At 37.2% G+C, this 138,950-nt stretch overlaps 1 protein-coding gene across 3 annotated transcripts; it reads right to left on the bottom strand.

Moving 5' to 3' along the window:
- Nucleotides 1–3,188: 3,188 nt before the first annotated feature.
- On the bottom strand, nucleotides 3,189–110,577 carry PLOD2 (procollagen-lysine,2-oxoglutarate 5-dioxygenase 2). 3 transcript variants are annotated; one of them, XM_027091633.1, is made up of 21 exons: nucleotides 110,160–110,242; nucleotides 82,761–82,870; nucleotides 69,418–69,509; nucleotides 66,368–66,504; nucleotides 54,601–54,764; nucleotides 51,168–51,280; nucleotides 49,573–49,636; nucleotides 48,247–48,344; nucleotides 26,621–26,722; nucleotides 22,633–22,758; nucleotides 20,846–20,967; nucleotides 17,474–17,578; nucleotides 14,949–15,074; nucleotides 12,608–12,749; nucleotides 11,162–11,224; nucleotides 10,046–10,159; nucleotides 7,423–7,488; nucleotides 6,233–6,337; nucleotides 4,915–5,061; nucleotides 4,680–4,805; nucleotides 3,189–4,520 (listed from the first exon to the last, which is right to left on the bottom strand). In XM_027091633.1, the coding sequence occupies exons 3-21, from the start codon at nucleotides 69,451–69,453 to the stop codon at nucleotides 4,365–4,367; spliced, it is 2,112 nt and encodes a 703-aa protein (XP_026947434.1). In that variant the 5' UTR covers nucleotides 69,454–69,509; nucleotides 82,761–82,870; nucleotides 110,160–110,242; the 3' UTR covers nucleotides 3,189–4,364. The 3 variants fall into 3 exon arrangements, with proteins under 3 accessions (XP_026947434.1, XP_026947431.1, XP_026947432.1); XM_027091630.1 differs by lacking the exon at nucleotides 82,761–82,870 and having other exon boundaries at nucleotides 110,160–110,576; XM_027091631.1 differs by lacking the exons at nucleotides 11,162–11,224; nucleotides 82,761–82,870 and having other exon boundaries at nucleotides 110,160–110,577.
- Between the last annotated feature and the right edge of the window lie 28,373 nt (nucleotides 110,578–138,950).

Below are 138,950 nucleotides of genomic sequence, written 5' to 3' on the forward strand. Positions count from 1 at the left end.
ACTGACTCTCAACTGTGACAGAAAATTTTGTTTGGCTTTCCTGCAACTTGAAGAGATCTGTTGTATAGACCACTCCATATTCCAAATGAATGACATGCCCCAAAAATGTCATACAAGATGGGCTTTAGGGCTTAGCAAGCAGGGAGATTAAGAAGTGCATATGACAGACAGGAAAGTAGGAGTGAAGGAAAATATAAAGAGATTCTGTCATTAGGATGGACCACTCAGATTGTATGTTAACTGTTTTCCATATGTTTATTCTGTAGAAGGGTACTTGATTTCTTAGGTAAGTTACCAATACAGGTAAATTACTAGTGTTTTTCAAAAATAAAGCAGAGTGAAAAAAATTAATATACTGGACTACTACTAAAGTATCCATATTAAGGGAAGATATTCACATTGATTCCTATGCACATTAAGAATGAGAAAAAATGCCACCATTAGCATTTAAAGCCCTTTGGTAATATATGTATACACACACACTCACATACATGTACCCGCAGACACCAATAGTTACTATTGACATCAATACACTTCAATTTATTGTAATTAAATTACATTCTCTTTTCTTTCTACTTTTTTTTTCTTTACAATTAATACACAGATGTATTTCCATAGTAAAAGATTTTGGTTCCTCAAAAACTTAAAAATTGTGATGATATGATCTAGCAATTCCACTTCTGAGAATATATCTGAAGGAAACTAAATCATTATCCCCAAAAGCTGTTCACATTCCCATGTTCACTGGACCATTATTTACAACAGCCAAGACGTGGAAACAACCTAAGGGTCTATCAACGGATGAATGCATAAAGAAAAAATGATATATATAAATACACACACACACACACACACACACACGCACATGCACACACACTAGAGTATTATTCAACCATGAAGTAGAAGGAAATATTGCCATTTGTGACAACATGGATGAGGCTTAAGGGCATTGTGCTAAGTGAAATAGGACAGAGAAAGACAAATACTGTATCATCTCACATATATGTGGAATTTTAAAAAACTGAACTCACAGAAACAGAGAATAGATTAGTGATTGCCAGAGCTGAACATGTTTCAAGCTATAGCTTTCCCTATCCACCTAATCCTGCCTGATTTCCAGCTTTCAAATTTTTGACCTACTTAGGGAATTTGTCGCACTTTCGCTCATTAATTATGAATTGTTCTTTTTTTTGTTTGTTTGATGAAACCTCCCTGGGAACTTCAATCAACACCGATGTCCTCCCTCCTCCTTCCTGTTCATTTATAGCAATCATTGCTTGCAAAATGCACACATTTTCATTGTTCACGTTTTATATAGTATTTCCTTATCTGATAGTCTTTGTTTATTAATTTAACTCTTTCTCCTACACAGATATAATCCTATTAGAGTCAAGGACCATTCTTACAATTCAGTTTTGTTTTCAAAACACTGCGAGTTGGGCTTCCCTGGTGGCGCAGTGGTTGAGAGTCCGCCTGCCGATGCAGGGGACACGGGTTCGTGCCCCGGTCCGGGAAGATCCCACATGCCGCGGAGTGGCTGGGCCCGTGAGCCATGGCCGCTGAGCCTGCGAGTCTGGAGCCTGGGCTCCGCAACGGGAGAGGCCACAGCAGTGAGAGGCCCGCGTACCGCAAAAAAAAAAAAAAAAAAAAGACTGGGAGTTAGTGGAAAAAGACAGACCTTTGGGAGCCAGACAGATCTGTGTTTACAGACAACCTCTGCTTCTGCAATTTGCCCATTGTGTGGCCTTAGGAAAGTCATTTTATCTTCTTGAGATTTCGTTTTCTTCCATAAAATGAAGAGAATAAAACTTGCACTGTGAGATTGTTGTGACAATTATAGATAACCTACATAAAGTAGCTGGCCTACAGTAGGGACTCAATAAATGGCCCCAATTATTCTAATACGGTGCCCAGCCCATGTTATGATCAGCACTTAGTAATACTTGATGAGTAATAAGATAATGATGATAGTTGATAGGATAACAGTAGGACTAGATTTAATGTTCAGGATAAATTGTTCTATTTAAAAGTACATTTCATATCATTTCATGACGTCTGGAAAAAGAGGAAAGGTAGAAAATGTGCTCAGCTGATTGCCTTGATCCAATTTCTGGCAACATAGCATGAGATTAAAATAGCTACTATAAGTCACCACCTACTACTGGAAAGAACTAGTATCTGGTTATGTCCTTCCTCTGAAGTGTACCACAAGGGACATTAAGCTGGCTTGCACTGGTAGAACTGTTTTTCATAACCAAAGTCTGTTCTGAATGGTTGGTATCCATGACATACCAGTATTTATATTTAGAATACCATCCTGAAGTATAGTAATATAATTCACAAATAATTATTAAAATATCTCTTCAATCAAGTTGATGGATAGTAGGAGTTTACTTTGGATATTAAGTGCCAATAAAGAACAAAAAGGCGATAGAACCCAACTCCTTATTTCCTAAATCCATCTCCCAGTAATATAACATCTTATTCATCACCATACCTTCAGTGCTTGGACCAGTGCCTGGCCCACAGTAAGGACTTGAAAAACACCATTGAGTAAATCAATATATATCAAATAAATATTTTTGTCTCTGTTTTCTCACTTGTAAAATAAGTTAGATGAAATCTCTAGTCAGTCTGAAATGGAAGATACTACAATTCAATTTGGAATTCAATAACTAGAATGTTTATTAAGTTCTGATATCAGTAAATGTACCAAGCAAAATTTAAAAATCACGGCCTATTGCATCCAGATATTCTCTCAGTATACTCCACCATATATTCTCTTCTAAAGCTAAATCATCAATAATAAAGAGAACAACAGAAACTTATTTTAAATTATTTTATTTTTCATAATTTTCTAACACATGGTGTTAGAAAAATGAAATTTGGCACCATGACTTAAAACTTTTTTCAAGTTTAACCTTTAAATTAAAAACAGTAGCTACAATAAGAATATTTAAACCTCACTCAGAGTAATGGTAAAAACTCAAGTCACAAATTTTTTGGTGTTGGGGAATTTCTTAAAGTGGGATAAAAGGAAGGTAATAAAAAGAGTAAGAAGAATAGGGGCTTCCCTGGTGGCGCAGTGGTTGAGAGTCTGCCTGCTGATGCAGGGGACACGGGTTCGTGCCCTGGTCCGGTAGGATCCCACATGCCGCGGAGCGGCTGGTCCCGTGAGCCATGGCCGCTGAGCCTGCGCGTCCGGAGCCTGCGCGTCCAGAGCCTGTGCTCCTTAACGGGAGAGGCCACAACAGTGAGAGGCCCGCGTACCGCAAAAAAAAAAGAAAGAGTAAGAATGACAAAATGGAGACTATGCTGGGAAGACAAAAATGTGAATCACCCTCCTGAAGAAAAGAATTAGGAGGAAGACAAAAGGCAAAAGCGAAGAACAAAGGCTCACCAACTTTATCTTCCTGATATAAAATTCAAGTACTTAAAAACGTAAAAAGAGTTTTTTAAAAAAAGTCATAAAGTGTTACTACTAATCTCAATGAAATTTTCTTTTTCCTCATTATTTTCTAGAATAAAAAAAAAAAAAACCCTGTTTTGAGTTAAGGACACTTGCTGATCTTAAGTTGATACTTGATGTACTTTAAGAAATCGAAAGGCTCAAAAGCTGTCCTAAATCTAACATCTACTTAATATAATCTACCTTGGAAAATTCATCTGAAGGAACATAAGGCTTGATTTCTACTGCAAATGTAAAAAAATCTGTCTAACAATCTAAACAGAAATGTTTTCCACTGGATATGTACCTCAGTTATACTTTGTACTAAGTTTCTTGAGGAAAAACACTGTGTAATATTGTTCTTTGTATTCCTTCAGTAACTACTGTAAAAGGTACCTATATAGGCAGTCAAAAAAGCACTTACACAATTAGTTGCGTACAAATTCAGTTAGAACTCCAGTTTTTCAGCATTTCAAAAATTAAAATTTTTGAAATTTTCATGTATATCCATTTTGTCTACATGTTGATAAATAAAACTCTTCCCAGCCTTTTAATAAGAAAATATTATTAGTCTCATTTGTCACTTGTTCATCTGTACCTGAATACTTTATCAACTGAAAAACAAATTCAGAAAGTTGTTATTATTCTCAGAGACAATAAGGCATAGAAATAAATATTTGCTTTTACATTTTTTTTTCCTTTTTCTTCTTCTTCAATCTGTGTTTTAAGGCTCAGAGCAGATATTAAGAAATATCAATTTTTTATAAAAAGTTTTTCAAATGTTTGGCCCAAAGTGAAGTTGTTCTGTGGAAGTTATTTAAATATTCTTCTCATCGTCTCAAGCACAACTTCAAAGACATGTTCATGCCAGGCATCCATTCCAAAAGAAAACTGAATTCAATGAAAAGTAAATAACTTAGGGATCTATAAATGACACAGCGATGTATCTTGTTCCATTTTTAACAGGAAGTCCTTCATGCAAATGCGTGAGTCTCCCTGGATGCATGAAACTCCAGCCTTTTCTTGGTGACTCAATAGAGCAATTGTACCTTAGAAATTTGCATCCACCTCCCTAAAAAAGATAGACCAATAAATGTATCAACTTGTTTCATTTTTAATGAGTGATAAAATTCAAATGATGATATCTAAGCAGAATCTAAAAAAAATAAGGCAAAGCCCTTTCATAATGACATATTTCTTTTGAAAAATGTAAAAAAAAAGCCATAATTACCTGAAAATCTTCTCCCACATTATTGAGCGCAATGTTGATGGTAAATGTAGAAGCGTCATGATGAGGGCGAAGAGAGCGTTGTCTTTCAGGGGAGTATTTTACTACGAAATTCAATAGTGCAAATCCCTAAAAGAGCAAAGTAAATCAATGGATTTGCTTATCAATAACAATATAAAATAGCACATTTGTGTAAAAACTGGTAGGAGGTAGGCAGCAGGAACGGGAGGATAATTACCTTAGTATAATAGCCTGCAAAGACCTTCAGCGTAACAGGCGCAATAAATTCCCGGATAAAATGAAGCCATACATTCTCCAGACCAATTTGCTTCATGTGGATATCATCAGTTGGGACATTTTCATAACCACCAGATATACGGCTATCCTAAAAAGAGTATTCATGACATCATAAACTGTGGTCTGTGTGCAAATCACACTTACATTATCTTGGAATTTTTTCAACCACAAGATCGTAACAGACAATAAAAATAACAGTTCAATTATGGTGTACCATCTGCTTTAATTGCGAAACTATCAAAATAACTTAGATAACATGGCTTTGCAAATGTATCAATGATGAAGCAAAGTATTACAGAGTAAGACTGCTTTCCTACTTATTTAATAGATATGTGAGGTATGATGAGAAAGTAAATAAGATTGATTGCCAAAGCCTTCCCATGTCCCCTAAAAAATGAGTGTTTTTACAGTGAACCTTCAGGCAGTCTTAGCTGGTGACGGGCATAGATTCTGTCTGTCTGCCACTTGGATTACCTGTCACTGAAAATAAACTTTCCCTGCCAAGTTCCTCACTTTTATTTTGTGGCACCCAAAGTCCTTCCATGATTGCTTTTCATTATCCTACAACATGCTGACTTCAAGCTCTTCCTCATACTTTGAACTTCTATCTTCCTGATCAGCTAACTAGCTGGGGAATATATAATTGAGCAGAGGCAGTGATATTCCAGAACATTCCACGAAAATTCCTCAGTACTGTGAAGGAACTGGCATCTGTGGGTTCTCAGAGGAAAAGAAATACCTTGAACCACCTACAGTAATGCTTTCAGCCAAGTCTTTGACTCTGAATGTAAATGCAAAACTGAATTACACCAAAGGCATTCAAACAGATTCCTCCTTCCTATGTCTACACACAAAAAAATAGCTTTGGCAGTCAACCACAGAAACTTTGTCTTGGTATTTTCACTACAGCTCACTGCAAAAATGCAGAGAATAAAAAGTGACCTTGGAGAAGAGCAGTGTCACACAATAGGCATTACCTTACCATCCCCTGCCAGGAGACACTGATCCTTAAGGCCTATCCAGTATAATTGGAGATGAAACTGAGGCCCGGATAGATTAAATGTTAAATTAAACAATTAGTACCAGAATTAGGCTAAAAACAAGAGTTCTCTTGACAGCCTTGGGTAGCCCCTTCATTTAGGTCTAAGACTCAGAGATGTAAGACAAAAAGGACAAGCCTCCTCTACCTTCTCTAAATATCTACACTCCTCCTTGCCCCACATACACATTTTAGTTCTTTGTGTGAAATGACAACTTACATGATGTTTTCCCCCAGACCACTGGCCATAATGCTCCATTTCTTCCACCAATTCATCACAGGCTTTTTCAGAAAATATAGGAAACCAAAAAACATCTGGACAAGGCTATATATAAAACATGATATCACCATTAAGAGAATAACATTTTGTGTCTTTTTACTAAGAAATGGCATTTCAAAAGTACAGAATATTCAATATTTATCTCACTTAGATGTCTTTTTAAGAAGTTTGCCCAACATTACTGACAGTACTGTTACAAACAATACTAGTTTGGGTTTTGGTTTTTTTTAAACAATTTCTAAGACTTTAATTTTCATTTATTTACTTATTTTGTTTGCATTTTAACATCTGTGCAATGAAGACGTGTCTTAGAGACACAGTTGGCCAGGCAGCCATAGTGATGTTGTTAATGCCACAGGGCATGTACACTTGGTCAGGCATTCATTCTGTCCTCACTTTGTGTGTATCTGTGTGTGTGCACATGCACACATTTAGTTGGCACTGTTGACTTGCCTTTTGAAACATCTTTTTAAATGATTTATACTACCACTCATTGAAATGAAATGCTATTATGTATACAGTGCTCTATAACATATATGCCTTAATAAGTCTAAAATAGCTCTTTCAATATGCATAAAATTAAAAATTCTAAGTGACTAGAAAACATTGCATCATAGTTTAATTGGCAGTAGTTTTTTCCTTTCTCATGGTACACAAAATAACAGCATCTCAGAATTAAAGACATTTTAGACACGTTACATTCTCTGAAATAAGGTATTAGCAATAGCTTGGAACACTAACCTCAAACAGAGTTCATTTTTTAAAAGACCTCTCTGAGAAGAGACGTTTGGAGCTCAATTTCTTTCAAAGATAAACTTTCATTGAAAGAGGCCTACACCAGAGATCTGCCAAGAATTCCTTATTTTTGAGATAGCTATAACATTTGGGAGTATGCTAAAAAAATGGCATGATCTTAAAATTATTGTTAATTCTCATTTTTCTACATGTTTACAACTGTATGACCCTTAAGGCTGTAAAACTGGTAATTAAGTCATATGAATTTTACCTAAAGGATAAAGTTTCTCCACTTTCACAACATCTGCTGCTAAAGCAGTATTGCATTAATAATATTCCCTGCTGGAAAATATAGCAAAAATGCTCTACATATCATAGTAATTATTAATACAAACCTGTTCAACTATATTTTCAGTGAAAATCTTCGAATAATCTCGGTTTATATACTTTTCCTTCCAGTCCTACAAAAAAATCAATTGCACGGATTAAAGCAAAAACCTTTTCATAAATACTTTAATAGAAAATATAAAGTACATGCACTTTAGAAATTGCTCAAGCAATTTATAAATGACTACATGTAGTAGACAAAGTGGGAATTTTCAGAAACCACAGTTTATGTTTTTTAAACTTTGCCTGATTCTATGTATGTTCACATCATTTTATGAATGGCAAAATTTTTATTTACGGACTTTTATAACTCAGGATTTTAAAATTTGAGTAATCTTATAGTCACTATATTTGTATACTATATTCTATGCATATAAATAGGTGTAGGTAAATATGTGTGTTTTAAAAGTGAAAGATAAGGAACATAATCCTACCAACAAATGTTCATAAAACTCAATCAGTAAAAATTACTAAAATTCGTAAAAATATTAATCAACTTGGCCTTACTTATAATTTTGTAGTGAATTACTCTAAAATAATTTTGATTTTTTTAAATGTATTTAAAATTTCTGCCTTCAGTTTTAGATGTGTATCAAAGAATGATCATGGGGTTACTATTTCATATCTTTTAGTTACTGAAATTAAGGTATAAGACCATATATTGAAAAATAGCTCCTCTTCACACTAATTCATGAACCTGAATCTTCTCTTAGTCCAATCACTGACACGTAAGCCACACACTAAGATACATCAATTTTTGTCAATATCAGCTAAGGAATCCTTTTCCTGGGTCAAGTGTTTTATTTAAAAGCCCAATATTTAAAGGGTATATATTAAAATATGAGTCAATATCCAAAACGATCTTTTCTTACATATATTTAGACCATTTAACAAAATTCTTAATTTTCTCTTTGCAAAGTACAAATTAAGTGAGCAAACAGGAAAGAATTGAGATATGGGCTCAAAACAATTCCAATCAAAATACGTTTCAAAAATATTTGTCTGAAATATATCTTTTCAGGCCACAATTCAGAAGGGCTCTGATAATTTATTTGCCATTCTTGGTTTTGCATATCTCTGCTTACGTGTAACTCAGAAATTTTTGATATGGAAGAATAAAAGTTATCTTCAAATTCTTTAACAAATTTAATTTATACATAGTATATAATTATAAGGATGAAATTACTGTATTATCTCATTATTCCCTTTAATATTAATTGGTTCTCTGATTCCAAAACATGGGGGGAAATTAGCAGTAAATAATCATACATAACATTTCAGAACCTTTAAATATTTTTAAGTATCCTTTCCTGGCATCATTATAGATTTTTTGAAGTTAAAGAAACAAGCTCCTAAGATTTTACATTAAAGCATTAATATTAACTTTTCATTTTAGACTGCTTTTCAAATGTCATGGAACAAACTGACTTTACTAATTTCTTAGAAGTTCTGATAATGGGATAATCATTAAATATTTTGCTATGGGATACCCCTCATGAGGCATGTCAGTCAGGCTAATTTACCAAAAACAAAGCATGGAAAGAAAAGCAGTTCCTATTATTTCTGATATATTCATTGCATATTCAAATCTCTAAAGATTTGAATTCTCACACAAATATCTACAGGATATAACTTGGGAAATTTTTTTCAGGAAACTAATTATTACCCAAGAAATCAAATAATTCTGTCTCTCAAAATACCAAGAGATTCAGTGCCAAAGTAAAATATGTAATTCTACCCTCACCATTTAAAAAATGCCTCTTTTCAATTCTACTCCTGTGAAAGATGGAGATACGCAGCTAAAATGAAACAAAAGTATTTTTAAAATACCCCCAAAAAGTCAAAAGATATTCTTTTTCCTTCAACAGAGTTCCAGAGACCATTAAATTTACTATTCCCAAAAGTCAACTACTACAAAATAAAAGACAATTCTCATCAGGTGGATTGAGTCTTTGTAATTTAAAACTTTCACTATTGGGAAGGAGAAAACCATAAATAGTAGTATTACAGAGATTAGAGAGAGTATTTTCCCTTGAATAATTGTGCCAACTTGACTAAAGAAAACCAACCCAGTAAGACAAAAAAGGAATTAATGTCTACATGATTCAAATCTTTCAGAAAAGAAATAATTTTGGACTTCAAAAGGAAATCATTTCCTCAACTTAAGACTTTATATGCTGAATCCACTTACTCTGCAATTTTCTCTAGCTATCTTTGGTGTACATTCACAAAATTGTTATAAAAAACAAACAAAATGATAAAATAAAATCCATTTTCACAAACTAACTTTTTGAATTCTTTTCCTGAAAGTCAAAATGTAATATTGTCATACATGAGCTACTTGTAAACATTTTCCTCTGAAATTGTGATTAAAAATTTGTTGGAGTTTTTGAATATATAAACAGAGATATTGGGAGAAATCAAAGAAACTGATAATTCCCTTCCCCAAACCTCATGTCTTTAAAAAGAAAGTTCTTAGTCAAGAAATATAATTATGCCTTAAAAAATATAATTAAAGATACCTTTTTAAAGCCTCTTACCATATTTTCATATTATTAACCTAACTGATTTACATCCATTTAGAGTTATAGGAAAATAAGTAATAAATGAAGCTGAGCATGAAATACATACCACAGGATTTTCAAAAATCTGCCAGAGGTCATTGTTATAATGGGAAATATTATAATTGGCAGTTGATAATAGTCTTCCAAATTCATGTCTATTAGAAATGTACATAAACACACCCTATATGCCAAAAAATAATAGTATTAATCATCTTGGAGGAAAGTACAAGAACATAAATTTAACCATAGGAAAGATATACAGAAGATATTAATTTCAACTTTTATATCTCATTCAGGAACATGCATTTTTATTTTTCATATAAAACATGCATGATTTAAAATAAAAAATAAAATTTTCATTAATTATGGATTCAGACACCACACAAAACTAATTGATAGCACTGACACTCAACTGAAAAAAAGAAGAATAACTGTTTTTGTCCCTTTCTCATTGGTCCTAAATGTAGACATCAAGGAAAAAGAATTCCTGTTTGAAAGCAGAAATATTTTTGAGACACCAAAGTGCAATTAATTGTACCTCTTTCGGCTTCTTTCCCTTTCAAAGAAGATATCACATTTTTAAACAAGAATTCAAAGGTCAATTTTATTTTGTCAGTCTATTTCATACTTTTATTGTCCTGATACTTAGAGACTGAACACAGAAATTACTCCTGCATTATGAGGCAGCTAAAGAAAATCAGTCTCCTGTCCTTGCCCCAAACCAAATAAACGTGGCAAACACCATTAAGGTAAGGTTGTTTCTTTTTGTACCTGTTTTAATAGTAAAAGAGTTAGTTAGTAATAAAAAAAAAAAATGGTGAAGAGTACCCAAATCTCATTTTAATCAGGATGTACTTTATACTTACTCCTACTTCTTCTCTCCCTTAAAAAAACAAAAACTGGAAAAACTAGTTAAAGTGATTTGGATTTAACTTTCTCATTTGTCAACCATAAAATCTAAATCAGCCCAAAGAACTAAGAAGTGAATATCACACAATGTGTACCCCAACATGCAAAGCACACACATACATATACAGATTCAGAACCAATGAATACCGACCGTTTACACCAAGCTAAAAGGAAAGAAGACTCTTAAACTTTACTTCTAGACAATATCTAGTATTTTAATTAAATAAATAAAATTAAATAAACCAAAACAAGTAAAAATAAATAAAAATAACACCTTTGGGGGCCTGAGCATTTGGAATGTTTCCGGAGTAGGGGAGTCTTTTTCCCTTTGTAAAGTCTAAAATGAAGAGAAGGATTGGGTAAGTTGACCTGCACACCCACTCTCTCAGGTATTCTTAGGTAAATAAAAATAGCAGCCTTTGATCAAAAGCTGACATTCTGAAATGTCCTTCACAGACAACATGCAGAACAAGCAAAGCTTACAGCGCACACAAAGAAACAACTCCAGCCCTTTTTTTTTCTGTTGGTCAAACATAAATCCAAGCTCATTCCTTAGTAGAATTTTCATTAGATACAAAATTAAGAGAAAGGAAAAAGGTGTAAGAATGGCCATTCCAGGATGCGCTGTTGAGTCAAATTAGCCAAACATGAGCACAAATTACAATCACAAGTACTGAGTATATTCAATATAACAATGGACGTAAGTTTATAGGAAAAACAAATATATTCAAACAATACATGCCTTATTAAACCAGAAAAAAAGTACTTGCCAACTTTCCTGATTTTTTCCAAAATCACATTTGCTTATATAAATTTGAATAAAATAACCCAACCATTTTAAAACAGAAAACTTTATAAATGTTTTAAGATGTATTAACACATTTTGAAAAACAAACTATTTTCTGCAATCACTTAAGTTTTATCAAGAAAGTATTTGGGCTTCCCTGGTGGTGCAGTGGTTGAGAGTCCGCCTGCCGATGCAGGGAACACGGGTTCGTGCCCCGATCTGGGAAGATCCCACGTGCCGCGGAGCGGCTGGGCTCGTGAGCCATGGCCGCTGAGCCTGAGCGTCTGGAGCCTGTGTTCCGCAACGGGAGAGGCCACAACAGTGAGAGGCCCCACACAACAAAAAAAAAAAAAAAAAAAAAAAAAGAAAGTACATTTGTAGAATAGCTATGTACCATTAATTTTTCACATAGATTAAATAGACTACATGTTTCGATCCTTCTCCCAGATTAGTGGTAAGGAACCTACTTTTTGAGAGTATGGGGTTAATAATGATAGAAAAATTATGGACATTGATTTCAGGACAAAAGTGTGTTTTTCTTAAATGTGTAACTGATCATTTCACCCAGGCTTCATATAGTTAACTTTAATTAGGTCAGGTTTTAACTATTGAATTTCAAATGAAAGTAAAGGCAAATTCTTAAAAATGCAAAGCTGATTCGTAATAAATCTATGTTTATTATTGAAAATCTTACTGGTGCTTATGAGTTAACCTAAGCACCAAGCCTAACTTTTTTCAAGTTGTTTCTATAGGTAAATGTTCCACAGGTAAATTATTCTCCATAATTGCTTCCAGTATTTCAATACAGAACCAAAAAAATTGGCTAGTACTATAAATTAGAAAGAAAAAGGGCACCAAAACAAATGACACATCAACTGGGAAAGCAAGCCATCTTATATAGACATTCAAGCAAGCCATTATTGTATACCCTACCATTTCTCTAGCATTTCGGCAAAGAGCCATATCAGGATCCAATTTATCACGAACAAAATAGTTCCTTTCATTCATCTCTGATCGAAGTGTCTTTCCTTTAATTAAGTACACGTTAGCCATGTATGGGACATTCCATATCCCTCTGAAAGTAAAGATAAGACGTTCCAAAGTACCACAAATACAAAGTTTTATTTTTTAAAATAAATGCCTTCTATGTTTTTAAATTTTGCAGATATAAACTATTGAATCAAGTTACACACAAATGCAAACACATTTAATGATATCTGACACATATGTACACATATATATACATGAGATTACTTGGTAAACACTATATACTACGAGATAAATCACTATCTCCCTACATAAACTTCATTTTAAGATTGATATGTTTGGCATTTTGGCTGTCATCCCTCATTCTGTTGATACAGCTAGAGTATAATATTCTGTTGTACATTTAAGATTAAGCAGTCTGATAGCAAAAAATAGCACATCCAGCCAGTGGCATACTGTAGCCAGCTCACACTGGCTCCCCAGAGCATTTGGCTTCCCTTCTGACTTCACACTGGAAGCCTGAAATCAGCCGTGGTAGAACTATTCAGAACACAGAACTGGGCTAACACTACAAATCAGGGCATCCTCCAACCCAAAGAACTAGTTGTTAGACATTTACCAGCATATCACTGAATACAGCCTAAAATTCTCCTAAAATATAGCCTTTTGAAATTCATTAAGCTATCTCAATTGTCTGTAGAAAAAGGAAAATATAAAGAAACAGAGCTAGAAGTACCTGAGTGTTGGGAGACACTTTATTTTGCCCTTTATTCTTTCCCACACTTGTCTCCTTATTCTGAACATGACTCATTTCATAAAAACAATATAACAGAGGTTCACCTGAAGGGATATACCTTTGCTTTTAGAGCACAGAAAGGGAAGATCCTGACCAAGGAAATGTAGTTAATTGAAAGCAATATACGTAACATCATTTTGTCTTACTAGATGAGCCACAAAGGAAATGGCCAATCAAAAATATACAATGTGTCCACTGAATTCAGAAATTAATCACTGGTATGGTAGAGTGTGCACTGTTTCAATTTTAAAGGAAAACACACACACACACACACACACACATCACAAGGTGTCATTCTTTCATGTAGCTTTTATACATAAGGTATGTTCTTCTATTAACTAAATCAAAAACTTCTATTTTATTCTTTTCCTTACACTTTAGACAACAATTACAGGAGGTTGGACAGAAAAACACCAGTGCTTAAAACAAATGAAATATGAGTTCTCTATTTCTACTTCTGTGAAGCCTTATTCCCGCTATACCCACAGACAATATCAGGCATGTGGTCTATCCTGATCATTCCAGAATCAATTAACGTACTTTGAAACAACAGAATATGATCTTAATAGTATTTTCTCAGTTATCATGCTTCTTAACTGCAGCTAACAAAAGCCTTTATCGTTTACATCATTCAAGTTGACTATTACTGCTTTTACACCTATTATTATTTTCACAAGCAAAACATCTTCTTTACCACTCAACTGTTCAACAAGAAGTATGGGGGTTTTTTTTTTCCCTACATTTTAACCCTTTTTAATTGAGCTGATGTATCTGAGAAATTAGGCAAAGCACTTAATGTCTCAGTCACTCTGGTCCACCATCTGTACGAAAAACAGGACACATTCTTCCTTAATATTACCTTAGCAAAAAAACTACTTCAGGTGTGATTAATTTTTAGTTTAAAAAATATCAATTGTTGTCTCTGAAATAAACATCAGTCATGCACATACTTTGTAGTAAGTATATTCTTTTCAAACTCTAGAAATGGAAATCATACTGGCAAAGCAATTTCTCTTTAAAGCAGAATATTAGCTATATTACACAGAAAATTCTTGCAAAAGGAAATGTTGGAAGGTTTGATTGTTGGTGTTTTTGTTTGCTCATTTATAAAATTTTATAAGCTATCAAACAACCTTCACCCTAGCCACTAAAGAAATTAGCTAAACTAAATTCCCTTTCCAAACTTTAAAGAATATTCCTCTTCTAACAACCATAAGATGACTACCCATGGTAATCATACATTGCCTTTTAGTATTTCCCACAACTGAGAGTTTGTGCCTTTGAAGATTTACAGCTTTAAGAACAATTTTTTAAATATTTTTAAATATTAGTTTTACACTAGTATTGCAGGATCCCAAGTGGTCTCCAGGTCTTCAAATTTCCATTTAACATAAAGAGATAAAAAATGTTTGAAAATTCAATATAATATTAACAAGACCATATCTTTAGATAAAAGTATTTTACATTAAAAGATCAAATCAAGTAACTTACACTCTATTCCCTTGAACAATATCCACATAATCTTCAGATCGAGCATAGTATCCATCAGGACTCAAGGCCCCCCAGAAGTTGGACCACAGCTTTCCATGACGAGTTACAAGAGGAGCAATGATCTTTCTAAAGAAAAGAGAGAAAAACAAATCCAGATAATTATTTACTTTTTAATTGCCACAGAATTATGTGTTTTGGGCTTAACATGACACAGAAAACAATAAAGTTCATTTAGCACACATGTAGTTAGTCCAAAAAACTAAATGTAAAATAAAAGAGAGGAATTTCCTCCCCTCACTTTCTTTAAAAATAAGTACATTGATGACTTTCAATGATGTTTTTTAAAAAAGACTAATGAGGTCTTCCCTGGTGGCGCAGTGGTTGAGAGTCCACCTGCCGATGCAGGGGACACGGGTTCGTGCCCCGGTCCGGGAGGATCCCGCATGCCGCGGAGCGGCTGGGCCCGTGAGCCATGGCCGCTGAGCCTGCGCGTCCGGAGCCTGTGCTCCGCAACGGGAGAGGCCACAACAGTGAGAGGCCCGCGTACCGCAAAAAAAAAAAAAAAAAAAAAGACTAATGAGAAAGGAAAAGTAATTGAAAATGCAAATGAAAGTATAAAAACTTTTAAAAGTATCGTACTTATATCCAAAAAGTATAGCTACCTTAATTATTTAGTTATTTTAGTATTTCGAAAATTATACTAAATGAAATCAAATATTTTCATTGTTATTAGGCAGACGTAACAGTCCCTGGTGCATTAAGGTATCCAATAAATATTTGCTGAATAAAAAAATGTATGAAGATGGGCTGAGATATTTGTAAGTAGGCCAGTTTTCCTAAAGTTAAGCCTTGAATTACTTTAAAGTATGTTTCCGTTTTTTTTTTTAAACTTTTAAAATGGGTTAAAATGGGTTAAATGGGTTAAAACTTTTAAAATGGGTGCTAGCCCTGGCAACACTAAACATTTTTCTGGTCTTTTGACTATTTTAGAAAACAAAATAAAAGGTGACTGCTATACCATGCTGTCTCACTACCTACCAGGAAAGCAGCCCCTTTAAGACAAGTATATGTTACAAATTCAAAACATGCCAGATTTCTTTTAAGGAAATCTAATTTATAATGTGTCAACATTTTCCAAATGAGGTAACAAAATCTGAAGTTCTGTTAGAATTATTTTTAAAATGAAGTAAATTGTAATGGTGTCACATAATTTTGAAGAAAATCTCACACAACTCCTCCAAGAGGAAGGTTATAGACCAACTATTTCCACAAAAAAACCTATTTCACAACCCTCCAATCTTGTGAAGACCAGGTGTGCCCTTTCTCTTACCTATGGAAAAATGACACACAGTCTGTAAATACACTTCATGCAAAATAATAATTGTAGTTTATTTTTCCTGCTTCCTATTAGAATAAAACGTTAACCAGATACATTTACATTTTGTTTTGTTTAGAATACCTACAATATTGGAAATAAAAACATAAATTAGAATCTACATATTATGTTAATCTAAGGAATGAATGATAATTCAATGTCGATAACTAACAAGATCAAATATTTAATAGAAAAAAATCTTGTAATTTATAATCTTAGCTGCCTGACAGAGCTAGGGAAAGAGACATTGAAAATCAAAATCCATCTTCTGTGTGCCTCAATGTTTTCAGTACGGAATTAGAAGATTAATACTGAGAGGTTTTAGCTTTTGAAATAATAACTGAATTCTCAAATTGACAAATTACACAAACGATGGATTAGTGGAGTATAATAGACTTCTTACATATTTTATTCAGCAAAATGAAAACAGTAATTCTAACATTTCATTGCTAACCATTCTATTTGTTAAGAGAAATAATTGTGTTAATATATGTGAACATACACAGAGTAATACCTGGCACTTAATAAGCACTCACTAAAGGTGGGGTATTAGTGAGAGTATTAATAGTAGTAGCAGTAGTAGTTATAAATGAAGATTAATATCATTATAAGCCGATATAGATGGTGCCTTTTACCCATTTCAATTCAGTTAAATGAAAACAGGTATTGCCTAGAGATAATTAGTTCAGTACTAAACAAAATCACAGATCAGGCTGTGGAATAATATGTACCTCTGAAATTTCTTTCATACTCTAAGAACTTCCAACTCTGTAATAACTTTCTAGGTCAGAAGTTTTATGAAATTCTACTTTGAAAATATCTGTGGAAAATAAGACAATTCTATTTTTAGATAGATCACAATTTCATCTAGCTTTAAATAGAAAAATAGGTCAAATATAATTGATAAACATCACATTTGTGATTGTAACTAATATTGAATATTTTGAAATTTTCATCAGGTTGTTTTCTATTTGACTTCTTTAAAAGAAAACTAATTACTTAGAATTGAAAGTTTATAAGGTGTAGAAAATAATTTCTTGTGAGTTCCCTCAATTTGCTAAACACAGACAAGTAATTATAGCATGTCCACGTAGATACAGAAAATAATTATAATTTTAAAAATAAATTGACATTGCATAATATATAGTACCTGTTTTGTTCAATCAAAATTTTTAAAGTCCTTGGATTTGTCAAAACAACATCTGCATCCACACTAAAGTAATAATCACAGTTTTCATCCTGACGGCAAAAATCCCTGTGATTGAAAAAGAAATAAAATATGCATTAAATAAAATAAATATTTGCTGGTTGAAAAATGTTAACATAAAGCTCATAAGCAAAATAAGGTTTCTCTAAAATACTTTTTCTAATCAAAATAGTAAGACTATACCCAAAAGGATAAATATTATCTTAAATTTCAAAATGGTCAGTTGATCAATACAGATGTTCATGGGTAGAGTGAAACTAAAAATTTTAGGGGAAGTGAAATATATTTTCAAGCCACTAAATACTTCAAGGCATAAAACATCCAGTCAGAAGGGCAATTTATAATTCAGCATTTAATTCTCTCTAAAAAGGGAACATAATTTATACCAATGTACTTATCAACAACTTTTTTTCACAAATCAAAATGTTTTCTGCACACACACACACACACATTCACAGTGTAAGATCCTGTATATCCAACAACTCAGTTTTAATTGAATCTTGGAAATACAGGTGTATATATAACTCTTTAGGTGTTAATACTTTTAAAACTTGATTTGCGTGGAATTCCTTCTAAGATGGTCACTGCCCTGCTTCTTATCCAAGGACACGGATTGTGATGTATGCTTTCTTGGTAGAGCCTGGAGCGTTATCATCAGGAACACGAAGGAATGAACTACTTGTGATACATGATAGGCTTCCAAGTATTACGGTTTCTGCATTTGGAGCTCTCTCTTTCTGAGCTCTCCTCCCTCACTGCTGATCCGAGTTATCACTTTCTGCTACTGTCAGTGTTTAACTCCATGACACATTTGTTTCTAAGCAACTGTCAAGCAGGACAACAGACAGGAAAGTTTGTTAAAATTGTGCAAAAAAATTAGAGGAAATTTTTTTAAAATACTGTAACTATGCACGGTGACAGATGGTAACTAGACTTATTGTGCTGATTATTTCACAATGTATACAAATATTGAAGCTGTGTTGTACACCTCAAACTAACATTATATGTCAATTATACCTCAATAAAAATGAAAATTAAATAATTTTTTAAAAACAGCTCAAATTATCTTGGAAAAAAATTTAAAAATTTATACCACATGATTTCAAGGTTAATATAAATCCCTAGTAATAAAGTGTAGCACTGATCTTAGAGCAACAAAACAGAAGTGAGAGCTCACAATCACTCATAAATACTTATCTGATTTTTGACCAAGGCCAAGTCAATTAAGTAGGAAAAGAAAAGCCTTAAATTAAAAAGGAGTATTGAAACAACTGGAATTTCATTTGCAAAGAATAAAAGTTGACCCCTACTTCACTCCAAACACAAAAATGTATTCAAGATGAATTGCAGATTGAAACATCTTAAAACATAAATGCTAGAATGATAAAGCTTATGAAAAAAAAATTCCAAAGAATGTCTTCATGACACTGGAATAAGAAAGATTTCTTAAACAGAAAATAAACCCCAAAGCACAAAGCATAAAAGAAAAAGACGAAATAGAATTTTATTAAATTAAAATTTCTTCTTATTAAAAGGCAGTATTTAAAAAGTAAAAAATCAAGCCATAGAATGGAACAAATATTCACAAAACATTATAGAGACAGAGATAGAGTTTAGATAGATAGATTTTGTATACAAAATATATAAAGAATTCCTACAAATACACAACTAACAAGATAACTCAATGTAAACAAAAATGCACAAAAGACTTAGATACCTTTAGATACCTAACCACAGTAAGATACATTTTCATACCCAGTAGGGTGGCTAAAATAAAAAAGATGGGCAATATCAAATGTTGACAAACATGTGGAGCAGATGGAGGTCTATTACCTTGCTGTTACAAGTGTAAAATGTACAACCAGGGCTTCCCTGGTGGCGCAGTGGTTGAGAATCTGCCTGCTAATGCAGGGGACACGGGTTCGAGCCCTGGTCTGGGAAGATCCCACATGCCACGGAGCAACTGGGCCCGTGAGCCACAACTACTGAGCCTGCGCATCTGGAGCCTGTGCTCCGCAACAAGAGAGGTCGCGATAGTGAGAGGCCTGTACACCGCGATGAAGAGCGGCCCCCGCTTGCCGCAACTGGAGAAAGCCCTCGCACAGAAACGAAGACCCAACACACCCAAAAATAAAAATAAATAAAATTTTAAAAAATGTACAACCATTTTGGACTATTTAGCTGTTTCTTATAAACATACATCTATCCTAACCCTATGACCTAGTTAGTCCACTCCTTGGTATTTTCCCAAAATATATTAAAGCATATGTACGCACACGCACACACACACACACACAACACACATATTCACACTTCTAATAAAGAATCTTCATTAGCAGCCTTATTCATACTGGCCCCAAACTGGACACAGCCCAATGTCTATTACCAGGGGCGTGTGTAAACCACTTGCAGTATATTCATATGATAAAATACTAGTCAGCAATGAAAAGGAATGAGCTGCTGATAATTGTAATGACATGAGTGAATTAAAAAACACTGTGCTAAGGCAAAGCCAGATACAACAGAGCACATACAAAAATTTTTTAAATAGAGAAAATAAGTTCTAAATGTGGACCCAAGGTACTCTCCAATGATGAAGTTATGGAACCATTAGTAATAACATCTGTTTGGTTTTTCTAAGGCCCGTTTTCCTGCCTGTCCCTTTACCCCCATAATAGGCACTTTCCATCACTTTGGGCCTGAAGCTTCCACAGCACAAGACAAGAACGTCTCCTGCTGAGAAATCACTGAGTCTTACCTTTTCATCACCAACTTTTAACCCACTGATGGGCATATTCAATTCACATTCACTGAATAAGTGATCGTTTTCGCTATTACCAGAATTTTATTAGTAATCTGTCTGAAGTATTAAAGGGGTTAAACAAAGGACCTAAAATATTTCTTCTGTGGTTATAGTACTATTTAGATCAATAGGTAACTAGAATATCTGAAACACACATTTCTGCCACACAAAAGCTTCAGATAATGTATATTTAAATCACTGCTACATCAGTCACACTACTCATCTGTCTGGGGATTTAAATCTTGATCTGAAGTTCAGTTAATATTTTGAATAAATATATTGACTCTTAGCCATTAAAAGAAAAACGTAAATAACTTTCATGGCCCTTTAGACATAAATACACACAAACATAGATATAGTTCGAACAGCAGAGGTATGCTCATGTGTGGGCACACATGCACACACACAGTTGAGACATCCAAGTTTAGGACACTAATTTTGAAGAAAAGTTGTCTTTCTTTTTTAAGTTTCTTTAGTAGATACTGGTTGAATTTAAATTTGCTAAAACATACATTCCCATGTTTCTGGCTTCGGCTTGACTTAGATTTTCTTCCGGTCCTACAATTTTCATAGTAGTGATTTCATGTTTAGCTTTATCAAAAAACACCTTGATGTCCTTTTCATGATAAACTTCCTGTAACATATTTTAAAAATTGAAAATTAGTTTAAAAAAAGGAAAGTAGTGAGAAAAAAGACAATAAGATGACTGAAGTATTCATATGTAGGGATGACTTCACATTCAAAATTTGTGAATTCCACCATTCACATATTCACTCACTACAGGCAAAGTGATAACTATATTAAGCATATTATATTGAAATATCATCTAAATATCACATGTAGAATCTAAAATAGATACATATCAATTTTTTAAAAAAAATATACTTCAAAATTCTTTTAACATCTACTCCTAGTCCTTGCATTAATATTTAAATCCTGAGTGCTATAAAATATTTCTGACTTGAGGGGGAAAATGGCTTGTGCCCTGAGAATCTTAGACATGCTTTGTAAAATATCCACAAAAAATATCTATTAAACCTAACAGATTAATCTGTTATAATCTTTTTTATAAAATAAATATTACAATATTATTTTAAGCAGAGAGAAAATGGTCACATAAAAAGTTGTGTTTTTTACAAAAAGAAGGGAAAGTTAAAATTTTATTGATAAGAAAATATGATGAGAAAATAATCAACATGAAAAGTCATCAAATTAGTGTGATTCAACTCTGCTAAAATTTAGATAAGGTTACCTATCGCCATCATTAGAGCATTTCAGAGCTCTTTATGTATCAAGTTTCACTAAGTATTTTTGAAAGCTTTTCACAGCTTGTTAAAACTACTTATCATACAAAAGCTGCATAGAGTTAATTTTAAATAAAAGAAGATAACTCCTGCTATCAAGAGGTTTTAGGTCCTACGAAAGGAGGAAAAATATAAATAAAAGACACAATACATAAAAACAAAATACTTCAATGTAAGTACATGTATTACAATGCATTTTACAAAGCCAATGCTCAATACATCCACCCCTTTAAACTTATCTGAGGTGGTTTTCTGCAAATATAAAATAGTCTCTGGAAAAGGCAAATGATTAGCCGATATGTACATCAGGAAGAAAGAACAATCTTAAACAAAAAGTATTAGGACAAAAGAGAGAAAAGAGCATACTTCACAGCTATTGAGTTTTTCTAGGTGATAATAAATGCCAACTGTTTTAACAGGGAAGAGGCAAGCAAAATTGAAAAATATTGAGGAAAAATGTCTTTAAATTTAGACTATACGTAGGAGGTATTTGGGAGGTTCTGAATATTTTTGAGGGAAATGACAGCATCAAAATCTTTAGGGGAAGAGCATGCCATTGTGTAATTAATCAAAATAATACTGTATATGGAAAATATTTCAAGTTCTGATGTTGGGTATTATTCATTAGCTGCAAACAATTTAATGATCGGTTCTATAAAAGAAGGTACCAGAACTAACCCAAAGGCAAAGGACTATAGGCCCTTTGACATCTCTTCATTATAAGGTTGAACATATAAAAATGGCTGATATTCAACCATTTTTGATCTACAAAAAATTGACAGTTTCACGTGTCTCATCCCAATAGTATGATACTAGTTTCTAAACTCTATAATCCTTAGGTCCTAAATACGCAGAGTAGTAATGACTTCAAAAATCCCCCACTGAATTTAACTCAAATTTAAAAAATTTTTTTAGACATGACTAAATAATAACAAATAGTTCCAAGTAAGATCAAAACAGTTTTCCCATAAAATATTCATTTCTCAAATACTTACTTTGTTATGAATAAAGAGTTTAACTGCTTCTTTTGGGTAATCCAGTGTCAACAATATGTCCAGAAATCGAGGTAGGAAAGGGGTTGGTTGCTCAATAAAAACACCTATTGTTACATTTGGGTGAACCTTTGTTTTGTGGCAAACATAAAAGCAAATTAGAATTAGCATGGTTTTACTTTAAATTCTATTCAAGTTTTAATCAATACAACATAAAACATAAACTAGAATATCAGTACAACTTAACCTTCTAAATTTCACTGCCCCATGACAATTCTCTAATACATTTTTGTGGACCCCACCAAAGTGATTTTACTGAATCACATCTTAACATTATGATTTAGGTTGAAGAGGAAACTCACTATTGTATAACATAGGGATACTGTAATTAAGGTTACTACCTGCTTTACTATTTAATGCTTCCTTTAAGATGGTCCTAAAAGAAACTTCCTTCAGATCTAAATCTATTTGACAGCTTCATCTATGAAGCCAGAATGCTAATTGTGCTTCCATGTTTTTTTCCATGGTTTGGAAGTTTAGTGGTTAATTTGTAGCTCAAAGAAAACAATCACAGAGGACTTGAGACTTTATTTCTATCCCTGAACCTTTAATCTCATTTTACTGATAGTACTTTATTTTGCTTCATCATTATATTATATATAAGGAAAGCTACTTTCTTTCACTAATATATTTTATCTTGTATCGATTTTTAACATTTTCTTAATTTCTGTTTGGGTATGTTTCAGAGAATAGTTTCTTTCATTCATTGCATGAACAATTCTGAAATATCCACTATTAGTCCGTCCTTGTGATAAGAAACGTTTTTTAAAAGGAGTGAAAATTCCTTGCTTGGAAAACTTACAAATGATTGAGGAAGAAAGAAACATAAGTAAATGCCATGTAATAGTGTTATTACCAGAACCATATGAAAGATTTCTTTATAATGCCTTTTTTAATCAGTGTCTTAAAGCCTGACTTTAAAGATTATAGATTTTTAAATTACAAACTACATACAGATGGGTGAAGGAGGTCAAAAGGTAAAAAAATAAATAAATAAATACAGTGCATTACTGAGCAAGAAAAAAATTTTTAATAAAGATAACAGCTTTTTTTTTTTTTTTTTTTTTTTTTTGGTACGCGGGCCCCTCATGGATGTGGCCTCTCCCGTTGCGGAGAACAGGCTCCGGACGCGCAGGCTCAGCGGCCATGGCTCACGGGCCCAGCCGCTCCGCGGCATGTGGGCTCTTCCCAGACTGGGGCACAAACCCGTGACCCCTGCATCGGCAGGCGGACTCTCAACCACTGCGCCACCAGGGAAGCCCAAGATATTTTAAAGTACCATATATGTTAAGTGCTGAATTAGGTACCTCTCCCCCATCTTTTCACACATGATACCTCACATATTCCTCTGTTATCTGGATAATAACATTATTTGTTTGCACTGAAGTACAAGTCATACACTGTTGTCCTTCTTATCAATTCATTCAGTCACCCAAATATTTATTGCTAAATCAATAAACAAATACAAACAACTAAAGACAAAATATCTACCTTCTAGGAGTTCTCAATTTAACAGGGAAAATGAGTAAAAACTAGATGACAACTCTCCCTTATCAAATGATGTGATGCATTTCATTTAAATTTTGTAATAACCTTAGAAGTTATTTATTACCCCAAATTTACACATGAGGAAAATGGGACTTAGAAGAGTTAAGCAACTCAGAACACATAAATTAGTAGGTAAAGAACTGGGCTTCAACATGCTACATCTCCATTGTCAATCTAAGCTCATTTTTATATACTAATGATACTAAGAGTACAACAGTTAGCTATTATCAAGGCTTAGCACCTCATATATATAATTTATACATATAAAATATCATTATATATACACATCTATATAATTTCATTTAACCCTCCTACCAATCCTCTGAGATAGCCATTATCATTTTTACGTATAGAGAAACTTGCCTACGGCCCACACCTAAGTATATGGTACCCCTAGATCTTAACTACCCACATCATTTTAATTTTTATATCCCTGTTGCATAATTACTACACATATAAAACACATAAGAAATTTATTTTGCATAATAAAATGGTTTTCCTTTCTAACAGTCTATAAGACAAAAAACTTAGCTTAAGAATTAGGTGATTTTCACCTATATGCAAAAAATAAAGATAAAAAACTATAATATAAATATTTTTCAATCTTTGCACCAGAAAGTTTATGTAAAAGGATACTAAACAGATAAAAAGCTTTAACTCTCTCTCCAGAAGACTTTGCAAAAACTATCAGGATGAATTTTTAAACATCTTCATGATGCAGCTTCAGTCAGAAAGTTCCTGGCTTTCTTTCCAGATAGGAAACATGCAGTCTGTTATTTGAGAGACTGGCCAAAAAGTCTTATTTTCAAGTAAAATAGGGTTCTATTCAGAAGGTCCTAAATGTGGACAAGTTACTCTTTATCCTCCTTTTCAGAATAGAACAGAAACTATTTAATTCAGGAGTCTGAGTGCTTTACGGTGAGAGTATTTTTGTATTTGCATGGGTACAGGAGTCACCAGAACTATATTAAGGTGAATTTTATTTCTGTCTATACTTATCTGGCATGCTGTAGATACTCAATAAACCTATGGTGAATGAAGGAAAGAATCAGCCTTAATGACAAAATCATCCCTAGAATTCAATTGTTCATACACAAGTTACAAGAGAAATTTTTTGGAAGAAAAATGTTACTATAAGATATCCTAAAACTGCTCTGGTTGATGAGAGAAGGATACATAAAATGTTTAATAGACACATAATAATTACTTTCAGTTGCTCATTTACTCTCAACGTATAAACATTAAACTATAGCTATAATTCTCTATGAAACACATGTATAAGTAGCATTGTGTCTGGCATATAATATGTACATTACATCCAGGCGAAATTGCACAGTGATCAAGATTATAGGATCTGGAGCCAGACTGCCTAAATTTAAATCCCACCCCCAACACTTAAAAAAAAAATCACATGCCTTAAGTAAGTTACTGAACGTATATATACCTTAGTTTTCTCATCTGTAAAACTCAGTCAACAGCACTACCTACTTAAGGGATTTGTGAAATTAATATAAGTTACTATCTATAAAATATTAAAACAGTCCTTAGTCATATAGTATTATTTTAAAATCATCAAATTTGAAAATCAAGCACAGATAAAATTAGTCCATATAAATAACAAAGCATTGTACCTCAACACTTTGACCAAGTTACCAGACTAAAATAAAACAAGAGCACCCAACCATAGCAAGCTAGTATATATTAACAATCAAGCCCTTTTCGCTAGGGTCAATTATTAACTGGTTTTGCTGGAAATACACAAATCCAGCAACTTTCGGAGTCATCATGTTTTAGCTTTTTAAATCCAGTATCTACCATATTATCAATACTATAAAATAATGTGCTTTTTTTCTTTTACAAATTATTGTATTTCATGACAATGTACTTTTTTTGTAATAGATCTTTATTAGAGTATAATTGCTTCGCAATACTGTGTTAGTTTCTGTTGCACAACAAAGTGAATAAGCCATAAGCATATATATATATCCCCATATCCCCTCCCTCTTGAGCCTCCCTCCCACCCTCCCTATCCCACCCCTCTAGGTCATCTCAAAGAACTAAGCTGATCTCCCTGTGCTATGTTGCTGCTTCCCACCAGCTAACTATTTTACATTCAGTAGTGTATATATGTCGATGCTACTCTCACTTCGCCCCAGCTTCCCCCTACCCCCACTGTGTCCTCAAGTCCATTCTCTATGTCTATATTCCTGCCCTGCCACTAGATTCATCAGTGCCATTTTTTTTTTAGATTCCATATATATGTGTTAGCATATGGTATTTATTTTTCTCTTTTTCACTTACTTCACTCTGTATGACAGACTGTAGGTCCATCCACCTCACTATTTTTTATTACTACGTTTCACACAGAGTCAATTCCACTTACATCTACTGCAGACAAGTCAATTGTATCCACTTCACAAAGAGTGCAGCCATTGTCTTGTGTCCATGCATTAGGTACATAGTTTCCAAAATAATTCAGGAGAATCTAGCAAAAGAAGGAAAACTGTATTAACAAAAGTAAACCTTGGACTTCCCTGGTGGTGCAGTGGTTAAGGATCCGCCCGCCAATGCAGGGGACAGGGGTTCGATCCCTGGTCCGGGAAGATCCCATATGCTGCAGAGCAACTAAGCCTGAGAGCCACAACTACTGAGCCCACGTGCCACAACTACTGAGCCCGCACACCTAGAGCCCGTGTTCCACAACCACAGCAAGAGAAGTCACCGCAATGAGAAGCCCGTGCAGCGCAACGAAGACTAGCCCCCGCTCACCGCAACCAGAGGAAGCCTGCGTGCAGCAACAAGGACCCAATGCAGCCATTAAATAATTAATTAATTAAAAGACCCCTCTCAAAAAGAAGAAAAAAAGTAAGCCTCTCCCATCAATGTGCTTTCATTCTATAAACCTCTAACTTCAAAGCATGTTTTCTGCATTAGGTATCCCCTTAATATTCTACTAATACAGTGTACAGTGAATGGGGCAGTGCCAGTGTGTACAGTGAATGGGGCAGTGCCAGCGTGACCCCCTACCAGCCATCACCACACAAAACAAATATTGTATACACTTTATCACCAAAAGGCACTAAACTCTTCTCGGAAACTATGTTACCCACTATAACCCAGACTTCTGGGCAGTGATTCAAGGGCACCAACGTGAAGAAAAGAAAGCCTGCAGATTAAAACAGATCTAGAACAAGTCCTAATTAGAGCCACGTCACAGATCATATCAATAATAAACTAAAGTGGGGGTAGAACAAGATAGCAGAGAAGGAAGACCCTGGGCTCACCTCCTCCCAGAGATACACCAAAATTACAACTACAGATAGAGAACCGTCTCTGAGAATGACCTGAAGACGAGAAGAAAATACTTTCCACAACTGAAGATAAAAAGAAAAACCTACAATGAGACAGGTAGGAAGGGCAGAGAAGCAGTCTAATCAGAACCCATGTACCCAGTGAAGGAACCCACAAGTGGGAGGGATATCAGAGCCCCAGAGGTCTTCCCCAAGGAGCGACGGGTCCAAGCCCCACCTTGGGCCCCCCTTCCTGGGAGACCTGCACCAGAAAGATGAGCCCCCATAACATCTGGCTTTAAAACCATTGGGGTTTATGTGCAGGAGAGCAGAAGGGCTGTAGGAAACTGAGACTCTGCTCTTAAAGGGCACATGCACAGATTCACTCTTTCCAAGTCCCAGTGCAGAGGCAGCAGTTAGAAAAGTGCCTGGGTGATATAAGAAAGAAATTCATTTACTAATTTTAGGGCATGTGCTTGAGGGGCAGGGATCTGTTGCAACTTTCTCTGGGTATAAAGGGGCTGGCAGGTGCCAGTGTTTTTATTTGTTTTGTTTTTATTTGGCTCACCTTCTACCTAGCAACCTGGCACTAGCAGGTGACATTTCTGACTCTCTCCATCAAACTTAATGTACCATTTGCCCCACTCCGGTTTGCCAATGGACCTGACATAGCCAGCATTCCTCCAAAGTGGCCCCCTACCTTGCCAGTCCCAACAAGCACCCTCATCCAGCACCAGAGCCCCACTAAAGCAGCCCTTCACCCTGCCAGTCCCAGCAGGTGCCCTTGGTCAGCACCAGTGTCTCCCCAAAGAGGGTCCCATCCCATTGGCCAGCCCAGTACACCAGAGTGCCCACAACTGTTGTGGCCAGGCCTTATAGCCAGTTGTACTGGGGACCAGCCCCATACACTAGTGCACCCACAGCAACTGCAGCCCAGCCACAACAGGAGGATGCAGACAGCCCACACAGAGGATGTTCCTGGAGCACCTGGCTCTGGTGACCAGGAAGGACCACACCACTGGGCCCCACAGAACACCTTCTATACAAAGCCATTCTTTGAAGACCAGGAGATATAGCTGATCTACCTAATACACAGAAACAAACACAGAGAATTAGGTAAAGTGAGGAAACAAAGGAATATGTTCCAAATGAAAGAACAAGACAAAAACCTCAGAAAAAACTAAACGAAATAGAGAAAAACCAGAAACTAGAGGGAACCACCAGCAGATTAGATGATGCAGAGGAAAGGATCAGCAATCTGGAGGACAGGGTAATGGAAATCACCCAATCAAAATAGCAAAAAAGAAAAAAGAATTTTCAAAAATGAGGATAGTTTAAGGACCCTTGGGAATAACAATAAGCATTCTAACATTTGCATTATAGGGGTCCCAGAAAGAGGAGAAAGAAAGGGAGAGAAAACCTGTTTGAGGAAACAATGGATGAAAATTCCCCTAAACTGGTGAAGGAAATACATTTGAGTCCATGAATCCCAGAGAATTCCTAAAAGGTGAACCCAAGGGGATCTTCACATATACACTATCATTAAAATGTCAGAAGTTAAAGATAAAGAGAGTATTAAGGGCAGCAAGAGAAAAACAACTTGACACATACAAGGTAAAACCAGTGAGGTTATCAGCTGATTTTTCAGCAGAAAACTTGCAGGCCAAAAGGTAGTGGCATGACATATTCAAAGAATTTAAAGGAAAAACACAACCAAGAACCTCTAGCTGGCAAAGTTAATGTTCAGAATTGAAGGAGAGATAAACAGTTTACCAGACAAGCAAAAAGTAAATGAGTTCATCACCACTAAACCAACCTTTTAAGAAACGTTAAAAGGACTTCTTTAAGCAGAAGAGACAAGAACATAACCAGAAATATGAAAATTATGCAAGAGAAAAATGCCACCAGTAAAGGCAAATACAAAGTAAAGGTAATGGATCAACCAACTATATAGCTAGTATGAAGATTAAAATAAAAAACTAGTAATATCAAATATATCTACAATAATTATTTAAGGATACACAAAATTTTTTAGATGTAAAATATGACCTCAAAAACATAAAACATGGCAGAGGGGAATAAAACTGTAGTGTTTTTAGAATACACTCAAACTTAAGCAATGATCAACTTAAAATAGACTGCTATATACATAGGTTGTTACATAAGAACCTCATGGTAACCATAAACCAATTGATATTAGATACACAAAAATAAAGAGGAAGTAATACAAACATTAACTGTAAAGAAAGTAACCAAATCACAAGAGAAGAAAGGAACACAGAAGAACAACAAAAATAACCAGAATACAACTAACAAAACTGCAGTAAGTACATATTTATCAATAATTACTTTAAATGTGAATGGACTAAATGTTGCAATCCAGAAAATAGAGTGGCTGAATGGATAAAAACAACAAGATCCATATACATGCTGCCTACCAGAGACTCACTTCACATCTAATGTCACACATGGACTAAAAGTGAGGGGATGGAAAAGGGTATTCCATACCATACAAACAGACATGAAAAGAGATTGGTGATAGCAATCCTTATATCAGACAGAATAGACTTTAAAACAAAGACTGTAAAAAGAGACAAATATATTACATAATGAGAAAGGGATCAATCCAGCAAGAAGATAGAACAACACACACATGTACATACACACACCCATAGGAGTATCTAAACACATAAAGCAAATACTAACAAACATAAAGGGAGGAACTGACAGTAACACAATAATAGTAGAAGACCTTAATGCCTCACTTACATCAGTGGACAGATCATCCAGATAGAAAACCAATAAGGAAACACTGGCCTTAAATGACACATTAGACCATATGGACCTTTCTTTTTTTTTATGTTTTCAATTTTTTTTAAACATTTTTATTGGAGTATAATTGCTTTACAATGTTGTGTTAGTTTCTGCTGTATAACAAAGTGAAATGTATGTATACATATATCCCCAAATCCCCTCCCTCTTGCGTCTCCCTCCCACTCTCCCTATCCCATCCCTCTAAGTGGTCACAATGCACTGAGGTGATCTCCCTGTGCGATGCAGCTGCTTCCCACTAGCTATCTATTTTACATTTGGTAGTGTATATATATCAGTGCTACTCTCTCACTTTGTCCCAGCTTACCCTTCCCCCACCCATGTCCTCAAGTCCATTCTCTACATCTGCGTCTTTATTCCTGTCCTGCCCCTAGGTTCTTCAGAATCAATTTTTTTTTAGATTCCATATATATGTGTTAGCATATGGTATTTGTTTTTCTCTTTCTGACTTACTTCACTCTGTATGACAGACTCTAGGTCCATCCACCTCACTACAAACAACTCAATTTCACTTCCTTTTATGGCTGAGTAATATTCCATTGTATATATGTGCCACATCTTCTTTATCCATTCATCTGTCAATGGACACTTAGGTTGCTTCCATGTCCTGGCTATTGTAAATAGTGCTGCAATGAACATGGACTTAATAGATCTGTATAGAATATTCCATCCCAAAGCAGCAAAATATACTTTCTTTTCAAGTGCACATGAAACACTTCCCAGGACAGATGATGCACTAGGCCACAGAACAAGTCTCAATAAATTTAAGACTGAAATCATATCAAGCATATTTTCCAACCACAAGGGCGTGAGATTAGAAACCAACACAAGGGGAAAACAATGCAAAAAATACAAACATGTGAAGGCTAAACAATATACTAGTAACCAACCAATAGGTGACTGAAAAAACCAATGAGGAAATAAAAAATATCTCCAAATGAAAATGGAAAAACAAGGATCCAAAATCTGTGGGATGCAGCAAAAGTAGTTCTCAGAGGAAAATATACAGTGATACAGGCCGGCCTATCTGAGGAAACCAGAAAACAATAAACAATCTAACCTTACACTTACAGGAACTAGAAAAAGAAAAAACAAAACCCAAAGTTAGTAGAAGGAAGGAAATAATAACAATGAAAGTGGAAATAAATGAAATAGATAATAAAAAAAAGAAAAAAAAATCAATGAAACTAAGAGCTGGTTCTTTGAAATGATACAAAATCAACAAACCTTTAGCCAGATTAACTCGGGAAAAAAAAAAGAGCCCAAATCAATAAAACCAGAAATGAAGGAGGAGAAGTTAAAAAGGACACCACAGAAATACAAAGGACCATAAGAAATTACTACAAACAATTATATGCCAACAAACTGGCCAACCTAGAAGAAATGGATAAATTCCTAGAAACATACAGGCATACCTCAGAGATATTACGGGTTTAGTTCCAAACTACCATAGTAAAACGTATGTCGCAATAAAGCAAGTCACAGAAATTTTTTGGCTTCCCAGTGCATATATCAGGTTTGTTTACACAATAGTGTAGTCTATTAAGTGTGCAATAGCATTGTGTCTAAAAAAAACAATGTACATACCTTACTGAAAAAATACTTTATTGCTAAAAATTGCTAACCATCATCTGAGCCTTCAGTAAGTCATAATCTTTTTGCTGGTTGTGGGTCTTGCCTCAATGCTGATGCTGCTGACTGATCAGAGTGGTGGCTGCTGGAGGGTGGGCTGACTGTGGCAATGTCTTAAAATAAGACAGCAATGAAGTTGCCACATCAACTGACTCTTCCTTTCACAAATTATTTCTCTGTAGCATGCAGTGCTGTTTAATAGCACTTTACCCACAGCAGAACTCTTTTCAAATCTGGAGTAAACCTCTCAAACTATGCCGCTGCTTTAAAACTACATTTATGTAATATTCTAAATGATTTGTCATCATTTCAATATTCAATTAAGTTTGCCATTTTATATGGGTGAGGTTCACGACACCCCAAAACAATTACATAGTAATATCAAAGATCACTTATCACCATAACCGCTAACTGGTCACAGATCACCATAACAAACAAAACAATAATGAAAAAGTTAGAAATATTATGAGAATTACCAAAATGTGACACAGACACACGAAGTGAGCAAATGCTGTTGGAAAAATGGTGCTGATAGACTACTCAACACATGGTTGCTACAAACCTTCAATTTATAAAAAACGTATGTGTGAAGTGCAATAAAACAAAGTGCAATAAAATGAAGTATGCCTATACAATCTTCCAAGAATTATCAGAAAGTTATAAAAACTCTAAACAGACTCATTATTAGAAATTGAATCAAACATCTAAAAAATCCCAACACATAAAAGTCCATGACCAGACATCTTCACAGGTGAATTCTGTCAAACATTTAGAGAAGACTTAATACCTATTCTTCTCAAACTATTTCAAAAAACTGAAGAGGAAGGAACACTTTCAAAGTCATTCTATGTGGCCAGCATTACCCTAATACCAAAACCAAACAAAGACACTACCAAAAAGAAAATTATAGGTGATTATTACTGATGAACATAGATGCAAAAATCTTCAACAAAATACCAGCAAACCAAATGCAATAATACATTAAAAGGATCATACCTCATGATCAAGTAAGATTTACTCTAGGGATGCAAGAATGGTTCAATATATGCAAATCACTCAATGTGATACACCTCATTAACAAAAAGAAGGATAAAAATCATATAATCATCTCAATAGATGCAGAAAGAATTCTGACAAAATTCAACACCCATTTACAACAAAAACTCTCAACAAAGTGTTATAGAGGAAACATACCTCAACATAAAGGCCACATATAACAAACCCACAGCTACTGTCATACTCAATGGTGAAAAGCTGAAAGCATTTCCTCTAAGATCAGGAGAAGACAAGGATGCCCACTCTCCCCATTTTTATTCAACAGTTTGGAAATCACTGCCAGAGAAATTAGGCAAGAGAAAGAAATAAAAGTCATCCAAGTTGGAAAGGAAGAAGTAGAAGGGCCACTGTTTGAAGATGGCATCATACTATATATAGAAAACCCTAAATACTCCACAAAAAAACTATTAGATCTACTAAATGAATTCAGAAAAGTTGCAAGATATAAACAATATACAGAAATCTGTTGCATTCCTATATAGTAATAATGATCTATCAGAAAGAGAAATTTAAAAAACAATTTCATTTACAATTGCATCGAGAAGAATAAAATACCTAGGAATAGATTTAACCAAGGAGGTAAAAGATTTGTACTCTGGAAATTATAAGACATTGGTGAAAGAAACTGAAGAAGACACAAATAAATGAAAAGATAAACTATGCTCACAGATTGGAAGAATTAATATTGTGAAAATGTCCATACTACCCAAAGCAATCTCCATTCAACACAATTCCTATCAAAATATCCATGACATTTTTCACAGAACTAGGACAAATAATCCTAAAATTTATATGGAACCACAGAAGGTGCCAAATAGCCAAAGCAATCTTGAAAAAAGAAGAACAAAACTGGAAGTATCATGCTCCCTGATTTCAAACTGTACTACAAAGGTACAGTAATCAAAACAGTATAGTATTGGCACAAAAACAGATACATAGATGAATGGAACAAAACAGAGAGCCCAGAAATAAAACTATGCTTATATGGTTAATAATCTATGACAAAGAAGGCAAGAATATACAATGAGAAAAGACAGCCTCTTTAATAAATGGTATTGGGAAAACTGGATAGCTACATGTAAAAGAATCAAACTGCTTTCTCATACCATATACAACAATAAACTCACAAAAGATTAAAGACCTAAATATAAGACTTGAAACCACAAAACTTCTAGAAGAAAACATAGGTAGTATACTCTTTAACACTGATCTTAGCAATATTTTTTGGATATGTCTCCTCAGGCAAGGGAAACAAAATCAAAATAAACAAATGGGACTAAATCAAACTATAAAGTTTTTGCACAGTGAAGGAAACTACTATCAACAAAACAAAAAGGTCACCCACTGAATGGGAGAAGATATTTGCAAATGATATGTCCAATAAGGGGTTAATATCCAAAACATACAAAGAACTCATACAACTCAACATCAAAAAACCAAACAACCCAATGAAATATGGGCAGAGGACCTGAATAGATATTTCACCAAAGAAGACACACAAATGGCCAACGAACACATGAAAAGATGCTCAACATAATTAATCACTCAGGGAAATGCAAATCAAAACCACACATGAGATATCATCTCACATCTATTAAAGTGGCTATTATCAAAAAAAAATAAGTGTTGGCAAGGATGTGGAAAAAGGGGAACCCTCATGCAATGTTGACGGGAATGTAAATTGGTGCATCCACTACGGAAAATAGTATGGAGGTCCCTCAAAATAATCCAGTAATTCCACTTCTGGGTATTTTTTCCAAGTAAACAAAAACACTAACTCATAAAGATACATGCACTCCTATGTTCACAGCATTATTTACAATAGCCAGGATATGGAAGCAACCTAAATGTCCACCAATATATGAATGTATTAATATACAGAAATGGTGATACATATATAAAATGGAATATTACTAAGCCATAAAAAAGAAAGAAATCTTGCCATTTGCAACAACATGGATGAATCTAGAGGGTTTTATTCAAAGTGAAATAAGTCAGACAGTGAAAGAAAAATGCCATATAATTTCACTTACATGTGTAATCTAAAAAACAAAACAAATGATCAAACATAACAAATAACAGTCATAACAGAGAATGAACAGGTGGTTCCCAGAGGGGATGGGAGTGGTGAGGTGAGAGAATTAGATGAGGGAGATTAAGAGGTACAAACTTGCAGTTACAAAATAAATGAGCTATGGGCATGAAATGAACAGCGTGGAGAATATAGTCCATAATAATGTAATACCTTTTATGGTGACAAATGATACTTAGATTTATTGTGGTGATCATTTTGTAATGTATAGAAATATCGAATCGCTATGTTGTGCACCAGGAACTAACATGGTGTTTTAGGCAATACTTCAAAAACAAACAAGCGAACAAACAATCTCACAGAAAAAGAGATCAGATTTGCAGTTCCCAGAGGCAGGAGGCAGGGGAGGAGAAACTAGATGAAGGTGATCAAAAGGTAAAAACTTCAGCTATAAGATAAATAAGTACTAGGGATGTAATGTACATGATAAATATAATTAACACTGCTGTAGGTTATACATGAAAGTTGTTAAGAGAATAAATTCTAAGAGTTCTCGTTACAAGGAAAAATTGTTTTTTCTTTTATTTTGTATCTATATGAAATAATGGATGTTTACTAAATTTATTGTGGTAATCATTTCATGATATATGTAAGTCAAATCATTATGCTATACACCTTAAACTTATACAGTGCTGTATATCAATTGTAAGACTGGAAGGAAAAAAAATAAAGTACAATATTGCTTCCCCACTTACTCCTTTCAGATCTCTCAGAGCATCTCCTTCGTGACTTATCTCCCCTTCTCCTTAAGCATCTTTTGGCATTCATTTTACATGTAAAATCCGAGTCCTTGTGTATGTTTTGGGTTTAGGAGAAGGTGAGGGAAGATGGATGACAGAGAGAGGTAAACACACTGAGAGATGCTCTGAACCCTCAAAAAAAAAAAAATCTTGAATATATCTAGAGTGTAAATATTTTAGGGAAAATGCTGCCAATCTTCTTTAAAAAATTACTACACATGCTACTGCAATTTTAATATCTGTAGTGGTAGGAACAGTTATAGTTTTTAATTTTTTTATTATTTCTTGTCATAAACTATAATTATCTCACCTCAACACAATGAAGCTGAAGCAAACTAGCTTTGGCTGTAATTTTATATTACTGTTAAAAGGAAGCACCTAAAATCCTCACTCTGTTTATACAATCATTAACTTTTCACTGAAAATGCGAAACGAACTCAAAACAAAAAAATGTTTATACATTAAATATGATGGTCAAAAATGTACAGAAGTGCCAACTGCCTTTTTCTAGCTTCCTAAGACCCTAAAAGAGATGTTATGGTATAGAATAGATGAGGAAATTAGTCCAGTACCATTTTATCCGATTCCTCTCAAATATCTGGTATTCTATCCAAATATTTCTATTGTACTAAAACTGAAGCAAATGCTATTGAAACAAGTACCGTATTAATTACAATGAGAAAACCTTTGTGTTCTACAGATATTGTAGACAGTTCCATTATTCTGTACAGCACAATCATAAGACGTGGAAAAGATAACTCATTCACATCCTTATTGAACTACATAATTCAGGAAACAAATTATTCAATACAAGGCAGGAAATATGTAGTTATGACATTCATTAATGACATTTCAAGAGTCAATGTGGTCATCTGAATATGCCTCTATAACAAAAACAAAAATTTTACTGTTGTCAAACTAAAGTGCAAACATTAATTTAATCATTCATGTTCTATATAATATTATGGTTTTGAAGAAAATAAAAAGGTCCATGCGAAAATGGATTCTCTATTAAGCATTATTTCTAACAGGAATTTTTTAAAAGGCTAGTGAGAAATTTTTTAAAGGCTAGTGTTTTATATATCCTGGGAAAGAATTTTTTTAAAAGAAAGAAAAAAAATCCCCCACAGAGTTGGACATATCTAGAATTCCCATCTATATATAAACATTGGCACTTTCCTCATCTCAGAAATCTCATAAGAAATAAATATTTATTTCATGAATTATTGATCTGTCTCTTAGGATCCCTGTGTGAATATGAAAATGATCAATCTCTTTTTTAAAAGGTTAGAGCACAGAAGGCATTACATTTAGTTTTCTCAGAATTAAAACTATATTATAACTTTTCTACTTTCTACTTTTCACCTAAATTTGATTTTCATAGATAATTAAGACTGGAAACCTCCCTCTTTTAGATCTCTCATCACACAGGCAGAGGTTACCATCACCACCACCCTCCATTTACGTCTGTTTTCTTCATTAAAAATCTCAGACATTTATGCTGGCAGCTTTGGAAAGTACAGAAAACTGTTTATGTAGTTAGGCTGTTATGGGCAGTCCCCAGCTACGAGGTGGTAGTACTTTCCTGATTCTTTTTTCACAATATCAAAATGGTTCCAAGGGTGATGTCATGTCATTGGCAGAGAAACTTTTCCAACTGAATCTTTTCTTTCTTACTTTTTTCTTTATTTTTTTCAACTCATCCAATTATTCAAGGTCATAGTGACCCAAGCACTGAGGTTTATATGCACAAAATTATGATCCCTATTTAGATTGTAAATCAAATTCGTTTCAGAAATGACTTGTTTTCATGTGCAAATTAGGTGATGTGCTCTTCTTACATTTAACGTGTTTGTATGAAAATACTACCAGTAGAGGACTGGCAGCGAGAACACAGCCTGAAGGGGTTAGTGCACCACGGCTAGCAAGGAGGGAGTCCAGGAAAAAGTCTGGACCTGCCAAAGAGGTAAGAGACTTTTTCTTCCCTCTTTGTTTCCTGGTGCCCGAGAAGAGGGGATTAAGAGCGCTGCTTAAAGGAACTCCAGAGACAGGCGCGAGCCGCGGCTAAGAGCGCGGACCCCAGAGATGGGCATGAGACGCTAAGGCTGCTGCTGCCGCCACCAAGAAGCCTGTGTGCGAGAACAGGTCAATCTCCACACACCTCCCCTCCCAGGAGCCTGTGCAGCCCGCCACTGCCAGGGTCCCGGAATCTAGGGACAACTCACTCGGGAGAACGCACGGTGCGCCTCAGGCTGGTGCAACATCATGCCGGCCTCTGCCATCGTAGGCTCGCCCCGCATCCGTACCCTTCCCTCCCCAGGGCCTGAGTGAGCCAGAGTCCCCAAATCAGCTACTCCTTTAACCCTGTCCTGTCTGAGCGAAGAACAGAAGCCCTCCGGCGACCTACACGCAGAGGCGGGGCCAAATCCAAAGCTGAGCCACTGGGAGCTGTGAGAACAAAGAAGAGAAAGGGAAATCTCTCCCAACAGCCTCAGAAGCAGCGGATTAAAGCTCCACAATCAACTAGATGTACCCTGCATATGTGGAATACCTGAAGAGACAACGAATCATCCCAAATTGAGGAGGTGGACTTTGAGAGCAAGATATATTATTTTTTCCCCTTGTCCTCTTTTTTGAGTGTGTATGTGTATGCTTCTGTGTGAGATTCTGTCTGTGTAGCTTTGCTTTCACCATTTGTCCTAGGGTTCTGTCCGTCTGTTCCTTTTTTTTTCTTAACTTTTAAAAAAAATTTATTTCTTAATAATTATTTTTTATTTTAATACCTTTATTTTATTTTATCTTACTTTATTTTATTTTATCCCCTTCCTTCCTTCCTTCCTCCCTCCCTCCCTCCCTCCCTCCCTCCCTCCCTCCCTCCCTCCCTTCCTTTCTTTCTTTCTTTCTTTCTTTCTTTCTTTCTTTCTTTCTACTTTTTCTCCCTTTTATTCTGAACCGTGTGGATGAAAGGCTCTTGGTGCTCCAGCCAGGAGTCAGTGCTGTGCCTCTGAGGTGGAAGAGCCAAGTTCAGGACACTGGTCCACAACAGACCTCCCAGCTCCATGTAATATCAAACAGCGAAAATGTCCCAGAGATCTCCATCTCAACACCAACACCTGGCTTCAGTCAATGACCAGCAAGCTACACTGTTGGACACCCTATGCCAAACAACTAGGAAGACAGGAACACAACACAACCCATTAGCAGAGAGGCTGCCTAAAATCATAATAAGACCACAGACAACCCAAAAAACACACCACCAGACGTGAACCTGCCCACCAGAAAGACAAAATCCAGCCTCATCCACCAGAACACAGGCACTAGTCCCCTCCACCAGGAAGCCTACACAACCCACTGCACCAACATTAGGCACTGGGGACAGACACCAAAAACAACAGGAACTACGAACCAGCAGCCTGCAAAAAGGAAAACCCAAACACAGTAAGATAAGCAAAATGAGAAGACAGAGAAGCACACAGCAGATGAAGGAGCAAGGCAAAAACCCACCAGATCTAACAAATGAAGAGGAAATAGGCAGTCTACCTGAAAAAGAATTCAGAATAATAATAAAAAAGATGATCCAAAATCTTGGAAATAGAATAGAGAAAATGCAAGAAACATTTCACAAGGACCTAGAAGAACTAAAGAGGAAACAAGCAATGATGAACAACACAATAAATGAAATAAAAAATACTCTAGAAGGGATCAATAGCAGAATAACTGAGGCAGAAGAATGGATAAGTGACCAGGAAGATAAAATAGTGGAAATAACTACTGCAGAGCAGAATAAAGAAAAAAGAATAAAAAGAACTGAGGACACTCTCAGAGACCTCTGGAACAACATTAAATGCATCAACATTCGAATTATAGGGGCCCCAGAAGAAGAAGAGAAAACGAAAGGGACTGAGAAAATATTTGAAGAGATTATAGTTGAAAACTTCCCTAATAAGGGAAAGGAAAAAGTTAATCAAGTCCAGGAAGCACAAAGAGTCCCATAAGGATAAATCCAAGGAGAAACACGCCAAGACACATATTAATCAAACTATCAAAAATTAAATACAAAGAAAACATATTAAAAGCAGCAAGGGAAAAACAACGAATAACACAAAAGGGAATCCCCATGAGGTTGACAGCTGATCTTTCAGCAGAAACTGCAAGCCAGAAGGGAGTGGCAGGACATATTTAAAGTGATAAAGGAGAAAAACCTACAACCAAGATTACTCTACCCAGCAAGGATCTCATTCAGATTTGATGGAGAAATTAAAACCTTTACAGACAAGCAAAAGCTGAGAGAGTTCAGCACCACCAAACCAGCTTTATAACAAATACTAAAGGATCTTCTCTAGGCAGGAAACACAAGAGAAGGAGAAGACTTAGGATAACAAACCCAAAACAATTAAGAAAATGGGAATAGGAACATACATATCGATAATTACCTTAAATGTAAATGGACTAAATGCTCCCACCAAAAGACACAGACTGGCTGAATGGATACACAAACAAGACCCATATATATGCTGTCTACAAGGGACCCACTTAAAACATCGGGACACATACTGACTGAAAGTGAGGGGACGGAAAAAGATATTCCATGCAAATGCAAATCAAAAGAAAGCTGGAGTAGCAATTCTCATATCAGACAAAATAGACTTTAAAATAAAGACTATTAAAAGAGACAAAGAAGGACACTACATAATGATCAAGGGATCAATCCAAGAAGAAGATATAACAATTGCAAATATTTACACACCCAATATATCTAACCTCAATATCTAAGGCAAATACTAACAGCTATAAAAGGGGAAATTGACAGTAACATATACATAGTAGGGGACTTTAACACCCCACTTTCACCAATGGACAGATCATCCAAAATGAAAATAAATAAGGAAACACAAGCTTTAAATGACACATTAAACAAGATGGACTTAATTGATATTTATAGGACATTCCATCCAAAAACAATAGAATACACATTTTTCTCAAGTGCTCATGGAACATTCTCCAGGATAGATCATATCTTGGGTCACAAGTCAAGCCTTGGTAAATTTAAGAAAACTGAAATTGTTTCAACTATCTTTTCTGACCACAACGCTATGAGATTAGGTATCAATTACAGGAAAAGATCTGCAAAGAATACAAACATATGGAGGCTAAACAATACACTACTTAATAACGAAGTGATCACTGAAGAAATCAAAGAGGAAATCAAAAAATACTGAGAAACAAATGACAATGGAGACACGACGACCCAAAACCTATAGGATGCAGCAAAAGCAGTTCTACGAGGGAAGTGTATAGCAATACAATCCTACCTTAAGAAACAGGAAACATCTCAAATGAACAACCTAACCTTGCACCTAAAGCAATTAGAGAAAGAAGAACAAAAAAACCCAAAAGTTAGCAGAAGGAAAGAAATCATAAAGATCAGATCAGAAATAAATGAAAAAGAAATGAAGGAAACGATAGCAAAGATCAATAAAACTAAAATCTGGTTCTTTGAGAAGGTAAACAAAATTGATAAACCATTAGCCAGACTCATCAAGAAAAAAAGGGAGAGGACTCAAATCAACAGAATTAGAAACGAAAAAGGAGAAGTAACAACTGACACTGCAGAAATACAAAACATCATGAGAGACTACTACAAGCAACTCTATGCCAATAAAATGGACAACCTGGAAGAAATGGACAAATTCTTAGAAATGCACAACCTGCCAAGACTGAACCAGGAAGAAATATAAAATATGAACAGACCAATCACAAGCACTGAAATTGAGACTGTGATTAAAAATCTTCCAACTAACAAAAGCCCAGGACCAGATGGCTTCACAGGCGAATTCTATCAAACATTTGGAGAAGAGCTAACACCTATCCTTCTCAAACTCTTCCGAAATATAGCAGAGGGAGGAACACTCCCAAACTCATTCTACGAGGCCACCATCACCCTGATACCAAAACCAGACAAGGATGTCATAAAGAAAGAAAACTACAGGCCAATATCACTGATGAACATAGATCCAAAAATCCTCAACAAAATGCTAGGAAACAGAATCCAACAGCACATTAAAAGGATCATACACCATGATCAAGTGGGGTTTATTCCAGGAATGCAAGGATTCTTCAATATATGCATATCAATCAATGTGATACACCATATTAACAAATTGAAGGAGAAAAACCATATGGTCATCTCAATAGATGCAGAGAAAGCTTTCGACAAAATTCAACACCGATTTATGATAAAAACCCTGCAGAAAGTAGGCATAGAGGGAACTTTCCTCAACATAATAAAGGCCATATGTGACAAACCCACAGCCAACATCGTCCTCAATGGTGAAAAACTGAAAGCATTTCCACTAAGATCAGGAACAAGACAAGGTTCCCCCCCTCACCACTCTTATTCAACATAGTTGTGAAAGTTTTAGCCACAGCAATCAAGAAGAAAAAGAAATAAAAGGAATCCAAATCAGAAAAGAAGAAGTAAAGCTGTCACTGTTTGCAGATGACACGATGCTATACATAGAGAATCCCAAAGATGCTACCAGAAAACTACTAGAGCTAATCAATGAATTTGGTAAAGTAGCAGGATACAAAATTAATGCACAGAAATCTCTGGCATTCCTATACACTAATGATGGAAAATCTGAAAGTGAAATCAAGAAAACACTCCCATTTACCACTGCAACAAAAAGAATAAAATATCTAGGGATAAACCTACCTAAGGAGACAAAAGACCTGTATGCAGAAAATTATAAGACACTGATGAAAGAAATTAAAGATGATACAAATAGATGGAGAGATATACCATGTTCTTGGATTGGAAGAATCAACATTGTGAAAATGGCTCTACTACCCAAAGCAATCTACAGCTTCAATGCAATCCCTATCACACTACCACTGGTATTTTTCACAGAACTAGAACAAAAAATTTCACAATTTGTATGGAAACACAAAAGACCCTGAATAGCCAAAGCAATCTTGAGAACGAAAAATGGAGCTGGAGGAATCAGGTTCCCTGACTTCATACTATACTACAAAGCTACAGTAATCAAGACAGTTTCGTACTGGCACAAAAACAGAAATATAGATCAATGGATCTATATTAAATTATATTTAAAAACTACAAATCTATATTAAATTATATTTAAAAACTACAAATAGAACTACCATATGACCCAGCAATTCCACTACCTGGCATATACCCTGAGAAAACCGTAATTCAAATAGAGTCATGTACCAAAATTTTCATTGCAGCTCTATTTACAATAGCAGGAGATGGAAGCAACCTAAGTGTCCATCATCGGATGAATGGATAAAGAAGATGTGGCACATATATACAATGGAATATTACTCAGGCATAAAAGGAAACGAAATTGAGTTATTTGTAGTGAGGTGGATGGACATAGATTCTGTCATACAGAGTGAAGTAAGTCAGAAAGAGAAAAACAAATACCGTATGCTAACATATATATAATGGAATCTAAGAAGAAGAAAAAAAAAAGGTCATGAAGAACCTAAGGGTAAGACGGGAATAAAGACACAGACTTACTAGAGAATGGACTTGAGGATATGGGGAGGGGGAAGGGTAAGCTGTGACAAAGTGAGAGAGTGGCATGGACATATATACACCACCAAACGTAAAATAGATAGCCAGTGGGAAGCAGCTGCATAGCACAGGGAGATCAGTTTGGTGGTTTGTTACCACCTAGAGGGGTGGGATAGGAAGCGTGGGAGGGAGGGAGATGCAAGAGGGAAGAAATATGGGAACATATGTGTATATGTATAACTGATTCACTTTGTTATAAAGCAAAAACTAACACACCCTTGTAAAGTAATTATACTCCAATAAAGATGTTAAAAAAAATCCTACCAATCTCATAATGACTGATATTTAAAAGAAAAAGTTAGGTATTCAAATATTCAAATCTTATGATGTGTTACTAACAGTAAATAAGTTTCAAGAATAAAAAGTAAAATTTCAAACCAGAAGTCATGGTTTCTATCTAAAAGCTGATTTATATTACATTGTATCTAGACAAGTATGAAAATAATTATGTAGAATTAAAAACGTATTTCAAATAAAATGGTAATTAAAAAGCACAAAATTGTTTATACACCATTATGAAAACAAATGAAAAATATTAATACTCATATCTATATACCACAAGGACATAAATACTGAAAGCAACTATGAATGAAAACAATATGAGAAGGTAGTGGGATTATACGTGATTTTTAAAACTGTTTATAATTTAAAAGTTGTTATCCCTAATAGCATGAGATTTAGAGAAAGTAACTAAGAAATAAACTCACCTTTACATACTTTTGTCTATAAACACATTATAAACAATTTATCATTTATAGATTATGTATATTTTTTTCAGACTATGTATACTTTTAAATGAAAAAAATGGCTTAAATATTAACATTCGCATGAAGGTTATGACTTACTGACATTATAATCATCTCTTAGTAAATAAAATAATAAATTAAATTACAAAATATCATATAAAAATCCTTTCATCTTTTATGATGGTTAAATAAAAAGGGTATATCTAAAATGAGTAATCTGCTTTCTTTCCTCATTATCCGGAACACAGAGGAAAATATGATATTATTTAACTTTAACATATTCCTAAGGTATTATCATTAGTTGAACGCTTATTTATATAATCCTTTCTCAAATTTTATATTATACCAAACATAATTTTTACAATAAAAAATTACTTCATTTTTATTGTCAAATAGAATCATAAAATCATGTCACAGAATATAATAGGATCATCATACTGCTTGAAATGTCGGAAACAGTGATAGCCCAAACTGAAAATGTTTCTTGGAAGACTTAAAATTTCTTAGTACACACAGGTCTTTCTAAATGACTGAGGACTAGAGCTTCTTTTCTTATGAGAAGTCTTTCAATCGCTTTGTAAAACTCCTATCAGCATTATCCTGGAAATTTGGAAAAAATTGGTGAAAACAATGGAATCACTGAATATCAGGCCTCACTCACAATAACTAAATTGTGACCAAGCACCCTCTTTAAAGACATTTAAATTTGATTAAAATATTACATTACCAAGGAGAAATAGCACACTATTTAGTTATAGATGTTCAGTTGTAAAAGTCCATTTATCTGCCTAGGGACAGTTACAGGAACCCACAGAAATTTTATGACTATTTTGCCCTGACAGAAGAAAATCTACCTCACCATTCCCAAGAATAATGCTAGGTCATTAGATTATTTATAGACTCTGACATTCAATCACAATTTATTGAAAGGCTAATATATGCTACACATGTGCTGGACCCTGGCAAAACAAAAAGTGAACAGGATAGATATGATTTCTGTAATTCCTAGGCTAAAGACCCAGTAAGAGACGAAAAAAAAAAAAAAAAAAGTTCAGTTCCATCCCTGTTCAACGTGTGGTATTATGTTCTGTGATGGACAAAGTTCCAGATATTATAAAGGCATTCAGGAGACTTAAGGAGTTAAAGCAAAGTTGACACCTAAAAGATGAACAGCGCTAATAGATGGGTACAGCAAGTGGGAATTAGGTCAGAGAACTCCAGAATGAGAGAAATGCATGTACAGAAGACTTGCAGACAGAGGACACATGAAACATTTACAAAGTTCAAATTAACTCAGTATGGCAGGAGCTGAGGGAGAGAATTGAGAATGAGATATTCTGTATAGATATTACAGTATCAGGAGTGGGGGAGTAGATAGGATGGTAGACTTGGGATCCCTAAACCAGAAGCAAAATTAAAAACAAAAAAAAACAAAAAAATAACCAAGTTGAGAATGTGGAACTTCATACCTAAGTCTATAGAGGGCATAACACACGTGAGTAATGTAACTGGGTTTCTGCTTCAGCAGAATAGTCGAGTTCCAGACTGCTAGTGGGTGACTGCTACTGGTGGGAGGTTGCAGGTGGCCTGAACTAAGGAGGTTGCTCTTGACTCTAAGCAAATTAGACAAACCACCATGCATGGGAGTTAGAAAGGATGTCTTTTGGATTGGGAATGGGAGGTAAATACGGTCAAAACAAAACCCAGGTTCTGGTTAATCAAGTGGGTGGAAGGAGAGGCAGAGCTGAAGGTTCTGACCTCCAGGTCTTGTATGACACACAGATAAATCCAACAACTGGGTATTCACACCCACAGCTCAGGAAAGATAGACGCTACAGCAAGGATTTGAAAATAATCAGCGCTGCTGACTTGGGAATGAAGCAGATTACCTAAGAATGCATGTAGCTGGCAAAAGGAAAGATGTCTCAGACAGACACCTGCAGAACACTTAACTAAAACAATGCAGGAGACCTACTAGAGAACGGACTTGAGGATATGCGGAGGGGGAAGGGTGAGCTGTGACAAAGCGAGAGAGAGGCATGGACATATATACACTACCAAACGTAAGGTAGAGAGCTAGTGGGAAGCAGCCGCATAGCACAGGGAGATCAGCTTGGTGCTTTGTGACCGCCTGGAGGGGTGGGATAGGGAGGGTGGGAGGGAGGGAGACGCAAGAGGGAAGAGATATGGGAACATACGTATATGTATAACTGATTCACTTTGTTATAAAGCAGAAACTAACATACCATTGTAAAGCAATTATACGTCAAATAAAGATGTTAAAAAAAACAACAACAATGCAGGAAGAGGATCACCCAACCCCTGAAACCCCCTACACACACAGAGTGTTAAATTTTAAAAATGTATATTAAAAAAAGAAAGAGAAAGAGAGAGACTGAAAAGGCCAGAAAATTATTAGAGAAACCAGCAGAGCATCATGGAAGCAAAGGGAAGTATTTCAAATTGGACCAAATGGGATGAACATCGTCAAATGTTATCTTTGGATGAAAGAGAAATGAGGGCTGATGAGTGTCTGCTACTCAACAAGGATGTCACAACAGACCTTGACAGGAGCCATTCCTGGGGGTGATGGGAAGAGGAATAATGGTAGCAGTGAGTCGTCTCTACTTTAAAGAGTGTGGCTGTGAAGGGGAGGGAAAAAGACAGGCAGGCTGGGAGGCAAGGTAGATTGAAAAGGATGTTGCAGTTTGTGTTGGCTGGGTTTCTAGGATAAGAAAGGCTTGAGGGTCTTTAAAATGCTGATGAGACTTAGAGCTGGGAAAACTGCTACCAGACAGAAAAAGGAGCCCACTGGGAAGGCTCTGTACGAGGGCTGGAATGGGATGAAAAGCAAGGTGGAAAGATTAACTAGAGAAGGGGAATCTACTTCCTCCATTTTTATGGTGGAAAAGCTGCCAGTGTGGGCTTTTCCTTGAATGTCTTCCCATGCAGATAGCTTTTATTGGAATTCAGGCTACTCACTCCACTGAAACAGCAGACCCCATCTCCCCATCCTCTCTTCCCACAATGCAAATTTATCTGGTAATCTCTTTTCTAGGTATTTATGAGTAAGCCAGGCATCATCTTATTATCTCAGAACATTGTTTTTAAGCACTGTATTACTAAACATATATGTGTATGTTTGTGTGTATATATGTGTGTGTATATACGTGTATATATACTTATATGTATATATAACAATTCATTTTCTATTTTAATTAGGTTCCGGCGATACAATCTTATTACAAATTTTGCAGTCAGTAACACTGTCAGCAAGCTCAATTATACATGTTCCAAAAGCACATAAAATTTCATTAGACAAATTATATCTTTGTCAACTATAATCCATCAACCTTGTTATAGAATAAGTGCAAGAGGAAGCATTCTGGACCTACAGTTACACCCCAACGTTAAGAGAGCTATTAACTGTGACAACGGTGACTCAGGTGAAACAAATGATCCCTTACAACCCTCAACATTTCTTATTCAGAGAGGATACTCTGTATGAGGGAAATGTGGCTCACTCTCAAGGAAGCTATTACATTAAACACTAAACTGAAATGTGCTACAAATAGAATAGAAAGTTATCCAGCTGCTGAGGAAAAATCATCAGTTTGATTAATCTAAATGAAACCAGATAACACACTGTGTAAAAGATGAAACTAGTAAATTATCGGCACCAAAATAAAACCTCTTAAAGATATTTTAAAATTTCTTTTTATTGAAGTGTACTTGATTTACAATGTGGTACCAATCTCTGCTGTACAGCAAAGTGACTCAGTTATACACATATAAACATTCTTTTTTTAAAATATTCTTTTCCATGATGGTTTATCACAGGATATTGAATACAGGTTCCTGTGCTATACAGTAGGATCTTGTTGTTTACCAAGCCTCTTAAAGATATTAAAGAAGGAGGGGAAGGAGGGAAAGGGGGAGGAGAAGAAGTCATTCTATATATTGCTCCATAATCTATCTCCAAGAAATAAGGAAACAGAGAATGGTCACTGTGACTCACCTTGGTAGGTCCATTTCCATTAATTGCCACTGGTAATGTTTCATAAAACACATTCTTAGCTCTGGCTTTGCCATTTTCAAATTTCAGAACAACTTCATCTGGGTTAAAAAGACAGATTTTAGTAATTTAAAATGTGTGTGTATGTATTCATATATACATATACATGTATATCTATCTATCTATCTATACATCTTGTTTTTGTTATAAAATTTCTCATGCATGCTATTCCATGTGCTACACTTTTGGAGACTGGGCCTGCTCCAAGTCGGCAGATATCCAAAATGAAGGACAACACTGACACACACATGGATTCTGAGCACCTGACTTTCTCCAACCTGGTGCTGGCAAACTGAGGTGCTAAGACACCAAGGGGTCTTGGTGGAAGGAAAGCATCTTTGCAATACTGCCTCTGCCTTTTGAGAGTGACATAATCCCAGATGAATTAAATTACTGTCTCAATTTATTCATCTATAAAATGGGATTCTTGCCTGCTTTTCTAGGTTATTATAAAGATAATAACAATATATGTATGGCAAATAGAAAACTGCCAGGCATAAGCTAGGTTTCTACAACTGGCCATCACTGATAGTATTTCCAGTTCTTGAAAATCAGGCCTAATGTAAATTCCAGGAATATACAAGTCACATGGGAGCAGAAACATTTTTTGTTTTGTTTTCAAGTTCCTTTCCTCACATTTCCAGAGCACTCCAAACTAAATGCCTTCCATTCTAAGAATCTTTTTACTTATGAACTGCCTTGAAGAACTGTACTGAACTGCAATGTATTTTTAATTTCTGAAATATTAATGCATTAATGTATGTTTATTTTTAACGTATCAATTAATTAAATTTAATGTGTTAATGTATTTTTATCAAGATACATGTCTATCAGGAAAACACATATAGGCATGCACACACACACACACACACTCACTCCACAGTGTACATGTCTCGTTACCAGTTACCTTTAACCTAGGTTAAAATACTCTAATACTCCTGAGTAACTCACAATGTAAAGAGCTGACACTGAAAACCGTGTAATAACAAAGTGTAATTAACTCAAAACTATATCTACAGTCCCCAGATGGTGAGATACTAAAGTCTAAGTTACCTAAGGGCAGAAGCATCTCTTTGTACTATTCTTAGGAAATGATTTTAACTGAACATATTTATATCAGGCTCAGCTTGAGTACAATGTTTTTTAAAAGCTGCAATACCTACACATCAATCTTAGTCATAGTCCCAAATGAATATAACAAAAGACAGACAGTTGAAAACACAGGTGTTCATTTGCACACATGAGCAACCCAGTATTTAGGAAGCATACCTACAGCTCCATTTAAGGTCTGGAAAATTTTGCATTTGTGATCCAGTGTGATGTTAAGAGCGTCCTAAAAATAAGAATAGAAAAAATATTAAAAATGACAATAAAAACAGCAAACAACACTATCATGTTAATATAGTTTGTTTTTTTAGGGAATTTAAAGATCCTATACATAAATTATTATAGCAACCTTCTTCAGAAAGACCCCTGTTATGTTAAGCTGTTGAGGTTGGAGATTATTATTATGCAGCATAACCTCTCTGACTGCTACAGTAGGTTTATAATTAATCAACCTAATCATAAAGATTAATCTGCTTTACAAATCTTATTCTCAATGTAGTTTTTCAGCTACATTGCTCTGTCATAATAACACTCCTAAAATTGTCTTTGCACGCTGTTATGGATTGAATTTTTGTGTTCCCTCAAAATTCCTATGTTCAAGCCCTAACCCTCCCTCTGTCTCTGTCTCTCTTGTCTCTCAGCAAGAAGGTGGCTGCCATCTATGAGTCAGGAAGAGAGCTCTCACCAGAAACCAACCATTCAGGCACCCTGATCTCAGACTTCTAGCCTCCAGAATGGTGAGAAAATAAAGTTCTGTTATTTTAAGCCACCCAGTCTATGATATTTTGTTACGGTAAACCAAGCAGACTAAGACACACGCTAACCAGATAAAATCTTACGCTTAGAGAAAAACTTAAATAGGATTTACACAACAAAAAATATTACAGACCCAGCAGTGATATTTCAGAGGAAGCATTCTAAAGCAAAAACAATTAAATAAGACTCAGAGCACTTTCACTGTTGAATTACACTCAGAAAGGCAAGCATCAAGCTGCATGGGCTAGCACTCATGCCAAGAGTAGGTTTCTGCTCTTGGATTAAAGACCAAGTCCTCAGGCTGGCAGTGCCAGGCACATAGAGACAGTAAAAAACTGGAGAGAAGAAAAACAAACATTTAAAGAATACAGTTTCTTGAGAAGTATCTAATGAAAATATATAGATAACTGGAGTATTTATCTTAGAAAAAGCAGCAGCTACAGTTGCAAACTCACTGTAAAATATACACAAAAAAACACTTATGTTTCCTAATGACAGCACCTAGAAATACACAATTCAGTAAATTTTAGAACTGTACTGGTTATACATAGTAAACTTATGAAACATTAACTTACACTAGTTGAATATACTAAAAATATTATCAAATTAGAGAACTTTGTTTTTACTTTTCTCCAAAGTTTCATTTAAACCAGTCTCAGGAATATTGTCCTTAGGGTTTACGGCAGGCTGCTATTGTCCCCAACATTTCTCTCGTTAATAAGAGAATTCAGATTTTTAGTAGGACACATGTACTTGAAATAAAGAACAAAACTCCTTTGCATATTTTATGTGGCCAAATAAATATGCTCTGGTCAAAGAAAAGTATGAGAAAGTATTTTGTAAGACTTCTAGATAAGCTACTTAGAGAGCACTGACACAACTGAAATGGCCCTTTATTTACTATTCTGCCTGTTAACTGCCCAGAATATGGATGCAATGGCTGGAGCACCAGTAGCCATTTCAACAAGGAAGTTACACTGAAAGTGAGAGCTATTACCTACCCTCTTCAATGGATCAATGTAAATTTTAGTATAAAATAACTGATCATCATCATTATCCTGGAGATTCCACTGTTGAACTATACGGTTGATATATGGAGCATAACCAATAAATCCTGCAATACAAAAGAGAAAGAATAGAAGATTCAGAATTCAAAGACCGAAACTCATGTCTATGTTAATTTTATAGACCCGTCGCACAGACTTGTAAAGCTATTAGTCCTAATCCTTAATTTTGAATTTCATAGCTCACCATGACAGAAATATGAGTTATTGGGTATCCTTTGTTTCCATCTATAAACTACAAGAGAGGAAGTTTTTACTACCAATTGCAAAATCAAAGACTCTTTGAATAAACGTATTCCCCAAATTAACTGACACAAGAGGGAGAACTAATGTTTTGGAAGGCTTGTAAGGGAAAAAAAAGAGTTACTAGGAAAAAATTAGAATTAGACAGAAGAATTTTCTTTCTGACCTTCTAAAATGCTGTTCCTAGATCCTTTGTAAAGGATTCACTGTTTCTGGGGAAAAAAAAAAAAAAAAAAAAAAACAACTCCACTACAGTGGTTTTAATGTTAGTACGCAATCAAAGGAATGTTGGATCTGTCACGGACTGCAAACATCCCAAAGAAATTTTATATCTAGGATATTTGGGGAATTTTTCCTTCACTGAGCTAGTCAGTAGTGTGTTTGCTAAACCATTTTCTGGCTGGGTTTTGTGTGTCATGGTCTGGAGAAAGGAAGTCTAAAATTGGATTGTTCACCTTGGCCTTAGGGCATAAGCGTTAAATATGCCAACAACAGCTGTCTGTAAAAGACACAGAAAACAGGCTCATTTTTCCTGTGTTTGAGTCTTCCCCTGAATTTCAGAAATGCAGCCAAACTGCTATGCTTCATTGATGTGCAGTACTTTTTAAAAAGGACCGATTTTATTCCTGTGAATCGAAAGGAAACCTAGTTTGTTACCCTCAAAATTAAAATGTCCTCATAGGAATAAAAGAATTAAAAGAAATAGGTCAAGGAATATGATTGCTAACTAGAGAAAACAAGACAAAATGAAAACATGACTAAATCAATCACTGGTGGCTCATTTTTTTGTGTCATTTTTGCCAAATAAAAAAATCCCAGAACACTGAAAAAGATGTATTTCTTAATTCTTATAACCAATCTTTTGTGATAAAAAACATATTCAAGAAGGAACACATGATATTTTCCAATGGTTTATATGACTGTTTTTCAAAAACTATGTATCCTTATCTGTTTCATAAATCCCAAGTGTCCTAAAAAGTGAAAAGGAATTACATCTATTTTCATAGTATGTGATATATATTGTATGATTTACATTTTTCTATGAAACTGTCATATCATTTCAAAAGAATTAAGTTTCTAATATTATGCAATTTTCCTCATAAGGAAACATGTTTACTCTCCATGATAAAGATTTTTTTTAACCAAATGAGGTACCCACAAACAAAACTCATGTCTCTTAAATAACTCTCAATATATCATTCACAAACTTACACAAACTTTTATTGAACATACTTAGATTTTCTAGCATTTCTTTAATTATTTTGACTACAGAGGGCATAAGGATGACGTTTTGATGTCCTTGTATGATCACTTTCCCACATATAAACACCTCCTTAATTAAACTTGCTCACAAAGGCACTCGCTAGTTTTTTGCTGTTTCCACAGTGTTGTGCATCTGTTTGAGATTCACATTCTGGAGTAGATATATCGTTATCTAGATACATTTACATATGATGTATTTCACTCCACATGTTTAGAAAAACTAATAAATACAAAGTAAAACTTATCTCAGAGTTCCAGAGCTAAGCGGCGCTTAAACTACCTAGGGCTTAGGATAAGTTAAAAGGTTAGCCATGTGTCACTGAGGGTCTGACAGCTGGAGACGGAAGCTGCACTCACTCCCAATTCAATTGCTCAGAGAAGTCAAGAGTGGGCAGCCATCTCTACTGTAAATCTAAGAGGAAGGAATGCTAAAATACTGAGGACAAAGGGACCAATATGAGAAACCCTGGGTTCTGTCTTGAATATTGAAGTAAAATCCAAAGGTGGTAGATAAATTAGGAGAAAAATAAAATGGTCAGGAGATCCCCAAAACTATGAACTTTTTAAAAACATATGGAGATGAAGAGAAAAAGTGAGCTGAAACTAGGTAGTACACACTGGGATTTGAGGTTTCAGAAATGTGATATTTATCTGGGTTGACAAAGTTCCAAGGTACCATATGGAAATGGGTTGCTAAAGAGTAAAATGCAGGTGAGTACGGCTGTAATTGTGGCATCTCAGAGAAAGGGAATTACTTGCTGAAAGTTTCATTGACAAAAGTAACTGATCAAAGTCTAGATTCCAGACATGATGATATCTCAAGCAGCACTTATTTGGACTGACCTGAATACAATCAGTTATTATATATAAATTACCCCAAAATCTGTTTTCCCAGTGTGGCTTGCAATTTCCACCCAACTTGTTTCTTGGACATGTCCCCCATCCTACAGCCATGTCTTCTGGCCATGTGTTTATATTATTCACAATCCAAGGAAAACATTTTGGAGTTATAATAAGGTCCAAAGTCAAATTTTATTTTATTTTTTGAAGGAAAGAGGGAAATGTGATAATTTGTTCCTTTAATCTATGGTGGCATAGCTAATGCAGTACTTAAAGTACACCTAGACACTCAATGTTGAATTTTTTTTTGACTAGGGATTTCAAGATAAATAATTTACTCCAATATATTTAAAATATAGATAAAATTAAGTAATGCCTATTTTTTAAAGCTACATGAGTATAACTTGCACTTTTTCGTAAGTAAGGGAATTTACTAAACCCATTATTCTAGAGCCAGAAAATTCTTAATGAAATTACAGTCAGAAGACATGGATCCCTGTTGTTTTTCCTTTAATAACTAAATGTCTCTAAGAAAAGTCACTTAAATCGGGGAAACATGGGTTTTCTCACTTATAATGCAGAAATAATAACATTTACACCGCCTAGTGTTGTTAGGAGTATCATATGATATAATAGATGAAAAAATGCTTTGTCAACTATAAAATGCACTGTGGATTTTTTTTTTTTTTTTGCGATACGCGGGCCTCTCACTGCTGCGGCCTCTCCCGTCACGGAGCACAGGCTCCGGACGTGCAGGCCCAGCGGCCATGGCCCACGCGGCATGCGGGATCCTCCCGGACCGGGGCACGAACCCGCGTCCCCCGCATCGGCAAGCGGACTCCCAACCACTGCGCCACCAGGGAAGCCCTGGATTTTAAACTGATATAATTTTCCCTTCGGAAAAGAAGATAATGGTTATTTCAAACCTCATGTCTACAGTTACATATTCTTAAAAAGGTTGTTTCATCAATATTTATAATTTACTATGACTTGCATTACTCTTTTCTTCCAGCACCTTACCCACCTCCCGAATTCAGGTAGCGTTTCCCAATGTGCACAATGGGATACTTGTCTGCTAGTCTTTTATCCGGCCACAGAATTCCATCTGCTGCAAAGACCACTTTGTGGTTTGACTTTTGGAACTTTTTTAGAACTTCTTCTGGACCACCAGCAAATATAACATTAAAGCTGTTTGATGAGGGAAAAAAAGAAGTTTTAAAATATAGTTGACAGAATTTAGACATATAAACCAAGAAACAGTCTCTAACAAAAGTCAGAATTTAGAATCCAACACAGGATTAATACCAACTATTTACAGAGTAAACCAAACAAGCTTCCTTCAACTTAAATTATATGGATTGTATTAAATTACTAGTGTTTACATTACATTGGCAAATGAAATCCAAATAAAAGACAGCTTTTTATTTAGCATTAATATTTTTCAATAATCACTTACTCTCCAAAATCAAAATTCTAAAACAGTGTTGAAATGTTAAAAATCAGTAACTTGCTGTATAACATAATATAAACACAATCATTGACAGAAGCTGCCATTGTAACTGCCTAATGTTTCTATCTAATTTGTACCCATCCATTACAATTTCTGAAGATTTCTTTATCTTTGACAAAATGTGTTTACCTACTAAATGTCATCAATATAAATTTATATTTGAATCACGATTTAGCCTGAAATCTGAAAATAAAAGTATATGGACAAGTGCATTTTTTTAAAGCTCAATACACTTGAAAATATATGTAAAAAATGAAATTTATAGTTTCACTGATTTTTCTGGGGACTTTATTCCTCATAGTTCATCCACAGAATCACAATGACTTATAATATGAAATTATTATAATTCTTAGAATAATTCTTATAATTCTTGCTACAACTACAATTTCTTTTGCAACTTTTTTTAACGTCAGAGTACCTCAAAACCAAAGGTTTCCAAAGATAATAATTTAATGACTTGACATCCCAGGTGGCAAACAAGAAGAGTAAACTAATGCTCTTTATTTTTTTTTAATTTTATTTATTTTTTAATTTTTACTATTTATTTGGTTGCACCGGGTCTTAGTTGCGGCAGGCAGGCTCCATAGTTGCAGCTCACCAGCTCCTTAGTTGCAGCATGCAGGCTCCTTAGTTGCGGCACGCATGTGGGATCTAGTTCCCTGAACAGGGATCGAACCCGGGCCCCCTGCATTGGGAGTGTGGAGTCTTATCCACTGCACCACCAGGGAAGTCCCACTAATGCTCTTTAATTCAGCACCAGGTCTTCCTAATAGCCAATAGTCCAAATGCACTGCTGTGATATCTGAATTGGGGAGTAAGGAGGCTGTTCCACATGGCTTTGCCAGACTTGCTCTCAAGGAGTTTGTTAATATGCTAGGACAGTCGTAATGCATCAGGCAACATTTAATAACTTTCTATATATGAATTATTTTATCAAAATAAAAGACTATTTCTCATCTCTATAAAAGTAAAAATCCAATGAAACTTTAAAAAATTAGCTTAGCGAGAATAGCGTAAGTTTACACGTATGGCAGAGATGCTAACTGACCCCCATATGCCCCCAAAGACATTCCTATGCCTTTATTTTAATAATGGAATCCCTCATGATAACCAGGCACATGGCTAAAGATTACTCTGAAGCCATGTGGCCACATGACCAAGTCTGTCCAATGGAGTGTGAGTGGGACTGGTGTGTTCCTGCAGTCTCCAGGTCTTGTGCTTTAAAAAGGAAGCTGCCTACCCTCTGATTCCTGTCTCTTTTTTCCCTTTAAAGAACCAGACTTCACAAGTATACACGCCCTCACCAGATAGTCCATTTCTCAATCTTTTTTTTTTTAAAAAAAGAGGATTAAAATGTTGCTAATGTGCAACTAAATTTAGTAATTATGCCTAGCCAATTTTTTAAAAAATAGTAAACGTAAAGTTGGAGTCAGAGAGATAGACTATTTTTTTCATTTTAAATTGTTCTAGAGAATTTAAATTTTATCATTGCTTTTTAATTTCAGTTACAAAAAAAAACTTCAAAATTAAAACATATATTGATATATGTGTACATAGATACACTTTTTGGCATATAGTTTTTTCTTTCTTCTAGGATCAATGGGCAGGAAATTTTTAATACTATTAATAACATAATCATAAAGTGACTCAGTGCGTACAATTTGAAGCCTGCCAGTTGGGTTTCTAATTCCAGCTCTGTCACTTGCTATCTGAGTAACCACAGACAAGTTAGTAATTTAAACTCTTTATGTTTTAGTTTCTTTAAGTATAAAATGAGGGGGGAAGTAGTACCTATCTCATCAAGTTATTGTTAAAAATAAAAAATTAAGAACAATACTTGACACATTATAATCTCTCAAAACAGTTAACAAAATTAACATTATTGTTACTATAGGAAAGGGACTGAGGAAACAAGAGGTAGGAGGAAAACTCACTTTTAAGTTTACACCAGTCTGTAGTTTTAAACAACTTTATTTTTAGCCAAATACACATACATTTTAAGATAAATTTTAAATCAGAATAAATTTGTTCTGACTAAAACCTCAAGCCAACTCTTCCCTCCCTGTTTATTTACAAAACTGAATTAATCTGACTTCACAAAATGATATTTACATAAATACAAGTTTCTTTTTTTCTTATAAGTACAACTGATTTCATCAGTATGATCACTTTAGATTTTTGTCTCCTAGGATAATCCTATCTCTTCTAACAGGGATATTTTCCTCAAGACTACTAGTCACTGATATAATTTTTTTTTAATATTGAAGATTAGGAAATAAGACCAGTTTTACGTGTAAGTGAGCCATGAGCGGTGAGGCAAGCAAAGCAAAACCTCTGAGGCAGAGACCGCCTGGCAAGTTGCAGAGGAACACCAACACATTGTCTGGAGAGATGGATGAAGAGAGTTCATTATGTCAGAGAATCATGACTGGAGACTTGGACCAAATTGATTCAGATATTTTGTAGGTAGCATCATGTATTCAAAGCTATAAATGCACAGTTGGTAAAGTGATTGTTTTGTCTTTGTAATCCCAGCGAAGGATATAGTATCTCCACAGTATAGCTCAAACTATTAGCAGACGTCAGTAGCTTGAGGAGTGTTAGCAACTTGTGCTCTTATAATTTAGTATTTTATAAGCAGGCACTACCTTTATAAACAAAAAGCAATTCCCGTAAAGCAAAATGTAAAAGGCAAAAATTATCTTCATGTAATTCAAATGAGGATCTGACTTTGAATAAAAATTGAAGGTTGCTGAAATGTTCCCCTTTTCTTCTAGTAGCATTGTTGTTTCTGTGTTTAAGTACTTCAGGAAAGTTCTTTGAACCGATTTAACTTTTCAAAGAGCAAGAAAGGTTTTCTACTTAAAATTATTTTAGCCACAACAACCCAAAAGCTCAAACTTTCTAAAAAATGCACAACAGTCTTAAAAATAATTCTCATAGTAAATCGGTCCATTTAAATATGAAGAATAAAATAAAACTTTGCACAGCTAACTGTGGTAAATATTCCTGGGTCCTGCAAAAACCATAAGGTAGAAACCTCATGTGGTCATATTGAGTCCTCTAGCAGACGCGTCAGTGTTCTATCTCTAACAGGTCACTGAAACTTTTACAAGTGTTTGTCCTTCTGTGCTCCCTGTTTCTGTGGCACCAGCAACCATACAGTCACCCAAGCTGAAAATCTTTCACTCAGCCTTCCCTCCTCCCTTTCCAAGGCTTCTCTCATCAAATCTTTTTCCAGATCCCATTGATTCCATCTACTTAATCTATGTAGAATTTAAAGCCTCTCTACTCCCACTAGAAGTCACTGGACTAGATTAATTCAAACACCCTACAAGCCTCCACATCACCCACCTTCCTCCCCACTTCTAACAAGGACTGTCTGACAAACTCTCCTGAAAACTATTCCGTGCCAGTCCCCTGACTGAATCGGTGGTTCTCTGCTATGGTCTAAAGCAGGACTCAGCAAATATTTACTATCTAGCCTTTCACAGAAAATACCTTAGGCTTTGAGGGCAACATGGTCTCTGCTGAATGACTCAACTCTGCCATTGTGGTACAAAACAGCCATAGACAATATGCAAATAATTGAGCACAGCTGTGCTCCAATAGAACTATTTACAAAAAAGAGCCTGGGCCAGTCCATAGTTTACCAAAGCCTGGCCTGTAAAATAAAATCTAAATGAATCAGTCTCACATTAATAACGTTCCGTTAAATAACCTGTTCTGATGTCACACTGAATTATTTGATCTGTCCTCACATCTTTAATCATGATGTTTTGTCTGCTTAACACGTCTTTTCCCAATCATGTCCAAACCACTCACCCTCAAGGCCCATTTCAAAGGTCACCTCCTCTACAAACCTCTACTTGAGCAGCATAAATGTAAAAGACCGTTTCCTTCCTCTTAACCTCCACAGCTCTTTTCCTCTCCTTTTTCACAGAATGTTTTCTCTTCTACTCTTCATGCTGGGATTGCCTGTTTATACTAGACTGCATGGTCTTCCTTCAGATCCACGACTTTATTCATCTGTATATTCCCCCTACTGGGGAGCCAGAGAAGAAAGCAACAGAAGTGTTCCTTAAGCGTATTTATTTGCTCCTCGCCACTGATATAAACTTAAGCCAAAAGTTATAATCACCCAAACTATTAGCAGCTAGTGTTTAAAAGCTTAAAAGCTAATGAAACTGAAGCAAGCAAGCAGCAACACACCTGATAATTCTGTCTTTATTTTTTTTATACATCTTTATTGGAGTATAATTGCTTTTCAATGGTGTGTTAGTTTCTGCTTTATAACAAAGTGAATCAGCTATACATATACTTATATCCCCATATCCCCTCCCTCTTGCATCTCCCTCCCTCCCACCCTCCCTATCCCACCCCTCTAGGTGGTCACAAAGCACCAAGTTGATCTCCCTGTGCTACGTGGCTGCTTCCTACTAGCTATCTATTTTACGTTTGGTAGTGTATGTATGTCCATGCCACTCTCTCGCTTTGTCCCAGCTTACCCTTCCCCTCCCCGTGTCCTCAAGTCCATTCTCTACATCTGCATCTTTATTCCTGTCCTGCCCCTAGGTTCTTCAGAACCTTTTTTTTTTTTTTTAGATTCCACATATATGTGTTAGCATACGGTATTTGTTTTTCCTCTTTCTGACTTACTTCCCTCTGTATGACAGACTCTAGGTCCTTCATGTCTTCACCTTAAACACGTATCTATATTTTCATAGCTAATTAATGCCATAAACCAATATTATGCAACCACTCTCCCCCCACACATACCTAAAGGAAAAAACAGTTGGAAATGTCCACCCAACTGAACTTGCAGAATAGATTACAATGAAATCACAATGGAAATGATTAAATTTATTGCAGAAATTTTGAAGGACGGGGAAGAAATTAGTTCAGATAAAGTGGGTTTTAAAAACTATTACTTGGGGGAGTTTTCCTCCAAATGGTATATAATTTCATTTTCTGAATATAGAATTTTTACTGAGGCTGGATAGAGGTAGGAGCCAAATAAGGACACTGGCTAGGTGGAGGGTCATTTTCTCCAGACAGTTTCCTGAGAGTAGCCTTGTGCTGGAGTAACACTAGCAGAGAGGGCAGCCAAGGAGAGAATGTGGCAAAGACCTCAAACTGCCCAAGCTGCTAGCTAACTGTCCTTATCACTTGGTGTTTCTGGATCAGTCTCTTTATTGTAAAATAAATGGTGAAATGAAAATCTCCCTCTAATTTTAAATGATAGTTAAACTTATCTCTGCAACACTAGAACTTTCAAATCGGATAACTATTTGGTGCACAATAAACATTCATTGAATCAATGAAGAAATCAAGAAGCATTTTTTTAATCCCCAGCATTTATTATGACGTAGCTACAGCATGCCAGATACAACATATACAAACCTATGGATAGAAAAATGTATCCAGGGGGCAAAATTTCTGTCCCAGTCACCTCCCTGATCCAGCCACAGCAGCTAGCACCATATTTTACACAATAACAGATGCTTAATATATGTTTACTCAAAAAAAACAAGATTCAAGGAGAGGATAATCTGGTTTGGGGGAAAAATTATATATATATATATATACACACACACACATACAGACACAAAAAGTAGACAAATTACTACCATTTATCTAGATATATATAAACCACCAATGCTTCTTTTGTATACAATCTGCTTCTTCCTTATTTCAACATACCCACCAATATACTCAGTAAACACTGATAAGAACATTTGAACAATTTGAAAAAATGTCACTCATTTCCTACATAATTCCTAATCATACTTCACACTACCATGGAGGAGCCTTAAGGCACTGCATATGTCTAAGTGTCAGCTAAGGATTTCAACCTTTCCTTCAAAAAAAGGGAAGAAATTAAAAAGCAGTGTAGAAACTGAAAACTCTGATGTGTTCCAGCTTTCTTTCATACTAATATAATGAAATGTTGTCCATCACTAATGACTAGGTTCTTTGTGTCTGCACACTTAAGCTGTCTGTCCTCACTGCCAAAAAGAAGTCCATCAAATAAATCTGCCATAGTTAGTTAAAATTTTAGCCATCATTCTTTTTTTTTTTTTTTTTTTTTGCGGTACGCAGGCCTCTCACTGCTGTGGCCTCTCCCGTTGCGGAGCACAGGCTCCGGACGCGCAGGCTCAGCGGCCATGGCTCACGGGCCCAGCCGCTCCGCGGCATGTGGGATCTTCCCGGACCGGGGCACGAACCCACGTCGCCTGCATCGGCAAGCGGACTCTCAACCACTGCGCCACCAGGGAAGCCCAGCCATCATTCTTAAAAAGCTTTGCTTTTAGAAAATTTTCACTCTGCCTTCTGTATAAACTATGTAAGACAATACAAAATGTAGGCATATTGGGAATGTAACCTAAATTATGAGAGGTATAAAATGTTTATTTCATAGAATAAAATAAGATGGGATCTGGTCCCCTGTAGAATTAATATATATAAATTATACTGCTTAATAACAACAAAATCATAAAAATATTTTCACAATTAGCAAAATGATCAAATAAAACATAATCTTTCACAGTTTTCTAAAGTAAATGATTCTAAAGAGATTATGCCAACATTCAAGTTTTTTTTGAAGACACACATTTTTCTTCTAAATTTGATTGGTTCAGTTTTGTTTGCAGAATTAGCATAATACGAGAATTCCTTGAGGGTGGGATCTGTGTCGATCTCTTTTTCTATAGCGTTAAGTTCAATACCTGGGTCAAAGCTTCTGCTCAAGACATGTATTCTGAATGCAAAGTGAAAAATATGCTCACTGATGTCACTTCTAATATTTAATTAGAAGTTAAAAGAAAAAAACATTGGTTGACATGGGAAAGATCAAAAGAAGCAGCAGCAGCATTTTCATTGTTTCTAAGCAAAAATCAATTTTTAACATAATTTCTATCTTTGAGATTTAGAGAATGTGGATGCTTTCCTGCCTTTAAGTCACTTTATTTCTCCAAATGAATGAAGAAAAAAATCTTTAAAAATAGTCTCAAAACATCCACCATATTTCTGCCTCTTTCAAGATGTTTCTCTGTCTTTTAATGCAATATACTGTTACCTAGTATTTATTGATTCCTTGCTATTTACCCTGACAATATGTAAATCAGGTACAGCTCTAAGCTTCACTGTCTGAAGCATAAAAACAATTACAATTCAACATGAAAAGTGAACAAAAGCTAGCAATATACAATCAAAGTGAGATGAGGCATATACACTAACAGCAAAGATTTCTGTAACTAAGACTATCCCTCAATTTTCAACCAGTATTTGCTGGATCAATCTCCCAGAACACAGCCACCCAGAAAACTACTATAATATCAGCTTTACTTTATATTTATTTATTTTTTATTTTATTTTATTTTTTTTTGCGGTATGCGGGCCTCTCACTGTTGTGGCCTCTCCCGTTGTGGAGCACAGGCTCCGGATGCGCAGGCTCAGCGGCCATGGCTCACGGGGCCACCCGCTCCGCGGCGTGTGGGATCTTCCCGGACCGGGGCACGAACCCATGTCCCCTGCATCGGCAGGTGAACTCTCAACCACTGCGCCACCAGGGAAGCCCTACTTTACATTCATTTTAATTCAATATCAACTTTATTTTTATATTGTGACATTGACTACCATTCTAGTTTTTAAAAAATTCAGTCTACCTTACTGCTATCATTAGTTAGCAAGAGCCTATAAATTACAAAGTCAATTCCCTTATCTTACCTCAAAGTCATAGAGCTAGTCATCTTTAAACAGATACTTTAATGAACTGGGGAGTTGCTATACTTTAATGAACTGGGGAGTTGCTATATAGCAAAATTCTTGGGTAGGTATTTTCAGAGAGGAAATACTCCTTTTGGTGAGGCCAAGAACCACCACCAAATACGTCTTTCAATTATTTCATATATTGGGAATCTTTCAAAACAAAGCACATCTGTATTCTATTTAATGGTGTTACATTCAGTGCCGCCAAAAAAATATAAATTTCTGCTCTGTCCAAATTCAAACTCAAATAATCACACCAACTGTATTTCTAACTACTTTTATTCTGAAGAATTTTCTTTAGCCTAAAAGAAAACGAATAAAACAAATGACCAAAGTTTTTATTATTTATCTGATACTCAAAAGTATTCTACAACATACTTACTTCAAGGTCTGGACTCTGCTGGTTTATGTTTTACTGTACCCAGCACAGAACAAGTTTGTGGGAATATTCAGTATGTATCGAATTTACTCACAATAACTTAAACACCTTTTGTTATATATTGGCCTACGTATTATCTTTAAAAAAAAAAAAACAAAAAAAACTGCCCACTATGTAATAATAATTAGGTCTGACCATATGTCTTCAATGTGACTAGACTAAAAGAAATACATGTTTTACTAGGTAATTCTAAAAGTAATGCAAAGTACCTTATTATAAATTCAAAATGTTCAGCTACCTTGACCCAGGTGAATTATAAAATCATTATAATTTTAATCCATAGGGAATCTTCAGCTATCATGTTACAATATTTGTCCCCAAAATCTTTATGAGCCTATTTCAAAAGAACACATCACGCTTTGTCCATGAAAGTCATTAAATCCATTATATTTACTGGTGGTTGTTCTAATTAAAGGGAGATTGTCAACTTTACAAACTTTTTTAATTGCAATAAAACACATATGCACACGCACATGCGCACACACACGTTGCAGTATGAAATAACTTGAAAAAAATTCTGTGGTACTTTCTCATATGGAGAGCTTCAGTTTCCATTTTGTTTTAAGTAGAACCCAAACCCTTGCAAAATATTTTTATCTGAAATAAACATGATAAATCTTAACTTACAGAGTATATTTATAAACACCCAGTCTCTAATTTTAAAAGTTCATCCAAAAGTCAGTTTACAATATATATTCCCATGGAAACGATGTTATAAGATTGCTTCCAAGTTAACTCACAAAAGCCTATCTAAATGAGCACAAGGAATCACTGTGGGTTATTGGAAATGTTCTAAAATTGAATAGTGAAGATAACTGCATGACTCTGTAAATTTAATAAAAATTGTTGAATTTTTCACTTAAAATAAGTGTGTCACAGTATATAAATTCTACCTCAACAAAGCTGTTTTTTTAAAAAAATACTATTTAAACTATTAAGTACATAAATCTTGGTATTTTTTCATATAGTAGCAACCTATGCTTCCATAAAACTAATTAGTACAGTTAAACTGTCCTTTAAAAAAATCATATAAGAAGTAGGAATTTGTTTGATTTATTAAAATTACAATAAATTCTGAACTGTAGCCTTAACCAGAGGTAAGCTTAATTAGGAGATTAGCAATATTGTTGCAAAATGGTTTTCCTATTTCAAATAATTTACAGTCTAATTCATTTCTCCTAGACCTTGGATTACCCACAATTTCTACTGTATTGATTACTTGTACACAGTACTTTTTTAAAAGGGTGTTGTTTAAAAAAAAAAAAAAAAGAAGAGAAAAGAGCTCTAAAGTGGCACCAGTTGTCCATCCTTCTTTATCTTGGTTACTTATTCATTATCCCTAGGTTTCTCCAGGAGGACAGATATGGCAGGTGGGGATGACAGAGAAAATGTTAACGCTTCTTCCTAGACAAGGGCTTGGCTGAGTTGGGCCTGCATGTTTTCAGTTAGCTGGCTGTTCTCACCGAGGGAGTTGTCAAGAAACTTAATCTTTGGTTCACTGATAAATCCCAAATACTAACAGTGCCCTGGCACACACTGGACCTTCCATTAAAATTTTATTGTTGTCTTTTCTGTCACATTGGATCTTAAAGTATCATCTAAATAAACAAATGCAACCTCAGGCAGTCTTCAGATATCTCACAGTGTCCCTTTTCTTATTAGAAACAAACTGGCCCCTTATTAAACCAGTTTCTTCCAAGCCTAAATCTTAGATGGGGGATAGCGGGGAGGGGCAGTCTGATAGGAGAGTAAAGGGAGAGGAAAACGAGTTCTTCCTAAAATGCAGAAGGAGGTTTGGGAATCCAAAACTATTACTGGTTCATATGTGGTAACTTCCACAAGGAGAATTTGCCTCAAAGTCAGAGTCAAAACATAGGTGTGGCAAGTTCAAGCTGACCAAAATAGTTGTTTAAAATCCATGGTAATTTTAACCCAAGCATACTCAATATTTAATCTAAACCGTTTATTATCAACTTCCTCCTCTTTTTTCTAAGGGTAAAAAATATATATAATAATAGATTCTGTAGAAAAATTCTCAGTACACAAGCTAACACCATCTATACCACATCTCATGTTGCAAGAATAAATAACTATAAGCAGAACTTTATTTTTTCCCAGGAGACAGTAGAGAAATTCTGAAGATGCAAGTACATGGACCCTTTCAAAACCTGTAAGTGTTGGTGGCACCAGGACTTCAGTATGTCCATTTCATTTCAAAATTTCTGCCTTTATTTAACATTTGCATAAAAGTATTGTTCTTACTTTCACCTGTAATAATCTGTGGTTTTGGATTTTCAAATTGAGGGAGAGATATAAAATAACTTTCCTAAATTAAAGAGGAAAATGCAAAGGGATTTAAAATGATGACCAATGACCAGAAAATAAAAATAAAAAGGAATGAAGGGGGACTTCCCTGGTGGTCCAGTGCTTAAGACTCCACGCTTCCAAGGCAGGGGATGTGGGTTCAATCCCTGGTCAGGGAAATAAGACCCCACACTCCGCATGGCCAAAAAAAAAATGTTTTAAAAAAAAAAGAATGTAGAGAAAACGGAAGAAAGAAGGCGGCAACCAATAATGGTTCATGACAACTTGACATTATTAAAAACATGTGAGAAGATGGAGACACAGCGAACACTCCAAATTTAGTAGACAAAAAGATATTTACAGATGAGAAAGGTTTTTCTTTATTATTAAACATAGGCTTTTTTATTTCTCATTTATAACTTACATGATGTATTTTCTCCCAGACAACCAGAATCCACTGAGTTGCTCTCTCAATAGAAAAATTCAATATGATCTTTATTTCGTCTCAAGTGAGGATTAAAACATGAATTTCACAAAAATTTTTGCTCATGCCCTGTTTTCCCATTGGTGTTTATGGTAACTCATCAAATTTGATCATATTACATAACTACGTCAGACCATGGTTTTATAATTGTGAGTAACATCTACTTTTTAAAACAATGATCCCATGTGAATAAAATAATTTAATATATAATCTACAAATAAGAATTTCAACTCTTTTAAAATAATTTAATACAGACTTAGAAAGCCACAGGTTCCTTCTCTTACCATTCAGTAAACAAGACAACCAGATCCTCTTGACTGGCATAATGTTCCATGACTTCTTTCATCAATCTCACTTTTTGGCCCCCTCCAATAGTATTAATTCCATCACCACCTCTCCACTCCTTTCCTTGACCAAGGACCTATAAATGAAATCAACATTTCATCCCTGGGCAAAACTCAGATGATGATAGTATTATAAAAACTGGAAGTCACCAGCAACTTGTACAGTATAACACAGTATCACTCTTTTAATGTTACACTAAATCATGATGCTAAACAGAAAAAAGTTTGATGCCTAGGTTAGGTCATAATTCTTCAATATTATTTACCCTGTGGAATGCCATTCCTAATTTTACCATTTCAAAAGTAGAGTCTAATCCAAGGAAGCTGGGGGTTGGTGCGGGAAACCCTAGAAAGTATTTCTCACATCCTATTTCTCTTTATTCGGACTGAAATGAAAAAGAAAATGAAGAAACTTTCCGTAACACTTTTCAATCTGGCTGGAAATCTGTCTGATGAACGTTGGGAGCCCTGGAAGCTCAGTGATTCCTGGCTGGGGCCCTTAAGCAATTTTCCTGCTGAAACCAGATGGGTTGTCCAGGGAAACACAGAGGGCATCAAGTCAAACGTCACCTTCTTTACCTTAAAAATCTTAAGTTTAGGTTATCCTCAAAAGTTTAATAATTTATCAATACAAGAAATCGCCTAAGCACAATTACTCAGAGCTAAGCCTACAGCCATCCTCGGCTCTGTTTGCTTAGTCTCAGCAGCTGCCTCCTGAATCATATGCCCGCTGACTCAGATGCCTGCTGACTCACCTGGCTGGGAGGGAGCAGGAAGCAGGTCTACAGCCCCCTGCCACCACACACACATATCTTGTATCTTAGTTTCACCAAAACAAAGTCTGAAGTTCCCAAAATAAGGATCTACTAAAAGATTTGTGAAACTCAGGGGGAATGAAATTAAGAATAAATACAAAAGAAAAAGATCAAATTAATTTAGAAAATAAATATTATTAGTTCCAAATTTACTTAACATCGAGCCAAATACAAGAGTTCGTGGCGTTCCCAGCCTCAAATCTCTAGTGAGCACTTCATCACTACTTATGCCGAAGGGATAAATGTTAACTCAAACTGTGGCGGGCATCTGGATTCATACAGGGGCTACTCTAATAGAGTTATTTGTTTTTGCCCTAAGTGACCTCCTCTGGCCCTAAGATTTGTTACACTTCTGTTCTACAACCCTTCTGGACTTCTCCAATATTGCAGTCATACCGGGCCTAGGTGCATCTGAGCGCCTACTCTGTGCAGCACTGTGTTGATTAAGCTCTAGTCTCTGTTTTCTTTCCACAGCATCCGTGTGTCAAACTTTGGTATGCATCCGAATCACGTGGAGGGTTCGTTAAAACACAGACTGCTGGTCCCTTCTCCCAGAGTATGCGATTCAGTAAGTGAGGTTGCGCCTAAGAATCCTCATTCCTATTTCCCAGATGATGCTGATGCTGGTGGTCTGGGTCCACATTTTGAGAACCACTGCATTTCACAACGGAAAGACAGCAGGAGGATCCAAAACTCCAGAGTCAGTCAAACGGGGCTGGGGTCCAACATTTGACGCCTTACAGGTGTGTACCCTGGAGCAAGTTTTCCTCACTAATAAGTAAAGTAATACCTACCTACTTGGTTTATACAAAGAATCAACAGCATACCATATATGAAGGTCCTAACACAGTGCCTCACATGTAAAAAAATATTCCACACTCTCCCCTTGAGATGCCCCTCGTTGGATTTCAGCATTATTTTACCCTGATTTTTCTTTCATATTGCCCCCTATCAATGCATATTACAATATTTCCCTTCTAACAAACTTCTCTAACATATTTCTCATTTATCCTACATTAAACGTCTACATCTCTTTTCTAGCAAAGTTGGCCTCTTTAATAGTTATTCTGTATTAACATCTGTACCTAGTCTTCCAGTGGCTAGGTAGCAAATATTACCTTTTTTGTGCATTACATTCTGAAATAGCTCAGTTTTCTGAAATAGCTCAGTTTTTCCCTAGGCAAAAAAGCAATTTTTCTCTCCCTTTTTTTTTTGCTTTGCTGTTTTTTTTTGTGGTACATGGGCCTCTCACTGTTGTGGCCTCTCCCGTTGCGGAGCACAGGCTCCGGACGCGCAGGCTCAGCGGCCATGGCTCACGGGCCCAGCCGCTCCGCGGCATGTGGGATCTTCCCGGACCGGGGCACGAACCCATGTCCCGTGCATCGGCAGGCGGACTCTCAACCACTGCGCCACCAGGGAAGCTCTGTTGTTTTGTTTTGTAAATGAACTAAGTTTATTTGTTTTCCTACCTGGGATATTTCCCTATTCTCCTCTGCATGTGGAAAAGACCTGGATGACATAGCCTAATTTCTATTAGAAAATAAATAAGGTTTTTTTGTTTGTTTTTTTTTTAAAGGCAGGCCTTTCACAGCTCAGTTTACTAGTCCTACCAAATATGCCAGGTTTCCTCTGATCATTTATCAGTGAGCTATTTCCCTGGAGATAAGTCTTCTAAAACCCTTTTATACTTTTATAATGTTATTAAATTCCCCTGAAACAAACAAATAAAAAAACAGGAAAAGCACCTCTCAATACTGGAACAGAAAAGGTATCTCCTTCACAGTAATGTTTCCAATTCTCAGGGTAGACAAACCCATTACAATTCTTCAAAGAAAGTGAAAAAAATTACCGTCAAATCTTAGTTATGTTGTACCTGTACATGACCCCCCAAAAGAAATATAAGTATAAATATATTTTTCTGTTGTTTTATAGAACATGTTTACACAAAGCATTAGCAAATATTAAGAAATTATTGTCTGAGTGGCAGAGTATTAATAAGGCCAAAACGTATCTTTAAAACAATCAAGTACAGGTAAACTGACACCATTATGTAACCCAATTTCATCATCCTTCTGGGGATTGCAGATCATGTTGTGGTTGTTATTGTTGTTGTTATGAAAAATGTACTTCAGGCACATATTCTAAGATCTCCATGAATTAAAAGATATATCATACCTTCACAGTATAATTGAAGTATTTGGCTGACTGCATAAATCGATGGAATCCATCACTTTCTTTTGTTGCTACAGTTATGACTAATAATTTATCTGCAAAGACAGAGGGAATAACATAAGACAGTTTACCAAGAGGCTAACTCCTCACACTTTACAGATCACTGCAGTGATTAGAGACCTCATTAAACCTATGGGAATGTTCTGGTTTGTTCATCTACATGAGGCTAAACAAAGAGCTGTTGAAAAACTAGGCAATTAAAATTGGTTATATTTCTGCCAAACGACAGACTGCCAAATAATGAATTATTTTAATGGTAAAAAAGTGTATTTATTTTTAAGGTAAAGCATGCCCTCAACAGAGGATTTCAACACTAAGAGAAACACTTGCATAAAACGCACAAAGTTTTTATCTGTAAAGACAAACTCTCCTAAACGTTATCTAACCAACAAGGTTCACTGTCACCTATAAACCATCACTGATTTATTACACACATCAGTGAGCCCAGAAGCACATTATATTCCTCAAAGCACATGTACAAAAAGAGATCCAATCGTGAGACTGATCCTAATTTTTTAAAATAAATTATGATGAATTGGGAACAAATATTTAGAAAGAGAATCTTAATTTTTCCTCCTATCAATGAATTTTTGTATATGGGAAGTCTATAAAATCCACATTTACACCACCTTCAGTGCTTTGTTTTTTCTTTAAAGAATAAAAGAAACTAAAATCAGCACTTCCCTGGTAAATGCAGCTTTAAGTCACCATTTTATAATGAATTATTATTTTCAATCTAACAAAACACCTCTTCTTAGCAGAAGTAGATAGATTTAAGGAGTCATTTCAAAATACCTATAGAAGCTATTAAGGAAAATGCTTATCAGGAAAAGACATGTTGGAAAAATGCATAAAAGAAACAAGTGCGTCAGAAAATGCCAAAGGTTAGCAGCCAGGGCATTTTTTTTTAACCTTAGGATACAGAAGGACCAAAGGACTAAGAAAACAAAATTAACATCTTTTTAACTTTCTAGGCACTGAGTTATATCATTTGACTCTCACTTGATTGTTATCAATAAGAAAAAAGTCAGACAGTGTTAAATATCCCTTAAACAGTAGACAATCATTGAAAATGAAATATATAGCATTAATGTATTCTAGGAATCAATTAAAAACAATTTCATATGACCCAAGGTAATCATCAAATTTTGAAAATACTTTAAACAAAATATACATAAGTGTAAGACACATAAAGAAAGAAATTCAAACAAGTCAACCAAAAAAAGGAAAACATTTTCATGAAAATAAATATCAACATTCTTAGATATTTTTCTAGAAATATGTATTTCTCACATAACTTTCACCATTATGAGAAATAGATATTTAAGGAAAACTAAAAGTCATTTTCATTAAAGCTGTCAGAGCTGAAGCAAATATATTTTAAGAGTACTTTTTCAATTAACTATTCTTTAAAAAACAAAATTTCATTTGTGAAGTTTCAAACAGGGCTTAACAATTAAGAAAACTTGACCTATTTATCATTTACAATAAATTTTGAAATAGGCAATACAAGATTTTATTTCATAAGAGTAAAAGGAATACTTTTTAAGTCTCTTTTCTGCATAATAAAATGACAAGACAGCTTTCTTTCTTAACTTTTTCTACACAAAAAAAGTTTATAGATTTTACCTGGGTGGATTTTTATACTTATAATTTCCAGTACAAAATTAACAGCAAGGATTTCATCATCCTTAATAGGAAAAGTAATGGGAATATATGTATACATAGAGCGGATGCACTTTGTTATACAGCACAAACTAACACAGCATTGTAAAGCAATTATACTCCAATAAAGATGTTAAAAAAAAAAAAAAAAGTAATGTTGGCCAGACCCTTGGGCAGACAGAAATGTTATGGAATCTAATGACTCAGAAGGCAAAACTAAAAATATGTAGTCTGACTGTGTCTGGCAAGCCTATGCCAAATAAGGACTCCTGTTGCTTCAGTACTGTTGCTAATTACAAAAAAGCAAAACCAAGTAATAAATAAGTAGTTCTGTCAAAGGCAGGCCTGTTCAGTAACATTACGTAGAAACTTCTGTTTCTTCTTACCTGCTATTCACTATCGTGACTATGATGAGAAATAAATCTTACTCAACTGGGGGAAGTAAAAGAAGAAAGTGCTGGCATGCACCACTCACAAGTTCTTGCCAACCAGTTCAACAGTCCAACTTGTTCACCATCTACGAAGTGTGCGTGTCAAAAATTTAACCTACATTTGACACATACTTTAGATTCCACTAAAATTTATACCACAAATTTATCAGAAATATAAGGACAGAAGACAACTGATCTACAGAATCAATGGCAAAAGAGAAAAAAAGGAAAGGGAAACTATTATAGTATATCGCCAGAATTAAGAGACAATTCAACCAAACATACATCACGGCCTTTATTTGGGTCCTGATCTGAAAAGTCAACTATAAAAGGGTATTTATGAGAAAATGAGGAAAATCTGAACACTAACTTGTATTTGTCAATATTACAGAATTATTGTTAATTTTTTAGCATGCTAATGGCATTGGTATTTTTTAAAGAGTTCTTATAATTTAGAGACAAATAATAAAGTATTTACTCAATGAAAGGAAGTAGTGTTTGTGATTTGTTTTAAAATTATTAGGGGTAGATGGGAGACAATGGAGGAGGAAGATAAAGAGTAAATAAGACTGCCCACGTATGATGACTATTAAAAGTGGGTTCCATTTATATATGTTTGGAAATCCCTAAATTAAAAAAAGGGAGTTCAACTTTAAGCACAATCCCTAATCTTCCAATCAGAAAAATATTCAATATAAAACTCTTTTCAACAATCTGAATCATCTAAGTAAAAGGAAAAACAGAATAGACAGCAGAAATTTTCTAACCAGACAATATTATAATTTAAACAACTATAATTAGTACCTTACCCAATCCACCCACAACAACCAAAAGGATCAAGTGAGATGATTGAAGAAATGGGCTTGAATAATGGGTACCCATCAACCACTACCAAAACCAGTCTAAGACGGTGTCAAAGAAAAGACAAATGGAAGCCCAACTGTGACCAAACATAAACTCTAGAGCCACTGCCTGACTCTGTTAGAAAACTGTTAGTACAGTTTGCATGAGCAAGAAACATGTAAATCATCTATAGAGTGTGGTCTATTACAACAACCATTTATCAAATGAAAATCACATCATAGCAAAAAAAAAAAAAAAACCTCTGTAATCATATTTACAAAGTCCCTCAAAATACCTAGCACCATAGTAAGGTTTAATAAATATTTGTTAAGTAGCTTAATATTTAGCCCCCTACGAAAATTTACATGAATAACAGAATTTCTCCAATAATCTAAATCTTTTTTATTTAGAAAGGCAAAAAACACCCTGTTATGTTCTTTCTTACTAATGAAATTACAGCTCTGGGGAGGAAAAATGGCATTGTTAGTCTTTTTTTTCTCCAAATAGTTGTTGATACAATACCAGAATTCATCAATTTTTAGAGCTGATATAATTTTTCTTTCCAAAAACAAATCATGGCTTTAAAACAGGAAGTTTTGGGGCTAATATATCCTATCTCCAAACTGCTAAAAAAAAAAAAATCAGCCCATAAATCCAGCTGAAATTCATTGTCTTAATAACAGGCATCACATTCAGTAACTCAGTGCCAGCCCAGCTGCCTTTGATCTCACTCAGAGGGATAATTCTCCCTACTTCCCAAGAAACTTTCCCTACACCCAGTCTTAATTTTAAATTTGCAAAAATCAAGAAAAATAATTCTACCACAGAAGGAGCTCTGAGTATATACTTTACTCTGCAATAACTCATTTAATGAAAGACATGTCCTTCATCTGAAAGGATCAGTGGTGCTCAACTTTCTATTCAAGGAACGCATTTTCCTAGGAATGGTTAGTATAGGGGCCAGCAAACTTTCCCTGTAAAAGGCCACATAGTCAATATTTTAGGCTTTGTGGTCTACATACAATCTCTGTCACGATTCTCCTTTTTTCTTTCTTCTTTAAAACTTTTTTAAAACAACAAAAAAATAATAATCCTTAGTTTTCTGGCTGGCTGTACAAAAACAGCCATGGGCCAGATTTGGCCTGAGGGTCATAGTTTGCCACTGTGGTTGGCCATAGGGATCTGACAACAAACTTCTTGGGTTCCAATCTCAGACCTACCATTTATTACTTGTTTGAAATTGGTCAGTTACTTAAACTCTGTGTCTCATCTGTTTCTCATCTATGTGTGTAATAATAGCACCTGATAGCCTTGCTGTGAGAATTAATGAGTTAATATATGTAAAGTGGATGATACACTTAAGTCCATACATAGGTCTAATGACAGTATCTTATTATTTCCACTCAACAGATAAATGTGTAAGGGAGTTGATGTGCAAATCTCAGCAAGTTATGCAACTCAATCTTTTTCTCTACCAGAGTTATTCATTCAAGAACCAAATATCTCTTCCAACTCTCAAGATTTTATGATGCCAGTACAGTACTGTCCCCTTACCCAAGGTTTCTGTTACCCACAGGGTCAATCATGGTCTGAAAATATTAAATGGAAAATTCCAAAAATAAATAACTTATAAGTTGTTTAAATGGCAGGCCATTCTGAGTAGCATGGTAAAATCAATTACCATCCCGTTCTGTACTGCCTGGGATGTGAATCATCCCTCTGTCCAGTGTATCCTGTCCATTAGTCATTTAGTAGCCATCTCAGTAATCAGATCCACTGTCACAGTATCACACTGCTTGTGTCCGAGTCACCCTTATTTTACTTAATAATGGCCCCAAAGCACAAGAGTAGTGATGCTGGTAATTCAAACAAGCCAAAGAAAGCTGTAAAGCGCTTCCTTTAAATGAAAAGGTTCTTGATTTAATAAGGAAAAGGAAAGCATATGCTGAGGTTACTAAGATCTACGCTAGGAACAAATCTATCTGTGAAACTGTGAAGAAAGAAAAAGAAGTTCATGCTAGATTTGCTGTCTTGCCTCAAACTGTCAAAGTCATGGCCACAGTGCATGGTAAGTGCTTAATTAAGATAAAAAGGCATTAACTTGATACAATAAGATATTTTGAGAGAGACCACATTCACATAACTTTCATTACAGTATATTGTTATAACTGTCTATTTTATTATTAGTTATTGTTGTTAATTTCTTACTGTGCCTGATCTATCAATTAAACTTTATCATAGATATGCATGTATAGGAAAAAACAGAGTATATATAGGATTCGGTACTATCCACAGTTTCAGGCATCCACTGGGGGTCTTGGAATTTATCTGCCGCAGATAAGGGGTGGAGGCAACTGTAATGCGGGAAAAAAATCTATGTAAAAAGAGTTCAATTTAAACTGTGCACTAAAATAATTTAGCATGTAACTACAGATACACCGTCTCAAATCTTTTCATTTCTCTCCATCTCCAAGCAAGCTAACTCAAATTACGATCATCACTAGCCCAGGTTTCCACAATACCCTCCTACTAGCCCAGGTTTCCACAATACCCTCCTAAATCCCACTATACCCATTCCAATCATATCTCTACAAAGCAGACTTAATCTTTTCCAAAAAATTAGATATCTAATCATGTCACCCCATTGCTAAACATCCTTAAATGACTTTCCATTGCTATTAGCACTGCGGCCAAGCTACTTTACCTTAATGTGGTCCTTGACTACCTCTATCCTCTCTAATCTCACCCACCATCTCTCTGCCCTTTGCTCTCTCTGCTCCAACTGCAGTTCTTCTTTATTTTTTTTTTCAGTTCTCCAACAATGCCTTCTCCCTCCCACCCTGAGGAGAAGATCCTAGGCAAAACCTTTATCTAATGTCACCTCTCATCTTTTGATGCAACCACTGCCTGTTCAATTCATTGAGATTCTTACACATATGCCATTTCCTTGGGGGAAACTTCCCTGACCTACTCAAGTATGTCAGTGCCCATTATACATTTTCACTGCATCCTCTACCTCTCTTTTGGAGCACTTATGACAAATTGTAATTACATATTAATTTGCATGATTACTATTCAAGAGTAAAGTCTCTTTCTCCGACTAGACTGTAAATTCCAGAAAGGTAGGATGTTTTTTGCTCAGGACCTATCAAAGTGTTTAGCATATAGTAGATTCTTAATAAATATTTGTTGAATGAGTGGATTCAGGAACAAGGGATGTTATATTTTATCTGTGTGGGTGTATAAAATAATTTGTTCCCAACAAAATCCTTATGTAGATTGCCTTATTACATCCAACTCATAGATGAAAAAAATAAGGTTAAATAGGTTGACTTAGCCAAAGTCACCCAACAAGTTACTAGCAAAGCTGGAAGTGGAACTTTGGGTATTCCTCAAAGTCCATTTCTTTCCAATGTTTCATGTGGCCTCACTTGGTGGTAAGAGGTCAAGAGGCTAGAATCTGTTTAAAATTAAAATTAAAATCTGTTTAAATGTACAGAAAAGAGATAACATAGCAAGCCTAAGACTTCAATCTTAGTTTGCAGGATTGATCCTCGGCTGGCATCTGGAAAGCTGGATTTGGAGAGGATTCCCACCATTCCCAGATAAGAACAGCTCATTGCATGTGAATTGTACAAACAAGGTATTTATGCTGAACACCAGCTTTCCTTCTAGGAGTTCGGAACTCTGGTACAGGGGTTGCCTCTATGACTAGCCCCGAATAAAAACCTTAGGCACTGAGTCTCTAATGAGCTTTCCCAACAAATAACGTTTCACATGTGTTGTCACAACTAGTTGCTGGAGGAATTAAGCTAATCCTCTGTGACTCCACTGGAAAAAGACTCTTGGAAGCTGTGTCTGGTTCCCCTGGACTTTGCCTATGTGCCTTTTCCCTTTGCTGCCTTTGCCTGGTATTCTTTCAATGTAGAAAAGTCATAGCTATCAATATGACGATACACTGCATCATCTGAGTCCTCCTACTGAATTGTGGAACCTGAACATTGTCTTGGGGATAGCTGACCCATTATGCTTCTAGCTACAGGCAGCATTTCTTCATCTGAGAGAGACACCATGGGCCTAATTGATTATGTCTGATACACGGTTGAGTTTTACATTCTGGGCTCAGAGGCCAGGCTAGAGACATACAGCAAAGACTCCAAATAGACTCCATAAAGGAAATATTTGGTAGATAAGACAATCATACCCTGCTCCTCCGCTGATTGAGAAGCGTTTCATTTTCACATAACGTTACTCAAATACAAACTCAAAAATGAGCCAATGTGTGAACTGCTGACCGAAACAAACAAAGAAAAAAAAACACAATCTTAACGAAAGAGGTGACGATCCCACTGTAACCTGTGCAGTTCAGGTACAAAAAATTATCGGACGTCTGGCATGCTACATTAAGGAGAATTTTGACAAACATGGAGTTTGACCAGCATGGTTAGAGGTCTGGCAATCATTTCACATATTGAATAATTGAGGAAGTGAGAATTTTTCTACCTGATAAAAAAGATTCACCACCTCTCTACCTCACCATATTTGAAGAGAAAAAAAAAAAAGGATTTCCTCTGTTTTATTTTCAAAGAGATGATTAGCTAGGGGAAGAATTAATGGAGAGGAGGCAAATTTTCTATCAATACTGTCTTACTCTGTTCAGGCTGCTATAACAAAACACCACAGACGTGGTAGCTTATAAACAGCAGAAATTTATTCCTCCCAGTTCTGGAGATCACAGCACCTGAACGAACACGTTCTGGTGAAGGCTTTTTTCTTGGCTCATAGCCAGCACCTTCTCCCTGTGTCCTCACATGGTGGAAGGGGCCCGGGACTCCGTGGGGTCTCTTTTATAAGAACACTGATCCCATTCATGAAGGCTCTGCCCTCATGACCTAAGTGTCTCCTATAGGCTCCACTTCATCGTCTTCAGATGTTAGGATTTCGACATATGAATTTTAGGGAGACACAAACATTCAGACCATTATAGTTACCAACCTGTTGACTAAAAACTATGGCTATTTTATGAAACACTTTCATCCATGGGAACTGTTATAGTGGGCAAATAAGAATAAGCTTTGGTCTCTGGATATTTGCTTAAGTAGACCTTCTAATGAATATCCTTCTCACAAATGGGATCGAATATTTCATAGTATAAGCACCTTCATAATTTTATCATGGTGAAAGGGGATGGGGTATCTTCGGAACCTCTTTTATAAGAGCACTAACCCAATTCATGATGACTCTACCCTCATGACTTAAGGATCTGCCAAAGACCCCACCTTCTAATATCATCACCTTTGTGGGTTAGGATTTCAATATATGAATTTTGGGCGGCCACAAACATTCAGGTCATAGCAAATACAAAGTACAGTTAAAAGCACTCAGAATGAATGTTCTGTCTTGGAAAAGCAGCATTTCCTATCCTTACAAGTATTAAAATAAATAGCACAGGACCATTTTCCAGAATTTATGACTTGGAGAGCACAACTGATCCCTTCAAAAGTTATGAGATGCATACCTTGAATGTAGTTTTAATGTCAAAGGAAAAAAGACCTGCCCTCTTCACAGCCAGAGCTGACTCCAATCTGTTGAATTTCAAGGGTTCAAAGGTTGCAGCAGGACTTCCCTGGTGGTGCAGTGGTTAAGAATCCACCTGTCAATGGACGGGACACAGGTTCGAGCCCTGGTCCGGGAAGATCCCACATGCCGTGGAACAACTAAGCCCGTGCGCCACAACTACTGAGCCTGCGCTCTAGAACCCACGAGCCACAGCTACTGAGCCTGCGTGTCACAACTACTGAAGCCCGCGCACCTAGAGCCCATGCTCCACAACAAGAGAAGCCACCGCAATGAGAAGCCTGTGCACCGCAACGAAGAGTAGCCCCCGCTCGCAGCAACTAAAGAAAGCCCCTATGCAGTGAAGACACAATGCAGCCAAAAATAAATCAATTAATTTTTTTAAAAAAAGGTTGCAGCAACCTCCAAAATAGAAAGATGTACCAGTAATGAGAACCTCCTTTGAGTGGGATGATATAACCCATCTGCTGGCCAAATGCTTTAGCAGAGAGTATGACCCACCTGCCAGAAATTTGGTCCCAAGGTTGTACGGTTTGTTCAAACAAATTATTGTGTTCGATTTACAATCTGATCTACTGCTCTTTATTCCATATTTTGCATAGGCATTGAAAGTATTTCCCAGACTCATCAGCAAAGGGCATCAATAATAAAGTTAATTACCAGGACAAAACAGCAGGGGCTGAGATCATATACTCTTGCTAATTCACCTACAAATGGAAAAAGAAAGAAAAAAAAAAAACCCACAAAAAAACAGTTGTCCTAGGGCAGAGAACATCCTGAGATGCACTTGTGGTCCATGTGAGACAAAGCTGCAAGGGTGAGGTGCCTGAGCCAAGATGACCTTTATTTCTCGATAATGGGAAACAAAAAAATCTTTTTAAAGAAGTCTGCTTAACCTAAAGGAATGAAAATAAATCAATGTGGGACGCAAAATTAAAAGCAGACCTGACAAAGTGTGGAGGAGCTGAAAGGAAACAAATGAAAAGTCGTAACTGTAACTCATCATCTTCAAGTACACGGAAACATTTGCTTCTCCCACTCCACATTGCCATGAACACATTATACTTATATATATTTTAAGAGGGCATTTTCCATTGTACCCAGGTAGCATAAAATGAGTACAATTAATCTGAGCAGCAGCCCATCCTCACCTGCTTGAGAGTTTTATGGCATCTTTGCTGGCAGTTCAGAATCCTCCCCCACAACTTGCTAGTTCCCCACAATGTCCAACAAGTTGAAGTTACCATATAAAAGATTACTATAAAACCAAATCAGCACATTAGACATTTCAGGGACATAAAATTAAATGTAGACGATGTGACATCTACAACTATAAATACCTTCTCCTATGGAATTACTACAAGACTCCAAAAGAAAGCTTCATTATTCACTTTGTGTCATAAAATGTCATAAACTATCATCTTTATATGAGGAATGTCTTATTTTTTGGAGTATATCCCAGAAAATAAAAGAAATATTCTAGTATTCACTATGCCAAGTTAGAGATTAAAACAATATATTTGTATATACACATGACTGCTTTTTCCTTCTGCAGCCACTTTTTGTAATTTAATTTTTGGACTGGGTGACAAAGTGGGAAGTGATATTCTTTCCCAGCCCTTTCTCCCAGACATATAGCTGACTTTCCCTCAGGAGATACCAATGATATTGTTCTTATGGATGCGTCAAGAGATGTCAATGCATACAATGCCAAACACTTTATAATCTATACCCCATTTTGCTTCTTTTTCCTTTTTTCAATTTATTTACACTTAAAAAAAAACCAGTTCACCAATTTCTTCAACCCCTCAACTCCCCAACTTTTGGCAATCATGATTCTGTTCTCTGTGTCCATGAACATATATATATATGTGTACATACATATGGGTGTGTATATATATGTATATATGTATGTGTATATATATAATGTGTGTATAAATATATATATGTTTTAAGATTCCACATGTGAGAGCAAACAGTATTTGTTCCTCTCTAACTTATTTCATTTAGCACAATGCCCTCAAGGTCCATCCATGTTGTCACAAATGGGAGGATTTCATTCTTTTCTATGGCTGAGTAATAATATTTCATTGTATATATGTACCACAATTTCTTTATCTGTCCATCTATCAATGGAAACTTAGGCTGCTTCAATATCTTGGCTATGGTAAATACTGCTGTGATGAACATGACTGTGCACATAGCTTTTCGAATGAGTATTTTCATTTTCTTCATATAAATAACCAGGAGTGGAATTGCTGGATCATATGATAGTTCTATTTTTAATTTTTTGAAGAACTTCTATACTGTTTTCCATAGTGGCTGAACCAAATTTACATTCCCACCAACACTGCACAAGGGAACCTTTTCTCTTATTAGAGTCTTTATTTTAAAGTCTACATTGTCTGATTTAAGTATAGCTACTCCAGCTTTCTGCTGGTTTCCATTTACATGGAGTATCTTTTTCTATCCCTTCACTTTCAGTCTGTGTGTTTCCTTACATCTAAATGAGCCTCTTGTAGGCAGCACATAGATGAGTCTTGGCCTTTTTTTTAATTCATTCAGGCACTTTATGTCTTTGGATTGGAGAATTTAATCCATTTAAAGTTAATTATTGATAGCCATGTGCTTATTGCCATTTTGTTAATTTTCTGGCTATTTTTGTAGTTAAATATTTTTTTGCAACTTTTAAAAAAAAGTTACATATCTTTGAGATATTTTCAAATGGAATCCAGCAGCACAGTATTCCATTACATGGATGAACCATAATTTAATTACCACCATGCTAGTGGCAGATATTAAATTATTTCCAATCTAATACTGTACTAAAAAAATTCTGCAATTGATAACGATGTACATAAGTAATTTTTTACATGTAAGATTGTATCTGTAGGATAAATTCAAAATAGAATTTCTGAGTCAAAAATTTCCTCCCATTCATTATCACCATTATCATTTGACTTTTTTTTTTTTTTTTTTTTCCGGTACGTGGGCCTCTCACCGTTGTGGCCTCTCCCGTTGTGGAGCACAGGCTCAGGACACGCAGGCTCAGTGGCCATGGCTCTCGGGCCTAGCCGCTTTGTGGCATGTGGGATCTTCCCAGACCGGGGCACGAACCCATGTCCCCTGCATTGGCAGGCGGACTCTCAACCACTGCGCCACCAGGGAAGCCCTTGACTTTGTTTTGACATATGATTTCTGCCAGGCAAAATTTCTTTTCCTACAATATTGTTTTTATCAGCCATTAACTCTTACATTCCTAGGTTTGTGTTATACTTTAGAAAGTCTTTCCACGTTATAATTATAAAATAATTCTTCCATATTTTCTTCCAGTTTTTTATATAGTTTTTTCATATTTCTTTCTTTTATCATGTGGCTGAAGTGGAATAAATGAAATGCTGAACCTGTTGAGGCTTTCTCTCATATTATTCCAAACAAGGAAGTCCTTGGGTTCCATTCTGAATTTTATAGATAGATACATAGATAGGTAGGTAGATAGATAGATAGATAGATAGATTTCTTTTCTAGATAGCCCTCTCATTTTATTTTATTTTATTTCATTTCATTTCATTTCAGTCCGCTCAGCACGCGGGATCTTAGTTCCCTGACCAGGGATCAAACCCGTGCTCCCTGCAATGTTTTAAAGAGAAATAGTAATTATTTCAACTATGATTGCAAGGTGACCTATGATTTTTTAAAGACAGAAAAAAAAAATGTCTCAAAATATACAAATGCTGAGAACACTAAAAGTAACAGGAACATAATACTGTCCCGTAATTTGTTTTTCTGTAAGTAAAACTGGCTTCATAACACTATTTTGATTGGATATAAAGTCCCACATAAAAGGTTCTCTACCTGCTCCCATCTGCCACACTGACAAAAACTCCCCTAAGATGGAATTATCTCTGACCCAATCAGCTCCCTGTTGTCTAAGTGCCTGATACTCCTCCCTTCTTATATTTCTTCTTTCAGTTTTGAATAGCGACTTTCTTGAATTCTGAACCAGGTCATACGTTGAAAGAATACATGGGTGATTCTCACTGACAAGTCATTGTTGAACAAGTCTGTGGCTGGTCAACCTCAGGACCTTGAGATAACCAACCTCCCAGAATGGCCTCAGTCACATCAGTCATGGTTCATCAGAACCCCTGCACCACACTTCCAGATCTAGGTTGATTCCATAGGGTGGGGACGGTGTGGTGTGTGGGTAAGCATGCACCTCAACATGGGGCTCAGAACTCTTGAAGGACAGCAGCAGAAGAAATCTACCCAATTGACCTTTCACCCTATCTCATGCAAGACAATACAAAGCCCTGAACATGTTCACTTTTCTAAGTTCAGTGCCCATTATGATGTGTATGATAGGTCAGTTTTAACAGGAAGCCGAAGATCCTTCTGAACATGTGTTTATATTCTCCCGGTGCCTGAAGTACAGTTTAATTCAAGTTTGAAATTGGGGGAAAAAAATTCAAAAAGATTGGTATCATATAGCAAACACAATTATATGATTAAAATAAGTCCTTATAAAGAGCCAGTCATTTTAAGTGTTTGATTTCAATCCATTATCATTCAGGCAATAAAGAGATAGAAAGATGTATACTGGTACATTACCTGTGTTCAAGTAAAATATTTAATTTGATATGTAACACACAGTTGGCACTTACTTGTTGACTTTAACGGTTTCTGTGATAACCGCCCCACCCCCACCCCAGGCCTCTAAACACCCACCCCCCGAGGCCATTTAACCTCCATCCCAGAGTTCATACCAACCTCTTCTCAGTCCTCAGGTGCTTCCATGCCAAGCTCTTCTGCAGAGACAGGTTCCTTTCCTTAATAACTGGGTTGTCTGTCCTTCACTTTTCCCATCAGTGATCAGATACCTATCATGACATATTATTTCAATAGACGACTAGAATCTGGTTTTGTACCTTCTTCCTCAATTTTAGCTCCTGTCAAAATATTCCGGTCTCAGAGCCGGCACCCCAAAGGCTTACCAGGAAAGGCCATACGTGCTGCCTCAGACTGTGCATGGCTCACCATTCTCAAGATTTGCCCAGTGCTAATGCTCACAACCTCCAAGTTCTCTGCTAACCTTCTACTGTCCAAAACTTACTCCACAAGAAGAAAATCTGAATCATGGACATAAGCATTCACTAACAGAGTTCCATTCCCCTGATGGTCCTTTATCCTGTAGACATGTTTCCTAGTTTCTTTTTCAGAGAAAAGTTTTTGTTTACTTCATTCTTGGAACATTCTACCTCTGGCCCTCCTACACCCATTTTAGTTTCCTCCCATCTCTGGGGATTGCTGAACTTTGAAGATTCAACTGGTTCCTTAATTCAGACACTCCCAGTCTGGTCCATCATGCTGATGTCCTTGTCCAGCAGCTCTCAAACATCAGCTTGCATCAGAAATACACAAAGCCTTATTAAAACATGCATTTCTGGACCACACCCCCAGAATTTTTGATTTGTTGTGTCTTAGGAGAGGTTCAGAAATAATTTCTGTGCACCAGGCATCAACACCAGGAGATGCTGATAAGGCTGAACAAGGATCACATTCTAAGAACTACATCCTAGGTAGGCCGGTGAACATACACACTTCGGTATCTCTAATTCCAGGTAACAGCCCAATGAAGAGGTTAAACAATGAAGAAAGAAATCAAAAGTAGTTGGGGGGCTGGTAGTGCCATAGAAGAAAAAAAATTTAGGGGGCCTCAAAGATGGGGTAAGACTTAGCTAGTCAGAAATGAGGAGGAAATAATAGTGTTTTCAGTATCCAGAACGACAGGAAATGGTTAATCGCAAATCATAATTTAGGAGTGAGAGAGACCAGCTGGCAGCCGAGACGTGGCAGACCATGGAGGCCAAGGCCAAGGGCACCGAGCTCTGTAAGGGACAGGAATGCCACAGAAGGGTTTGAGCAGAGAATTAACATTGTTAAGGTGCCATAATTTCATTCACTCCTTCAAAAAATATTTATTGTAGGCCTACTATATGCCAGACACTGTTCGAGAGTTTGGGGATTCCAGAGTGGACACGAGACAAAAAATAAATCTTTGCCATCATGGAGTTTACATTCTAATGCAGGGGGACAAAAACCAAAACAAAAAATAACTTCATCTAACTTACACGGCTAAAGAGAAAGGAGGAAGGGGCACAGGGAGTCTTGAATTGTTTGGCATTTGGGATAGCATAATCAAGTTTCACGGAGAGGGTGATGTGAAGTGAAGCAAGTGAGTTAGCTCTGCAGGTATCTGAGGGGATGCTTTCCCGTAAGTGGAAAGAACAAATACAAAGAATCTGAATGAGCCAGTTTCAGGACTCATACGTGCTTGGGGGAGAGAGGGGAGTATACTACAGGCACCAGAATACAGAGGAGGCTAAGCAAGGGAGAAAATGAGATGCATCCAGAAATCAGAGTGACTAGATTGTGCAGGGCCTAGGAGGTCATTGCAAAGATTTTGGCTTCTTCTCCGAATGCAATGGGAAGCTCTTAGAGGATTTTGAGTCAAAGGATGCCATACTAGTTGTTCAAATACTAATACTATTACTATTACAACTACCACTGTTGCTGCTGCTGATACTAATACTAATAATAGTGTCTACCATGTAGTTACTATTAACTCTTTTAATCCATACACTACAGCTATTCCAATTTTATATTTAAATATGTTGCCCAAGATTAAACACACCATACATGTCAGGACCTAGATAAGAACCCAGACAGCCTGGCTCCAGAGTCTGTGCCCATAACTGCAATACAGTACTGCATTCCAAAATCTGACTAAAGTTTAAATCTGACAAAATCTGAATAAAGTTTATTCATTCTGGTTGCTATGCCTGAAAGAGGTCAAGGGTAAAATTAGGAAGCCTGACTGGGAGGAAATTTACAACAATAGTCTAGGCCATGGCACTTCCCTGGTGGCACAGCGGTTGAGACTTGGCACATCCAATGCAAGGGGGCCAGGTTCCATTCCTGCTCGTGGAGCTGGATCCCGCATGCCTGCCGCAACTGAGAGTTCACATGCCACAACTAAGAAGCCCACATGCCGCAAATAAGGAGCCCACTTGCTGCAACTGGGACCCGGCGCAACCAAATAAATAATCTAGGCCACGGGGACATGCACCAAGGAGTAGCAGGAAAGAAGGTAAAAAGTGATCCGTCTGGATATGTTTTGATAGATTAAACAAGACTGACTGACATTAAATGTGGGATTTGAAAGAAAGGTGTGAAGGACTCCAGATTTATTTAAGAAGACTAACCTTAAAAGATTAGTCTGCTGCATGGGTAAAATGGTAAGAAAATGTTTAAATCAAAGGCGGTTACTGTGACCTTCAAGATGATAAAAAAAGCTAAATGCCACACTCCCTGTCCTGAAGGAGATACAGTCCTTATAACTCCTCTTTTGTTACTTGTTTGCTCCTGGAGCAGTTATGGACCCCAACTATTGAAAACCTAAACATAAAATAAGTAGTTTATTTTAATACATAAAATAGGATCATGGCTGAGCTCACCCTAAAATGTAAAGCTTTTCTGTACTTCATAATAGTTATTTAGATTTTCACTAGTTTTAGGCAGAAATCAAAATGCAGAGGTTTTCTCTTTTTTTAAAATCTATTTTTGTAGAATAAGCAAGGCATGCTTGCACATTCCTGTATAAATGCCATCACTTTAAGTCATTAGTAAGAAGTGTCAGATTCGATTAGAACATGTACGTAGGGGATTAGAACATGTACGTAGAAAAGCAACTGAGGAAAGAAATAGCTGCTGGCAAAGAGCACTGTTAGAGGAAGGTCACTGTGAAAACGTTGATCCCTCCCTCTCTCTTTCCCCATCTCCTGAACAATCATAGTCAATTAATACCTCACCCACTGGTTCCTCAAAAAGAAGAACAAAAACACAGCAAGTCATGAAGTAGTCATAAACAACATACATATTTAAAGCAGATGTTTATAAAATAGCTGCCTTTTGAATGCAATCTAATCTCAGCAGTATAAATCCAGCTGGGGGGAGATGCTCCTGTATACTGGGTCAGGGTGTATCTGAATGAGTCAGCAGCTCAATCAGGGACCCTGTGTATCAGGGACGAAGATCCCCTAGTTGGAAAGCTTGGCCAGTGTCACATGGGGCCAGTTGCTGCAAAGACTCCTCAAAAGTCCAAGCTCTCAAGAAACCTCTACACACCAGAACCAAAGACATTCCCACTGCTGAAGGGGTCCTAGCACGACTCATCAGAGAGCTGCTCTGATGAACAGGGATAAGCATTCAGTATTTCTTAGCATAGGGGTACCTCTCCAACATTCCTCACTCCCTCTTAATTCCAAAATTTCTCAAAGTAGAAGAAAACTCACAATAATGTCATTAACTGGTATACTGTTAAATATTCATATGCCTCAAAGAATCTGGATTAAATGACACTGTGTATTTTTTCAGAAATAAACAACATAGCTTAAAACCAGAATAGAGAAGACTTCTCAAATTCACAAATTACTCTCTGTTAGCATTTTTAGTCATTGAGAATTCCACTTATTTAAGCTGTGGAGTCTCTATCTTTTTTGCTTTTTTAACATCTTTATTAGAGTTTAATTACAATGGTGTGTTAGTTTCTGCTGTATAACAAAGTGAGTCAGCTATACGTACACATATATCCCCATATCCCCTCCCTCTTGCATCTCCCTCCCACCCTCCCTACCCCACCCCTCTAGGTGGTCACAAAGCACTGAGCTGATCTCCCTGTGCTATGCGGCTGCTTCCCACTAGCTATCTATTTTACATTTGGTAGTGTATATATGTCCATGCCACTCTCTCACTTCATCCCAGCTTACCCTTCCCCCTCCCTGTGTCCTCAAGTCCATTCTCTAGGTCTGAGTCTGTCTTTATTCCTGTCCTGACCCTAGGTTCTTCAGAATCAATTTTTTTTTATTCCATATATATATGTGTTAGCATACGGTACTTGTTTTTCTCTTTCTGACTTACTTCACTCTGTATGACAGACTGTAGGTCCATCCACCTCACTACAAATAACTCAATTTCGTTTCTTTTTATGGCTGAGTAATATTCCATTGTATATACGTACCACATCTTTTTTATCCATTCATCTATCAATGGACGCTTAGGTTGCTTCCATGTCCTGGCTATGGTAAATAGTGCTGCAATGAACATTGTGGTACATGACTCTTTTTGAGTTATGGTTTTCTCAGGGTATATGCCCAGTAGTCTAATCTTTCTCTAAATACTTTTTAATAGAAATCATTGTATAAAATACTATAATTAAGCAAAGAATTCCAAACAAATATAACCTCTTCCTGATGCTTCATGTTCATTTCTTACTGCACCTTCCAGTGATACAGTAATTCCCCAAAATGCATCTCATTCTCCACAGCCATTTATCCCCATAATGAGGGGGCTCAGACATTATTTTTCACATGCTGTTTCAGATCTTTAATTTCTTGGTCTCCATTTTGATGTCTGAGTGTCAGAATGCCTGCTTCCACCAGTAACACAGCACGTTTCTCCAGTTACCTCCCCCTTATAATTTTTATACTATATTATGTACACAGAAGTAGAAAACTCATTTGTTCATACTGTATATTAAATAAATTAAAGATGGCTTTCCCATCTTTAATTATAAGTAATATAAAGAAACAGCTGGAGGTTTAGATTAATCATGGCCAGAAAAAGAAAAGTACAAACTATATTAAAATTAAAATTGCTGTATTTTATAAGTGTCCACCAATAATAAAATGATCACTACCACACGAAGTCTTCAAAGATTTATCTTGCAGCCTGCTTAAACTATATATACTCCCCAGATGCAGTTTACAGAATAAGTTCTAACACTAAGGGGCTTCTACTTTATATTGAAAGAAAAGTCAGGCTGCCCTAAAACATTCTCAAGCTGAAGTAGTGAAAAATATCTCAGGCTTCCATGGTATTTGCTGAAAATTTGTGTTGCTTTGCTATTTATTCGAGTGGTACGGAAAAAATTCAAAACTCCTTCAGGGGAAGAAAATACACACACAAACATGCACCCGCCCTACCTACAAATTCATCTGCCAAAATAAAACAAGTAGTATTTGACGAGAAGAGAACCCTCTAGACAAAAACTCCATACTCTTCATGCTTTAGAAGATGTAATTTTGGACCCTGCATGTGTAATACAGTCACCTAAAGAGCCCAGAACTCATCTCAGACCAATTCATCATTCATAATCTCTGGGTTCTTCTTATTTCCCCTTTCAGAGAGGGAGATCACCGTGGTCAGAGAGAAACTCTTGCACATCCAAGGAGCACCACAGAGGCAGGGGGAGCTGGAAATTTCAGCCTGTGGTAGGAAAAAGGAGCCCCCAGTCTCAGAAGAAGTTTATATTCCCGAACTACAGATCTAAGCCTTGACTCCACTCTACCTCTGAGCTCTGCAGATAATCCTCAACAACTTCTACCTTCATTCTTTCAACCACTAGTTACTAACCATTCTCTGTGAACCACTCACTGTACTAAATGTTAGAGATACGATCGTAAAAAAAAAAGCATACACTAGAATTGAGGATAATCTAAACTTCAGGAGCAGATGTATCCCCAACTCCTAGTTGACGCGTAGCAGGCACTCAATAAATAGCTTTGGAAGAATCGATCGCTGTCTTCGTGGATCTTACAATATAGTGGGGGGTAGGGCTGGGGTGGCAGATAGTAAGTAAATAACTGCATAAATAAGTACAAGTGGAAATTGTGGTAAATGTTAAAAATGAATTCAAACAGGAATGAGGTGAGAGATTTTAACAGAGGAAGTTGTTTTAAATTGGAAGGTTAGGGAAGAACTCTGAGGAACTAGATTAAAGCTGAGACCTGAAGGAAAGATGACTCCAGGTGAAGAAATGTGCTATTTGAATATGAGGGTGGAATTCAATATTATCCAGCAATATCGACATTTCAGAGGCCCCCTCTTTGTCATCTATTCTGGGTTCTCTTACTACTGCCCCTAGAGAGTTACAGGGTTGGTAACAATGTCCCTTACTGTGTCACTGACCAAATGTTCCTGTCAGAAAAGCAATTACCGAGTTACGATTTAACACCATTCCTTCCCTACTTTTCAAAAAGAGGAAGAAAATATTTATTCCTTTGAAAGTAACTGTAAATTAACCACAACTGAAGCTACCATCTACTGTTATTTAACGTTCTTCATTAAAAGAAACCATTTTTTTCTAAATAGATTTTTGTCACCTAAACCAATATGTGTACAGTGTTTTCTTTTTCCACTAAGTAGACAATTATATAAACCAACAAGTTTCCGTGTTTGATTCAATTAGCCAAAAGGTTTAGTGCCAAATTCACTGTGCAGCTGTACCAAACCATCCTCCTGATGCTTCCCTCTACTATTTTTTTTCCTCCCTTGTTTCCTTTTTTTATTTTTTTTTAACATCTTTAATGGAGTACAATTGCTTCACAATGCTGTGTTAGTTTCTGTTGTACAACAAAGTGAATCAGCTCTATGTATACATATATCGCCACATCCTCTCCCTCTTGAGCCTCCCTCCCACCCTCCCTACCCCACCCCTCTAGATGGTCACAAACCACCGAGCTGATCTCCCTGTGCTATGCGGCTGCTTCCCACTAGCTATGTATTTTACGTTTAGTAGTGTATATATGTCCATGCCACTCTCTCACTTTGTCACAGCTTACCCTTCCCCCTCCCCGTGTCCTCAAGTCCATTCTCTAGTAGGTCTGTGTCTTTATTCCCAGCTTATCCCTAGGTTCTTCATGACCTTTTTTTTTTTTCTTAGATTCCATATATATGTGTTAGCATACGGTATTTGTTTTTCTCTTTCTGACTTACTTCACTCTGTATGACAGACTCTAGGTCCATCCACCTCACTATAAATAACTCAATTTCGTTTCTTTTCATGGCTGAGTAATACTCCATTGTATATACGTACCACATCTTCTTTACCCATTCATTTGACCCACCTCCTAGAGAAATGTAAATAAAAACAAAAATAAACAAATGGGACCTAATGAAACTTAAAAGCTTTTGCATAGCAAAGGAAACCATGAACAAGACCAAAAGACAACCCTCAGAATGGGAGAAAATATTTGCAAATGAAGCAACTGACAAAGGATTAATCTCCAAAATTTACAAGCAGCTCATGCAGCTCGATAACAAAAAAACAAACAACCCAATCCAAAAATGGGCAGAAGACCTAAAGAGACATTTCTCCAAAGATATACAGATTGCCAACAAACACATGAAAGAATGCTCAACATCACTAATCATTAGAGAAATGCAAATCAAAACTACAATGAGTTATCATCTCACACCGGTCAGAATGGCCATCATCAAAAAATCTAGAAACAATAAATGCTGGAGAGGGTATGGAGAAAAGGGAACACTCTTGCACTGTTGGTGGGAATGCAAATTGATACAGCCACTATGGAGAACAGTATGGAGGTTCCTTAAAAAACTACAAATAGAACTACCATACGACCCAGCAATCCCAGTACTGGGCATATACCCTGAGAAAACCATAATTCAAAAAGAGTCATGTGCCACGATGTTCACTGCAGCTCTATGTACAATAGCCAGGACGTGGAAGCAACCTAAGTATCCTCCCTTTGCCTATTCATTTTCAGTCTCTTTTTCCTGTGTTTCTTCCTCCATCTGCTTCTGAAAACTAAGAGTGGCACATATCAGAATCTCTAGGGACCATTTTTCCAAGTACAGGGTAGCTGCATTTTTATGCAAAGTATAATCAGTGAAAAGCCAACAAAACCCAAACCTCTCATCTCACAAGATTAATTTTCCCACCGAACTAAAAGGACAGCAGAGGGAGAGGGGAGGACTTTCCGGTCACATATATCTCCCAGTGCTTGTCTTTAAACATAATTTAAGCATAAAAAAATAACAACAAACACTAAATTCACAATAAAGCTTTTTGGTTAATAGACTGCATCAAAGTATAAGAGAAGGCCATGGTCAACACATTCTGCTCTCCTGCCAAATCAAATGCACCGATGCCTTGGTACAAACCACAGCTGACTCGGGGGTGCACTGCAGCAGTATTAAGCCTATAGTCATGAAGCTACATTCCCCCCACACTATTTGTTCCCATCTTACTTGCTTTGGTTACATGACAATTCCTGTAAACTTAAAATTCTGCTTCAAGCTGCTCTGTAATTTTTCAGCACTTGACCGTTTTGCAGAGTGCTGGTTTCCAAACTCACAGCTCAGTGAATCACAGCAGCTGTTTTGGCCTTCTTCCTAGAGCTTAACATTCGGACTCTTCCCTTGCAAAGTCTCTGTTGTGGTGGCCTGTTTCTCAGCACTCACACTCTACTGAATAAACACCTCGGTACCAACAGCAGAGGCACAAAAAAGACTATAAATTTAATAACAGTGATTATTAAGATAACTCTAAAATAGTCACCAAAATCCTTCACAAGGAAGTTTTAATCCAAGAGGGAGAATATAAAGCATGGCTGGTAGAGTTATTCCTAATTGATGCAGGCTTCAGCAAATTTAAACTTTTTTTTTTTCTTTTTGGCCGTGCCGCGCAGCTTGAAGGGATCTTAGCTCCCCGACCAGGGATCGAACCCATGCCCCCTGCAGTGGAAGTGAGTAGTCTTAACCACTGGACTACCAGGGAATTCCCAAATTTAAACTTTTAACATGTAAAGTGTTAACTCCTCTGTTCCTCTCACATTCCCCATCCAATCAATCAATCTGCAAGTTCTACCAGCGGGAGAGAATCCAGCCTCACATACCCACCTTTTCTGTGACCAGCCTCTGGGACTGGGCACCATCATCTCCTCCCTGGACAATGAAATGGCCTCCTAAGGGATCTCCCCTCATTCACCCATGCCCACTTCAATCTTCTCTACATGGCCACCAACCAAGACAACACATCTACAATTCTGTCCCTTGAGGGCCGCAGTGTACAGCTGTGCAGTTGCACTGCACCCAGCCACCCAACAGAGAAGTCAAAGGGGAGATGGGGCTGAAATCCAGCCCCACTCCATTCACAGGTGGTAACTTATTCTAATTCACACAGATCTTGTGTCTTTTTGACTCAAAATAGTTCAACAGTTTCCTTCTTGTTCTCCATAAAATCCAAACTCCACACCATAGTCCCCAAGTCCCTAAGCAATCTGGTCCTATCATTCTGATCTCCTCTTGGAGCACCAGCCCCTTCCTGTCGCACTGCAGGCACGTGGGAAAATGTGCTGTTCCAGGAACACATCAAGCACATTCTACACTCAAGGCATTTGCCCTTGTGATCCCTGCTGCCTGTAAGTCTCGCTCTTCTCCTAGCAAAATCCCCTCCCATCAGGTCCGTGCTCAAATGTAACCAGTATGAAAAGTCTTCCCTGAAAGCAGCACCTAAAATGGCATTTCTGACCTCAGCATTCTTGCCCCTAATCTCATTTTACTTTTCTTCTTAGTACTTGAATCCACTAGATACATCTATTTATTGTCCCTTCTCGTTCCACTAAGATGTACACTCCGTTGATATGAATATGCGGCTCATAGAAGAAACAGCAGTGACTAAAATAATGAATGAAAGCTTCTAGTTTGGCAAGGAAAGAAATAAGTCACCATAAATTTAAGAAATTTAAAAAGGAGGATAAAGAGAAGCAAAACTTATTTTTCCCTAAAAATTAGAAGAGATTCTTTAAAAAGTAATGCTGCTGAGAATTTCATACTGCAGACCATCTGGTACCGTTAGGGGAGATGCCAATCCGTACAACCTTCTGAAAAGTGACTCAAGGATATATAAGAGAGATATAAGAGTTCATATCCTTTGATTTCAGTGTCTTGTTTCTTGGACCTATCCTGTAAAAACAGAAACCAAAACTCATTTTTGAGAACATCCCTACAATATTACTTCTGTTAGCACAAAATTGCAAACTATATATCCAATATTGTTACATATTGAATATTGTTATGTACCTAATAACAGGATAGTGGCTCTAAAAATTATGGTATAATCTCATGACAGTTACCAAAATGTTACTTAAAATTCATGACTTGAAGATTATTCAAAGCCATGGGAAAATACTTAGAATATAGTGTTTTGTGAATAACATAGAATAAAAAATTAGCTCTTTATGTTTGTCAATATGTGTATGTATCCTGATTTTATAAAGAAAATATATGAGGACATATGAACAGGAAAAAAATACTATCACAATATTTTACATTGTTTACTAATGATAGTGAGATCAAGAACAAATTTAATCTCCTTAAGTGTCTTTATTTTCAGTTATAAGCACTTATTTTCATTGTAACCAAAAATGCAAACTTTTAAGTGAAGTTATACCATTTTCATGAAGTTTGTTATATCCTAGTTCTTAGGGATTCCTACTGGTGTTTCACCATTTCTTACAAAAGATCTGTCATTTCTTACTAAAGCTTTCAGAATGATTTATAGATAAAAACATTATGAGAGAAGGTTAAACTGACTGCATACTGGGCACATGTTACAGTATTGGGCACATGTCATCAAAATAAATCCAGATTCACCAAAGGTTTATTTTTATCTTCATCAAAACAAAAGTGAAAATTTTGGAGGTGTTTCATTTAAACACACACACACACAAAACCAAAAAGCTAAAATTCCCATGGCAGCATATTAAACCTATATAGGTAATTATTAACCAAATCCATCCATTTCCAAAATAGTTCTGTCTGCTTATTCATTTTAACATTGAGGTGCATGTATTTATCACCTGGAATTATCACAAACAATAAGCAAAACAAATGTAATTTAAAAATAAATAAATGTGTAGTTGGGAAGAACCTAGAAAAGTCAAATAAAATGAAACACATTTGCATGTCCCAACTCTAAGAAATTTTAAGGAAAACCAACATTCAAAGTCTAATGCAAGATAATCTTCTGTAGATTTGCTCAGCAGAAGTTTCAGCCACAAGCTTATTTATAGTTTCTGCTATGAGCAGAGAAACTACAAAGGTAAAAAAAGTGTTACCTGAAAACCAAGCTTTCAAATAAAAATCACTAAAAATAAATGTATAATTATGAAGTGTAGTTATGGTGATCCACAAAGGTTTTGAGTTTTGTTTTGTTTTGTACTTTTGCTTCCATGAATACTTAAGAAGTGGAGTCAAATAAAATCCTTCCTTCCTAAATGAGCCAGAATTTTTCCATTATCTCTTGACCTTCTCAAATTCCAGAAGCCTTGGGTAAGCCCCAGTCATTTCATCTCAGAAAAGTCGCTTTAGCCAGCTAAGTACTTACTGAAATTAATAGGGTGTTGTATAAGATGAAAGGACTAGAAAATAAAATTTTAAAATAGCTGAAAAAAAAAAGAAAAAAAATAGCTGAAAGTCAAACAAACACTACAAAATGGTAATTAGAGATAAGCTGCACTACATACTGGAGGGCAAGGCGAGGTAAATTCCTCTATTTTATGGTTTTATTTCATTTTTCCATGACTGTCTTCAGTAATTGTTGAAATTTGGGCAAGTATTCAATAATCTTTAAACTTTATAACAGAGTCCATGTTAACATTCAGAGCACGTGTTTCACGTAATGCTGAGCCCATACTTGCATTCCTACTGTCAAAAAGACTTATAAATGTCCAAAATTATTGAATGATTTATCAAGCTGCAAGGAGAACAATTACTGAAGAAAGTCATGGGAAAAATAAATATTAAAGCTACATTTCCCCAACTCCTTTGGAGCTAAGCTTCTCGATGAAAATCATGCCCCTCCTTTTCAGATGCATTCCTATGAAATTTGGAAGACAGGTGGTCTTCCCACACTGCTGGCCGATTCCATTGGTAAATACGGTCAGGAAGGCACCTCAGTGTTCCAGTCTTCCACTTTGTGGAGGGAGGGATGGAGGGCAGGAGGGAGACACACAGACAGATATGCAGCAGAGGCAGTGGTTGAATTCTGCTTTCTAGAGTCCAGTCACCAGCTTCCGGTGCAGAAGAAGTCAATGGAGAAAGCTTCCTGATCCCGGAATTACATTTACAGCATCATATACTCGTGTGGCTGTAGTTCTAATGGAGGCCTCCTGATTCCCCCCAGTTGGGACTGAGGTCGTAACCTCCGAGCCTGGTTAGCTCTCTCCGCTGTTCTAGGAATCAATGCTGGAGGCTCAGCCTAAAGCCTCCTCTTCCAGCCTTTCCAACAATTTCATAAACCCATAATTACTTTTGTTAAATAATCCCCTTCTGCTCAAGATATCTAGAATGGTCTCTCTTTCCTGAATGGAATGGAGAAACACAGGTGCCCACTCACCTTGTTAGTTGTGACTGGGGTGACATGGGTTATCTGACTACCCCTCTGTAGGGCCTACAGGCAAAGAAAGGTCTGAGGCACGGCAAATCACAGACTTGGTACCAACAGTAAGAGATACTGTCTCTGTCCTATTGCGGTTTAAAATCCAGCAGAGAATATGAAGTTAATTCACATGAAAAGTCTGAAAATAACATACTAAATCCCTAATTAAGTAACAGATTATAAGCTAGCAAATAATGTTGCAGGAGTCCAGCATGGAGGGGAAAAACAAAGAACTAGGAGATACCTTGCATATACCATGTAATACCTCCAGATGCAGTTTCTTGGTTTGGAGAAGCAGAAACAGTATTGAGGGAAAGATCATCTTTAAGAAAGTTTAAAGATCATCTTTAAGAAAGTTTCCAGTTCTAATAAGATGATTTTTAGAGAATAATGTGGAAAAGTGTCATAAAAAAAACAGTTTCATGAACGGGCAAAACAGAGGACTTAAAAATGTTAAGTAGGGGGGACCTCCCCAGTGGTCCAGTGGTTAAGACTTCATGCTTCCACTGTAGGGAGCACGGGCTCAATCCCTGGTTGGGGAACTAAGATCCTGCATGCCACGCGGCGAGACCAAAAAATTAAATTTTTTTTTAAAAAAATGTTAAGTAGGATTTTGACAGTGAGAAGAAACTGGAAAAACAGATATTACTAAAAAAAAGATAAAATTGTGGTATCTTGGCTGGATAAGGAGTCCAGTATGCATTAGCAAGTGAAAATTGGGAAACAGTGATAAATACATTTGAAAATAGGGAAGGCACAGAAAGTTTCTAAACAGGGCAGTGAAATTGGAAATGTGCCATCAGACAAGAGCAGAGTTTCTCAATCTTAGCTCTACTGACGTTTGGGACCAAATAATTCTTGTGCTGTGCATTGTCAGATGTTTTAGCAGCATCCCTGGTCTCTACCCATAGAATGCCAGGAGCACCCACCACTCACGACAATCAAAAAGGTCTCCAGATGTTACCAAACATGCCATGGAGGGCAAAAAACCACTCCCAGTTAAAAGCCACTAGACTCGAGAAACATTAGTATGGAAAGATGAGGCAAGATAATTTAACAATTTAAGAAGCAAGTATAACTGTCTTATTCTGTGATGTGTGCCCAGACCAGGAGTTGTAACACACAATAAACAGTGAAGAGGTGGGGCGGTGCGGGGAGAGTATGGCGAACAGGAGTACACAAGTACCACCTACAGGGGGAACACCACTCAGCAACAGCCAGCTGTGGCTGCCACGTGGGAGGGCAAATCCAGGGTCTCCAGGCCTCCTCCCCACCCCACCCCACCCCAAGAGAAATAAATTCCAGACTCTTCAGTAAATTTTCCTAATTTTAAGAACACAGGGGCTTTCCCTGGTGGCGCAGTGGTTGAGAGCCCGCCTGCCGATGCAGGGGACACGGGTTCGTGCCCTAGTCCGGGAAGATCACACACGCCGCGGAGCGGCGGGCCTGTGAGCCATGGCCGCTGAGCCTACGTGTTCGGAGCCTGTGCTCCACAACAGGAGAGGCCACAGCGGTGAGAGGCCCGCGTACTGCAAAAAAAAAAAAAAAACAACACAGGACTTAGTTCAAGTTTTCTGAAAAACAATAAGCAGGCTGAATTTGACCCTCAAGCTGCCAGAGATCAGTAGCGTAGACTACGGTGATGACAGCTTGAAGGGGTGTTTAGGAGAAACTGATGGATCTTGATCAAATAAAGTAACTGTTAAAAGTCAGTTTTGAGAACAGGGGGCAAAAGTGAACTTGAATAAGTATTAGATGATATGAAGGAATTACTATTGAGTGTGATAACAGTCTTAAGACTATGTTTAAAAAAAGACAGGCCTTATCTGTTTGTGGTATGTAATCATATATATATATATATATATGCTTTCCACTATAGATGAAACAAAAAACAGGGAGAGAGAAAAAATAATGGGTAAAACTCAACATATCTGAATATTAAGAGTAAATAAGAGGAATGAGGAAAAGTGACTTCAAAATTTTGAATTCGAATAAGCAATCAAAGAGCATCACCGAAGAGGCTGCACTACTAAACTTATTATTTCCTTTGGGTTCCCCTGGAAAAAGTTGTCTTTATATCTTAACTTGTCAAAACTTATTTTCTAGAATTCATTGACAGCCCACACTTTCCTCTCCATTATCAATCAGAACACAAGAATTAATTCCATACCTTATATGCTCCACTTTAGAATAATGCTAACTGGAATTCTACTCTTTAAAATTATACTCTAACTAAATGACAAATTTAGTTAGTAGCACTTATTGAGCAATTTCCGTTTGCAGACTCTGTGCTAAGCCTTTTACTGGCATTATCATATTTAATCCTCAAGTCAAACCCAGGAGGCAATTACTGTTATAAAGAAACTATGATTCAAAGAGGTTAACTAACTTGTTCCCAGGACAATCAGCAAATAAGTGGCAGAGATGGGATTTAAATGCAGGCTGTCTGATTCCATAATCCCATCTCCTTAGCATTATCCTATACTGTCTTCCACGGGGCATCTTTCATAATTAGCACACAAGCAGTTTATGAACATCTGGCCTTAAAATAAATCATGTATCACAGTAAGACAGGCAAGCTCATACAATACATACCTTTAATTCGCACTTAGAGGGGTCTAGCCCCCTTCCTGTATGGTGAACCCTCTCTGGCTATATCTAGAAAGCAAGCATCCCCTTCTGTACTGCCTTTGCAGTTGCCCTAATGTGTCAAGAGCAAAGTAGCATCTTGCTCAAATTCTTAATAATGTATTCAGGATGAAAGCAGGAACAATACAGCTTTCCAGATAATTCAAAGCACAACGGACTTGCACCTTAATTTATCAGAAACACCAAGAAATGTGACGTGACCTCTTCCACCATGGAACACATCCATGGTTGGCATCATAGAGTCACAGTGTCTAGGTTTCTGAACCTCTGCTGATTACCACAGCAACCGGCTAATTCCCCATAACCAAACGAAAAGCAAATCCAGTACTGCATACTGTCTCAGCGTGCATGTCCCACCAGGATCCATGCACCCGGGCCTGCAGCCTGGGAGTCACTGCATGGCAAGAATGGCTGGGACGTACAGTTTATTATGGTTAAAACAAAATGCTACACTATCAGTTAGCACAAACCAGGGAAAGAAATTCCTCATGTGAAACTATTCAAACCAAATTTCTGCTTAGGGAGTGTCTAGTTTTACATAAGCAAACTTGCTCTCTGCCAGCATTTGAGGCAGTGGCACTTTCAGGTATTTCTGAATTAATTGCCTGAACCCATTCGAATCACATATTGTATAATTTTCTAACAGGCTTGCAAGCAATTTCAGCTCCTCTCCTCCACTTCACCTCTACCTCCCATCACCTCTTCACACTGAGTAAGACTCGTTTTTCAAAAGAATCTTCTACAATTCAGATATGCTTTAAACTCATTCAAATGTGGGCTATTCTGACACTTATTAAGAAAAAGTCATACCTTACATCAACGAAGAATTTAAATCCAGTTTTAGAAAAGGAGCTAGAACTGTCAAGTGTGGACATTTCTTAAGTTTACGTGTACGATTTAAAATAAGCTTCTTAGTTTATCTCTTACCTCAACCTAAAAAAATCCCACTCTGCCATAAACTGTAACCCGCTGTAACTGCAACCCGTGATGCTGCTGTCACTCGTGTAACAGAGCCATTCAGCGACTTGCTATGGAGAAGAGGAGCTTGACTATTTAGGATTATATACCCTATGAAAACAACCCATGCTTACACTTGAGGGACATAAACGTATCAACTATTTTATAGTAATACAAAAGTAATTATTTTATTGAAACAGATTTTTCTTCAACCTTACCGACGCTACAGGAGAAACATCTGCTAATGTTTACTTGCTTATTCAATAAATCACAGTTAATCTCCAAAAACAACACCCAGACTAAATGGTTCTGTGATTTCTTTGTAATCTTATACTGGAAAAAGTTAACAACTGTATGTTTTCAAAACTAAGCCACCCTCTTTCCCATCCCATTGTTTTCTTTGAACCGCTTCCTTCAATTTACATAAAATCCATCTGCAGCAGTAGGAAAAATAGTCCGAAGAGAAAAGCACCACCACCTCTTCCAAGGCCTGGGTCTAAGACTATACCATTTACTAGATATGTTTCACTCCAGGGGTGCAAACACATGCAGAATAAATGTTACTGTGACAATGAATGAAAAATATATCCAAGAAAAGTCCAGATCGAAAGGCATCCCAAATTTCTACTCCACTCTCAAGGCTTAACAGTTATCTCTGTGGGTAGCAAACACTATGCATACACACACACAATGCACACAAACACTTTTCTCCCATGAGCTGATTTTCTTTTTCTTTACCATGTTTCTAGTTTACTAAATGCAATCATATTTTACAAATATTTAATGACTCTAAAGAGTAGATCTGGGTGATTTGATAAGTGTTTCAGAACAATCTGGAGGAGGGCTTCCAATTTTTAAACAGCACATTTCATTAAAAAAATTCTTTAACTTCGAAAGAGTTATCAGCATCATTTTTGTTAACCAACAGGCCTTAAACAGGGTGGAAACAGAGGAATATACAGTTATTTTTAAAAACAGCTTACAAAAAAAAACCTTACAATATTTAAATGTACTGAAGAGTATATGATTCCTCTCAGGAGATGGAAAATAGCTTCATATAAACACCAGATTGTTTTCTCCTCTCACATTAAAACACTTGAAATATTTTTAAATGTAAATTTAATTATTCTTGGCCCTATTTTCTTACCTCTAAACCAAAAGTTAATTAGGAAAAAAAAAAATCAAAGCCTAAGTCCAGCTTCTGATAGAATAACTAGAATATTAAAATACAAAACAACTTTGTATCTATGCTTTCTTTGGCCTAACAAAATCATCAGTAGTAAATTTCCTTGAGACCTCATTTCTGATTCCTGCAGCACTTTGTCTCCACTACACATCCTGACATTTAGAATTCAAGGAACATCACATAACAGAGCTAGAGAGATCATAAATTACAAAGAAGTCGGGTGAGGCAAGGTAATTGACTCAAGGTTAGTGAGTGGAAGGGTTAAAACTTAGATGTAAGTTTCCCGACGCCCAGATGTCTATCGTCTTCCCCACAGGCCAGGCTTCATCATAAGTGCTCTTTCGATTTGTTCAGTTTTATATATGCACTATTTTCTATGTAAGAATCTTAGAATTTCAATGTGGAACAGGAACTGAGCCTAACACATTTTTGGGTTGTCATGTTTTTTCTCTTTTTCCTCCACATAAGGCAACTTGGAACACAGACTAGCCATTCAATAAATACTCATAGAATTAAATTTTGAAATATTAATTGTGACACTTCAGAATATTACACAGTAGGAATTGTTCTTAGCGTGCATTTGTATCTAAGAAGTTACAAAACTGCTAATTACCTCTAGAAAAAGTGTATTCTGGGAGAATTTTTAAAGTTATTTAAGTAAGTGTAGATTTATTGAAGAGTGTAGGTTCATATAAGCCAATGTAAATTACTACTCAAAACCAAGAAAAAAGCACTATCAGAAGAGCTGTGAGCAAAAATGCATTAAAAACTTACCCACTGAAGAAAATAAATGACTAGGGTTAGGCTGATAGGTCCCTACGAAACTATAAAAATATCTCGTCCACCGATGTCTAGAGAAAACACTATGGTGTTCTCCTCTACTATATACACACACAATACTTCTGACACCCATGTGTGGGTTTTTTCCCCACACAGACCCTTTCTCCCACATCAGCTGGGTGTTCTGCAATTCAGTTCAATTTAACCAGAATTACCACAGACCCGACAGGTTAAGGGCTCAGTCCCATAAGGCTGCCCCCACTTCAGATGCCCATCGCAAGCAGTAGGTCCCCAGGTTACCCACAACTTCTGTGTGACTTGGCTACAAATCAGAAGTTCCCAAGACCCCCCCTTCTCAGGTTCAATAATTTTCTAGAGTGGCCGACAGAACCAAGGAAAACAGCTGACTTACTATTGCCAATTTATTACAAAAATATTTTAAAGGATACAAATGAACAGCAAGATGAAGAGATACATAGGTCAAGGTCTAGAAGGGTCCCCAGGGCAGGAGTTTCTGTCCCCTCTGGAGCTGGGGTGTACTACCTTCCTGGCTTGTAGATGCATTCCAAGACTCAGAAGCTCTCCAAAACCTGAACTTTAGGGATCTCTGTAGAGGCTTCATCACATAGGCGTGGTCGATTATTAACTTAGTTTCAAATCCCTCTCCCTCCGTGGAATACGGGGGTAGGGCTGAAAGCTCCAAGTTTCTAATCACGGCTTGGTCTTTCTAGTGACCAGACTCCGTCCAAGAGCCCACCAAGAGTTGTCTCATTAGAACAAAAGATGCTCCTATCACCTAGGAAATTCCAAGGGATAGAGGAGCTCTGCGTCAGACACTCCTATCACTCAGGAAATTACAAGGGTTTTAGGAGCTCTGTGTCAGGAGCAAGGCTCAAAGGCCAAATATTAGCAGGAATGGGGCGAGGGGGGCGGCTGTTGAGATCAAAATAAACATATTTTTTATTATTTCACAACCTAGTAACACTTATCTATCTATGAACTTCATGGACTCCAATGCTGGAGAAGAAAGAGCTGTCTGTGTAAAAGAAGCTGGTGAAGAGAAGCAGGACGGAAGAGAGGAGAAAGAAAAGCTGCGCACAGACGCAGAACCTATGAATCCCCGAGGATGTGCAGGTAGGCAGGTCTTTAAGTAAAGTCACAGTAGAGTAAGAACTCTGAGTCTCTAATTTGTAAGTCTGTTCATTGCTTTGCTTTGGTGCTTTTCCAGTTTGGGGTTTTGTTTTGTTTTGCCCTTGGTTACCCAGTAAAGTCACTGTTTAAAAAATTCCACCCCTGTTTAAACTCAACTAAGGAGAAAAGGAGAATTGTCCCTCTCTAGACGTGGCCGACAGGAATTTCAGAGGCTCTGGATGACCAAGGCACTCTGGTCACAGTTGTGATGCCAGCTGGAGGCCAGGAGAGAGGTCTGCAAGGTTAGCGCAGGAGAGCAAGGAGCCCTGGGAAGACAAGGGGCCTCGGGCATGGGCATGACTGGAAAATCCCATCAGAGAGCCAGTTTGCCCTCTGCATGATGGCTCTGTAACACTTCCCTAGGCAATTGAATTAGGGAGGTCATTTTAATCTGCCTACAAACTGTTAGCCAGTTTCCTCCAAAAAAAAATAATTTTAATTCTACATTTGCTTTGTTGTTGTTGTTGTTGTTGTTTGGCATGCTAAAAGCTGCTCGTGTTAGTATACTGCTAGACCCAGGAAGAAAAGGATCAAATATTTAAAGAACCAGTTTTGAGAATGAATTTTAAAAATCCAAAAGTAACTGGCTCCCTTCCTAGCCAGGTGTGTAGCACCTAAAAGTAATTAGCACCCTAAGGCCCAATAAAAGTTGTAGCTTCAAACCAGTGAAACAGACTAGTCAATGAAAGAGCCTTGCTGATGGGACACTGGCTCTGTGTTGGGGCTCTGTGGTCACTGGAACTGAGATGCAGAGTTTCTGGGGCTTTTCCTGGACAGTGTCCAAGAATGAGGAATTCAAGACTGCCTGGACCTCACGTCCTTCTTCCACTTGCTTCTGTGCCTGCAGACAGTGAAGCTGGGTGGCATGATGCATATTCAGTGTCTCCTCAGTACCTCTGAATGTCTGGGTCTGACTAGGGCTGGTGATGAGAGCGATAAAAATTACATGTGCTTGCAAGTTCCTTCCTGCCATGAGAATCTTTACCATGTGATGTCCACAGCGTTAGAAGAACAGAACCACAGCATTTTAATCAGAGGAAAATCCCCTCTCTCTTTCTCTTTGGAAGAAATGTTGAAACAGATTAGCAGTAACTAGAAAAATAAATAGAACTCCTTTTAAAAATTTTAGTATGTAACCCTAAAGTAAATGAGCAGATGATCAGTTAATGTAATAACACCAGGATGTCTTATACATCCAAAGTAATAAAAGCAATGTTAAAATCAATATAACAAATGAGATTTAATTATAACCCTAGCCCATTTTGGAAACTCAACCATGTTTTTTAGAAGCACTTTCCCTGACCATTTAGCCCCCTCATTTTAGCTGTATGTCCTCAAAAACTCTTTTTGTATTAAAAATTTCACAGAATATATTAATAGCAACAAGCATGTTCCTCCAATTGTATGAAATTAAAGTGTTTTTTTCCATTTCTAATGAAGATTTTCATTATAAAGCAAAGATAGTCTACTCACTATTCAAAGTTTTCTCCCTAACTACATAAAATGCAATTCCAACCCTATACAAACTAAACTTTAAACCAAAATTTTTACAGCAGAATATAAACAGTAAACGAAGTATATGTCCACACTAGCAAATCAAGCATTTTCTCATATAATCACATCTTTTTTTAAGAAATAAATTTAAGGGGGGAGATATACCCACATTTCAATTGGAATAAAAAATGATTGTTATTTTCCCATAACTGCTACAGTATGCTACTAATACAACCAAGGCCTGAAAAATACTTATGAATCAATCTAGTAACTAAGTACGTAAATGCACTAACCTGAATTACTTTATTTTTTTAATAAAGAGATTTATATTTAAAAACTAAATCAAAATCATTAACAGAAGTTGATGTGCCTCTTTTAACACACAAAAGAAAATATGTAATGGAAATCTTTCCTCTGGGTATAAAAATAACATATCTTCACTCTTTAAATTTTGTTTTAAATAAAGTTATCCTGAATGGGAAACATTAAAACGTATTTAAAGTTTCTGTATTTTTTAATTATAAACAGCATGTTTTGACGGAGCATTCTTGTGACACAGTTAATAGCGTAGTGATAAATTCAGTAGCACCATTACCAAACAAAGTTGCAACATAATACGCCGTCAAGACAGTAAGTAGCAAATCAAGTGTATTTCAATTTTAAAAAGATAGTAGGTAGCATAAGGACAACAAATCATAATGCACTGTTTATAATTCTACTACTCTGGATAACTATTTCTTGGCTAATTAAAATCTCAATAGTTCTGAAAATGAGTTGTTATTTAAGTTTAGTGAGGCAAACATATCGCAGCAAATGCAAAGGGGTAAAATGTAAAAGAAAAAGATCTGTCATTTTAAAAGCACCAATTTCTCAGTTCAGCTTAAGTTTTACAGCCAAGGTTGAAGAAGAATAAAAATAGTCATTGATAAATGTGCTCATCATTTCCTCCCAGGAATCAAGCCACAGATTCACAGTCGAGTTTCTAGACCAAATTTCTAGAACACACACAAGCTCTGAAAAAGAAATATGCATCTCGTTTACAATCGGCCACCAGGGTGTTTTATTCTTTTTGTTTTTTAACATCTTTATTGGAGTATAATTGCTTTACAATGGTGTGTTAGTTTCTGCTTTATAACAAAGTGAATCAGTTATACATACACATATGTCCCCATATCTCTTCCCTCTTGCATCTCCCTCCCTCCCACCCTCCCTATCCCACCCCTCTAGGTGGTCACAAAGCACCGAGCTGATCTCCCTGTGCTATGCGGCTGCTTCCCACTAGCGATCTACTTTACATTTGGTAGTATATATAAATCCATTTTTTATCCTAAGCACACTATTTACACCAAAGTACATGTCTAGTTAGCATCAAGCACCAGGTTTAAAAAGATGTAACAGAGAAGCTCTATGTTTGAATTCAAAATGCCACAGGAATCACTGGCAAAGGCTAAAATGAAAAACAGCTCTCTCAAGTGCCCAGAGCCAGCTGCTACTGTCCAGAATGTGTCTCCTTCCAAGAGAGCAGCAGATCTGCAGGAGACATGGCTTAAGAGGGAATACCATCTCCTAAGGCCAAAGTCGGCAAAGGGTTTCTGTACAGGGCCAGAGAGCAAATAATTTAGACTTTGCAGGACATATAGCCTCTGTGACAACTAATCGACTCTGCCTTGTAGCACCAAAGCAGCCACAGATGATATGTTAACGAACGAATGTGGTTGTGAGCCAATAAAACTTTACGGACCCTGAATACTGGATTTCATATAACTTTCATATGTCACGAGACATATATATATATATTTATAGTTTTCAGTCATTTAAAAATGTAAAACTCATCATTAGCTCACTGGCTGTACAAAAACAGGTAGCTGTTTATAGTCTGCCGGATTTGGCCCATGGGCTGTAGCTTGTCATCCCTGACCAGGGGCCAAGCTTTCCTTCAGCCCCTGCCTATCCCTTTCCCCTCCATTTATATAAACCTACAAAATTAGTGCTCTTTAGCAAAGCAGCCCTTTTGCTTCTTTAGATCTCTGATGCCCAGTCTCTATTTCTTTCCCATCGGTACTGAAAGTCAAGCATAAAGGGGTCAGGGAAGACACAGAGCATGGCCTGAAGAAAGGGCACAAGTCCCTCTTGTGTTGCTTTCAGCTATCTGATCTTCAAGTAACAAACCATCTAAATGTCCATTTCACCATCTATAAAAAAAGGATCATGGTATCCAACCACGTGAAAGTATTTCTGAAGGTATGATTTTATATTGAGAAAGCTAGGTAGAGCAGAAAATATAACTTCTGGAGAAGAACTGCCAACAACTGGACTTCCCTGGTGGCGCAGTGGTTGAGAATATGCCTGCCAATGCAGGGGACGCAGGTTCGATCCCTAGACCAGGAAGATCCCACATGCCGTGGAGCAACTAAGGCCGTGCACCACAACTACTGAGCCTGCGCTCTAGAGCCCGCGAGTCACAACTACTGAGCCCACACGCTGCAACTACTAAAGCCCACGCACCTGGAGCCCGTGCTCTGCAACAAGAGAAGCCACTGCAATGAGAAGCCTGCGCACCGCAGCGAACAGTAACCCCCACTCACCACGACAAGAGAAAGTCCTCACGCAGAAACGAAGAGCCAACATAGCCAAGGGAAAAAAAAAAAAAAAAGAGTTGCCAACAACTTGTTCAGAAACAAAGCCTTGCCTGATGTTTCATGGGTAAGTTCCTTGATCATGGTAGTGCATGGGTACCCTGGTAGAGAAAGGAAACTCAGTGAACTTAGTTAAAACACTAGGAAAAGGAGCAGCTAGAAATCTCATTGACTGCATGCCACTTTTCATAATTCTCCGAGGCGGCCAGAAACTCAACAAACATAAACTGAGAATCTTCTTTGTGTTAAAAGAACAGGGAAGGTACTGTGAGGGGCACAAAAATGAATAAGACTCAGTCCTTTACTCCAAAAAATTTATAATTTATTAAACATGAACATCTATCATACAAAGCAGACATGATCGTATAAACCAACTGCATTAAGCAGTTAGAAAGAGAGCCAAACAAAAGGCAGGATGGAGAAGAATTTCTTAGGAGCTAGATATAAACAAAGAATATAATTTCAAGGAGAACAGACAGAAGTAGAAATTTGAGAGACCTGTATATGTGTATCTAGGATGGCAGGGTATGCGGATTCTCAATTCCACTAGACATTACTAAATTGTTCTCCAAAGGTGTTGTGCTTCCTGAGACTTCTCACCTTCACAACAGTTGGTATGATCAGAGTTTATTTTTTTAATGCTTTAGTCAATGTGATGGGTAGAGAAGGGTATCTCAATTTAATTTTCATTTCTGGTCCTCACATTCTCTAGAATTGTTTTGTATGTCTATTTTTACACGAACAAAAGGCAGAGACTGGTCATTCTGTGTGGCTGGAGCCCAGGACACACAAAGTACACAAAGCACAAGCCTCCCTCTCTTCTTCTCGAGGTTTTTCCAGGACCTTGGTTTTTTCCTCTCCATCCCGTAAATTGTCAGTTTGCATCAGCAGATAGGGACAGACCTTTCCTTTCCTCCTTGAATGTGCCAGGGTAAATTAAAGAGTTTATAAATGAACATGGTTGAAAAATACTGGTCTTGACAGAAACATCTGAAACCATTTCCTCCATTTTTGTGCAAAACTTGGTTTCTGCCCAATTTAGATCATGGAATAGGCAAGGTACCTTAGAAAACACACCAAATGTTGATCTAGGTCTGGAGACTTAGTTACAAATTCTTGGCAGGAATACACCTTCTCTCATTGAGAAGGGAAAAAGTGTAGGAAACATAAATCAGGGTATGAACTTGATTTGTTGATGCTTGTTAGGAGGGTTTTGCCTCGAAAGCTCCCATGGAGATAAAAGTTTAAGGCAAAATTCCTATAAATGATTCTAGGAGAAAATGATTGTTTTTAACCAAATTCTTATTTAGAGTCTTTCCATGCTGAGAATAAAGTGGCAACCGAAAAGGAATGAATGCAGTACACAGTAGAACTCTCAGCAAAGAAAACAAAAAGCAGTGTTCTCAACTCTGGTTAATGCACAGCATCAAAGCTAGGAAAAACTATATTTCAAAAATTGATTAATGTAATGTGATTCAAACAACACATTCCCTACTACAGTGGAAAAATCACTATAAATATTTGTTTCGAAAAAAGAGTAGCCATTATCATTCCAGTACACTATAACGCCACATTGCCTCAAATACACATAGATTTGTCTAATCCAGTGATTTCCAACCCTGGGAAACATATGGCCTCAGGAGACATATGGCCATTTTTAATTTTGAGACATATTTCATTTTCACTCCTGGAGGAGGGTCCTCCTGGCTTCTAGTGGGTAGAGGCCAAGGATGCTGCTAAACATCGTAAAATGCACTGGATAGTCTCCCACAATAAATAATTATCTAGCTCAAAATGTAAATACAGCCACAAAACCCTGGTCTAATCTATTTCTTCATGTTTAGCTGGGACATGGTGACAAAAATAGCGGGTTAGAGATGATAAGCACTCTTCTTAAAGACCTCCTATTAAGCAAGGAACAACTTAGAGTTCTAAAGTTTGCTTGATATTTACATAGATAAGTTTCCAATTTAGCAATTTTCAGTTGTAATAGTTTAGAGAGAAAATGGAACATATTCCATGATTCTCCCCATGTTATCAAGCACTGTACCATCTATATTTAATAGCTTATCACATCTACCTATACACAGTTCATAATCAAACTGACTACTGCTGGCTCCATCTATGACAAATCAATATTTTTCTGCATTTAAATGATATCTGAATTCCCCATGCCCAACCACCAAAATCAGTCCTCAGTTGTCAGCAGTGGGTTTTACGTGTCATTTTCTGAGAAAAGCATTCATATCTGAAATTCCCTTCTCTGATGTTACAATCCATTAAAACTTTACTGTCCAGCTCCATGAAACTTAAAAGTCAGATTAGGAAAGAAAGATAATTTTGAATGTAAACCTAAACGCAGCCACAAAGAGATGTCTTCTATAAGGGGTGTTGATAATGAAGTGAAATAAAATATACAAAGGCTGAAGAGGTCCCTCTAAAAGTGGCAAAGTCCTTAGAGGTTATTTTATTTCCCAGTAAGTTTCCTTGGGTGTTTCAACAAAGAAAGTCATTTTTCTGGGAATTTTTTTTTAATGTCTCCTTTTCCAGGTTTGCTGAAGGCATTTTCTTGTCTATTTTCTAGATGTTACAGTAAAAGATAATTTTAAAATAATGAAAAAAATTCAGTTCAAATTTAAAGAAACCACAAAGGGTTGAGAAACTCAATTTGAAGCCATCACATATATCTGAGAGAAAGAAAAGTATACTGTAACTGACAAAAATCTATCCAAATGCTGAAGTTTCTCAAACTAACAAAGCAAGTACTGTTTGGCAGGAATGTAGAAAGATGGGCAACTTAGTCCACTGAAGTTTTCTGAAACAAACCCTAGGAAACAAACCCTAGGAAAGGTTTGTTTCAGATGAAAACAAAAGTATTGCTTACATGGATTTGACTGGGTTCTACAGCAAATGTCAACTTCTGGATGTAAACTTAAAATAGAAGTTTCTGTCCTTGTGCTTAAGTAAAGTTCAAAAAGAAAAGTGCCCTATTTTCTCCCCCCCCCAAAAAAAATGACAGAATGATTTTAATTTTTAAACAAAAGTGGTACAGCAGAAGGACATTTAAATGCAAGATCTAATCTCAGAGAACACAGAGTTAGAGCACAAAAGTGGAACACTCGAAGGATATCGCATGTGCAGCAAATGGCAGCAAAGTATGTTTCGACAAACATGTGGTGAGGCTCCCTTTAATCTTGCTAAATGTAAAAAGTTTTATTTTACATGAACTTGACTATTTGCTGCAGTTCCAGCTTCTGAAAACAAGGAAGGGCACCAGGCTTACGAACAGGGTGGCTAAGCGGAAAAGCTGTGGACAGCTTCCCCTCCATAATCCCCAAAGAGGAAAGCTACCTCCTGGAGGTATTGGGTAGCCAAGCAGCCTTACTGAAAACAACCACGGTTTTGAGCGTTGTTTCTGGCAGGAGGTAGGTGTTACCAGCTACTTCCTGGGGCGCTGGAAGGAATGTGTCACCATCAATCAGAAAGTACACTAGCCCAGTGTTTAGGTCACAGAGGGAGTACTGCTTCGTCCAAAACAGATAAATCATGCCAACTCCAGCAAAGGAGGAGAAAGCAAAGTTGCAGGAAAGGTGTTGGTGCCCACCGACCTGCAAGACCAAAAGGAAACCCCAACTCGTGCTGAAGAAAACTTCGTGCGCTCTCGGGTTACGGAGAACTCCGAGAGCCCACGAGGGCGGATGCGCCCACATTCCCCCGGGGATCAGCACAGCCCGAGCGCAGTTCTGGGGAAGACCTGGGCGGTTCTGAGGAGGATGGACAGCCCACCCCCACTCACCTCGGTGGTCCTGCGGAAGGACAGGCTCCCACCAAATCACCTCTGTGGACCTCGGAGGGACGGGCGCCCCCCTCCACCAACTCACCCGGCCGACCCCACGCGAAGGACCGGTGGATGAATGAACTGCCCATCCGGCCGAGCCTCGCGGGACAGGGCGGCCCGCGGGAGTGCTCACCTGTGGGGATGCTGGAGGACTTCCCCGAGTCTGCACCCAGGCAGGGATCCCAGGGCTGGAGGACGAGCGCCAGCAGCAGCAGCAGCAGCCGCGGCTGCACCGCGCACCGCCCCATCTTCGGCCCGTCGAGGGCCCGCGCGGGCTCCGGCGCTCCTGACACCCTGCAGCGGCCCACTTCTCGCGAGAGTGGGGACCCCTGATCCGCCCCGGGCCGACGAAGGCGGGCGGAGGCGGCCGGGCAGAGTGGGCGCAGGGTAACCGCAGCCGGCAGGTCAAGCGGCGTGGAGCGGGGCGGGAATCAGGTGGTCTGGAAGGCGCAGAGCGGCGGGCGCCTGCGGCGCCGCGGGCGACTTATAGGCTCCCCGAGGGGGAGGTGACGGGGCGGGCCGCGCCCCGGCTATTGGCCGCCGGCTGACCCGCCGCGCTGCTAAGTGCACCGTGCGGTTGCCTGCGCTCGCCTGCCTGCGCGCCTGTCCCAGCCCCACGTCTGGGATTGTTTGCTCAACTCCGACCTATTTAAGGAGCCGTCTGCCGCTACGTGTGGAGGCTCACGCAGGGCTTCTGGCTGGAACCCGGAAGCGTGCAGTTAAGTTTGGGAGTGGGCCCGAGACAGGGGGAGGAGACGCTGCGAGTCTGGCTGACGGGCGGCGCTCCCCGCTCCCTCCTCTCGGCTTCCCCAGCGCCCTGAGCTTCCCGGTAGCCTCTAAGGGTGCGAATCTGCTCTTCTCTACATTTAGATGCTACCCCAGAGCAGAAGCGACGTCAAATTCACAGCAATCCTGGTTGAATGGGACCTCGCCCGACAATGAACGATGGAAATGTAGACACATCCCGCACCCCCGTTAACTCAGGGGCAAATTTCTAAACCCTGTAAAAGGAAGGCCCTGTTTTTAGTTTACTCTATAAACAGAAAGTTTTTATTGTCCATTGAACATTTCTTCCTCCTCTGCCTGTGCCAGGAGAGCCTTAGACTCTCTCCAGTAATGGCTTGTAAATCCTGCGGAATCGGAGTCCAGCATGTGTAACCCGGTGCTTTGCCTTACAAGATCTTCCTTCAGTCTACATGGAAAATTACTCCCAGAGATGCTGTCAGAGCGAGCGATCTCTCAGCTCCCTGGCGCGTCCTCCCCTGCTTCCAGTTTTGACTCATGTCTGAGAAAATTCCTTTTAATGTATTACTTCTCAGCACATTTTAGCTAGCCCAGTGTTTAATCTGTTGGGATGAGCAGGGGCAAAAGCACAAATTAAGGCCAAAGCCTGACAATCTGCCTCGTATATTTCATGACACGAGCTATCCTATGGGAGAAAAAAAATCATATTGTTAGTATGGCAATATTCGATAATGTTCTACCTCTATCTTCCTAAAATGCAGGGGCGGGGGAGGGGAGTGGAGCTGATTTGAGCCAATACCCTTTCCAACTCTGAGCCTTTGAAGTTAAAACAGAAAATTATTGGAAAAGACGTTCCATTATGATCACATTTTGTCTGAAATTAGCATGATGTCTAGATGAGTACTAAATGGTCACGTTAAAAACAGGTGGAAAACCTGTAAAGAAATGTTGCCTGTGTGTGACACTTTAGAAGAAGAATAATTTCCTGTGCCCAGCCCTAAGCCAGTTGTCACGGTGTGTGTAAGGTTTGGTCTCCGTATTTTAAGAGGGATATTGGAGAAAGTTCAGAGAAGAGCAACAAATAAAGAAATGGAAAGCATGACACGTGAGAATGAAATAAGGATTGTTTAGCCTGAAGAAGAAAAGGCTAAGGAAGGGATTCCTTAATAACATCTTTCTGTGTCTGGCCAGTGCCACTCCATGAAACTAGGCAGAAAACAAAGAGCATCAGTCTTCTAAATCTGAGGTCTCTGCTGGGATTGGCTAGTCTTTTTGGCCAAATCTCAGTCTCCAGAATTCCAAATCTGTCTGCTGTGCCTGAATCCTGCCAAAGTCCTTGAACTTGACTTCTCACTTCCCTGGTTGTCCAGTATCTTCAAGAACTTGCATGGTTAGAGCCTAGCTTTCTGCCCTTCCAATCCCCCACTTGCCCACATGCATACTTACAGCCTCTCCACATCACAAGGGTGTGTGTGTTTCAACTGCAAAGTCCACCAATAATTGCAGGTTACTATGACATTCCTCCTTCTCTACTGAGAGTCACAAGTTCAGGACTATAAGACTTGTATAAAGTTAAGTGATTGGATTTGTTGTGCAACAGAAACTAACACGGTATTGTGAAGTAATTATACTCCAATAAAGATCTATTAAAAAAAAAAGTTAAGTGTTTCTTTGGGCTTTTCAAAATAGCCAGCCATATTTATCGCTGCCTGAAAGAGCCCCAATTCTGAAACCAAATCCTTCCTCCCTTCTTATATTTCCAGCTGTCTGCTGGACATTTCTACTTGGACATTCCACTGGCACAAACTCCAAATGTCTTTAACTCATGAAATCCAGATCCCACTCATGGCTTCCTCATCTCTGTTAATGATACTGCTGCTCTTTAGCTCACAGAGCCTCAGGCATTTTCTACTTCTCTCCTCCCACTACCTCCCTCCCCACAACACAGAGCTAGACTCCAAATCCTGTCATTTTTTCCCCCTCACATTGCCTCTCCTCTATTCCTTTCCATTCTCACTGCCACCTCACTAATGTGCTGTTTGAACTGTGTCCTAACTGATCACCCTCTGTGTACACCCTCCCTGACCCCACGTACCACAGCTAGATTCATCATACTCAAATAACCTTTCAATTACTTTATCCCCAAACTCAAAGATTTCAGAAAAAATTTGGAAGCAAACCAGATCTCTTAACCTAGAATTCAAGTTCCTTCACTTCACCTCTCCCTATAGCCGATCTGGTTTGCTTTATTACCTCCCAAAGCAGACCAAAGACTGTAATTTTTATTCTCTAAAGTTTGGAAAGTAATCACCATCTTCCCCTTTGTTCTTACAGAGGCCAACCCAGAGCCAAGTTTCAAGCACCAGCAGTTTGTTGGGAGTTTCAAGGAAAAGAGGTAGCTGAGGGTAAAGTGACACAGAAAAGGGAATTGGCCAATAATGGGTACATTATTAAATCTACCACAGTAGGTAACCACAATCCCACAGAATTGATGTAAAGTACGCCCCACAGAAATATCCTAGCCAAGGGGCAGGAGAATAGGAATATATATATATATATATATATATATATATATATATATATATATATGCCAACACTCATCAGTCATGGATTAAGGGCTGGGGGCACTCATTCATTCTCAGACATTCCCAGCCTGCTATGCTCACAGGCATAGTAGCTCCCCAAGAATGATGCACGTCTTAGCCATGAGAAGTGAGGTTGGCATGCTCAGAAATGGTAAGGAGATTTGAGGAGAAATGAGAAAAGCAGTAACAGCATCTTCTTAGCCACCATGCCTTTGTTCATGTTATCTCTCTATTTTAAAAGCTCTTCTAAAATAAATATCTAATAAGGACCTACTGTATAGCACAGGAAACTCTACTCAATACTCTGTAATGACCTATATGGGAAAAGAATCTAAAAAGGAGTAGATATCTGTATATGTATAACTGATTCACTGTGCTGTGCAGCACAAACTAACACACCATTGTAAAGCAACTATACTCCGATAAAAATTAATTAACAAAAAGAATTAAAGGTAAATGTTCTCAAGGAAAAAAAACAAAAAAACTCTTCTCCAAATCTCTCCTCTTCCTTTCATTGGGCCAACTTCTGTCAGGCTCAGGTGCCACCTCCTACAGGAAGCCCAACTTGAGTACCTCATCCTATCTCCAGATAGATTAAGTATCCCTGCTCCATGCTTTCTAACTTTTAAGTTTAAACAAAACTCTTTCATTTTTGACAGTCTTTTACTAGACAGTTTGTTTATCAAGGGCAGGATCCAATTTTTCTTCATCATTATACTCAGTACTGGCACATAATAGCGTGTATTCATTCATTCAGTTGTTCATTCAAAATGCACCCACTGTGTGCCTACTACGTCTAGGCACTGTTCTAGATGCTGGTAAGACAGATATATCAGTGAAAAAAACAAAGTCCCTCCCTTATGTAGCTTTTACTCTTGCGTAAAGAAAGATAATAAACACACAAAGGTGATAAGTTGTAGAGAGAAAATAAATTAGGAAAGCTAACTAAGAAGGAGAGGGTATACTGAAATTTTGAAATGGGCTGTCCTGAGAAGCCGTCATTGAGAAGATGATCCTTGAGCAAAGACCTGAAAGTGGTGAGGGAGAGAGGTAGTCATTCTCTATGGGGGAATTATGTCCAGGAAGAAAAACAGGAAGTGCGAAGACCCTGGGGCCAGAACCAGTCTGAAGTGTTGGAAAGGAGTTCAGTGACCGTAAGCTTAGTAGGCTATGAAGCCTGGGTGGTAACACGCAAGGGATGGGAAAGGTAAACAGATAATCACAGTGTGATTGTGTGGAGCCTGATATCAACTTTGACCTGAGGACATTATGCTAAGTGAAAGAAGCCACTCACAGAAGGACAAATACTGCATGATTCCACTTATATCTAAAGTAATCAACTTCTTAGAAGCAAAGAATAGAATGGTGGTTGCCAGGGGCTAGGGGGAGGGGGGAAGCGGAACTCCTAACCAACAGGGGTGAAATTTCAGTTTCTCAAAATGAATAAGTTCCAAAGATCTGCTGCACAGCATTGTCTCTGTAGATAACACTACTCTATTGTACACTTAAAAAATCTGTTAAGAGGGTAGATTTCCTGTTTAGTGTTCTTACTGCAATTGGAAAAGAGAGAGAGCACCATTTGGATGGTTGCAAGCTGAGCAGTGACGTGATTCAACGTAGGTTTTGAAAAGGACTAAACCAAGGGAGATGGGTGGGAAAATGAACCGCAAAGTCTGGAGGCCAATTTGGAGTCTAAGGCAGTGGTCCAGGAGACGATGGTGGTTTCAGCTTGGTTGGTAACAGTAAAAGCAAGTCAGTTTCGAAATAGATTTTTGATTGTAGGGCCAACAAAACTTAATGGTTTGATTGTAAGAGGGAAAAAAAGGAGTCAAGATATTTATTCAATGAATATTTGTTGAATGAATGAAAGGTAAAGCCTTGAAAACACATATAAAAGCCCTGGGGGTGGAGAAGGAGGGAGAGGTTAAATGCAGTAGATGAGAAGGAAAAACAACCAGACAGCCAAGAGCTGACACTCGGGGAAGCCAGACCCAATAGGGGGTGGAGGAGGAGAGAAGTCAGCAAAGGAGACTGATAAAGTCAGACAAACAGGAAAACATCTACTGAAGAGAGACTTGGGAAATGGGAAGAGGAAGCCTGAGAAAAGGTCATTGATTTTTAGCACTGGGGACACGAGTTTCCTATCAAACTTTAGATGGGAGCAGAAAGGACAGTGAATGTAAGGTCCAAACTGGAGATGAGGGAGTGGAGGGTCCCGTGAGACAGAGCTTTCATTCTGTGACTCTTCAACTAAATCAGACCTCTCCTGCCCATGGCAGGGGGCCACCTTTCTAATTGTAGGGTGAGAAAGTTGCCACCAGTCTGAAGGTACCCTCTATATATGAGAGGCTTGTGGCCCCAGCTGTTTTCTTTTTAAATTCTTTAAGTTGCAACTTGAAGAGAACAATTTCCAAAGTGACTTTTTCAAGAGTTGGAAATCCAAACAAAACCAGTGTGAGAAAAGAAAGTGAACTGCTTAACAGATGGTAAGCAAAATAGATTTCTTCAGCCAACAAAAACAATTATTTATCACAGGGGAAATGTGCCTTGGTTATCTTCTGAAGGTTTTTACTCCTCCCTCTGGTTTCAAGAACCCTTTATTTATGAACCCTGGTTCTCATTCAGCACATCTAGACAAAGCACCATCTTTTTTTAACCTCCATTATATGTTTTAGTCATCTGAACATGATTATATAGAATCTTCCCTCTGCAGATATGAATTGTGAAACCCTTGTAACTAGCAGAATGATGTCAGATGTAAAACTATACGCAGCCAGATTCAGAGTTAGAAGAGGAGGCCAGGATAGTAAAGAGAGCCAGAGTATACAAGTGTTCCAAAGATGATCCTAGCAGATGTTTTCTGACTAGTCACACTGATTGGGATAGAACTATCTAGGCCATGAGTTACCAGCAGACATTTGTGGCTTCTGCATCCAGTCTTCCAAACATATTTTACCAAAGTTTTAAGCTATGACATATTTATTGACATAGGTAACTCCAGAATAACATTAATTATGATTAACATAATTACATAGCCTCGTGTCAAAAATTTCTTGTTCAGCTGTAGCTTCTCATGTTTTTTTATGGCTCTCTGCTCTTATGGTCCCTCATTCTCCTGCTTCCCAGGACCATTGAACTCCTTTCTCTGGAATCATCTCTGTCCAGAGGCAGATTTGCCATGAAGCTAATAAAGTTTAAGTGTCAGTGTCCCTCACTTGCAAAGGCCTCTGTGAGTGTTGGGAGTGGCTGGGGATTGTACAGTATCCTGGGTTGGGAAGGAAGCCAGTTTGTTATCAGGAACAATTACTAAGAAAGCATTTCTCAGAAACTATCCAAGGAGATCTTAGGAAAAAAAGACTCGAGCCCAAGAATCCCATAAATTTTTAAGTGGTTAGATTTTCTTTTCTTATCCTAAATAAGTACTCACTTCTTTACCTTATTTTATATTTGTACCTCTATTGTCTTTTTTTTTCTTAACGATCCCTAAAATGATATAAACCTTAGGCCTCATTAAACTTTGATTCGCTCCTTGTCCTATCCCTAGAAGCTAGACCCAATCCTTTCCATAAGTATTGCGAATATAAGGAGTCTACAATCAACTATTTCTAGGCTCAGCACCGAGATGGGTCTTACTTAGTCAACTAGGATCCTACACTCTGCCCAGTTTCCTATAATGAAATTGTTACCTTATTCCTCTGTGACTGAGCTCTTCCTTACACACCTGTTATTTTTTTAAATTTTATTTATTTTTGGCTGCGTTTGGTCTTCGTTGCGGTGCTCAGGCTTCTCATTGCAGTGGCTTCTCTTGTTGCAGAGCACGAGCTCTAGACACAGGGTTTCAGTAGTTGTGGCGCACAGGCTCAGTTGTTCCACAGGATGGGGGATCTTCGCGAACCAGGGCTCGAACCAGTGTCCCCTGCATTGGCAAGCCGATTCTTAACCACTGTGCCACCAGGGAAGTCCCCCTTATGCACCTTAGCTCAAGCATCTTAGTCCTTATCTTGGATCACTGTCTGATAGCCTACTTCATCTCAGACCGAGATCTTTCCTTGTCATCTCGTAAATCTCCGGAGAACAGAGTTCTGTAACTGCCTCCCACGTCTGAACCCCCTCCAGGCCTCCTGCTGGTACTACCTTACCACCTGCTATTGGATGCTTCCTTATGTCCCCTGCCCCATTACTGGCTGGTCTGCTTGTTCTGGTCATCTCTGTCCTGGCAGAGCTGATTTTGATAGAATTGAACTTAACATATGTTGATTACAAGTGTCTGATTTAACAGAATACTATGAGTTAAATAACTGAATTATAATGTCACTTGGTGAGATCTCCAAGAATGCTTATTTGAAATGAAGCAGAGCCTAACTAAGAAAATACACAGATCCATCACCCAATAAAACAGATGTAAGTAATTCTAATATTAGATATCATAAAAAGAACAGAGAGGATAAAATAATAGAAAATCATAAAGCTTATTATAAATGGATATTATTTAGAAATGTGTCATAAAAATGCTAGTATTATTTTTAATCCATCATTCCTAAAATCTGGAAAATGAATTTCGTGACCTACACTAAGGAAATATCTTGGCAATGGAACTGAAGGAGAATTTACTGTAAAGGGTGTAGCAATAGGGAAGAGCATGCCGTGCCCAGTCTGAATGCAACACCCAGGATTATAACTATTGTCTTCTTTAGAGCATTTTCCATTACAGGTTTCCAAAAGGGATGGTTTGCTTCAGATATAATTTTCTGTACTATAGACACAGATCATAATTCACAGAGCCCCTTCATACTTTTCGAAGCTAGCCATAATGATCATGTAGCCCATCTGCTGACTGCTTCTGAGCGTCTTCATATTGTATGTGAAATGTTCAGTGAACTCCCTGCAGGTAGCCATTTGGTGACTGCCTTCTAATTTATATTTTACTTCAATCACAGTGTTTTTCTTAATTGCTGCTCTAGTGTTACTTTTTTCCCCAACGGTTAATATGATTCTTAAAAATCACAATTTAAAGATAACTATTTGGCCAATTTTAGCCCAAAGTGAAAACACTATTTAGGTGCACAGGATTATGGGTATTTTTTTGTTTTAGGTATAGACTATAAAAGGCAAATAATCATTTAAAGAAGAAGTTTTGGGCTTCCCTGGTGGCGCAGCGGTTGAAAGCCCGCCTGCCGATGCAGAAGATACGGGTTCATGCCCCGGTCCGGGAAGATCCCACATGCCGCGGAGCAGCTAGGCTCGTGGGCCATGGCCGCTGAGCCTGCGCGTCCGGAGCCTGTGCTCCGCAACGGGAGAGGCCACAACAGTGCGGGGCCCACGTACCGCAAAAAAATAAAAAGAACAAGTTTTTAAACAAGAATTGGGTTTTTTTTCTTAAAAATTTAAAAAACTCTCAAAATGAGAAATATTAGCATTCAATTACTCTAATATTTCCTTTTGAATTCTACAGTTTTTCAGTAATTATAATTTATTGTATGAACAAATAAATGTTTAAACAAATTAATGTTACAACTAGCATCCACACAGAAAAATTGCCCCAAATCCATCACAAAGGCAAAAATCCCTTTTCTTCCTTATTCCACCCATGATTTCCTTAAAGTAGGTTCACAGTTGTTCGGCTATTCATGCATGTGTAAATCAGTGTGCTAAATAGTAAACTAAATCATATTATGCATTTCTGTAGTCTATAATATACATAAATTAAAATTTATTAAAGAAAAAATATTAACCATCTTTTTTTTGGATATTACATTATTTTGTATATCTTAATGTCCCAGATAAAATAATAATTTGAATTACCCTCTAAAGATAATATATTTTTGTCATTTGTTGTTTGTAAGGATAAGGTATATTGATTTTGGTATATAGTTGAATAATAGAAGTATGAAATATTATGTACTTTCAGGTCTTTTTTTTTTTGGCCATGTCAATTCTCAGTATCAGTCTTTTTGGGAAGTATTGATATAATGTAGACCAAGGAAATAATTAATTTGGATACTTCAGTTACCAAAAAAAAATGCCCTTTTTATTGCAAAAAATAAAGCAATGAAAGTTATTAGGGTTTTAATGTAGTCTTTACTTTTGATTAATAGGGCATGTAACTTAAATTTCATATGCCTTCATTTCTTTCTCTGCCACAAAATTGATTTTACTTTTTTTTTTTTTTTTTGCGGTGCGCGGGCCTCTCACAGCTGTGGCCTCTCCCGTTGCGGAGCACAGGCTCCGGACGCGCAGGCTCAGCGGCCATGGCTCACGGGCCCAGCCGCTCCGCGGCATGTGGGATCTTCCCGGACCGGGGCACGAACCCGCGTCCCCTGCATTGGCAGGCGGACTCAACCACTGCGCCACCAGGGAAGCCCTGATTTTAATTTTTAAGGTAGACCCTAAAGATAATTCAGCAATGCTGCTATGGCATTATGTTTATCTCAAATCTTTGACTCAGGACAACATGAGTTCCAATCCTAGTTCTACCACTTAGTACCTGTGACTGGGTTTCTTAATCTCTTGAACTGGCTGAAATTAAAGAAAATTTACTATTGCATATCCAAAGGTGTCCAGAAGTAGGGAGGTCCCCAGGCACAGTGTGTTAAGCCTCTGGCCCTATTTTTTTCTGATATTCTTGACATGCCCTACTCTGGTTCTTGGGCTGGTAGTAACATGCATGCAGGGGTTCTGGGCATTACATTTACAGGAAGATAGCCAGAAAAAGGAAAGAAGCTGCTTTTTTCATGTCCAGAAGCTGCCCCCCACCCCCCCGCCAAAATACATATCAAAAGACTTCCCCTGATGTCATTGGTGAGAATTAGGTCACATGGTCATCTTTAAACCAATCATGGTGGGGGAAAAAGGTTGTTTAGCTAGTGGGGATCTTTCCCTAGAGTTGTGGATAGGGTTGGCTTTCTGTGAGTCACATGAAGAGAGTTTGTTTTGGAAACTTAAACAAAGTAGCTTCCATTAGGAAGAATGTGTAAATGTTGACAGCCAACATATCTCATTATTTATTAGTTGACTGGCTACCAAGGAAGTTGGGGATTCAGTACTCACCACACACACACACACACACACACACACACACACACACACTTCTTCTCCAAACCTTCCAAAGTATGTCATGATTTTAGTTAGATTAATATCTAAGGTTTGCATGATTATGGCCGTGTAAATAATATTCACTGTTAAGCTAGATAATTTACTTTGGTTTTGTTTCCTTTTTTATACTCTCTCTGCTTTTCCTGGAATTAATAATTACATTTTTTAAAAATTTAACTATCTTGTTTTCAGTGTGGTATTTTATATCATTTTCAGCGGATCTGGGTCCCTGTGTCCATGCCTCTCTGTTCCATATTCTGCAGAGAATAAATCTCCATGCTCCTGGAGGGTAGGGAAGGGGGAATCCACTGGAGGGATGGGTTTCTGGCCATGCCTGTTAGGATAGGGGATCTACATAGACCTTCCTATACATACCTTAAACCAATCCTTTTGCTTGTAGCTCTACCACTTAAACTTACATTCCAAGGAGTTTGATAGTTCTCAATTATGAGCCTTTCACTAGAAAAAACTGTTTTGTTTCTTGTTGAAATCCCTGTTCTGCAGGCAATCAGGTTTCAGCTTCCTCCTCCCTGCTAAGAGAGTTAACATGGATTTATCTGCTTTACATCTGCCCATAATTTACTGACATCATCCACTCCTATTCTATTCATATCACCTTTTGGGTTTACCCATTTGGATTTTATTCCTTCACTTACATTTTAGTGGGATTTCTGGAGAAAGTAGACATAAAGGCATGTGTTTAATCTTCTATGTTTAACCAGGTTTCTGTTTCTTAGCTATAGTAAGTCTCAACTTCCCCATCAGTAAAATGAGAATATTAATAGTACCTACCTCATGGTGTGGTCGATGGATTAAAGGGGCAAAGCATGAAAAATTTTAGTATATTTCCTAACACATAGAAAGCAGCAACTTAATATTTATTATTATTAAGGTTATATAAGAAATATACATACATTTACATACAGTGAATAATGCATAGGAAAATATATTTCCCTCTGCCTCACCCAGCAAATAATTATCTCTTTGTGTTGGTTATAAATAATTATATTTCTGTAATCATTTCCTAAAGGAAAATTATTGATTTTAATAAAATAATTTGTGAGGGGGGGCAGATGAGATTTGAAAATGGATCTATAAGTATTTCTAATATTTCTAATTCTGAAACTTTCATTTATCAAAAACTGAGGGACTACCCTAATCTTGCCCGATAGAAAATATCATCACTAAAGGATACATAAAGTCCAAGTGATCAACATATTATTAAAGGTATGTTCTTAGAAAACTGTATCATCAAGATGAATGCAGTCACTAAAGAATGAATTTAGTGGTGCCTGGACATTCCATTGAAAAAGGGAAGCAGTTAATCATCTTATCACTAAAGGGTTTCCCTGATCCCAGCAGCTGCAAGTCCTCCCTCCCTCTCTGCCCTGCCTGGTATTTCATCTGCATCCCTTCATCACCCTTGTTATCTCAAAGTTCACATACTTCCTCACACATGGGTTGTATTCTCCTATGGGGCAGAGCCGGGCCTGATTCATGTTTGTATTTCTCACAGTCCTGGCATAAAGCCTTGAAAACTGCTGGCGTGCCATAAATATCTGATGAATGAATGACTACATTTGTTATTTTCTCCCTTTCTGTCACATGCAAAAATCTAATTCATTGGCCCCCTTTTCTAACCCAGGTTTCACTAATTGATATATTTTTATTTTACTTACTATACTCGGAATAGTAAAACAGGACATTGACTTTTCTTTTTTTTTGTTTTAGGACATTGACTTTTCATACATAATTTTAACCACCCCAGATCCAAAGACTATCATAATTGCACTTCCCTGTCTTTAATTGCTCTTTTCTTTTGCATCATTATATATGAATCTCCACTTCTCCACATCTTTTTGGTCAGATGCTAGGAAGCTAGTATTAAGCCTGTCAACATGTATCATTTTGGGAAGAGCGATGCATGTACTTTTTCAGTCCTGTGAGGGGTGTTTGGTTGAACCATACTTTTTTTTTTTCTGCCATATTCTAAACTTTTATTATAAATGAAAAACAGTGTTAGTTTGCAGTCTTACATTTTAACTTATTGCGAAACTTATCAGAATTTATCTCAAAACTGGCATTTAAAAAATATTTAAAAACAAGTGTGATAAGTTATCAGGTTTGAAATAATATGTCAATAAGAACCAAAAATGTTTTCTATAGGAGAACCTCTCTCATTGGAATCCAAGTCAATGGAAAAACAAGAGGCAGCTTATAGGCAAGTTTACAAAACTATACCTGGTTGATAAAAACTTTTTCTGATTTTAATAATATATAGGCCAGTACTTTATAAAGTCTACTAATCTTGACTGGGCTTTATTAATAACACGATGTCATGATGATTTCCTCAGAAGACATTCATTTTCATATCAACTGTTTACTATAAAATATTCGTTGTTTCTCCAGTGTATAGAATTATGGAATTTTTTAAGGACAAAAGTTGCATGTATTTTGAGGGGCTAAATATGTAAGGTTTAATTTGGGGCCATGGGAATTTATTTAAACATATGCTTGTTTTCTTATTGTATAGATAAGTAGGTCTTGGTGTGCCCCTAGCAATCATTACACATATAATAATATAATTCATTGCAATCATGGGGCTAGAAATTTCAAAAAATGAATACAGTGTATTGGATGAAATTTGAAAGCAAAGAAGTATTTGAAGAAAGAATTTTTGAATTAGCAATCTTTCTTGTATTTTTAAAATGTTTCCCATGTGCCTGCCTCCAAAGCCTGAGGACCAAGACTTGCTATGCGTCTTAGTGCAGAGCAGATCCTTATCAGTACGTGACGGCAGCCAGAGTTATGTTGAAGGAAGCATTTTAAAATCTGGTTATTCACAGAAATGGAATCATAGTGTGGGTTCTTTGTGTCTGGCTTCTTTCACTCAACGTAATATTTTCGAGATTCATTCATATGGCTGCCTGAATCAATTGCTCCTTCTTTTGTGTTGCTGGGAATAGAAATCAGAACAGTAGTTGTTGCTGGGGTAGGAGGGGGATTGACTGGAAAGCAAGATGAGAGAATATTCTATGGCGATGGAAATGCTCCATATCTTAACTAGTGTACTGTTTACATAGGTTATATATTTGATACCATGTTAAGATTTGTGCATTTGATATATCTATGTAATTATACTTCAATACAACTTAAACTTGATCTAAAGGAATGAGGTGATCTGGAGAGAAATGTTTTAAAGAGGTTTTTATAGATAGTCTGTGCTTGTTTTATCTGTCAATAGAAACGTATTTGTGCTTCCAACTAAACTGCCCTGCTTTATTATTGCTTTCCCTTGAAGAAATAAAATGTGCTAACAGTATTCTAAATCAACAGAGGTAGTTCAAAAGGTCTGGATGAAAACATCTTTTATGAAAACCATTTTGATGCTTTATTAAATGCCAAATATATTAATTCATTTGTGAAGTTTTGAGCATTGTGGACATCCTGAGTGATGGGGCTAGAGTGTGTTGAACTCAACAGAAGTATTCGCAATCCTCCTGGAACCTCCAAGCTATCAGAGAGGACAAAGGTGGAAAGAGGAATTACAAGCGTGATAAGTGTCACGAAAGGGGGAAGCGCAAAGTGCTTGGAATTGGGTGAGTGTGGGAGGCTAACGTAGCCAGGGAAGACTTTGATGAGGAAATGTTTAAACAAGGACCTGAAGGGTGAGCTGAAGGAGGAGCTGGGGAGAAGGTGTTCTAGGAATCTGAGGATCACAGGCAAGAGAGCAAATATAAATTGCTGACTAGTAATGAGCAAGGGGTGTGGGAGGAGAAATGGACTAGAGAAGGAGAATGGAGTGGCGGTGGGCGGGGCGGAGAGTTCATACTGGCAGAGGAGACAACATAGAGTATTAAAGGCTACGGTGAAGATTTGGGCTTTGGCCCTTGGTCACCATCAAGAAAATCCAAGTTGATACTGTGCTTTTCTCGTCAATTGTTACTGAGACTTTCATATGTCCATCTATGAAAGATATCTATGCAGCATTTGAAGAAGGGTTTTTGGTCCCATGACAGCATGAAGAGGTTGTCATTGACATGAGACATAGGTTTTACATTTCCCTGAATCATCACAAGGCTCTGCTGATACAATTTGACATCATCGTTGGTGTCACTAATCTCTTGTGCAGTTCAGCAATAAAACATGTAGCCTCTCCTAGAGGGATGTAGCTGACTGTAAAAAGTAGGATGATTCTATTGATATAATAATGAATAAGGTCACCTTTTGTGCCTCAAGGTCTTCTGCTTCTCCACTGAGTTCTCACTGGAAATTGCCTTCTCTCACCTCCCAGCCCGCTTCGCGTGACAGGCCCAGAGTTATACCAAGGCCTTCCATCTGCCTTGCAGGCTCTAACTCTGAACGAACTTCCCCCATGAAAACATTTTTCAGCATTCTGAAATATGAATTAAGTTGATACAGCATTTTAAATATACTTTCATAGAATTGCTTGAGAAATAGACATGTCATCTTGGGTTGTAACAAAAACAAGGTAGAGCCCACCACGTATTTTTAAAGTTACGTCAGTGCAATTCTGTTTTAGGGAACTTTGCGTGCTAGTTCCAGGAAAAGATTTTTGATCAAGTGTGAATTTTCAACCTTACAAATAGTGTAACTCTTGCCCTACCCTTTTAAACTACAAACTAAATTTGAAATAATCACATTGCTTTTAATCTACAGTAGGACATGCAAAAAGAAGATGGGTAGTGACTTTTCTAAAAGAAAAAAAACCCATTGATTTGCTGTGCAGTTTAATAAGATTTACCTAAGATGTTTAACTCCAAGATGTTGTCATATCTTTTTTATAACAACCTTTTCCTCATTTTTCATTCTTCACATGAGCTAACCACATATGAAAGAACAAAATTCAACAACAACAAAACATTTGTTTTTTCATAGGAAGTTTCAGGAATTCAAAAATTTATTTTTAATCATTTGCCAACATAAGACTACACGCTCCTAGGGAGTTTTCTCTACCATTTCCATAATAGTTTGTAGAGTTCTTTACTTCTTTCCTCAAGATTCAACTCACAGTTGCAATCTCAAAAGAATCCTTTGTCTTCTACTTAATAGAAAAAGTGGAAGCCAACAGTGTGAAGGTTTTTGAACTACCTTCTCTCCCTATTCCCATTGCTCCGATGAAAGATGTAAGTTCATTCATTGCCATCACTGACCCTCCCTGGTGGGTCCCTCCACCTGTGCTCTGGGATGAATCACTTCAACTCACTCACATACTGGACCTTATCAATGGTCTTCTCTCCTATACCTGCAACACCTTTCTTTGCACTTTTCTAAAGCGCTTGTATACACTACAGATTCCATTATAATAAAATCAAAAGACCCACTTTTTTGGCTCCACATAACCATCCACCCAATTTCTGGACCAGAGACTCTCAAACTTTTTGATTTTAGGAACACCTTACACCCTTAAAAATTATTAAAGGTCTTGAAGGACTGAATGTTTGTTTGTCTCCCCAGAATTTATTTGTCCATATGCCCCAAGGCTTAATCCCTAATGTGATAGCATTTGGAGGTGGAGCCTTTGGTAGGTAATTAGGTTTAGATGAAGTCACATGAATGGAACTTCCATGATCGTATTAGTGACTTTTTAAAAAGACCTATCTTAACCTCTGCCATGTGAGGATACAACAAAAAGATATCAATCTGCAAAACCAGGAAGAGGGTGCTTACCAAACATGGATTCTCTTGACACTTTGATCTTGGATTTCTCAGCCTTCAAAATTAAGAGAAATAAATACTTGCTATTTAAGCCACCCAGTCCAAGATATTTTGTTATAGCAGCCCAAATTGCCTAAGACAACTCCCAAAGACCTTTTGGTTATGTAGGTTATTGTCATTGATATTTAACAATTCAAAATTAAAACAAACTTTTTAATAATATTTATTCATTTTAAAGTACAAGTGAAAAAGCTACTATACATAAGTAACATATTTTTATGAAAAAAACTATATTTTCCATAACAAAAAGTTTAGTAGGAAGAGCGGTAAATTTCTTTAATATGTGGCTTAATAGAAAACAGCTAGAGTCTCATAGCTTCTTCTACATTCAATCTGTTGTAATGTTTTTGCTTTTTGGTTGAAGTATATGGAGAATATCTAGTCTCACACAAATATGTAGTCTAAAAAGACAGGATTATTGTAACTGACTTTTCACATTCTTCCTTGACGTCACATGAACATTTGAAAAGTAGCAGTTTCTGAAAGATTAGTTGCAAAGTGAAACCTCAAAGCATGTCAGTGAACGTTTGGCACCCTGTTACATTAAAATCCGTTGGTCTATTTTGCACTTTGAAATGATCTTTGACCCACATGTGATGTTATAACATTGTGCATTGGAAATTTGCGATACATTGGGTCTTTGAGTTATGCAGCTGTTCCCAATACACAATGGAAAATTCACTGCACACTCATTAGAAAATAAGGGTGAAAAAAGTCAAACTTTAATATTACTATGAAAATAGTTTTGACTATTTCTAGACTGTATGGTCTAGTGGTTAAGAGGGCAGGATCTCACGTCAGACTCCTGGATATGACTATCAGCTCTGCCACCCTGGGAAAAATCTGTACATCCATTTATTATGGGGATAATAAAAATACCTTCATCACTAGGACTGATGTTATATTGAAATAATATAATACATGTAACATACTGGCACCCTGTAAATAACCAAGAATAATTCTTTTCACATTTCTTTTAGTTCCTAATTTTCTCCTGTACTTTCCATTTCTATTCTTTTTCTTTACCTTTACCTCATCTCCTCTTCAGATCTCTGACATTCGTGGTATATGTGACCTTAGGTCAAGCCTGAAGAAAATTCTCAGAAATTAAAATCTTCAGCTAAATCCAAATTGGAGGGCCTGGAGGCAGGATAATGCACGCTTTTTAGGAAATGATAAGATTTCTAGAACATGGGAGGCAAAGAAAATGAGCCCTTAAATTCCAAGGGTCCAAAAGTTTCACAGAGGAAGGAAACAACTTATTAAGCATATTTCCTTATTCAGGAAAGGATATAACATATTAAGAGGAGTCTCTAACAATTCCTAGGGCCTCCTTGGGCATCTCTGTAATAAGAAGCAGAGTTTCTCTTTCAGGTTCCTTAGACTGATGAAACACTTGGGAAAAGCATTATATCAACCTGAGGAGAATGGTTGCATTTGGCTCCTGAGCCGTTAAAAAAGAAAAAAAAGGCTGACCAGCTCTTTGTCAGAAGTCTGACTCAAATTGGGTTCAAGTTTCCTGTTTTGACTGCTATTGCTGTGTAACAAATTACCCCCAAATTTGGCAGTGCATTTTAAAACAGCCATTTTATTAAGCTCAAAGATCCTCCTGTAAAGAATTCAGACAGGGCACAATATAAACAGCTTGACTCTGCTTCTCCATGTCTGGACCTCAGCTGGAAATATTTGAAGGTGGGGAGAAACCCTACAGAGCTGGGATCAGCTGAGAGCTCATTCACCCTCATGGTTGGTCTCAGCACCTACACATGGTGTTTCCACGGATCGGAGGTTAACTCACAACATGGCAGCCTCAAGGTAGTCAGACTTGACACAGGGACTCAATATGAGTATTCCAGGAAACAACTTAGAAACTGCAATGCCTTTTATGACACAGATTCATAAGTCACATAGTATCACTCTCACCACTCTGGATTGGTTGAAACAGTCTATCACAAGACTGCCTGTATTTAAGGGGAGAGGACATAGACCCCACCACTCAATAGGACTAGTGTCAAAGAATTTTGTGACAATGTTTTAAAACTGCTTGAGTTCCAGGCAAGGAAGCTATTCTTTGGAGCTTAAGGTAAAGAATGTCTAACCCTGTGAGCTTGGACCCAGGGATGAAGAATGAACAGGAGTGGCTTCAGAGCCCAGTGAGTGAGAGGTAGACTTGGACAGCTTGGAACTTGGCTGGATTGGGCTTGAGAAGAATCAAGGGTTCTTTGGGTGCAGAGCTGGGTATGAGGAATTTGAATGAGAAAGCTCGGTGAGCTAAATGGGAAAATAACGTAGAAATAAAATAACATCACTCCTAATCCACTCATCACCTAGAAGTGACCAGAGTTTACATTCTGATGTGTTTCTTTCAGTGTTACGTCTGCATGTACGTGAGTGAGAATGTTTATGAGTTGTGTGAGTCTGTGTGTGCATACACGTGTGTGTACGTATAATGTGTTGTATTTTCAAACAAAAAACTTCTTTTTTTCTTATGGCCAATGAATATGTCCAAAAAAGTAGTGTCTCATTCAAAGTAGCCATCATGGCTAGAGATGCAATTATTCTAATGATGCTGTTCTCATTCATACCCTTTTAAATTCCTCTTTTAAAACTATCTTCACAGAAACTATCATATTATTTTACCTATATTCAATGGCATTTATTCAACATTCATTAGTCTCTGCTTCTTGTTTGTCACTCTTGTAGGCACTGAGGATATAGTGATAAACATGACATACAAAATTCCTGCCTTCTCAGTAATTATTATAAACAAAAAATAATATTTCTGATGGTGTTGGGTGCCGACAAGGAGAGAGTGAATTTGGGGGACTTAGAAATATTTTAGATAGGGGACTAGGGCATGCCTTTCTGAGGAGGTGAACTGTGAAGACAAGGAAAAAGCAAACTTAAGATCTGGGAAGAATGATCCAGGGCCCGGAGAGGAAACACAGTTTGCTTTTTGACATGTGGATAAATGGAAAGCTACTGCAGCGTTTTCAGAAGGCAGTAACTTAATTTGGATAATCTTTGAGAGTAGATTTGAGATAAGTAGGTGAATGTCGTCAGTGAGTCTTTGGAGTCATAGAGTTTATGGTACAAACTGAGTTTTGTAGTTTGGGAAGTCATTTCTAAAGGATGATTTTCAAAACTCTGTTAGCAACAGAGACCACAGAAGGCTCCCCACACCAGCCTTGCCCTCACTGAGTCCTTACAAAGAGTAAATATATCATTAACAATGGATGTATATATCCGTTGTTATATACATTGTGTATATACAGTGGAAGTATACACCATTGTTAATGAGATATACAAATATATAATATATAATGAGGGCAGATAAGTTTATAAAGAATTTAGTGTAAAGGACTGAACGTGTAAATTATATGTAGCTAGATAATATGGTTACTTATATTACTTTTTAAATTTTTTTCTTTTTGGGAGGATTTAAGTATACTGTTTGATTTTTTTTTTTTTTTTTTTAGATTCTTCATGAAAACTGTAATAGTATACTTGACTCCAGAGCTTGTCCAAATGATCACATATTCAAACTTAGAGAAGCCAGATGTAATGCAGTTTCCTTGAACTCTAAAAACAGAAATGATTCTGGTTCATAAGGGAAACTTAACCTAGCTAATCTATTTAAGTACATAGAGACATGGCATCCACACACATTTTTTCCATCTCATTGACTTTACCAGTCAGACTTTGAGGATCTTCCCGTAAGTTTGTCTGTGACTCATCCTTGGTTCAGATGACTTAATGCTTCCATCTAACCCAGGGAAGGGAACATGATCATTTAACAAATCCACGATCCCCAGTTAGGATGCCAGGAGCCTCTGAAGAAACTAACCTTGTGGCTTTGGCACTTTTCATCTTTTCTTTTTCTTTTAAAAAAATCAGTGCTTACAGTTGGCCTACTAACTGGAATTTCTTTCATCCCTTGTAGGTATTTCTGGACCAGTTTGCTTTGATATCTCATTACAGACTACACAAGAGCCTGGCTAAGTTTCCTCGTATATATACAGCAAAACAAACCCTGTCCTACTCTTCCTTCTTTTCTTGTACTTAGTAAAAATGCTGATGTGTGAAAAAGTCCAATTTTACACACATAAATTGTCTCACTGAAATTCTCACAATAACACTGTTATAAAAACAAATCAGGCATTATGGTTTTGGGGCTTCCCTGGTGGCGCAGTGGTTGAGAGTCCACCTGCCGATGCAAGGGACATGGGTTCGTGCCCCGGTCAGGGAAGATCCCACGTGCCGCGGAGTGGCTGGGCCCGTGAGCCACGGCCGCTAAGCCTGCGCGTCCGGAGCCTGTGCTCTGCAACGGGAGAGGCCACAACAGTGAGAGGCCCGCGTACCGCAAAACAAACAAACAGACAAAAATAACAAGTCAGACATTATGGTTTTAATTTTACAGATACAGAAGTGGTGGAGCACAAGAGCTTCATTTCAAGCCTAGTGTCGCTTAGTTAGCAAGGGCGGCTTCTGAACAGGGAGCAAAGTCTGGGCCCCGCAAAGTCTACTACCTTCTTTCTGATACATCACATGTCTCTGCAGAAAACACCCAATACTTACCTGATACAAGCTTCCCCACCGCTACCTGAATATTAGACATTGTATACAATTTAAACTTTCTTGTTTTCTTATCATATATTTGTGATCTATAGCTGCTATTTGTGATCTATAGCTGCAATTTGTGTGGTTAACGGAGAATTCTAGACAATGAAATTTTCAAGTTGGCAGAGACAATAGTCTTTCTTTCTCTTCAACAGACCATTGACTGAAGGTGACTCTGTGGTTTATGTTGAAACTGACACTGAAAGCAGCAGTTAGCCAATAAATTTACCCAAATTCCTAGTTCAACACTGACAGGATATATACCCTGAAGCTTACATTTCCACGTGAATTTTAAAAGCGGGATGACACCTAAAGAAAGGTTTCTAATAGCTCTGCACACGCACACGCACACACACACACACACTGGTCAACCCATAGGAACATTTTCTTGGTTTAGTACCTTTTCTGCGTGGCTCAGATAAAAAATTAGCAACATCTGAAAGTAGGCTGATTTAGTTGGTTGGTTGGAAGGAGGAAAGACGGAGGGTGGTGTGGGAGCGACAGGAGCAGAGTTTTGGGGTAACTCGCTTATGTATTAAGTTGGGTGGAATCCAGCAAAGAAACTGAGCCAGTTGTTATAAAACATAGGACTACTGGGTAAGAGGGATGAATAAAAAAGACTTTTTGGCTGTTTTACTGGGCATTAGCAACATGATCTCTCTTTGCTTTCTCCTCAAGGGTTCAACCTCCTTAAAGATCCTTTACATACAGAGAAAGTCTACATTGCTCCTCTGTGATTTTTGGAGTAGCATTTGTTTTGTTGGTAGGAGTGCCAGATTTCACAAGTAAAAATACAGAAAGCCCAGTTCAATGTGAGTTTCACGTAAGCACTGAATAATTCGTGTGTGTGCAAGTCTCAAATATTGCATGGGATAATCTTTTACTAAAAATTAATACTTGCAATTCAAATTTAACTGAGCATCCTGTATTTTATCTAGCAACCCTATTAGTTTGGCTAAAACATGGATACAAATAAGAAGGTTTACTTTATGGGCTTATATACAAATTGGAAGGAAGTTTCCTGGAGGTTTTCAGGTTCTGGTGCTGTAGCTCTCAGACTGAGCCAGGGGACGGAATTTTTCAAAGCATCCCAGGTGACACTGGAATAGCAAGAAGCTGGTGACTGACGTCCAGTGATTCTCATCCTGTACTATACAAAACAGAAGTCTAAGGGAATTTTTTAAAGCACTTGTGCCTGGATCCTACCCCAGAGCAATTAAATCAGTGTCTGGGGAGGGGGGTGGGCAGGCCCCCTACACTGCAATTAAGGAAAAGTCAATTTTCAGTGTTCCTGCAGCATTAGGAAGCCCTAAATTATAGCCTAAAATATGACATCCTAGAGACAGCCAGCTATAGAAAACTTTTTAAAGTTTATTTTTAATTTTCTAAATTATGAAAAAATTATAATAAAAATTTATTATAATAAATCCAAGAAATAAAATAGCATCTAAAATAAAGATGAACTTCCCCAATTCTACTTCCCAGAGGTATCCACTATTAAAAGCTTGATCTCTTTTGCTAGCCTTCAGGAAGGAGGAATCAATGAGAGACAAAAGATATGTCATTTATCTTTTATAGAAGTTGCCAGACTTCACATTTAATGGACCAGAATTTTGCCGTGTCGCCATGTCAAGGAAATATTATGTGTATTCAAGGCTTCACTGTGAATCAATGAAATCAGAAGCTAAAATATAAGGGAAGAAGGTGAGAGGAGACTTGAGCTCTTCTATGGGGTAAGTTTTATAGGTGCAAGTTTCCACCAGGGACCCCTCCTGTCTTCCAGCTCTGCCTGAGACAGGGAAGGTAACTGATTCTATACCACTCTGTAAACCTACTGTTGCCAGAGAACCCCCAATATCCTTAAAACAGCCTTACGAGGATAAAAATAATTTGTGCTTCCCTCCCTTGTCTACCTCGCAATTAATTTCACTCACAAGATAAATCTTTCAAAACACCAGCAATATAGATACAGTTTCCCTTTAAAAGTTATAGAGCTCGGCTTCCCTGGTGGCACAGTGGTTGACAATCTGCCTGCCAATGCAGGGGACACGGGTTCGAGCCCTGGTCTGGGAAGATCTCACATGCCGCGGAGCAGCTAGGCCCGGGGGCCACAACTACTGAGCCTGCGCTTCTGGAGCCTGTGCTCCGCGACAAGAGAGGCCGCGACAGTGAGAGACCTGCGCACCGTGATGAAGAGTGGCCTCCGCTCGCCGCAACTGGAGAAAGCCCTCGCACAGAAACGAAGACACAACACAGCCAAAAATAAATTAATTAATTAAAAAAAAAAAGTTACAGAGCTATCAGTGAGGGAAATGGCATAAACTCTTCCCGATTTCCACATCCAGGCAAGTCCTGTGGCCTTATCTCAAACATGTGCCATGAACATGTTGTAAATAGAAATACACAAAGCCCTATAGAATGGGGAGAGATATAAAAACACAGAAAACAGAGAGAAAAATAGAAATGGCCTATCTAGTAGAAAAAAATGATAGCAAAGCAACTTAAGGGGATAAAATAGACACTGAGCATTATCAGGAATAATCCTCGTTGCTGACTCTCACCCCCTCTACCAGATCCCTGAATAAAATATTCCCACATCCTCAGCCATGTCATCTGATGGGCCAGCAGGCAGACCAGGACACATGTAGGCAAGAGTTGTGTTCAACTGTCCATTTGTCTGTATTTCCATTTCCCTACTAAGGGTAGTGCTATGATTGTCTTTGCACAACTGATACTCCATTTTGAACCAGCAATTATATTTCTTCAAAGCACGAAAATCTATCAAACAATGAAGAGACTTTTACCAAAAAATCTAAATACATATTTTAATCAGGAAATTGAACTCAGATGTGAGTGGTGACTATAAAAGGTATCAATTGTATCAGTGGATAAATGGATAAATAAATAAAGTAACCCTCTATGTTACCCATGACATAAACATTTTAAATGTTTTTGTTGTTGTTTTTGTAACATTGTAATTTAGTTTCTCCTTTGTAGTTAGAAGACCTCTGTGAAATTAGTATGGTGTACTGAAGTACTGTAGACTCTATAAGCATGTGCTTAAAAATGAGTTAGAAGATTAGAAAAATTTTAAATTGGGTTTTACTTTTTTTATTGGTTAACATTCTGGTGTTATGAAAGATGTTGCATTAAAATGTTTTAAATCGCTGCTAAATTCTTGGTCTGGTGGAAGGAAATTGGAATAAAGAATGGAAATCTGGGAATTCCCTGGCAGTCCAGTGGTTAGGGCTCAGTGCTTTCACGGTGGCGGCACGGGTTCAATCCCTGGTTGGGGAACTAAATCCAGCAAGCCTCATGGCGCAGCAAAAAAAAAGAATGGACATCCATTTTTACTTCTGGTTCTGCTACTAATTCCTGCTATAACTTTGGACACATGACCAGGGCCTCTCTCAATTTCTTCATTTATGTATTAGAATGTAGAGCAGATAGACCTTAATGCCCTTCTAAGTCTAAAGTCCTTTGATTCTACTCATTAAAAGTTACAGATTAGTACCAATATATTCCTGACTGAAAAAAATGAGCAGAGCGTACTAAAGAAATCCATGAGCTGGTGCTGCCCCCTATAGTAGACTGACAAGGTGTAGGGCGTGCTGTAAAACTAGACAAATATTTTGTCATTCTAATTGTGTCTCTCTGGCACCCTCTATGTACCTATTGCAAAGTCAAGAGTTTTTAAAACTGTCTAATTTCTAACTGTTTTTATGTGTTATAATGAGAAGAATTAAAAAATAAATTATATTTAATGACTGTTAGCTAAGACAATTTGAGCAAACATTTTTTTTTAAAACTGTTCAAGGAAAAGAATGTTCCTGTAATTTCCCCAAATAAATTTATCTGAGTCTGATTTACAGAAGAGCTGGCACCATTTAATTTATTTTTAACTATAATATTTTTATTACACCTAGTTAAAAATTTTTTTTCATTGAAATATAGTTTATTTACAATGTGTTAGTTTCAGGTGTACAGTAAAGTGATTCAGTTACATATATTTATATAAATGTGTGTGTGGTTTAGATTTTTTTCCATTAGAGCTGGCACCATTTTAAATGAATCACTTTTTACTTAACAGCATTAGAAACATTAAACATATTTAGTGCTGCTGGAGGGGCAGGATGGCAGTTGGGACTCTCTCTAGAGAAAAAGGCAATGGTTGACGTCATTTTTGCACTCTCTCTCTACCCTGACAGCACAGGAGGGCATATGTGGATGTGACACCCTCATACTGCCTTGCTAAGGCTGGCAGGGGTCAAAGGTTGCAGCACCCCCAAGCTCCCTGGCTCGGACCAGTGAGCATGAGTTGTGGCATCGTTCTCCCACTCCCTTGCTAAAGCCTGCAGTCATGCACACAAAGGCACTCTCCTGCTGCATCACTGAAGCTGTCTGGCAGGCACAGTCAAGGCATTTTCCCACTGCCTCTCTGGCAGTGTGATCTGACTCCAAAAGTAAAGGCAACAAAACAAAAATAAGTAAGTGGTACTACATCGAACTAAAAAGCTTCTGCACAGCAAAGGAAACCATCAACAAAATGAAAAGACAACCTACTGCATGAGAGAAAATATTTGCAAATCATATATCCAATGAGGAGTTAATACCCGAAATATACAAAGAACTCATAAAACTCAATAGCAAAAGACCAACAATATAACTTAAAAATGGGCAGAGAATATGAATAATTTCCCAAAGAAGACATGCAGATGGGCAACAGGCACATGAAAAGATGTTCAACATCACTAATCACCAGGAAAATGTGAATCAAAACCACAATGAGATATCACCTCACACCTGTCAGAATGGCCATCATCAAAAAGACAAGAAATAGGGCTTCCCTGGTGACACAGTGGTTGAGAGTCCGCCTGCTGATGCAGGGGACACGGGTTCGTGCCCTGGTACGGGAAGATCCCACATGCCGCGGAGCGGCTGGGCCCGTGAGCCATGGCTGCTGAGCCTGTGCGTCTGGATCCTGTGCTCCACAACGGGAGAGGCCACAACAGTGAGAGGCCCGCATACCACACACACACACAAAAAAAGACAAGAAATAACAAGTGTTGGCAAGGATGTGGAGGAAAGAGATCCTTTGCACACTATTGGCGGGAATGTAAATTGGTGCAGCCACTATGGAAAATGTTATGGAAGTTCCTCAGAAAAGTAAAAATAGAACTGCCATACAATCCAGCAATTCTACTTCTGGGTATTTACCCGATGAAAACAAAAACACGAATTCAAACAGATACATGTACCCTCATGTTCACTACAGCATTATTTACAATAGCCAAGATATGGAAACAACCTAAGTGTCTACTAAAAGATGAATGGATAAAGAAATTGTGGTATATCTGTATATACATGTATCTCTATCTATCTATCTATCCACACACACACAATGGAATACTACTCAGCCATAAATAGAAACAAATCTTGCCATTTGTGAAAATATGGATGGACCTTTGGAAGTTATGCTACAGGAAACAGATAAATACTGAATGATTTCCTTTATATGTGGAATCTAAAAAACAAGACAAAAATCATAGGTACAGAGAACAGAATGGTGTATGCCAGAGGGGAAGGGGGTTGAGGAGTGAGCCAAATGGGTGAAAGGGAGTCAAGATGTACACACTTCCACTTATAGAATAAATAAGTCATGGGGATGGAATGTGCAGCATCGTGACTATAGTCAGTAACATTGCAGAACATACTTGAAAGGTGCCAAAAAGTTAATTTTGTATGGTGACAGATGGGAACGAGAGGCATACCTCATTTTATTTCACTTCACTTTATTGTGCTTGCAGGTACTACGTTTTTTACACATTGAAGGTTTATGGCAACCTTGTGTAGAGTAAGTCCATCAGTGCCATTTTTTCCAAAAGCATTTGCTCGCTTCATGTCTCTGTGTCACATTTTGGTGATTCTTGCAATATTTCACACTTTTCCAACATTATTATACTTTGTATGGTGATCTGTGATCAGTGATCTTTGATGTTACTACAACTTGCTAAAGGCTCAAATGACAGCATTTTTTAGCAGTAAACTATTTTAAAATTAAGATCTGTACTTTTTTTTTTAAGACATAATGCTATTTTACACTTAACAGACTTCAGTATAGTATTCACATAACTTTTACATGCACTGGGAAACAGAAAAAAAATTGTGTGAATCACTTTATCGCAATATTTGCTTTACTGTGGTGGTGGTCTGGAACCGAGCCCGCAATATCCCAAGGTATGCCTGTAGATTTACTGTGGTGATCATTTCATAGTATACAATTATCAAATTATTGTGTTGTACAACTGAAACCAGTGTAACATTATATGCCAATTTTACATCAATAAATTTTTTAAAGATAACGAATGTTCATTGAGCATCTTAAATGTACAACTGTCTTGAGCTCTATGTTTACTGTAATAAACCATCAATCCCCGCTTTGTTTGATGAAGATTTACTCAACTGACCATTTCAGTTACATTCACCATGTATTCAGTTTGCCAACACACTGTAAAATGCATCCTACTCATCTCCAGCCATGCCAGGAAGTTTACCTGAGCTTATGACACAACCAGCCAGCCTGACTGTCTGATTAAATGGGACAGAAATATATCACCCAACACTTTAGATTGTGCTAGTGACATGGCCTCTATTGAATATGCCAACATCCCATTGAGCACATGTCCACCCTGGTCCTCAAAGACGTGTATTTTGTTTAAAAATCTGTCTCATCCACTAGCCTGTGAGCCCCTGAGAGTAGTAATTATGTACTTTTCACATTTGTGCTTCCCTCTGCTTCAGAAATAGCTCAGTGTCTGAATTTAGAAGATGCTCAATAAAGTAATGATTGATAGAGCGAAATAGTGGAGAGGATGTTAAAACTTTTTACAGGCTACTATAACAAATATTGCAAAAATATATCTACTGACTTTATTGTTATTCGTTAGGCAGAGGTGAATGTCTACTGAGTGAATGCCTACCGTGTGCTATTACTAACCATACTACGTATAATCATGTAGCATACTATGCTGCCTCACTCTGACTACACTTGGAATGTGTCATTCTGTTTTTCTCTTTTCTGGGTTTTACAATTTAGGGAGCTAGAGGCAAATGGGAAATGCATTCTGCAATGGTCGACCGACTTATGGGAATAGATCCATTTTAAATATCAGCTATCACCAGCCAAAAAGCTGAATTTGGTATTCGTTGATTAAATCCAGACCTATGGGTTTCCCAAGCTTGCATCTTTCAGTATAAATTACATTAAACTTTGACTACTGGGGGGAAAAAGGACTGAAAAGTAGCCAGCAGTCCCATCAGAGGCAGGATGACATTCCCCAGAATCACTACTTATTCCAGACTTGAGCTTAATTTAACATCTAGCTGTTTGGAAAATTCAGCTAGTAAATTAGTCTAGTAACCAGATTTTTATAAAATTTCTGGGAAATCTGTCATTAAGAAAAAAAAATGTTTGAAATGTACCCTTCATCAAGTGTTACAAATTCTAGCAGCTTTTCTGCATGATATACTGGCATTGAAATCATACTTAAAATTTAAATGTGTCTTAAATAAGTGAATTACAAATAAGCACTTATAAATAACTTGGTTATATCAGAAAGCTAGTTATTCCTACAAAGTCCAAAGTCTTATTTAAATATTGGCCAAGTCAGCTATGGGTGAGATGCAAGGTGTGATTTACCCTGAGGCAAATTGTTCTCCAGCTGTGAACCTATGAAACCAAACAAGTTGCGTGCTTCCAAAATACGATGGTGGGGCAGGCATAGCATAGACATCTCCATTCCAAAAGGGTAAAACAGGAAAGAATAAAGGAGGACAGTTCCCAGGTATGCCAAGACCGAACAGAACAAACAACGTTAAACCTTAAGGCTCAAGAATAATCTTCTTTGACTCAATGATCTGCCTTCTAGACCCACTGGGATGGCAATATCATCCCAGGGCTCAGCAGGAAGGCCTGTAGCGACTCTCTGCCTGGGCTCCATGGCTCTCTGGGTCTGGGGTCCTTGGCCCATGAGTCTCCCAGGTGGCCCCATCCTCTGAAATTTAGGTAAAGGCAGCCATGCCCCACCAGACCTGAGCCAATGGAGACAGGGTTGTATGGTCATCACCAAAGTTTGCTGCCTGTG

Source organism: Aethalodelphis obliquidens, unplaced genomic scaffold, assembly GCF_003676395.1.
Source record: "Aethalodelphis obliquidens isolate GAN/ISIS:26980383/991018 unplaced genomic scaffold, ASM367639v1 scaffold72, whole genome shotgun sequence".
NCBI lineage: Eukaryota > Metazoa > Chordata > Mammalia > Artiodactyla > Delphinidae > Aethalodelphis > Aethalodelphis obliquidens.

Excerpts from the sequence above, each read along its gene's own strand:
- PLOD2 (XM_027091630.1), bottom strand. The coding sequence starts at position 110,274 with ATGGGGCGGTGCGCGGTGCAGCCGCGGCTGCTGCTGCTGCTGCTGGCG. Across the intron at positions 69,510-110,159 it reads GTCCTCCAGCATCCCCACAG|ATAAATTATTAGTCATAACT; the intron begins GTGAGCACTCCC and ends CTGTCTTTGCAG. Across the intron at positions 10,160-11,161 it reads AAATGCTCAGGCCCCCAAAG|GGTGTGTTTATGTACATTTC; the intron begins GTGTTATTTTTA and ends TTTGGCATATAG.